General features: G+C 40.0%; 1 long non-coding RNA gene across 1 annotated transcript; it reads left to right on the forward strand.

Moving 5' to 3' along the window:
- Positions 1-9,234: 9,234 nt before the first annotated feature.
- LOC105507193 lies at positions 9,235-94,636 on the forward strand. Its single transcript, XR_001001054.1, has 9 exons — positions 9,235-9,517; positions 41,914-42,075; positions 45,373-45,528; positions 45,664-45,861; positions 56,738-56,815; positions 58,339-58,494; positions 86,382-86,616; positions 91,027-91,168; positions 93,929-94,636. It is a non-coding gene; the product is annotated as an uncharacterized LOC105507193 (long non-coding RNA).
- The last annotated feature ends 12,685 nt before the right edge of the window (positions 94,637-107,321 follow it).

The raw sequence follows: 107,321 nt of genomic DNA on the forward strand, positions 1-107,321 counted from the left end.
CATTGGGAGTTATACCTGATATAAATGATGAATTGATGGGTGCTGACGAGTTGATGGGTGCAGCACACCAACACGGCACAAGTATACATATGTAACAAACCTGCACGTTCTGCACATGTACCCTAGAACTTAAAGTATAATAAAACAAAACAAAACAAAAAACAGATATTTATTGAATGCCTGATACTGGGAACTGAATAATAAAAATAAATAAGGTGTTTTCTGTTTTCTTAAGAGGCCTACAGGAGCTGAGGAGGCAGCCAGTTACTTGCAGAAAGCATGATAGGTACTATGGACCTTTTGCTTTGCGTTAGGAATTTCAGTACAATGCTGCAGCCAAAGGTCTCTCTAACCAATATTGTCCTCTAAACAGGAGTATTTTTCATGAACAATCTGATACGTTAGCCAAGGTTATGTTTGTTCCTTTAGGTCACCCATTTCACAGAGTGTAGTTGTTTTGATCTATGTCAAAAACAACCTACGTGCCCTACATCCCAAAAGACATTAAAATGGCTTGGCCTGTTTTCCCCACACAGGCCTTAGAGGCACCACAAATACTGTATATTGTTAAGTTTGAAATGCTAAAGAGAAAATTTTCAGTATAGAATTTAATCCACCAAACTTAATTTCTTCTGGAAGAGCTAAATATATAAGCTATTGTACAGTTTTAGATTTCTTTTCTGGGAAAAATAAAACCTTACTTTTTATTAATTAGCATGATAATTTTTTCAAAAGGGACCAGACAATTGTGTTAGGATAGCTCCTATTTAATATAGTTTCCAGGGGGAATATTTACTCTGAGATGTGAGAGCTTCCTGTTTCTTACTGCAAGCCCAAATGAGAATTCAAAGTATGTATGTGTGTGATAGTGATGGTGGAGGCACCCATTACTTTCCAATACATCAGTATAACTTCTTATTCTTATTCATTATTATTCACTTGATTCCTCTTACAATATGAATAGAAGGATAAAAACATTTATAGATTACTTAAAACATTTTATGAGAAGAAAGGGAACAAATTAGCCCATTTGAATCACTAGCTTTGCAGAGGAGAATGGGCAAAAGATATATTTAATCTTTCATCAAACGCTTTATTCGAAATTACTAATACACAGTTCCACTCAGAACAGTGCTAAATGAGTTGTTAGGACATTTGAACAAGATCATCTTTGTTTTTATTAGCAGTGTTATTCCTTACTCCTTTTGTTAGAAAAACACCCTGCAGTGTGTGCAGATCTGTTTAATTGCAACGCTTTTACATTTTCTTTCAAATGTAGTTGACTTATTTTATAAATATTTCAAGTACATAATTGCTATTTTGCTTTAATGAAATCACAAATGTATTTAGATAATCTAAGACATTAGAATACGTTGCTGCTATGTCAGATTTGTAGAAGAGGTAAGAATGACTTATTGACTTTATTGACTATGATCCTGAGTGAGAGAGTCTTTCACCCTTATGATTCCCTTTGTAGTAAACATCTGTGGCATCAGATACACCTGGGCTTCAAGCCCAGTTCTTTAACTTACTAGTTAGTGTGATCTTAGGTGAGTTCTTTATCTTCTTTGAGCTTCCAGAATGTTCTGTTGATTTTATTGAGTATAATAATATGAACTTGCCAGACTGGTATGAGGATAAATAGATCATAAAGTACCTAAGAGAGGGCCAGGCAAATAGTAAGTACTCAATAAATGTTAATTTCTTTCCTTGTTACCTCCTTTTGATTAATAGAGGAGACTTGCTAAAGAGATTCTTGAGATTCTGATCCCAGTTGTCAGTAGAGATCCATCTTCTTTTCTTTATTACTGAAGTTAAGAACTCTAGATTTAATCCAGGACCATCCCTTCTATGTGCTGTGCCAAAAAAAAAAAAAGCATGTCTTAGTCATTTCCATCCTGTCTTTGTGGTTCAACAGTGATCACAATAGCAAACGTGAAGATATCGTGCTGATCTGGAATACAGGAAAGTGGAACAGATGTAGAATTTGGGGCTTGGGCTAAGGCTGCTGGGAAATTTGCATTAGGTGGCCTAGCTGGGAATCCAGAAAAGCAGGTGTTTTTGCAAGGATATGGCCTGGGGTGGTGATGGTGGTAGCAGCATGGAGTGGTCCAGGACGCCACAGGGCACAGGGCCTCTGCCCCCCTTTTACTGGGGCAGAGGCAGCTACCTACATCTACAAAGAATCCATTCCACAGCCAGTGATCACTATTTACTCCTAGAAAATATCTAGAAAATTATCCATGTTCTTATCACTTAACCCTGCAACTCTGAGTCCACACAATGCTCACTGACACATTGAAATGAAACTGGTTGCTTCAGTTAATGATGCAATCCGGTCACTTCCCATACAGGCACATCTTTCTTAAGGCCTCATGCTGGAGAAGATGGGTTGTCATGATCTTGTGGCTTTCATGTGATGCTGTCCTCCAGTGGGGCACAGGAATAACCTCGCCTTGACTGTATGACCTTGAAAATGTGTGATGTACAATGCATTTCCTGGTACTGCTGCCCAGAGAATGAGAAGAAGTACTTAATGTGGTTGTTATTTGTCCCATGCTACTTCGCTGGGCACATTTCTGTTCTACCTTAGAGGTATGGTGGAAACAGAGGCAGCAAGGCCAAATCTTGACTGTCCATCAGTTGTTTCTGAGATTTGGAGCAACCAAAGACTGCAAAGACTGACCTGGGCATTTCTGCTCATTCCAGGGTGAGCTTAGAGAATCCCCAGGCCTTCCTGAGAATGGAAGTCTTTTCTGTACTTCTCACAGAGCCCAGAGTGTCATCTGTACCACAAAATAGTTGCTCACTATGGATGAACTTATTGGATGAATAAAAGTTTTCTGAGATAAGCCCTTTTTATATTTGCCACTTATACTTGTGGACAGCTATGCTTTCCATTGTCATCATCATCAATATCGTTGTAATTTTCATTAACAGGAAACATCTGCAAGGCAATATCCAAGGTGTTATGCAAAAAAGAATGAGAGACACAATCTAAATAGAACTTTCGAGGGCAATGACCAAGTCTTTTTTTGTTAACTTTTATTTTAAGTTCAGGAGTACACGTGCAAGATGTGCAGGTTTGTTACATAGGTAAATGTGTGTTATGGGGCTTCATTATTTCATCACTCAGGTATTAAGCTTAGTATTGGTTAGTGTTTTTCCTGACTCATACCCTCCACTCTCCAATAGGCCCCAGTGTGTGTTGTTCCCATCTATATGTCCATGTGTTCTCATCATTTAGCTCCCACTTATAACCAAGAACATGTGGTATTTGGTTTTCTGTTCTTGTGTTAGTTTGCTAAAGATAATAGCCTCCACCTCCATCCACGTCCCTGCAAAAGACATGATCTTGTTCTTTTCTGTGGCTGTGTAGTGTTCCATGGTGTATATGTACCACATTTTCTTTGTTCAGCTCTATCACTGATGGGCATTTGGATTGATTCCATGTCTTTGCTATTATGAATAGTGCTACAATGAACATACGCATGCATATGTCTTTATAATAGAACAATTTATGTTCCTTTGTGTATATACCTAATAATGGGATTGCTGGGTCGAATGGTATTTCTCTCTTTAGGTGTTTGAGGAATCACCAGACTGTCTAACACAATGGTTGAACTAATTTACACTCCCACTAACAGTGTATATGTGTCCCTTTTTCTCCACAGTCTCTCCAGCATCTATTACTTTTTGACTCTTTACTAGTAGCCATTCTGACTGGTGTGAGATGGTATCTCACTGTAGGTTTGATTTGCATTTTTCTTTTCTTTTTTTGAGACAGAGTCTCGTTCTGTCGCCCAGGCTGGAGTACAGTGGCGCAATCTTGGCTCACTGAAATCTCTGCCTCCCAGGTTCAAGTGATTCTCTGCCTCAGCTTCCTGAATAGCTGGGATTACAGGTGTGTGCCACCACTCCTGGCTAATTTGTGTAGTTTTAGTAGAGATGGGGTTTCACCATGTTAATCAGGCTGGTCTCGAACTCCTGACCTCGTGATCCACCCACCTTGACCTCCCAAAGTGCTGGGATTACAGACGTGAGCCACCGTGCTGGGCCCTTGATTTGCATTTTTCTAATGATCAATGATGTTGAGCTTTATTTCATATGCTTATTTGTCAAATGTATGTCTTCTTTTGAGAAGTGCCTGTTCATGTTCTTTGCCCCCTTTTTAATGGGGTTGTTTGCTTTTTGCTTATAAATTTGTTTAGATTCCTTATAGATGCTGGATAATAGAACTTTGTCAGATGGATACTTTGCAAAATTTTTCATCCATTCTGTAGGTTGTCTGTTTACTCTGTTGATAGTTTCTTTTGCTGTACAGAAGCTCTTCAGTACAATTAGATTCCATTTGTCAATTTTTGCATTTCTTGCAATTGCTTTTGGCATCTTCATCATGAAATCTGCCTGTGCCTATGTCCTGAATGGTATTACCTAGGTTGTCTTTCAGAGTTTTTATAATTTTGGGTTTTACACTGAAGTTTTTAATCCATCTTGAGTTAATTTTTCTATAGACCAAATCTTAAATGACTTTTTATTTCTAGAGCTTAGCCCAGTGCCGGTTGCATAGTACTGGCACAATAAGTTGTTGAATGATGATACTTGAAAAAGTGAATGTGTGTGATAACAACAGATCGATAAAAGCTACAATAGCTGAAGAGCTATATCTTATACCCCATTTTCCCTTTTTTTAATCAAACCACCTCCCCAGCACCTCCCACCCCACATCTGAAATAACTCTTTTTCTTTCATTTGAGAAAGGACTGTATATTGTATCTCAGTGCTGTTACTTGGATCTATTAAGGGAAGCACAGGCTATAGTGCTGCTGTAATGCTAGGATTTTGGCTGCCTTGAAATTTAAGAGAATAATTCTTTCTAATACTAGAAATAGATCAATATCGAGCTCCTGCTTTTTCTCTGTGCCCAGAACACCCACTGAAGTCAGGAGGACCTGGAAGTGTGTGGGAACAGTGGAGTGGGGGCCTTTCTCTGTTAATTTGAGTTTCATTCTTTCATTTCACTCCAAAGGTGATTCTGAAAAATAAATGCATTTATAAGGCTATTAATAACCATATTTTCCTCTTGATCATTATGATTAAGTCATTGGTACTGCCAGGTGCCTGCTGCTCCCGTCACAAAGCCCTGAACAATTTTGCTTTACCATTTGACTACACTAAGTTACTCTATGTCGGAGGAGTTGCTGTTGAATTTTTCCTTCTCCTGTCAGTTGATTTAAATTCACACTGGAAATAGAGAATAAAGTTTAAAATAATATTCTAAATCATAAAAGTCATTCTTCAGTTAAGGAACAATAAGTCAGTTTTCCTTTTATTAGACTATTCCCAAGAAAGGTTTTATGGTGAAAATGTCACAGTTGGGTTTTTTTCCACATTTTTTCTTCTTCCATCCTGAGTGTCTCATGATCCAGTCGTTCATGGAAGCCTGCAATCCCTGAATAAATATTCCCCTCATTGTATTTACTGCAAAAATGTTCCACATCTCCATGAATTTACTCCCCCGACCCCAATATTCCAGTTCATGCTTTGCAGTGTCATGGAGAAGATCAGAGTACACACCCTGACGAAAGATGCCCAGTTTTGAGCCCCAGCTCTGCCCATCTACTCGCTGTGAGATTACCAGCCTCACCAAGCCTTCGTTTCTTCTTATGAAAATTAGAATCATAATACTACCTACCTCCTCAGTTGGTGATGAAGAGTAAAACTTTCCTGGAATACTGACAGTGCTCAATAGATGGTAGTTTTATTATTGTGAGAATGAGAAAAGCAGTTCTCAACATCCAGAAGCTGGATGGACAGCAAGAGTTCTTGGTGTTCTCCTGCTGAAATAAATATTTTCACAAAATATCAACATTAGACAAGGCCACTCTGTGATCATGAAGGATAAAGAAAAAAACCAAGACCATTATGTAATTATGTTTTGACACAGATAAATTGTGGACATTGTCCAAGACACAAAACTGACCAAACATCCCTTTATTCTGGCTAATATGAGTGACTGCTGATTTTTTAAAACCAATTATGGCTTTAGCCTGGCTCTATTCATCCCTCTTTACACATAAGCTTTATTATGATACTTAGCCACAGAAGTACTCTTGCTTCCTGACAGTATCCAATCAACAGCAAAGTTCACTTCCTTAAACCCTCCCCAAAAGTCACCTAGCAGGACCAACATTCTATACTAAATCCTTTCTAATACTTTCTTACTGAGACACCCCATGGTTCCCTCACCGTGTGTGTTCTCTCTTGCCACAGCACATAATTCAACTACATGTGTATTTCTGGTAGTCTCTGTCTGCAGGGCATTGACAACTACTCCTTTTGATAACCACAAGTCACAGGATTTAAAGTCATATAGCATGGAAAGGACATTTTGTGACCTTGAATAAGTTATTTAATGTCTCTGTTGATTTTCCCACTTGTTAAAATTAGGGGACTGGGCTCGTGCATTCTATGATCCTTTTTAGCACTAACATGCTATGGGTATCTGTGTCAGACACTTACCAACATTAGGAGTGCTGTGGAACAGAAATATTTAACGCAGGAATGTCCTCAGATTCTGATCTTTCCTAGACTGCCAAAGAAAATCCCGTAATTCCAAATTCAATTTCTCCCCTCCTCCCACCTCTTCATGAAAAGGAGCTCTTTTTTATGGGAGATAGGCTAATATGCTGAGAGTAGAGGAAGGAGAAGAAGGAAAGAAAACCATGCAGGCTGGGAATTGAGAAGGAGGTTTTCTGGGGATCACAGAGACTGGTAGAGACATGGAAACACCAGAGAGAAGTGGCTGAGAGGAAACAGGAACACAAAGCATTGTGTGGATCATGTATTTGTATCCCTTTTATTGCCTTTAAAAAGTAGCAAGCAAATAATAGGATTGATTATTGACTAATTTGGGTTGTTGAATAGTGTGTCCTGAAGAGAACACTAATCAATAATTGAATGTGAGTTTATAGGTTTTGGGGAATACATTTGTTATATAGTCAGAACACTCATCAAAGAAGGCCTGTTTCTCCTGGAGAGCTTGCCACTTTATAGTTAATACAGGGAAGAAGCAGCTTCTTTTTCAAACATTTTCAAGATGTAACCATTCACAGCTTCTCCTGATCTCCATTCGGAAGGACCCATAGAGTCCAGCCCTTGTGTGGGCGATAATGAATGTGTTCACATGGAGCTGGGTAAAAGGCAAAAATCAGTGTCACTAGTTTAAAGATTCATAAGGCTTAATTAAAGCTTCTAATTTGCATGGGAACCCAAAGAAGCTAACCTTTGTCAGATCCAAACAGTAAGATGACTAGCCATTCTGGTTTTCCCATGATGATGAGATTTCCTGAGATGGAGAGCTTGCATTGCTAAAACCAGGACATTCCTAAGCAAACTGAGATCAACTTAGCATTCCTCTTCCTCACAGACTCAAGTTTTCTTCCATTTAAAATTCTGTTGCAGACTGAGTGTTTCTTTCTGACATGTTCCTTGTGCATCAGATCTCTGCTAAATAATGGAGTCCTAGAACTAGAAGGGATGCTTAGATGTCATGAGGTCATCCACTGCCTTCCAGCAGGTTTCATTCAGCTGGGCTGTTTAGATCATCTGCTCCTAAAAACGATGTGCTGGGAAAGAGAGTCCACAGATAATGTAGAGTCTGATACTCAGTTCATCATTTTATAATCCTTACTATTTGCTATTTGAATTTCTTTCATCTTATGTGGTTTCTTTCTTTTTTCTTACACATTATTATAGGATTGAGAGGTGTGGCTGCCCATTTTTGCAGAGGAATTATGGAGGTTGAGTTTAGAAGTTCATGGTTCTAGCGATAGCTGCGGTTTGGGGGGGAAATTACTGCTTTGTATTGGCAAATGTAAATATAAGTTTTCAGGAAATATGTGCCTAAATTTAGAGTTCAATGTTTAGAGGGTTCCCCCAAACTGCTGTTAAAACTATACAGAGATTGGCTTGTCTCACTGATAAAGAAGAAAGTTGCTGATATTTTATTTCCTGGTTGTTTTGTTAATTCTTTATATTTGATATTCTCTTATATCCTTCTCAAATAAGTGTATAGATCTCGATAATTCTAAAAGTTCAGGGAATGGAATTCATTTCTTTTTGTAAATATATTGCCCTTTTCTATCTCATTAGGGTAGACAATTTGTCTATCTCAATTGGCCAAACTGCTATTGAGTAGCAGTTACCTTAGCTTGAGTAAACTATAAAGAACTGGTTCAGATATTCTATATGGAACTCTGTCTGTCAAATTCTGGTTCCCAAACTTGGCTCAGTTTAAGACTTCAAGGTACACACATAAATGTAAATAATTAATTAAAAGTATGTATATTTATTTTTGTCATTGTTATTGTTAGATTGTTTTGTCCCAAAGGTATAACCAGTATGTGGTCACTATAGTAAATATATAAATTACAGAAAAAGAATAGGAAGAAGAAGAAAATTACTCCGATTCCACCTAAAGATAGTGACTGATTTGGGGGTATTTCTTTTTGCTCTTTATTTCTATGTAGTGTTGTTTGTTTCACATATTATAATATTGCATCCTACCTTTTTCACTTATAAGCATTTTTTCCATTTCACCATGAACTCTTTTTAAATAACGTGTGTAATGGTTGCACAACATTCCATGGCATGCTATAGCATTTCAGGTAGAACATTGCTTGGTGGAGACAACAGTATACACATAGAGTAAGATTAGATTATGTTCTCAAATTAGTTAGGCAAGAATGTAAAATCTGATAGGCAGCAAGGTGTCCTCAGAGGGTGGGAGCAGATGCAGAATAAATCAGCATGGCTTCTCTTACTCTGTGCTGATCCTCATGAGGCAAGTGGCTGTAGCTGATATCCTTCATAGCAGGTTTCTGGATCTGGAAAGCTCCACAATCCTTTCACCACCCTTTTATATCCTTCTTGGAAGAATTTACACCAAAAAACTATGCATTTTTGTTGAAGATAATTATTACAGCATTGAACTTTTCTGGAACCAAATTCAGCAAAGAATAGGTGATGTTCTCATCTTGAAGGATGTATAGGGTATCAATTTATTGCCTCACAGCTCCAAATTCACTCTTCATTGCCTGCTCTGAGAAAATGGATATGGGCCCTTTAAATATTTTTCTTTGCCAGATGGCACCATGTTTATCTTTGTCGGTAGAGGGTGCATGAGAGACATGATAGAAGGAAAGTACTTTGCTTCCTGGTCTGACCTTTTTTATATACAAGCTCCTGGAATGCCTGTGGTTTCTCCAGCACCTGGGTCCTGCCAGCAACCAGCAGCACCCAGTGGCCAGCAGCATACTCTTTCACCTCTTCTTGGTTGACTTTGTGGAATGCTCCAATGTGACATCTCCCTGTGAACACCTTTCCTGACACCCTAAAAAGTGTCAGGAATTTCCAGCAAGTTCCGGAGAGCAGGTTTCCAGCAAGTTTGGTCAGTATGACACCACAACAATTTCTCTGTCATTCATTGAACCTGGATTCTTCCCTCTTCAGTGAGGTGTGGATTTCAACCCTGGATTGGGAAGTGACTGGGGAGCCTTCCATGGGCACTGTATCCCAGCCCTGGGAGCAGTCACTGCTTCATATTCCCATATCCATTAGTGTTCTTTTTTTTTTTCTCATCTTTTATTTTAGGTTCAGGGGTACATGTGCGGGTTTGTTACGTGGGTAGACTATGTGTAATGGGGGGTACAGATTATTTCATCACCCAGGTAATAACCATAGTACTTGACAGGTAGTTTTTCAGTCCTCACCCTCCTCTCACCCTCCACCCTCAAGTAGGCCCAGGTATTTATTGTTTCCTTCTTTCTGTCCATGTGTATTCAGTGTTTAGCTCCTACTTATAAGTGAGAACTTGAAGTATTTATTTTCTGTTCTTATGTTAACTTATTTAGGATACCGACCTCTAGCTCTATTCATGTTGCTGAAAAGGACAGGATTTCACTGTTTTTTAATGGTTGCATAGTATTCTGTGGTGTATATATACCACATGCTCATTATCCAGTCCAACACTGACAGGCATCTAAGTGGATTCCATCTCTTTGCTATTGTGAATAGTGCTGTGATGAACATATACATGCATGTCTTTATGGTAGAATTATTTATGTTCCTTTGTGTATATACCCAGTAATGGGATTGCTGGGTCAAATGGCAGTTCTGTCTTAAATTCTTTGAGAAATCTCCAGACTGCTTTCCACAGTGGCTGAACTAATTTATGTTCCTAACAGCAGTGTATATGCATTCCCTTTGCTCCACAACCTGACCAGCATCTGTTATTTTTTGACTTTCTAGTAATAGCCATTCTGACTGGTGTGAGATGGTATCTCATTGTGGTTTTGATTTGCATTTCTGTAATGATTAGTGATATTGAGCTTTTTTTCATAGGCTTGTTGGCTGCGTGTATGTCTTCTTTTGAGAAGTGTCCGTTCATGTCCTTTGCCCATTTTTTAATGGGGTTGTTTGTTTTTTGCTTGTTAATTTATTTAAGTTCATTATAGATTCTGCATAGTAGACCTTTGGTGTATGGTTTGCAAATATTTTCTCCCATTCTGTAGGTTGTCTGTTTACTCTGTTGATAATTTCCTTTGCTGTGCAGAAGCTCTTTAGTTTAATTAGATCCCACTTGTCAATATTTGTTTTTGTTGCAATTGCTTTTGAAGTCTTTGTCATGAAATTTTTGCCAGGGTCTGTGTCCAGAGGGTACTTACTACATTTTCTTCTAGGGTTTTCATAGTTTTAGGTTTTACATTTAAGTATGTAATCCATCTTAATTTTTGTATATAGTATAAGGAAGGGGTCTAGTTTCCATTTTCTACCTATGGCTAGCCAGTTATTCTAGCACCATTTATAAAATAGAGAGTCCTTTCCCCATTGCTTGTTTTCATTGACTTTGTTGATGATCAGTTGTAGGTTTCTGGCTTTATTTCTGAGTTCTCTAACTTGTTCCATTGGTCTAGGTGTCTGTTTTTGTATCAGTATCATACTGTTTTGATTACTGTGGCCTTGTAGTATAGTTTGAAGTTAGGTAGTGTGACGCCTCTAGCTTTATACTTTTTGCTTAGGATTTCTTTGGCTATTTGGGCACTTTTCTGGTTCCACATGAGTTTTAGAATAGTTTTTCTAGGCCGGGCGTGGTGGCTCAAGCCTGTAATCCCAGCACTTTGGGAGGCTGAGACGGGCGGATCACGAGGTCAGGAGATCGAGACCATCCTGGCTAACATGGTGAAACCCCGTCTCTACTAAAAATACAAAAAACTAGCCAGGCGAGGTGGCGGGCGCCTGTAGTCCCAGCTACTCGGGAGGCTGAGGCAGGAGAATGGCGTAAACCCGGGAGGCAGAGCTTGCAGTGAGCTGAGATCCAGCCACTGCACTCCAGCCTGGGCAACAGAGCAAGACTCCGTCTCAAAAAAAAAAAAAAAAAGAATAGTTTTTCTAATTCTGTAAAAATTGTCATTGGTAGCTTGATAGGAATAGCATTGAATATGTAAGTTTCTTTGGGCAGTATGGCCGTTTTAACAACATTGATTCTTCCTATCCACGAGCATGGAATATTTTTCCATTTCTTTGTGTCATCTCTGATTTCTTTCAGCAGTATTTTGTAATTCTTGTAGGGATCTTTTACCTCCCTGGTTAGCTCTATTGCTACGTATTTCTTTGTGTTGCTATTGTGAATGGGATTGCATTTAAAAAAATAATTTGAAAAATTTTTGGGGGTACATATTAGGTGTACATATTTATGAGGTACATGAGATGCTTTGGTATAGGTATGTAATACATAATAGTCATGTCATACAAAATTGGCTATTTATCCCCTCAAGTATTTATCCTTTGTATTACTATTTTAGTTATTTTAAAATAACTAAAATTATACTCTTTTATTTTAAAATAACTAAAATTATACTCTTTTAGTTATTTTTAAATGTACAATTAAATCATTATTGACTATAGTCCCCCTATTATGCTGTCAAATACTAGGTCTTATTCTTTCTTTCTATTTTATTTTGTATCCATTAACCAACCCCACTTCTTCCCTGCCCTCCCACTACCCTTCCCAGCCTCTGGTAACTATCCTATTCTCTATCTCCATGAGTTCAATTGTTTTGATTTTTAGATTCCACAAATAAGTGAGAACATATGATGTTTGTCTTTATCTGCCTAGCTTATTTCATTTAACATAATGACAGCCAGTTCCATCCATGTTGTTGCAAGTAACAGAATCTCATTCTTCTTTTATGGCTGAATGATACTCCATTGTGTATAAGTGTGACATTTTCTTTATCCATTCTTCTGTTGATGGACACTTAGGTTGCTTCTAATCTTGGCTATTGTTAACAGTGATACAACAAACATGATAGTGCAGCTATCTCTTCAGTATACTGATTTTTTTTCTTTTGGTACATATCCAGAAGTGGGGTTGCTGGATCATGTAATAGCTCTATTTTTAGTCTTTCAGGGAACCTCCAAACTGTTTTCCGTAGTGGTTGTACTAATTTACATTCCCACCAACAGTATATGAAGGTTCTCTTTTCTCCACATCCTTACCAGCCTTTGTTTTTGTCTGACTTTTGGATAAAAGCCATTTTAACCGGAGTGAGATGATATCTCGTTATAATTTTGATTTGCATTTCTCTGATGATCAACGACGTTGAGCACTTTTTCATATGCCTGTTTGCCATTTGCATGTCTTCTTTTGAGAAATGTCTATTCAAATATTTTGCCCATTTTTAAATCGATTATTAGATTTTTTCCTATAGGGTTGTTTGAGCTCTTTATATATTCTGCTTATTAATCCCTTGTCAGATGGGTGTTGCAGATATTTTCTCCCATTCTGTGGGTTGTCTCTTCACTTTGTTGATTGTTTCTTTTGCTGTGCAGAAGCTTTTTAACCTGATATGATCCCATTTGTCCATTTTTTCTTTGGTTGCCTGGGCTTGTGGGGTACTACTCAAGAAATTTTTGCCCAGACCAATGTCCTGGAGAGTTTCCTCAATGTTTTCTTGTAGCAGTTTCATAATTTCAGGTCTTAGATTTAAGTCTTTAATCCATTTTTATTTGATTTTTGTATAAGGTGAGAGAGAGGGATCAAATTTTACTCTTCTGCATATGGATATCCAGTTTTCCCAGTATCATTTATCGAAGAGACTGTCTTTTCCCCAGTGTGTGTTCTTGGCACCTTTGTTGCAACTGAGTTCATTGTAGGTGTGTGGATTTGCTTCTGGGTTCTGTATTGGTCTATGTGTCTGTCTTTATGCCAGTACCATGCTGTTTTGGTTACTATAGCTCTGCAGTATAATTTAAAGTCAGGTAATGTGATTCTTCCAGCTTTGTTTGTTGTTTTTGTTGTTCAGAATAGCTTTGGCTATTCTGGGTCTTTTGTGATTCCATATAAGTTTTATGATTTTTTTTTCTATTTCTATGAAAATTTCATTGGTATTTTGATAGGGATTGCATTGAATCTGTAGATTGCTCATGGTAGTATGGACATTTTAGGAATATTGTTTTTTCCAGTCCACAAACATGGAATATCTTTTCATCTTTCTGGGTCCATTTCTTCCGTCAGTGTTTTATACTGTTCATTGATTTACAATTTTCATTGTAGAGGTCTTTCATTTCTTTGGTTAATTCCTAGATATTTGGAATTGCATTTGCGATTTGGCGTTCAGCTTGAATGTTATTGGTATACAGAAATGCTACTGATTTTTGTACATTGTTTTTGTATCTTGAAGTTTTACTGGAGTTGTCTACCAGATCTAGAAGCTTTTGGGTGGAGACTATGGGGTTTTCTAGGTATAAAATAATATCATCTGTGAAGAGAGATAGTTTGACTTCCTCTGTTTCTACTTGGATGCCTTTTAATTCTTTCTCTTGACTAATTGCTCTGGCTAGGACTTCCAGTATGCATTTAATAAGAGTGGTGAGAGTTGGCATCCTTGTCTTGTTCTGGTTCTTAAGGGGAACACATTCAGCTTTTGCCTGTTCACTATGATGTTGGCTGTGGGTTTGTCATAGATGGCTCTTATATTTTATGCATAATTTGTTGAGGATTTATAACATGAAGAGATGTTAGATTTTATTGAAAGCCTTTTCTTTATCTATCGAAATGATGATGTGGTTTTTATTTTTACTTCTCTTTATGTGATGAATCACATTTATTAATTTGTGTATGTTGAATCAACCTTGCATCCCAGAAATAAAGCCGACTTTATTATGGTGGATTAGCTTTTTGATGTGCTGCTGGATTCGATTTGATAGTATTTAGTTGAGGATTTTTGTATCTGTGTTCGTCAGGGATATTGGCCTGATGTTTGGTGTCTGTGTGTATCTGCTAGGTTTTGATATCAGAATGGTGCTGACCTCAAAGAGTGAGTCAGGGAGGAGTCGTTTCTTTTCAATTTTTGGGAATAGTTTCAGTAGAATTGGTACTGGCTCTTCATTATACGTCTGGTAGAATTCAGCTGTGTAGCCATATGGTTCAGGGCTTTTTCTGATTGGTAGGTTTCTTATGACTGATTCAATTTTCGAACTCATTATTGGTCTGTTCAGGATTTTAATTTCTTGCTGGTTCAATCTGGGAGGTTGTATGTTCTCAGTATTTATTCATTTCTTCTAGGTTTTCTGGTATGTGTACATAGAGGTGTTCCTAATAGTATCTGAGAAGTTTTTCTGTTTCTGTGTGGTCAGTGCTAATTCCCCCTTTGTCCTTTCTGATTGTGCTTTTTTGAGTCTTCTCTCTTTTTTTCTATTAATTCTAACTAGTGGTCTATCAATCTTATTTATTATTTCAAATACCAACTTTAGGTTTTTTGACCTTTTGCATGTTTTTTCACATCTCAGTTTTATTCAGTTCAGCTCTGATTTTGTTTGTTTGTTTTTTTTTCTTTTGCTAGCTTTTTTTCTTCTTCTTGTTTTTCTGGTTCCTCTAAGTGTGATGTTAGGTTGTTAATCTGAGATCTTTCTAACTTTCTGATGTGGTCATTTAGCACTATAAACTATCTTCTTAACACTTCTTCAGTTGTGTCCCAGAGATTCTGGTATGTTGTATCTTTGTTTTCATAAGTTTCATATAATTTTTTTATTTCTGCCTTAATTTCACTGTTTGCCCAAAAGTCATCTATGAGACAGTTGTTTAGTTTTCACATAATTGTATTGTTTTGAGAGATATTATTAGTATTGATTTCTATTTTTATTTTGCTGTCTTCCAAAGTCTTGGTTGGTATGATTTTGATTTTTCTTAATGTGTTAAGAATTGTTTTATGGCCAAGCATGTGGTTGATTTTAGAGTATGTACCATGTGCAGATGAGAAGAATGTATATTTTATTGTTGTTGGATGGAGTGTTTTGTAGATGTCTGTTAGGTCTATTTGGTCATGTTGTGTTTAGGTCCCAAATATTTTTGTTAGTTTTCTACCTCGATGTTCTATTACTGTCAGTGGGGTACTGTATTAGTCTGTTCTCACACTGCTGTAAAAAACTACCTGAGACTGGGTAATTTATGAAAAAAGGAGGTTAAATTGACTCACAGTTTGCAGGTTGTACAGGAAGCATAACTGGGAGGGCTCAGAAATCTTATAATCATGGCAAAGGCAAAAGGGAAGCAAGCACATCTTACCATGGCAGAGCAGGAGAGAGAGAGAGAAGAGGAAAGTGCTACACACTTTCAAACAACCAGGTCTCTTGATAATTCACTCATGAGCATGAGAATAGCAAGGGGGAAGTTCGCCCCTCATGATACAATCACCTCCCACCAGGCCCCTCTTTCAACACTGTTAATTACAATTTGATATGAGACTTGGGTGGGGACACAGTGTCAAACCATATCTTTCCACCCCTAGCCCCTCACAAATCCCATTTCCTTCTCCCATTTCAAAGTACAATTATGCTTTCCCAACAGTCCCACAAAGTCATAAATAATTCCAGCATTAACTCAAAAGTCCAAGTCCAAAGTCTCATCTGAGACAAGGCAAGTCCCTTCTGCCTCTGAGCCTTTAAAATCAAAAGCAAGTTAGTTACTTTCAATATATAATGGGGGTATAGGAATTTGGTCAATAGATGTGCTCTAAGAGGGAGAAATCAGCCAAAACGAGGGGGCTGCAAGTCTAAAACCCAGCAGGGCAGTCATTAAATCTTAAAGTTCTAAAATAATCTCCTTTGACTCTATGTCTCACATCCAGGCCACACTGATGCAAGGGGTAGACTCCCAAGGCCATGGACAGTTCTGTCCCTGTGGCTCTGCAGTTCCCACAGCTGCTTTCATGGGCTGGCATTGAGTGCATGCAGCTTTTCCAGGCACATGGTGCAAGTTGTTGGTGGGCCTGCCATTCTGGGGTCTGGAGGATGGTGGCCATCTTCTCACCGCTCCATTAAGCAGAGCCCCAGTGGTGACTCTGTGCTGCCCTAGTTGAGGTTCTCCATGAGGGCTCTGCACCACAGCAGACTTCTGCCTGGACATCCAGGCATTTCCGTACATCCTCTAAAACCTAGGCAGAGACTCCAAAACCTCAACTCTTAGCTTCTGCACACCTGCAGGCTCAGCACCACATGGAAGCTATCAAGGCTTCGAGCTTTCACCCTCTGAAGTAATGGCCTGAGCTGTACATTGGTCCCTTTTAGCCATGGCTGAAGCTGGAGGGACTCAGATGCAGGGCACCATGTTCTGAGGCTGCACAGAGCAGCAAGACCCTGGGCCTGACCTATGAAACAATTTTTTCCTCCTAGGTCTTCAGGCCTGTGATAAGAGGGGCTGCCATGAAGGTCTCTGAAATGCCCTGGAGACATTTTCCCCATTGTCTTGGCAGTTAACATTCAGCTCCTCTTTACTTATGCAAATTTCTGCAGCCTTGAATTTCTTTTCTGAAAATGGGTTTCTTTTTATACTGCATGGTTGGGCTGCAAATTTTCCAAACTTTTTTTTTTTTTTTTGAGACAGAGTCTCACTCTGTTGCCCAGGATGGAGTGCAGTGGTGTGATCTTGGCTCACTGCAATTTCCACCTCCTACATTCAAGTGATTCTCGTGCTTCAGCCTCCTGAGTAGCTGGGATTACAGGCATGCACCAACACACCTGGCTATTTTTATATTTTTAGTAGAGATGGAGTTTTGCCATGTTGGCCAGGCTGGACTGAAACTCCTGGCCTCAAATGATCTGCTGGACTTAGCCTCCCAAAGTGCTGGGATTATAGGCGTAAGTCACCACACCCAGCCCAAATTTTCGAAACTTTTATGCTTACTTCCATTTTAAATATAAGCTCTAGTTTTAGGTCATTTCTTTCTTTATGCAAATAAGCCTAGGCTTTTAGAAGCAGCCAGGTCATACCTGGAACACTTTCCTGCTTAGAAATTTCTTCCATCAGAAGAAATTTCATCTCTCTCAAGTCCAAAGTTCCACAAATCTCTAGGGCAGGGGCACAATGCCACTAGTCTTTTTGCTAAAGCATAGCAAGAGTGAAAAATAATCACTCCAGTTTCTAGTAAATTCCTCATCTCCATCAGAGACCACCTCAGCCTGGACTTCACTGTCCATATCACTATCTGCATTCAGGGCACAACTACTCAACAATCTCTAGGAAGTTCCAAACTTTCCCTCATCTTCCTGTCTTCTTCTGAGCCCTCCAAACTGTTCCAACCTCTGCCCATTACCCAGTTCCAAAGTCACTTCCACATTTTCGGGTATCTTTACAGCAATGCCCCACTTCTCTGGTACCAGTGGTGGAATGGCTTTTTGAAGTCACAATCACAACACCAACTAGGTGTGACAATACTTTACAAGGCTGGGGCAAATTTCTCCACAAGGCTGTGTGTGCTCTGAATCAGCATCCAATATATGGTACTGTTTTTCCCAGGATTCACGGGTTCAGGAATCAAGGGGTGGAAGTGGAAGTAGCACCATTCACCATCACCCCTAGTGACCCACTAGCAAAATTTTTACTTCCTTTTCCCATGAAATTATCTTCTACTTCTAGAAGTCTTATTTCCGAAGGAAGGAATGCTGCCACCGGGAGACACAACAGTGATTCCATTAAACTGGAAGTTAAGATTGCCACCTGGCCACTCTGGCCTCCTCTTGCCTCTAAGTCAACAGGCTAAGAAGGGAGTTACAGTGCTGGCTGAAGTGATTGACCCAGACTATCAAGATGAAATAAGACTACTACTCCACAATGGAAGTAAGGAAAAGTATTTCTGGAATACAGGAGACCCCTTAGGGTGTGTCTTAGTATTACCATGCCCTGTGATTAAGGTCAATGGAAACTACCACAACCCAATTCAGGCAGGACTGCAACTGGCCAAGACCCCTCAGGAATGAAGGTTTTGGTCACTCTACCAGGTAAAAAAGCATGACCAGCCAAGGTGCTTGCTGAAGGCAAAGGGAATACAGAATGGGTAGTAGAAGAAGGTAGTTATGAATACCAGCTATGATCACATGACCAGTTACAGAAATGAGGATTGTAATTGTCATGACTATTTCCTCCTTATTTTGTTATAAATATGTTTGTGCATGCATACACCTGCACTGAGAAAATGTCTTCATTTTATTTATCTTCTTTTTCCTTTATCATGTAATGTAAGACTTATTGACGTCATATCAGCATTTAAGTGTTGTTAACTGTATGTAATAGCATTTAGGTTGATTAGTGTGCTTCTTGTTGTATGAAGGATACTTTGTATTATGTTAGGCATAATTATAACCTGTTATTGTCTTTACTTGGAGATTAAGTATGATTTCAGGAGATGTGTATGAGTGCCAAGTTGACAAGGGGTTGACTTGTGATGATCAATAGGAGGTGACAACTTGATTGGATTGAAGAATGCCTAGATATCTGGTAAAGTATTGTTTCTGGGTGTGTATGTGAGGATGTTGCCAGAGGAGACTGACATTTGAGTCAATGGACTAGTAGAGGAAGACCCACCCTCAATGTTCAGTGGGCACCATCCAGTTGGCTGCCAGTGCAGCTAGAATAAAAGCAGGAGGAAGAAGGTGGGATAAGTTGGCTTACTGTGTCTTCTGGCTTTCATTTCTTTCCTGTGGTGGATACTTCCTTTTGTTTCTCCTGCCCTTGGCCGTCAGACTCCAGGTTCTTAAGCCTTTTGACTCTTAGACTTCTGCCAGTGGTTTGCGAGGAGCTCTTGGGCCTTCAACCACAGACTGAAGGCTGTACTGTTGACTTTCTTGCTTTTGAGGCTTTTGGACTCAGACTGAGCCACTACTGGCCTCTTTGAGCCAATTCTCCCTAATAAACTTCCTTTCATATATACATATATCCTGTTAGTTCTGTCCCTCTGGAGAACCCTAACTAATACAGGTACTGATGTCTTCCACTATTATTTTGTGGTTATCTGAGTCTCTTCCTAGGTCTTTTAAAATTTGTTTTATGGATCTGGGTTCTCCAGTGTTGGGTGCAAATATACTTAGGATAGTTAAGTCTTTTTGAATTGAACCCTTAATCATTATGTAATGCCTTTCTTTGTCCTTTTTGTCTTTTGTCAGTTTAAAGACTGTTTTGTCTGAAATTACAGTGGCAACCCCTGCTCTTTTTTCTTTTACATTTGCTTGGTTGATTTTTTTTTCCAGCCCTTTACTTTGAGCCTAAGGATATCATTGTATGTGAGATGGATCTCTTGAAGGCAGCATACAGTTGGATCTTACTTCTTTATTTAACTTGCCATTCTTTAGCTTTTAAATGGGGTGTTTGGCCCATTTATGTTCAAGTTTAATATTGATATGTACAGATTTGATTCTATCATTGTGTTGTTAGTTGGTTGTTATACAGACTTGATTGTATAGTTGCTTTATGGTGTCAATTGTCTATGTACTGAAGTGTGTTTTTGTGATGGCTAGTAACAGTTTTTTGTTTCCATATTTAGCACTCCCTTAAGGACCTCTTATAAGGCAGGTCTGGTGGTAATGCATTCCCTTAGCATTTGCTTGTCTGAAAAGGATTTTTTTTTTTTTTCATTTATGAAGCTTAGTTTTACTGGGTATGAAATTCTTGGTTGGAATTTTTTTCCTTTGAGAATGCTAAATATAAGCCCCCAGTCTCTTCTGGCTTGTAGTATTTCTGCTGAAAGGCCCACTGTTAGCCTGATAGGGTCCCCTATGTCGGTGACCTATCCATTCTCTCTAACTGCCTTTAATATTTTTTCTTTTACTTTGGCCTTGGGAATCTGATGACTATGAGTCTTGGGGATGGTAATCTTATATAGTATTTCACAGAAGTTCTCTGAATTTCCTGAATTTGAATGTTTACCTCTCTAGTAATGTTGGGGGAGTTTTCATGGACAATATCCTCAAATATGTTTTCCAAGTTGCTTGTTCCCACTCCCTCTTTTTCAGGGATGCTAGTGAGTCATAAGTTTAGTCTCTTTACATAATATCATATTTCTCAGAGGTGTTTTTTTCTTTATTTTGTCTGACTAAATTTTTTTTAAGAACCAGTCTTTGATCTCTGAGATTCTTACCTCAGCTTGGTCTATTCTGCTGTTAATACTTTTGATTTTATTATGAAATTCTTGAAGTGAGCTTTTCAGATCTATCAGATCAGTTTGGTTCTTTCTTAAAATGTCTATTTTGTCTTTTAGATCTTGTATCATTTTATTGGATTCCTTGGATTGGGTTTTGGCTTTCTCCTGAATCTTGATGATCTTGTCTGCTATCCAGATTCTGAATTCCTTGTCTGTCATTTCAGTCATTTCAGTATGGTTAAAAACCATTGCTGGGGAGTAAGTGAAGTCATATGAAAGTAAGAAGACACTTTGGTTTTTTGAGTTGCCAGAGTTCTTGCACTGGTTCTTTCTCATCTATATGGGCTGATGTTCCTTTAATCTTTGAAGTTACTGTCGTTTGGATGGGGCTTTTTGCTTTCTTTGATGCTTTGAGGGTTGACTGTGGTATAAATTGGATTCAGTTAACTGGTTTCATTGCTGGAAGATTTCAGGGGACCACAACTCAGTTCAGCACAACTGGGCTGTGTGCTGTAATCCTAGGCAGCTGGTAGCAGGTCCACAGCTTTATTCTCTGGTACTTCAAAGTTAAGCACCTACTGCACTAGAGGGGCTGAAGTGTTCCCGGCCTGTTGGCAACAACAATCTGATGAGGGATGCTGGCAAAAGTGCTTCGTTGGAGCATGGCAGCAAGGTGCTTGCATGTATGTGTGCACTGGTGGGGGCAGGGCAGCAGAGTCTGTGCACACATGTTTGTGCCAGCAGCAGCAGGGCAGTGGAGCGTGCATGCACATGCATGGGCAGGGTCTGCCTCACAGGGTTATTGTGAGGGTTAAAAAGAGATAATACATATAAACTGAAACCGTGCCTGGCACATCATAAGTATTCAATAAATATTATGTTATTATAAGTTAATCTGAGTGGATCTGACATTGAGTTTGGTTGGAGGGCCACAAATACAAACATAGTGCCTGACAGGAGCATATGCTACAGTTTACTTTGCCATCCCTGCATGGCAGACATTTTGTTGCTTTTGATGTTTTACTGTAATAAACAATGCTATGATTAACATCTTTGTGTGCAAAACCCATGTACTTGGGAACTTTATTTATAGGGGGGAATGGAAAGTCATTTGTCTTTAAGGAGGTGCTTCATTAACTGACATAGGTTTTTGGCCTCACCCAATATGGCAAGTAGAATTATCATAAAGTATAGAATAAATCATGTTGAGGATCTCAGTGACTCAAATTTTGCCAACTTCTCAAGAACCTCTTCCTAACTGCTTCTTAACATGTGACAAAGCAAAGTTTTTCTTTTGAGGAAATAATAATATTCAATACACAGTAATTAATCTTATTATAATTTTTAGAATGTTCTTTGGCTCTAAGTTAGGCACCTTGAAAATGCCCATTCTGAGTTAATTAGTTAATTAAGTTAATCAATACTTATTCAAATGTCAAATGGTTTAGAAATTAAACAATTTTGGGATGGGACTTCAGGAATGACTTAATAGTTATATGACCTTGGGCAAGTTATTTTAACCTCTTTGAGTTAAGCAATTATTTTGGCCTCTCTGAGACTCAATTTCCTCATAAGTATAATGAAAATAATAATGCTTATGTTAATTAATTATGCAACAATTATATATTGAGTTTCTATTACATGACAAGTACTTTTCTAGGTGCTTGGGATGCATCAGTTAAAAATATCTCCCTGTTCCAAAGGACCTTACATTATAGTGGTAGTGAGAACAGATGATAAATGATAAACATAATGCTTAAATAAATTATATAGCATGTTAGAAAATGGTAAATGCAATGGAAATGGAAAACATAGAGTTGGATAAGAAGGATCAGGAGTGCATGGAAGGATCACCATTTTTAAAAGTCCTCTTATGGTAGGTCTCACTGGGGTAATATTTGAATAAAGATTTGAAAGAGGTAAGGCAGTCAGCCATGCAGCTATGTGAGGGAGAAGTATTCCAGGTAGAGAGAAGCAAGTAGAAGGCCCTTATGTGGGAGCATGACAGGCATATTTTAGGAATAGTAAGGACAGTGTGGCTGAAGCAGAGTGAGTGAGGGGGAAGATGGTTGGAGACAAAGTTAGTGAGGTAAAAAGTCCCAGATCATGTTGGACCTTCTAGGCGTTGTCAGAGCTTCAGATTTTGCTCTGAGTGAAATGGAAAGTCATGGAGGGTTCTGAACAGAGGAACAATTGAACTTATATTTTATCAGAATCATTCTGACTTCTAAGTGAGGATAAACTCTGAGGGTACAGCTGATATTGTCACTCCTCCTTCCTGTGCCCCTTCCCATGGAGGATACAGCCTGGCAGCTGAAAATGTGAGGCAGTGACGGAGTTTGGGCAGCCATGCATGGGCATAGGCTGGGGTTGGGGAGCTGCAGGCTGTGGGTCAGCAGCTGAGGGAGTGGTGTGGAGGTGGTAGGTGGAAGACACAACCAGCATGGCGGGTGGTAGAGCGGGGAGAGGGAGTTGGTTACATTGAGCAAATTAGTAAATTGATGATGAATGTAAGAATAATGGGAGCCAAGTTTTTCACTGCTGGAGAAGGAATTTATAAACAGAAATGAGGAAGGCTAGAAGGAACTCTAAAACTGGACTGGAATTGGAGGTATCAGTATGAACATATGATTGTCTGTCTAGCAAACTAATTATAGATGTTTAAATGTGTGCCATGTATATACACAACATGTCCAAGCTCTGTTCATCGAGAGGGCTTAGTAGCAATAACACCTTAGCAACAATTAGTACAATGAGTACCCAGACATTGGTTTCTAAAAACCATCTTTCACTGGAAGATACCAAGGCTCTTTGGAGTAATGGCTGATTCCAGGTTGGTTGGGGTGGGGAGACTTGGAAAGTATAAGATGAGCCTGCAGCATCTTGTACTGGACAATAAGGAAAGGCTCAGTGAATGGTGGGAACATTTCAAAAGGACACATGGGCTCCTATTGGTCAAATCAGGGAGAATTTTTGCATTAAAGAATAATAATGGATTACAACTCATTGAATAAAATAGAAATCTGTGAATCCATTCTGATACAAAGGAATAAATGAATGAAAAGGGAAAGCTTGACTTTACTATAAAGTGCCAACTAATAAATGTATAAAGAGTAATGGAAATAGTGAGTCAGTGTTTGTCAATTTTCACAGATGTAGTTGCTTTGGGCTAAAGTCATCAAAATGAAGTCTGACAGAGGATGGATGCTAAGGCTGAAAGGTGAAGGTTTCATGAGGAACAGGATATTTTGACATATTCTGAGAATACCTTCCCCTAACATATAAATCAATTACAAAGGAAAAACGGTGAATTTAAGTGGAGAAAGCTGGCAGACATCAACATGACCAGGAGACCAAGGTAAGATATGTTGACATTGTGTCACTTCTGCTGTGATGCACTGAAAAGAGAATGGCACTGTTTCTGTGGAATTCTTGCCCTGGATGAAGTGCCTGAGTCTGATCATAAGGAACCATCATCCTACAGGGGGTGATCCTACAGAATGTAACACTTCCTACTGTGCCAAGTGCATGGAAGATGGTGAAAGACTGTGACACTTCCAGATCAAAGGATTCTGAAGAGATATAACAGCTAACTGTGATGTGTTCTTGAAAAACACCTGAACCACAGAGGGAAAAGAGACATTTTAGGGACAATTAGCAACATTTGAATGGGATTTGATGGTAGTGTATCAATGTTGATTTCCTGATTCAAAGGGTTGTATGCTGATTATATAGGAGAGTGTTGTTGCTTTTGGAAAATTCACACTGAAGAGTACTTTTGGGGTGACAGAACATACCCTCAAAAGTTTCTGATTATGTAGTTAAAATTATTTTAAAATACTTATATTTTTAAAAGAAGGCTATTGGAAGTGAGAGATGATGATGATTTAGATCAGGGAGGTGACGTGGCAGTGGTGGGAAATGGTCAGACTTGGGATATATTTTGAAGATAGAACCAATAGAACTTGGATATAGGTTATGAAAGAAAATAGGAGGCAAGAATGATTCCAAGGTTTTGGCCTGAGCATCTGGAATGACATGTAAACTGTGGGTGAGACAGGTTTTTGGGGGGGGTATCAAGAGTACCATATTGGATGAGTTGAGTCTGAGACACTCATTAGACATCCTCCTGATGAACATGTCGAGGCAGTCAGAGACCAGAATTGGAAGTTCAGGAAGGGATTTATGCTGGAGATAGAAATTTGGGAGTTGTCAGAAAGCAGATGGTATTTAAAGTCATGAGGGGATGAGATCACCAGAAGAGGAAATGTAGAGAAGAGGGCATTCTTAGGACTGCTTGGCAGGGGTATTTTCAGCCTAGGTAAACTCACTGAAAAATTACTGAAAAATGTCCAACTTTGTAAAAATCCATGGCTAAAGTCTTCAAAGAGGTAACAGTTTGACATATGCAAAGAGGATTAACAACATAAAAAACAAGATTATTATAAACATTAAAGTTTACGTTGTGTTTACTATGTGTCAGGCACAATGTTACTTTATATAGATTATCACATTTAATCTTCATCTCAATCTTGTGAGGGGTAATATCATTTCTATTTTTCATGTGAGGAAACTGAGGCTTAAAGGATTTAAATAATTTGTTAAAGGTCTTACAGCTAGTAAATAGTGAGCCTGGGATTCATATCCTTGTGATCTGCCTACACTGCCTTCCGTTCTAATGGCTGCACTATCCTGCCTCAAGTACTGGACGAGGACAGAAAGAAGCCTGTTATGGGGCTCTAGATCCCTCTTGACTGCCCAAAACAACCACATCAAAGCAACATTTTCACACACACCACACCACACACACACACGCACACACATGCACACACAATCAAGAGCCAAAGCCTTAGAAGATGTAAGAACATTCCATCTTTCAGGCTGACCGCCCCTCACTTACTGCCATGTCAGCTCCCTGAGAGAGGTCCTAGAAACTTTGATGTGATTGGGGAAGGACTTACAGTGGAGGAAACCCATGTTTCCAAGGACCATGGTCCAACAATAGGCAATGGAAAGAGTACCCCAGGCTCCAAAGAGCAACATCAGCATCTGGGTTATGAACACAACCAACCCTGTGTTTTTAAGAGCTCTGTCTTTCCTGAAATATCCTTCTTTTGGCTTGCTGTTATTTGCCACTTCTGCAAGCTACTGAGCCACATCACTGGTGTGAACAGTTTCAAAGCTTACATATTTCTTCTTGTAATCAGTTTAGTCGATCTTGTAACTATAAAGAGTGAAATGGTAAATCCTGAGCTCTCATTCTGAGTCAGAATTTATGACAAGAACAACGTGCTTGTGCCCAAACAGAACCATGCATGTATGGTAATACAGCACTTGAAATTTATGTACTTCCTTTTATCCAAGGAACAGAAAGTGCTTCTATAAAATGGATTAAGAGCCAACTGTCTACAGTAGGCAATGGGAACAGTTCAAAAAAGGACTGCTGAGAGAATCATTTAATTTCTGCAAGGCCAGGGTTCGCACTAGACAACCATGTGTCCCAGTGTTTCACAGAAATGGTTCCAGGAGACCACTGCCATTTCAACCCCTCCTCAACAGGGATGAATTAACTGCATCTTTGCCCACCAGTTGTATATGAAGACATTCTTTCATCCCTGCGGTTTAGTGCTGGTTGCTGCACAGGACTAGCCCCTGGTATTAGCTGAGGAGATCACCAGCAGAATGGATCCTGTCATTCCTTTCCACTGACTAACTGGTTGGCTCTTCTCCTTAGTAAGGGAGAGCCTTCATGATTCACTGTGCTAGCATGAAAAAACTCTAGTCTTGTAGATAAGGCCACTATAATTTATAACCCCACTATAAAATAGGATGGCTTCTCTATATCACACACTTTAAAATGTACATGCTGCAGTCGGTCCTTGTATTAGTTACCTATCACTACATAACAAATTATTCAGAACTTAGTGCCTTAAAAAGTTTATTATGTCCCAGTGTCTGTGGGTCAGGAATCCTGGCATGGCTTGACTGAGTCTTCTGCTTCAAGGCCTCTCTCAAGATCTTAGCCAGGGCTGTAGTCATCTCCAGGCTAGACTAGGGGAGGATTTGCTTCCAATAATGAGGTATTTGGCATGCTTCAATTCTTTGAGGGCTATGAGACTAAGGCCCCAGTTTCTCACAGGCTGTTGGTTGGAGGTCTTCTTCATTCCCAAGAGAGAGCACCAGCACGAATGAAGTCACAGTCTTTTGTAACCTAATCACAGAAGTGACATCTCATCACCTTTGCCATATTCTATTTGTAGAAGCATGTCACCAGTTCACTTTTAAGGGCAGGGACTTACCCAGGGCATGAAAACCAGAAGGCAAGGATCACTGGGAGCCACTTTGGAAGCTGCCTACCACTGTCCCACGTACATCGTCACACTTGTCCTTATAATGATCCTCCAGTGCATTGTTAGTCCTCTCATTTCACAGATAGAGCAAGTTCTCAGACTTTAGTACTTGCACCTACTGACACTGACATTTATCTTTAGTGACTCATAGTGTTCATTCATGTATGCATTGATTCCATGACTATGATGTGAAAGTACAAAATATTAGGTATGCTACTGTGCTAGGTGCCAGTAAGTTTTTATTCTTGGTAAAATATAGGTGTGTACAGCGTCCTAGTAGTTCTTCAATGAATATTTCTTGAGAGTAAGAACTGTTCATAATATATATATACATATGTATATAATAGTGCCTAGTTTATTGTGTCACACCAGTAGTAGGTGGTAGTAGTAATTGGTATTTATATTATTAGATATAAAAATTGTATCATATATTATTACAAGAATATAATAATTCTCATGAGTTGTTAATCTATTTTTATAGTTTTGACATATATAACTGGGAGTCCTCTTCTGGTTTTTGAGGGTCTAGGATTCAATAACTTTTATTTCAGAGATGAATAAATACAGTTGAATAGTGGTTACAATATAGACGGCGCCCCAGAAACTGAAATGGAAAATTTCATTCTAGTCCTATTTATAGCCCAAACTCTATGTACGAACTACATGGGAAAAGCTCACATGTAACTTGAGTCAGCTCCACGTTAAACACACACTAAGTACCTGCCATAGGCATTAGCGAGGCTCATCGTTGTATTGCTGGTGAGATCATGTACAAAAATAATTTTGCAAATTGAAAAGTACACATAAATATAAAAGAATTTTTTAAATTGTTTGTGCTGCTTCCTTAACTCAGGGAAGCCTACAAGGTGCCAAGTGCTGTGGTAAGTGCTTCTTAAAATGTTACTTAATCCTTCTCACAACTGCTCTGAAAAGTAAGGTCAGAGCTCCTGGTTGCTGGTAGTTCAAAAAGGGTTCATTTCTGTCTGCTGAGAGGGCTCTGTGATCTGTGAGTCCGTGGTGGCCAAACACAGGGAGACTTCCAAGTGAAACCCTCCTTGATGACATAGTGAAACTGCGAGTTTATTGAAGTAGGAATACGCCCCCTCCTAACTTACCCCACACAGAAACAGATCTGTGCAAACATGCTTGTCCTTTTTAGGATGATACAATAACTTTTGAGATAATAGAAGATACTCTGGAATCTTGGGAGTCAGTGAGAGGAACTACTGGCATAGTAGTTCTTGACTAACAGAAAGGCAGGAGTTCTCACAGACTGGGTGTAGCCTAGAGACAGAGTTTTGGCCATCTCCGACCTATGCAATTACTCGGGCCAAAAGGAAAGACAAGCCCAGTTTAATAAAACCCAACAGCAGGGATGTAGAGAATCAATAAATGTTGGTTGATGTCCACAGGGCAGCTTGGAAGCAACTGGAAGACCTTTTGCAGCTGGTTATTTTTGAACAACAATCTAAGATGTGTAAAAGCAGAAATAAAAATAACCGAAGAAAGGAGCCCTGACTTGCTGCCTTGAAATCATGAGTGTGCTGTGGTTGATTTGTTGCTTTTTGCAGTATGGTCAAGATGATCCCTGACTCAATACCTCCTTTTCCTACCACCTGCCTTCGTGGGTAGGGGAGGGGAAAACCGTGCTAAAATATTCTATAGAACCAGTACTCTAAGAAGCAGCCTCTATAGCAACCAAGCAGGTAGGAGGTAGCTGCTGTAGTTTCTGTCTTTTACCTTTTTCCTCCAAATATCCAGATTTCTAAGGGGTGAGAAAACACAAACACCAAAAACATCTTTAGAATTTTGGATTAAAGACAGCTATCTGCCTGGTCTCATTTGTGATACACCAGCTGATAATTGGGCTATATCTGAGTCTAAAAATAACACATAGTACATTAAAATAATATTCCTTGGCTACATTTCCAAAGTGGTATTCTGGGATTTCTGTGCATTAATCCTGTAACAATAACAGGATTTGGGCTTTTAACTCCCCTGGTGTAGCTTCGAAAATCTAGCCTAAAGCAGCTAATGTTGCCGTTTAAATCATCCTCTCACTATCCTTAGGGAAATGTGGAGATTAAAAAAATGACAGCCCAACTACTCAAATGACCTATACCTGGGAGAATAAGAGAAACAACCTATTTCCTCTCAGGAACTGGGCCGATCAATAGAAATATTTCAAAAGGACCATCATGCAATAAAGGCCTTGGAATTTGTATCCTACATCAGAGCACCCTAGATATTTCCAACATAGACCTATCAGGTTTTCCACGAGGGAGGGAGACACTGTAACAGTTGAATAACTGGAACTGAACTGGGTTGCACGTGTGTGAGCCTCTGTGTGTGTGTGTTTGTGTGTTTAGGAAAGGAAGGGAAAGGAGGCCATTATTATTGTGTATGTTTCTGGTAAACATTCTTTTTTTCCCTACTGAAACTTGGGCGTATCTCAGAAATTAGGTGCTGTTAATCGTGTCAGCTAAAAAAAAAAAAAAAAAAAAAAAAAAAGCATGTTCTAAAATATGCACACAGTTCTAAATTGAAGCTCTAAATAGCTCCAAATTGAAGTGGCAGGAATTTTTCAATGATACCATTAATTGCATTTCATTAATTGGGAAAAAGAGCTTTTGTGTAGCTGTGGTTATGATGGGCTGGATTTAATCAGCATAGGTACCACTAACAGGCTGGCACTGCTTTTGGCCTGCAATGCCTTTGAAATTCTAAAACGGAAAAGGAGGCCAACACACTGAGCAATTATTTCAGAACAGATTGCCCGTTAACATTTCATAATATCACCGAAATACATCCTTTCTGGGACAGAGACTTGCTTTGGCTATGAACATCCAAGAGGTGGCAGCACCCCATGCTCCGTCGGCTTTCTGCATCCCTCCAGATGAGAGCTCACCGCAGAGGTCTCATCATTGCGTCACCTGAAAGCCAGTTTGGAGGACGGAGGTGGGGGGAGGTGATGGAGGCAAGATGTAGCATTTTGTATTTCAGTTCTTCTGGAAGAGTTCAGGAAACAGCTGCATGGATTGTTTTAAATGGACTTGAAAAGGTTTTTCTTTTCTTTTCCTCCCTGAAATCTACTGCCCTGTGCAATATCTTCCTATGAAGGCCACATGAGTGCACTTACGTGTTCTCTGGTTCACTCCCTGAGGGAGGAAGGAAGAATTTCAATTGCCTGGGATCCCCTGAGACTCATTTTCAATTCCCTGCACTTGTCTTTTATAAACACAGGAAGGTGGGATGAAGATGGCATTATTGACAATTATTTTTTGAGCATGTATGTGTGCAGGGCACTGAACACATCATCAAGAATGTGATACAGTTGCCTGCTAGGATACTTCTCTTCTTCCCTAACTGTTCCTCCAGGTCCCCCCATACACATAGAAATCCCATGCTAAAAATATTTTACACAACAAATAGCTGTTGAGATGACATCAAACCCTGAACAATAAGGAGCAGTATAACCTTACGTGCTAGGTGTCATGTGCCTGATAGGAAAAGCATCTGGTGACATGAGTGAAGGAGCATCAGAGCTGGTCTAGCCTGGCCAGTGTCCAACTATCTGTGGAAACTGGCCCTCGTCATGCTAGGAAGTATGAGGGCAAGAGCTGGAATACACTGAGGCAACCTTGCTGTTGGGGGTTATTGGCAGCTATTGGGGGTTAGAGACAGGACTATCATGGGAAAGTAGTGTGCAAAATGCCACAGGAGGCTGGAGCTGGGCTCAGCAACAGTCTGGGGTCCAGCACAGCTCAGCCGTGGGCCTACCCCCATCCTCTCCAGCATAGGGACTTTGCCTCTGTGTACACCACTACTACTGCTTGGCCTCGCCTTCAACTCTGTGTACCTTTTCCTTAACTCATTTCTTCAGCTTAGTCTTGACCTTGACACCCTCGTACCCTCTGTCCCGTAGCTTTCCTACATGGCACCTGCTCTCTGGGTACATCTTTTTAGCTTCTGGTCCCACTAACAATTCAGTGACTATTTTCCCTGTATTTCCTGGTTAATTTTGAGGGAAGCGTGGAGGCGGAAGGGAAGGAGGAAGGGAAGAGAGACTCATTGGCTGAGTTAATTGCATTCTCCCTGTCTGAAAAGAGCTTTGGAGGCCAGGCCACCTCCCAGGGGATGAGTTAGGCTTTGCTTGACCACCTTTGAGTCACTTTGAGACCTGTGCAGGGCTGTTCCCCAGCCTGGGCTGTGGGCATGGTTGTTCCCTTCAGGAGGACTGTGGATGTGGTGGACGCCAGTTTTGACGTATTGCCCCTTTCTCCATACAAAGGAAGGCTCAACAATGCTGGATATCCTGGTGTCAGGGTACTACCCTAGGTACTCTAGGTACTTCCTAGAGTTGCTCAGACTCTAGGAAGAGAGAAAGAAACCTCTTTTCTTCTTTACAAGAAAGCAGTCATGAAGCTTGGAGAATACACTTGAGAGTGATAATTTACACTCAATCTTCAATGATTCCAGAAACTTGGGGAAAGAGATACAGATGCTTCATTTGAACGATGATGCCATGTATTTTGTATAGCACAGCTTGGTTTGGACGAGGCTGAGGGAGGGGAGTGGCTGAATTAGATACCAGTCTCCTTGTTATAGTCAAGTCTTCCTTAATAAGGTCTCAAGCTTGCATTTTAATCCAAAGACAGATTCGCGAGTGCTACCTCTTGGTGCTACTTCTAGGCGCCATGACATATGCAGCAATGAGCTCCTCACCTGTTGCCCAGTGCATTGGCAGCATCCCTGGTTGATGCAGCCAAGCCATCTGGAGCAGGGCAAGGAGGGGCACACAGAGTATGACAGCCAGATAGCTGCCAGATGCTGCATTTTCTTGGCCTTCCTCTAGTCCTTTCACTATTATGCTGAGGGCATGTGGCAAAACAAGGCAGGCCCCATGAAGCAGCTTATTTGCTTTTGGCTACCTCCAATTGAGCCACCAAGAACTTGAGGAGCTTTTTCTTCTTCAGCTATTTTTCTCGAGAGCCTGAACATCCCCTCCATCTCTTCCACTTGTAGCACTTGTAGTCAGTCTCAGCCATAAGCCACTGACAAGAGTGTATTAACTGCAGCAGGTGTGAGGATGAAGCAAGGGGGAAACTACGGTTAGTTTTCAGAGGCGACTGAGCCCCTTCAACACATAGATAGGGATTTCTATATATGGTGAATTTTGTCACTAAGTGCTCTATTTTATGGCATCCTATTTACCAGTATTTTAAGCTTTTATTTAACAATTTTATTATGTGGTCCTCTCTGGTGTTGAGTTTGAGCTCACTAATTAGATCATTAAGTTCCTTGAAAGAAAGACAAGGCTTCTATACTCTAAGCATTTCCTGCAATGTGTAGCACAGCGTTGTCATTGTATAAGGAATTGGCACTCAGTGGGTATTTGTTAAATTGATTTGACCCAATCTCAATTTCATGTTCAGCTCGGGAGATTTCTTATTAAGCTCCAAGGAGTCTAGATCCTTTCTGGTCATCTATACCTGAAGGTATAAATTCATTCTGACCAATTTTCCAACTTTAACTTTCTACTCCACACTTCAGGGAGAACAGCACCTGAGACATGACTTTTTCAGGGACTTGGAATTCCAGATTTCCCATGGGATTCAAGGCATCTGGGAGTTTGACTTCGTATTTTTTACTTTTCATCTCTGTCCCCTTGAAGTTAAGCATGGTCATGTGACTTACTTTGGCTAATGAAATATCAGATGTAATGTGTGATAACCTCCTTTGCCAAACTAATCTCCTTTCCCAGAAGGATAGGTGAAGTTATGCAGTGGTGACAACAGCTTCCAAAACTTAGTCGAGATTCTGTTTGACAGAGTGGCTCGGGGACCCAACTGACAGACAGTCTGTCATCTCAGTGTGTGCTGTCGGGATCACTGTGGCAGGGGAAGCTGGCATGGATAATCGTTCACCAACTCTTTGCTAACTCTTCCACCCTGAAGTGACACACATTACAACAGATAGTTCATTAGCCAAAGTAAGCCACATGGCCATGCTTAACTTCAAGAGGATGGAGAAGTGCAGTCCTTCCCTGGCTCTGGAAAAAACCAAAAACCAAAACTACTGGTGACCTCTGTAGAACTGACCACACCTCCTTGGAGAGCCCAGAAGTTGCTGTCTTTCAATTCATTCTTTAATACGGCATGGGACGACCCTTGGGAGTAATATAAATACTTTATCCTTTGAGGTTCACAGGAGTTATGAAACAAACCCGTATTAAAGATGATTTATGTATTAATAATTAAAAATTAGATTTTTAAATATTATGTAAATATCAGGCTATTTTCCCCCAAATCAGTGATCAGCGGTAATCAGTTGTAGCGCTCTCCAAATGCCATCTAAACAGATGGCTGATGGAAGTGATTGGATGTGTTTAGAGTTGCCAGCCCTTCTTATGCTTCTGATGCATCTTACACCTCACAGTCACTCAAAGGCCCAGTAGCTCAGACCTTCTCCATCATCAGAGCCACTTCAGACTCCTGGGCTCTGGGGATCTGATCTTTATTCCCTGCCCTGTGATTGACTCTGTCAGTCACAAAGCAAGGCTCCAGGTTCTTCAAAAGCAAGCAGGGAGTCATCCAGACTCACTCAGTCGTCCTGTGTTCTACACTCACTCCGTAACTTCCCTCCTTCCAAAGATACAATTCTAGGCCAGGCTCAGTGGTTCATGCCTATAATCCCAGCCAGGGCAGGGGAGTCATTTGAGGTCAGGAGTTTGAGACCAGCCTGGCCCACATGGTGATACCTGTCTCTACTAAAAATATAAAAATTAGCCAGGTGTGGTGGTACACGTCTGTAGTCCCAGCTACTTGGGAGGCTGAGGTGCGAGAATTGCCTGAACCCAGGAGGTGGTGGTTGCAGTGAGCCAAGATCGCGTCACTGGGTGACAGAGTGAGACTCTCTCAAAAACAAACAAACAAAAAACCAAAAACAAAGATACAATTCTAACCATAAGAACCAGGAGTATATTCACAAGTGTAATGAGTTTGGTAGCCAATGCTCTTTTAACCCAAGTCAATGGACTATTACTCTGACATGCCAAGAGCCAACCATGATATGATTGAAAGAGCTTTTGCATTAGAATATAAAGACTGGTTCAACTCCCAGCTCTGCCATGTTCTAGCTGTGCTACCTTGGAAAAATCACTTGGCCTCTCTAAATCTTCATTGGTAAAATTAGGATAATTACACTTACCTTCTAGGATGGAGTTTCCTATTGATAAAATGTAAATTATAATGCCTACCTCTTGGGGTCATGGAGATTTAAATTATTTTGACAAAGATAATTTATGGGAAAAAAATATATATATAAGTATGTATATCCCAAGCTGGGAACTTCTTCCCTCCTTTTTTGCTTGCTAATTAAGAGTCATAAATAAAATGCTGATGAGCTGCAGTCTGCCGTCTGTGCTGTAGCTGGAGGGCTGTTTTGACTTAGCCTGACAAATGGCTAACCAGCCGCTCCCACTATGCCCAACTCAAGTGTTCAGCACTGAGAAATCCAGCTACTGCCAACAGCATCTTATAAACTTGTCACTATTTACTTACTTGGTGACAGTGTTTTTGTTCAGTGATCATCCCTGAGATTTTACTCGTCAGGGTGTGTCTGTTTCTCTCAAAATGCCAAAATGCCATTTAAATATAATGCTTTTTCAAACCACATGAAAATAGTGAAGGTCTCTAAATGAGACTTGATGCCCTTGTAGTTCATCCCCATTGCAGTGCAGTTGGGATGGGATGTTGTCTTTACAAAGCAGTAGCTGCATGTGCACAGGGCTTTATTAAATGGACACAAACTTCAGAGCTGCTTCAATAAGCTACTAGTCGGGATTTCCAGGTAACCTGTTGAGTGGTGTGCTAGAGACAGCTCATACAAGCTTGGAAGAACTGATAGTTACATTTTCAGGAATTTTGCAAGGTGTTTGAAATCATGTTGGTAGAGTGAAATTGGCCATGGTGAGAGTGTTTACACCATGGAAATTAGCAAACACTACAAAATCAGGCATTTTCTCCCAGAGGGCTGGTTGCTAAACGTTTACCAGCTCAGCACTCTACAGTATAACCAAATCTTTGTGCACCTGGGTAAAATGCAGATGTGACTGAGAATGGGGGAAGGGGCATCCCAAATCAGAAGTATAAATAAAACCATGATGCAGGACTCACTTTTCTTGAGTCCCTGCTGTGTGCCAGGTTCTATGCTAGCCTAGATTGAGACTGACATATATCAGGAGGTACCTAGCAAATTAATGATGTGCGGCCTACCAAAATGTTTTCATATGAAGGACAGAGAGCCTCCTAGGAGCTTGACTGCAATTTGGTCATGGGAAGGAGGAAATAATGCTAGTTATAACATGGTACTTGTCACTCAGGTTTTGAGCTAGGCCTAGCTGAGATTTGTAGAGGGTGGGTTGGGGAAAGCTTTAAGTAAAAAACAGAAAAGGTTGCTTTGGGAAAACTCTGTAGGACAAGATGGCATTATTTGGATTTGGCATCTTGTTTGTTCCAGGACCTCAGCTGCAGTAGTTTTGGGACAGCAGAGGCTTGGCTGACTCACAGAGTGCAGTGGGGTGGGCTCCCTTGCGAGCTCTTTTGCAAGAGCACTTTGTGGAGGACACGGTGTGAACAAAGAGGGGGAAAAGGACAGTAGAATTTATTTTGATGACCCCATATGTACTGGTAAGGCAAAGGGGTAACTGGTTGCACATACATTTTCTCAACTTATCCTCACAACACCCTTATGAGAAAAGCATTATCATATCCTCTTTGTAGGTGAAGAAACTGAGGCTTGGAGGGTCCGAATAACTTGCTCAGTATCACAGAAAGTAAGTGGCAGAGCTGGGATTCACACATGGGGCTGACTGCAAACCCTTCATGGAGCCTCTGTGACCACCCTGAATTCATGTCTGCATGTTCATTTATCTTTTTCTTCTAATTTTTGGGGAAGAAGTCTCTCTCTTCTTTCCAAGGTCAACCTTTCCACTCCTGCCTGTACCTGCCTGAATTCTGTACCTTCCTAATTCCTGCTCCAGAGTCTTTGTAAAGCACCCATTTGCTCTATTGTGCATCGTTAGCTTTTCTTCTGTCAGTTTATTCATTAATCTTTGCCATCTATTAACAGAAATGAATGACTGTATGGGGACTTTCTTAGCCTTCTCTGTTAGCCTTTCTGTTGTACTGAACACAGAACACATTCTCCTTTACTCTTGAAACTCTCTACTTTCCAGCTTCTGTGATTGGTTTTTCTCTTCCTTCTCTGGTTATTCTTCTGATCACTTCTGGCTCTTCTCCCTTTCCCAACTCATGAAATAGAAGCATTACTCCAAGAGTCTGGTGTTGGCTGTCTTCTCCTTCTTGTGGTCCCCATGACCTCAGCACTTTATGCAGACAAATATATGAATATATCTACAGCTCTAGTTAGGAAATGAGCAGAAGTAATCCAATTGGGTCCCCAGGACCAAGAGCAGTCTCTGGCGTGTAGTGGGTACTCAATAAACAGTAGGGATTTCAGGTGAAGAGAACATTGTGAACAGAGGCTGTGCATGTATGTATTGATTTATTTGGAGGATACCCCTTTCAGGCTCTTGAACTCCTCAAACTCAAGAACTGTGCCTTTTCCTGATTTTTAATTTCCTGATCCAGCATAGTACATAGTAGCTGTTCAATAAATGTTTGCTGAATGAATGAATGAGTCCAAGGTTGATGATAAATTGATGCAAAATTGCGGCAGTCCTTATATAGGAATTTATGCTTTACTGTATGTGCAGTGGGCTTGCAGCCATGCAAGGCTTTTTCTCATTTGAGTAACTCAATTGAAGCTGAGCTTCAGGATCTGGCTGCCATCAGCATTGAAACCTTGTGCCATCTTCCTCCCTTGCCCTTGCTGTTCCATCTCTAATCAGTGGCCCAATCTTGTTGATTTTACTTTCACGTGTGGCTTTATGGCTCGCATTTGTGTTTTTGTTTCTGTTCTCACGGCCACTTCCCAAGGTCAGCTCTAATTACCTCTTGTCTGGATGTAAGCATAGGTCACTCCCCACTCTGGTTGCTGTTGATCCCTTTTCTGTAAGCCACGGGCTTGGCTATGCTACTGATGACTGGCTCTGTTTGAAAAAAGAAAACAGAACAAAGCAGAATTGGTTCTGGGAAAGCAAGGATAAAGAGGGCTAAAGTAACACTCCATTATCTGCCTTTAATCCCACAGGCCCTTAAAGCTGTTGCCTGCTTTGGGTTTTACCCTTGAGTTGCTTGAGTGGGCTTATCCCCTCATTGCTCCTTATAACAAAGAGTAGGATCCATTCTCACAATAAAGTTAAATTGTAGGGAAAGAAAGCAGACCAATGGGAAGCTTGTGCTTGACTATGTTGTTGAAAAGAGGCAAAGGAAATGGAAGAACAATCCTTTAGAGAAGGGAGAACAAGAGAAGGGAAAATGTAAAAGAGGAGACAGGAGAAGGCCATTAAGATAATAATTCTAGATGAAAGGAAGAAAAAAAGGAGAGAAGACCAGAGCTGAGCTCCTGCCATTTTTCATAGCTAATTATGATTAAATGGGCCGTTTCTGAAAATGCTCAATAAATGTGCACTATTACCTTAAGGTTTGCTCTATTGCTGTGCATTGCATGGGCATTGCATGAACTTTATCAGGCCAGAATTTTACCTAATAAAGCAGTGAGCTAATGGACTTTAGGGGGCCTCTCTGGGGACTCTTGAGCTTAAGCAATTTAGGTCAGTGTTATGCAAAGTGTGATCTGCCTTCTGCAAGGAGGTAAGTACAGAAATCCACAGTCTGTATTTAGAAACTTTATAGCATTGCACATTGCTACAATGATGTGCAGGAGGTGGGTGGTACCAGTTGAGAGAGCCAGAGCCAGAGAGATCGTGGGCATTTCTTCCCATTTTTGCAGCTCAGTAACTTCACTGTGGTAGCTTGAAATCAGCCATAATGGGAGGTATTTTTATCATGCAAATTGACAAATGCTACAAATCAGGACTCCTCCCACCCTTAAGAACCGGGTGCTAAACATTTGCGGCACGCCACTGCTTGGCTGAGAAGTCCAAGCATCTGATGAGGAAATACTATGGAACGGCATGTTGTTCCACTTTCTTGGTGAGTTACTTGTGACTGGAGCTGCCTACCCAGACATGCAAGGTAGGATCACCTATCTGTCAACAAAGGAATAGAGGAAATTGGTCCTTCACCATAGGGAGTTTGAAATGCACTGCCCTAGATCACCTTCAGCTTGTTCTGAGATCCAACAGAGTATTTCAACAGAGGTCTTCATGATAACCAAATGGAATAGCCCACTGGTTTAGAAACCTCCTACTCCAGATTTTGAGTCCTATAAGACAGTTAGGATCAAGGGTAGCTGTGGCAGACCCAGCTGGGGCAGAGAAGCCAAATGTGAAATAGCAGAAGGTATGTGTATTATTAGTCTGTTAGGGCTGCCATGAAAAATACCAAAGAATTGGTGGTATAAACAACAGAACTTTTTTTTTTTTTTTTCACAGCTCTGGAGGCTGTAAGTCCAAGATCAAGGTGATGGCAGACTTAGTTTCTCTGGAGACCACTCTCCTTGCCCTGCAGATGGCCGCCTTCTTGCTGTGTCCTCACATGGTCTTTTCTTATTTGCATGCAAATATAGAAACCCTGGTGTCTCCTCCTCTTCTTACAAGGATACCAATCCTCACCCTTATTACCTCATTTAACTACAATGATCCCTTAAAGGCTCTATCTTGAAATACAGTCACCTTGGGGTTTGGGACTTTATACAAAATTTGGGAGGACACAACCCAGTCTGTGTCAGTGTGTCCCTGTGCTTTACCTCTCAGAGCTCACTCTGCATTCCAATGAAGCACGGTGTAGTGGGTCACAAGACTGGAGACAAGGAAGCTTGACCTGACTCCAAGGTCTGCCTTCCCGTTGGCTGTGTGTCTTCGGGCACCCTAATCTTTCTTATCCTGCATTATTCATCTGTAAGATGAATATAATACAAGGGCTTCCCTCACAGTGTCGTCATGAAGATCAAGTGAAGTCACGGAGGTAAGCTTTTAGCACAGTGTCTGGCCCATGATAGGTGCTTAATAAATGTATACTTTTAATTTATGGTTTTGCTCTATTGCTGTGCATTTCATATGCAGTATATTTTTAGGTCACAGAGGAGGTCTAGGTGTGGAGAGCTGATGCAAAGAGTCTTCTGTCTCATTTTTAGATCCCCAATCTATGGTCCTCATCTTCAGTATCACGGGTAAGAAAAGGCCAAGGTTTTTCTGACACCCCCTGTTTTACGCATTCCCTCTGAACTTGCTAAGGCTGACTTTGGGTGGAGAGCCACGATTTCTTGAAGATCAGTAATGCCAAAGAATCCAAAGGCATCACTTGTAAACCAATGCCCTAGTGGCCTGGCCTGCAGTGGGGTGAGAGGCATCAGAAAACACACAGGAACTGAGAGTCAATGCGCTAGGAAGTGAACCAGCCCCCTCGAAGGGGCTAATTTTCCCAGCATGTGAATAAATTATGTAAATAAATATCTGTACATATTTATAAACTCTGCTTCTGAAAGATCTACCTAGGTGAATTTATTTGACTTTTACCCACTAGAAGAAGTTTGTTTAAACAGTATTACCAAGAAAAATCATGTAGTCAAATTGTTAGACTTTAAAGACAAAATGGGCAATTTTATACATGAGGAAACTAATATGTTTTTAAAAATCTCCTGGTGTTTTAATTTGAAGATGAAAAGTTTTAAATTAAAAACACAAAAATAAGATTCTTAGATGAAAAATAAAGTATATTATACCTCGTTCAATATTCTTTTGAATTCAAATTTTGGTGATCAGAAAAAAAGATGCATAGGCTTTTACTGCGTAAGATCTTGCCAACATGCTATACCTTTTACTGCCTGGCATTGATTTTCCCTCTCACCCACTCCAGGCATTCTCACTTCTGTTGGATGCCCCTTCCACTTTCTAGCAATCCCCAGCCTCATCAAGGGCTATCCCTCCTCCAGTTCCCACCTGAAGTCCTGTCTCTCTGATCTTGTCTTCCCTGACTACTCCTGCTTGGAAAGAAATCTTCCTCACCCGAATCACTCTAGCACGTTTACTAGGTATTGTTAATTTGCCAACTAATCTCATCCACGTTTGCAATGCCTTTCATGATATCACCTTGAATTGCATGGTTTTAGGGCTTGTCTATCTTTTTAAGCTGCAGGTACCCTGAGAAAGGGACCTCATCTTACTCTTTGACACTCCTCCCCCGTTTAGTGATAATTAGCTGTGTGCCTTTTATAGAGTAGGATGTCACTGAATGTCACAGAGTTGATCTGCTTTTTCCTGAAATGGTTAAGATCATTTATGTTAATAAGTGTGTGTCTAGTCAAACTTATAGCAGTAAGCACTGAGGCTTTTTCTTTTTTAATTGTAGATACCAAGCTGGAATTCTCTAGTAAATGCTCCTGGAATGTAATCTGGGGGTGCCATTGTTCCAGTGAGTTACAGTAATTTTTAAATCTAACTCTGGTGTGAAAGAGACCTGGGTTGAATTCTAGTTTTCTTGGTTACCAGCTCTCTCACTTTGGGTAAATTACTACCTCTCTGTGATGGTTAATTTTAGGTGTCAACTTAACTAGGTTAAGGGATTCCCAGAAAGTTGGTGAAGCATTATTTCTGGGTAAGTCTGTGAAGTGGTTTCTGGGAGGGATTGACATTTGAGTCAGTGGACTGAGAAAGGAAGATCTGCTCTCACCCAGTGTGGATGGGCACCATTAAATCAGCTGAGGGCCTGGAGAGAACCAAAAGGCAGGGAAAAGGCGAATTTGCTCTCTCTTCCGGAGCTTCTCCTGCCTTGTACATGAGGACTTCAGGGTCTCTGGCCTTCAGACTCTGGGACTTTTGAACAGGCAGCCCCGAGGTTCTCAGGCCTTTGGCCTCTGACCAAGAGTTACATCATTGTCTTCACTGGTTCTGAGGCCTTGGGACTTGGACTGAGCTATACCACTGATTCCTCTGGTTCTCCAGCTTGCAGACTACCTGTCATGGGCTTCTCAGCCTCCATAATCACATGAGCCAGTTTCCATAATAACCCTGCTCTTGTCTGTCTGTCTATCTATCTATCTATCTATCCCTTCTATTGGTTCTGTTTCTCTGGAGAACTTTGACTAATATACTCTCTGAAGCCCAGTTTCTTCATCTGTTAAGTGTGAGTAATAATAACACCTTATCTCATAAGGTGGTGGCAAAGGAGTAAAATAGAAATAGTAGCACTCAATGAATATTAGATTTTTTATCATTAATATTACTGTGACACACAGAGATCAAAAAGTAGAAAATGTACCCATGGCTGTCAGTCTCCATTCATCTGAACCAAGGGTAAAGAGTAAGACCGGGCCGGGTGTGGTGGCTCACGCCTGTAATCCCAGCACTTTGGGAGGCTGAGACAGGTGGACCACGAGGTCAAGAGATCGAGACCATCCTGGCCAGCATGGTGAAACCTCATCTCTACTAAAAATACAAAATAATAATAATAATAATAATTAGCTGGGCATGGTAGTGCGTGCCTGTAGTTCCAACTACTCTGGAGGCTGAGTCAGGAGAATTGCTCGAACCCTTGAACCCAGGAGGCAGAGGTTGCAGTTAGCTGGGATCATGCCACTGCACTCTAGCCTGGCAATGGAGCGAGACTCCATCTCAAAAAAAAAAAAAAAAAAAGTAAGACTGGCACACCAGTGGCGAGTTGGCCATGCCGGACCTGGGTCTTCGCTTCCCTGTGCCCAGGGCTGCTGGATAAGGAATATAATATTTCCTGTGCAGAATTCAGAAGGAAGACTTTCCCGTCTAGGAAGAGTTGACTTGTGAACCACCTGTGACCTCATGCTGTCATCACCTCCCCACATCCCACTTCCCTTTGTAAAGCATAAAACATTTTAATACCTACAAAACACTGTATTTTGTGTTGTTACTCTGGAGTTGGGCAGGTTGCACTGTCAGTACAATCTTATTCATTAAAGATAAGTCAGCAGGACATTTGGCCTGGAATAAATGATGGAACAAAGTCAAACCATATTCAGTGTTTTCTCAGAGATGTTCAAGAAAAACAACAACTTTAGTGGAAGAAGAAGACAGGAGCCCAGGTCCTGTGTTTCACCAGGACAGCCGTGCAAAGCAGAGGCTGCCAAAAAGGTGCAAAGTGGTTTGTCAGCTCTTCTGCATGTTCTAACAAATTAGATATGCATCCCAAAAGGTATACTACAATATTAAAGCTTATTTATACACACTGTAAAGTTTCCCCTGAGTGTCCTGGCAGGCACGTGCACGGCTGGGCAGTATCCGTGGACTGATTCCTTTGTGAATTACATGGAGCTGACAGGGCTGAAACCCACAGCTGACTTGGAGGAGGATGGAAGCTTGTGCTGGGCGAGGGACTAGGCCCCTCTGTGTAAGTCATATTAATCTCCTCTGAGCAGAGTGGTACAAAATTACTAAAGCTGCTTCTTGAAGACGCTTCTAACGCAGTACCTAATGAAAATGTCAGGTGTGATGAGTTATTAGTTGCTGCACTGCTGTTCTGAAGTCCCAGGTATTTCTCTGCCTGTTATCTGTGAATGTGAGTTTTGTGGGGAAGGCAGTCACAGGCTGAGGAAAGCATCAGCAGTTGTGTGTGTTGACAGGCCTGTAAAGTGAGTGAGGACAATGAAGCTGGTTGAAGTGCCCCAGGAAATGGCCAGACTTCCACAGTGGAGGTGAGGTGAAGAAGTGAGCCCTGGCAAAGGTGTGTGGGGAGAAGAAGCTGCCTGGTGTATGATGCTGAGTAATAATATAACCCAAATCATCTGACTCTGCAGATTTGAAAGTTGCTATTATTATTAAGAATTCAGATGGGAAAATAAATATGGTTTGGGTTATTTCCGTAGTCATTCCAGAAATCCAGGCTCAGTTTGGCATTTATTGACATAACTGTTTATTTTGGATCCGTGTAGAAGTTTGTGTCTTTCTGACTTGCATGATACTTCAGCCTTTCCTTGGAGTCTCTGCAGCTTTTCTTCCTCCCTTGCTCACGTTCAGTCATTGTCAAATGGTTCTGTGCAAGTTAGTCTTTCTCGACCTCCATTTTTTTGGATCCTGCCTTTGTTCGATCTCGTTTCTCTTTGCCGCCCTCCTTGCCTGTACTCTGTCCAGTCCAGGCCCTCTGGACCTCTTGCCTGGACCTCCAAGCTCTCCCTCCTCCCATCTCTTCCCTTTCAATCTTCCTACCCAGAACACAGCAGTAGTAACAGCTAACACCATTTAATAGGAACCCTTTCTATGCCAGGTGCTGGGGTTGCTATGTCACATACGTTATTTGTAATGTTTGCAATAACCCTGGAAATGGCATTATTACCTCCATTGTACAGTTTAGAAGGCACCAAAAGGAGGTATATAATGTGCCCACATTCATGCCAGTTAATGAGGGGCAAAACTGGAATGAGAACCCAGGGCCGCTGGGTCCCTCAGTTCCTGCTATTCCCTAACCACGCTGCTCTCTCCGCTCAGAATCCTTCAGTGGCTCCCATTGCCTAATAGATCAAGTCTGGGCTCCTTATCTTGGCTTCCGGATCCTCTAAAATGTAGACTGCTAGGTTTCCAGGCTTTCCTCTCCACCCCTCACACATCCTGCTCTTTAGCCGAAAAAACAGACAAAAACCCCAAAACAAAAAAACCATTTTTATTATACCCGTGCTTTCCTTCCTAAGTGCTTTTATATGTGCTATTTCTCCTGCCTGGAGCAGAGACTGTCACGCTTTCCTCTGCATAAGTAAATGTTGCCCAAGAAAACATTGAACAGAGTTGGGCTAGAGATCCATTTATTTTCTGGTTCACAAAGGGCATATTGGATCTTTATTAAATAGTCTAAAATGTCCTTTCAATAGTGTTTTTCTTTAATATCTTTTTAAAAGACATTTAAAGTGAATCAGAACGCAATTAAATGATTAATTGCTGCGGCTGGATTCTGCTGCCCTCAGCCTCTGTGGATGCTATCTGACCGATTAACCTCCATTTCTGAGCTCTGTCTGATTGAGGGAGGCAATGACGGAAAACGCTTGGCCTGTCACATGACTGATCCTTGCTGTCATGAGCCATCGTTTTCTAACTGCAAGCTTTCATTTTCAAAGCCCTGGCATGATTTCAGGAGCTGTAAACCCTCATGTGAGTAAGTGAGCAGTAAGAACTGGCAGTTTTTCAATCTTAAGTCTCTCCAGCTTTAAACCCACATTTAGCTGTGATTCTTTTTTTCTCCTTAAATTGGACATTTTTTAAGTGAATACCTTTTTGATAAATAAAGTGGGGTGAAGGTGAATTTGACTGAGACAGATATGGATTGGTCCATTTAGGGCTGACCCTGAAAAAAAAAAATCATATCAGTCTTGACATTAATTCCGTAGTCAGAGTAGGTGAGAGAGGAGTGGATGAGTATATAGGGTTCCCAGCCTTCCCAGTACAACCATGGATTCTCGAGTTGGAGACATTAAAAATGTACATGAAGTTTATGATTTAACTGGTAGAGATGGCCCACAATGCCAATTTGGACAGGCATTACTCTAAATGTCTTGGGGAAGGTCAGGAGACATCTACTCCAAGGCGTAACTTCTAGGACAGTTTGTGGGGTATCAGGGAAGGATATATCATTGGAAAGATTTCTAGTTGCCATACATAAATAATTGGGCTTCAGTTTTAATGCAGAATTAACTCTTCTCAGTGTGTTGTTAGCTGGACAATGCAATTATTACTTTATTTACGTTAGTGTTTATAGGTAATCTGAAAACAAAAGTGTGAATATAATATGAACTATCTCAAAGATTTGTCTCTGCTTGATAGTTTTATTTCAAATTTATATATCAAATGTTCCATTACCCTTTTTTCATTTTATTTTTTAGCTTTCAAAACAAATTAGCTAGAGGAGGAAAGAGGAGAGGGAGAAACTGTGCACACCACCAGAATGTTATAGTTGGCAATATCATGAAAGCAATGTTGGAACTTTATACTCAGGTTTTGATTGTGCATCTATCTCTTTGCTGTCTTCTCCTTTATCTTCATCTTTACCAAGTAATTATTGACCATCAAATGCCATTATGATACCATCTTAAGAAATGGATGTAAAGAATTCTACAGGAAAAAAACCACATTGTTAGTGTATGAAATTTATTTAGAAGACAGTTACAGACACATATAAAAATGATAGCAGCTTATGTTTACGAAGCACTCACTATATGCCAAGCACTTTCTATTAGCTAATAATAATATTTGCTCATTTAATATTAGCTCAAATAGTAATATTAATATTATTAGCTCATTTAATCCTCTCGACAACTGTATAGGGTAGGTACTATTATCCCTATTTTATGGATAAGGAAATTAAGTCAAAAAGAGATGAAATAATTTGTTTACAGTCACATAGCTAGGAAGTGGTAGAGTCACACGTTGAACCCAGGCAGTCTGAATCTGGAATAATAATAATAATAAAAGGTATAACCAGGGTGAAAACTTGTTTTGCTCTTTTCAGGTTTCCTAGACTTTCCATCACCACCAGTGACAGTAGTATGGAATTTGGAAGAATGGAAGAGAAACTTAAGTAGAGAGATGGTGAAAGAGAAGAAAAAATGAAGAAAGATGCTTGCAAAAATACTGCCGTGGGTCCTGAGATGAAGATTCTGGGATGGTAGGTGTGGCAATATCTCCCGTTCTGTGCTTACCTGGGCCTCAGCTGGTACCAGCAGGCAGGCATGGGCAGTCAGTTAAGGAGTGTGGCTGGTGACTGGTGTGTCATGCATCGCACTGGTTTCCTGGTCCTCAGGCTGAAATGGATGCCCCTGACAGCTCCCTTTGAGTTCCTGTTCATCTGAAGTACACTGTCCTTCTAGATCTGCTGTCACTTTCCTTCTGCAGAGCCACAGTGGGGTCCTGTCTTCTCAGACCTCTTCTGACCTCAAATCACTTAGGACACGGCCGCCAGACAGGTTTGGGATTTCAGAACTTTGCACATGTTAGAAAGGTAAAATGGTATATAGTGCATATGTAGTATTTCTAGTAGAGTCTGGGTCAGCACCTCATAAGCAAATACATTAATATTTTGATCGCAACATATATGAATCGTCATCCTCAGGTCAGTAGTGACTATGCAGAACCTCATGTCAGAAAGGTCAGATTTTGGCCACCTATGGAGTTTTTATGTCAAATATATGAAAAACTTTTGGTTGCAGGGCTTTTGGGATTTTGGAACTGAGGATAAGGTGTCATGGACCATATCATTACCAGTTCCTTCCTCTTTCATCAAGGTCATGTGCATGCAGATGCTGACAAAGCTGTTCTTACACTTCCTGTGCTGGCTGGGAAGGGATCTGATTCAGGCTGAGCCTTAAGAATCACAGTTCCAAGCTTTCTTCTCATTCCAGATTTTAGTCGGGAAAGTAGGCATTCTGGAAGTAGAATCCATATCCACACTTTATACATTCCCTGTAGGTTTGATGAGCAAAAAGTAATAAAGGAAACACAAACTCAGAAAAGAAAAGGTTTTTCTAGGAAAGATCTATTTACCCTACTTAGGCCTCTACCCTTCTTCCCTTGGGAGTTTCTTAGCTTAACTTGCAGGATCACAGATTAAAGTACAATATAGCAAGTATTATTAAAAACAACCTGTAAAACTGCATCATCCCAAAGATTTAGCAGCTAATTTTCTGTTGCCTTTAATTCTCACATCATTTTTTTTTCAGGGTATAACCTTCTTTAAATTTTACGCCCTGCTCTCAAATTCCTTCTGGGTTTAATGACCAATCTCTTTATTTGTGTTTACCCTGGTGAAGCCTGTAGAAAGAAAATCATAAATTAATGGCATATATTTGCAGCTATGAACAGGGAACAGATTCAGAAACATACAAACATGCCTGTAACCTATTTCCTGGAATTACAATGCTCAACTCCCAATTAACCATAGATTTACAAGTCTAATCAAATGGCCCAGTCCATTTCCATTGAAAAGCTGTGCACTGTGTATAATCTTTCACTTTACCTAAATCTGTAGTAAATTTTGGAAAATAAACTCCTTTGTGGAGTCAGTCATTCTGTTGGATGAAGTCAATGTCCCTTTTTAGGACCTTGAGCTACCACTTTATGTACTCTAAGACACAGTTTGCAAAGGACCAGTCTGCCACACCCCATGTAGGAGGAGAACTGTGCTAACTCCCACCACAGGGTGTGTTCTTTGGTAATGGAAGGCTGTGCTGAGTCACTTACACTGTGTCCCTGGGTCTTCCTTAAGGACAGAGTATGGTTTTAGAAGATAATAAGCAAACATTTATCTACCACCTCTCTAGACCAGCTAGGCATTCTTTTTTTTTTTTTTTTTTTTTTTGACACAGACTCTCACTTTGCCGGCCAGGCTGGAGTGTAGTGGCGTGATGATCTCGGCTCACTGCAGCCTCTGTCTCCCGGGCTCAAGCAATTCTCCTGCCTCAGCCTCCCAAGTAGCCGGGATTACAGGCATGTGCCACCATGCCCAGCTAATTTTTGTAGTTTTAGTAGAGATGAGGTTTTACCATGTTGACCAGGCTGGTCTCAAACTCCTGACCTCAGGTAATCTGCCCACCTCAGCCTCCCAAAGTGCTGGGATTACAGGCGTGAGCCACTGCGCCTGGCCGGGTATTCTTCTAAGCCCTTTCTGCTGTGAACTCATTTAATATTCTTAACAAACAAAGGGGCAGGAACCATTATAATCACTGTTCAATAGATGAGAAAACTCAGGCACAGAGAGGTTAAGTAAATTGTCCAGTCAGCCTTAGCTAGTGACTGGGGGAATGGGGTTTTGAACCTGTCAGTCTTTCCTAGGATCTATCCACATAACCATGAAGTCACATTGCTTTCTGGGATATTGCATAGCCTATGGCAAAACCTGAATGGTGTGGAGCTTGCCATATGGGCTTCATTAGAATGTACCCTCCCCCAGTTGCAGTGAGCTGAGATCGCGCCACTGCACTCCAACCTGGGCAACAAGAGTGAAACTCCGTCTCAAAAAAAAAAAAAAAATGTACCCTTCCCCAGTGCTTCTCAAACCTTGGGGCTCTGCAGAATCCCTAAGGGTCATGGGAACGAGAGGCAAAGGAGGCTCTGGACTTCTACATCCACATCAGCCAGAACCAGTCAGCGTTTTAAATGTTATTTGCTAGCACTAAGAGTTTATCTGAGTAAGGGGTTCTGCAGCTCACAAGAAGCTTAAGAACTATGGCTCTAAACAATCAAGCCAGTTAACTCATATAGGGATAGTACCAGTTGCAAAGAGAAATGAGATGTAGAAACCCTGACCCCAGTGCTGTGTGTTGCTGTCATACTCTTTTTACTATAGTCAATGTCATAGTTGTGAAGTCAGTGTGCATTTTGGTGATGACATTTCAGGGTAAACTAGAGGCTGCTGCCTGGGTACCACAGGGTGGTGACCAGATCAGGTGCTTTCACAGTAGAAGATGAAAAAGGCCAGCCAATGCCAGAGCCTGGTCTAGGGAGGGGTAGGAGAGATGAGGCAAAAATGCTCAACATGGTAGGAAAGGCATGAAATTAAAGAAAGTGGTGAACAGAGCCAAGGGCAGGTGCTGAAATGAGGGTCCATACTCTGTGAATTAGATTGTTGAAAGTAGGGCTGGGAAGTAGGGCTGTGAATTAGATTGTTGAAAGTAGCAGAAGAGGAACCAGTTGAAGGTGGCAAGATGAGAAAGACAGGATGGAAACTTCCCAAGGAAATTGTGGACCACAGAGGACCCCAGGAAAGAGACTCTTGTGTCAAGAGAAATAAAAAGCTAGGCAGAACATTTTTTTGTTAAATTTTATGAGATTGGTATATCAGAGTAAAACAAAGGATTACCACAAAGCATTTTACCAAGTATCTCACCATGCCCTTGATTAGGTGGATTCAAAACTGGCTAAGTGAATTTTATCCAAAGATGCTGCCTACTGGGCTACAGACCATCCTGGACGGCAAGTATGGCTCTGCACTCTTCAGCCTTGTTTTATAAAGCAAATGCTGTAGGGCTGGCACGTTGGCTCATACCTGTAATCCCAGTGCTTTGGAAAGCCAAGGTGGGCTTGAGCCCACGAATTTGAGGTCAGCATGGACAACATGGGGAAACCCCCATCTCTACAAAAAATTTAAAAAATTAGTCAGACGTGGGGGTATACACGTGTAGCCCCAGCTACTTGGGAGGCTGAAGTGGGAGGATCTCTGAGTCCACGAGTTCGAAGCTGTAGTGAGCTGTTATTGTGCCACTGCACTCCAGCCTGGGTGATAGAGTGAGACCTTGTCTCTCTCAGAATAAACAAATAAATACAAATGCTCTGACAAGGCTCTGACACTATATGTTACTAAAGAATGATGTTCTCTGATTTGTCCTGTGTGTGTCTGTTTCCTCATTGTTTATTGTTGTTAGTATGGGATTTCTGGATGAGCCTAGAGGGCCCATGAGTCCTCTGAGATTGTTATACTAGAAGTATCTACTTACTTTTCTGTCTGTCTTGCTAGAACAGGAGCAACTTGTGGAAGTGAAGCAAGTCGGAACTGACAAAAGAAAAGCGGTGTACATACTGATCCATGGTTGAGCTATAATTGATTCATGCAATACTTATTGAGTATCTCAAACATGCTTGCAGTTGAGTACTAGGCACACAGGAAGAGGGATATGAAAAAATTAACAAACAGCAAAATAAGCATTATTGTTGTAATGTGCTGTGATAGAGGAAACACGCCTGAAAGGCACTTGCTCTAGCCTGAAGAATGAGAGTTGTCTTTCTGAAGAGGAAACATCAGCTGTTTGTAGACACATGAGAGTTGGGTGTCCTGTAGGAGGCAAGGAGAAGGGGTTCCAAGACAGAGATGAGAAATAGCATAGTGTATGTGCTAAAATGCAAGTTGTTTGGGATGGGGATGGTGAAGGGCACCTGTGAGGGCCAAGGTAGACAGGTCCAGGTGGAACAGGCTTTGATATCATATTAAGAATTTAGATTTTTATCCCCAATTTAGATTTTAATGGCCCCAAAACCACTGGGGTCATTAAAAGATTGAAAGAGTGGCATGATGGAATTTCTATTTTTGAAAAATTATTCAGGCAACAGTGTGAAAGATGCAATAGGAAGGGGCAAGATCATGGACCGGGGAATGTTGTAGAAGGCCTCTACAGAAATGAGGTGAAAGACTGTGTTGCTGTGCTGTCACTTATGGCTTCCATGGGTGCTGTCACTCTGTGTAGCTGCTGCTGCTATGATCACTGCTTCTATTACCACGGGGATGGTCAAGCGGGAGCAGGATCATCTTAGACCATGAGGGAGGATGAGCTGGAAGAACGAAGACAGAAGTGGCCTGATGAGAAGGTGGAGGTGTGAGAAGTGACGAAGAGTCTGTGAGGAGAATGAGAAAGGGCAACCAGAGAAATCAAGAAAAATTAGGAGACAGATCTCCTAGAAGCCAAGAAGATGGTGGTGAACTAATAAGTGATGGGAGCAGTGAAGGAAAAAAAAAAAACAACTCGGAGTATGTTTATATTGGTGGCAAAGAGTTTGCTTTCAAGTGCCTTGTTAGCACACCTGTGATCTGACTAAGTTACATCAGTGGGAGGCAGAGGATGAAAGGATGCCGGCCTCTGAGACCGACTTCAGTTCTTTGAGTGTTTGAGAAACACTTCAAGTCTTAGCCAATGGCTTTGGTCATGTTGAGGATGATGCCCTGAGGGCTTTCACTGCAGAGACAAGCCAACTTGTTCAAATCCATTCTGAAATAGTAAAACACAGGCAAAGGTAAAACATGCAGAACTACTGCACCATGATCAAAACATGTACTCTGTCACATCTCATGGCTTCAGGCACCCCTTGAACTTTTGAGTTAGCAAAAACGGGCAAATAAAGATGAAACTTGTCTTTCAGTTCTCCTTATGTGTTTTTTAATTGTTTCCTCCTTGGTTCCTCTGCAACAGCCCTGCGGTCTCTGCATGTTTAGTGGCATGTGGGGTGACCCACACTTGTCTCAGCATCTTCAGGGGAGTTGAGAACAGCTGCCCCCAGCCTTCTGTACTTGTCAGGCATATGGTAGGGGAGACAGAGCCCTGGCATGCCAATCTCTTCCCTGATTTAAAGTGTCAAAGCATTTTGGAATTCCGGTCTTGGTGTTAAAAACTCTCCATGAACTCTGATAGGCTTCAGTGGTAGTCACTACCTTAGGATGCTGATGAGGAACAACTGCTAGCCTGCCTATGGTGATGACCTTCGAAAAGCCCATGAACAAAACTATTATGAATCATGAGTAAGAAGATTAGGGAAAAGCCGGGCGTGGTGGCTCACGCCTGTAATCCCAGCACTTTGGGAGGCCAACATGGGCGGGTCACGAGGTCAGGAGATCGAGACCATCTTGGCTAACACGATGAAACCCCGTCTCTACTAAAAATACAAAAAATTAGCCGGGCATGGTGGCAGGTGCCTGTAGTCCCAGCCACTTGGAAGGCTGAGGCAGGAGAATGGCCTGAACCCTGGGAGGCTGAGCTTGCAGTGAACAGAGAACGAGCCACTGCACTCCAGCCTGGGTGACAGAGTGAGACTCTGTCTCAAAAAAAAAAAGAAGAAGATGATTAGGGAAAAACTAATCTCTGCTATTTGCTTATTCTCTGTCAGAGACACAAGAATTTGTATGCATCTTTTCAACCTCTCCCTGATCTTCTTGCAGCTATTTAAAGTATTTTACAAAGGAGACGTTCCAAGAAGGAGCTGTGACTAAAAGGTATCCATAAAATTCAGATGTCTTTTGGTACAGCCATTACAGAAAACAGTATGGAGGTTTCTAAAGAAATTAAAAATAGAACTACCATATGATCCAGCAATTCCTCTTCTGGGTATATACCCAAAGGAGATGAAATCACTACCTCGTAAATATATCTGCTGTACTCTCATGTTCATTGCAGCATTATTCACAGTAGCCAAGATGTGGAAACAACCCAAACACCCAAAGATGGACGAAAGGATAAAGGAATTACAATGTATGTACATATATATAAACACATATACCACAGATGCACCACAATATAAATGTATACATACCATAACAGAAGCATATATATATATACACACACACACACCATAATACAAACTTTAGTGTGTATGTGTGTAAATAAATAATATTGCATTGTGTGTATATATATGTGTGTATGTATACAATGGAATATTATTTGTTTTGGGAATATTATTCAGTCTTTAAAAAGAGGTCCTGCCATTTGCCACAATATGGTTGAAGCTTGAGGACATTATGCTAAGTAAAATAAGCCAGACACAGAAAGAAAAATATTGCATGCTCTATTTTATATGTGAAACAAAAAAAAAGAGAAGCTCAAACTGAAATATACAGAGATAGAGAATGAAACAGCAATTACCATGGGTGAGGGGTGGGGAGAATGTAGAGATACAGGTCAAAGGATACAAAATAGCAGATACATAGGATGAACAAGTCTAGAGATCATGTGATACATGAGGACTATAGTTAATAAAATTGTATTAGGGATTTTTTTTAAATAAGTAGATTTTAGCTGCTTTTGTCACACACATGCAGAGTAACTACGTGAGATGATAGATATGTATTGGTTTCACTATAGTAACAATTTCACTATCTATATGTGTCCCATAATATATCCTAAGCCCCAAATATACATAATGAAATTTATTAAAAAAGAAACAACAACACATTCAGAGTTTTTTGTTTGTTTGTTTTTCTGCTGTAAAGTTCAGGGGGCTCTCCTGGCATTGACAAATACCTAAATAACAAATGTTTTCTCCTCACTTCCTGTCATTGCTGTAAAGGAAACAGTTCCAGCATGAGAGGAACCTTTCTTAGTGTTCTCTGAAGGGTCATTTGTCAGTTGAGAGTAAGGCACATGCTTGAAGAAGTTTCGGGTAATTCTTGTTTGCACTACTTATCTTTAGTCAATCTGGGGATTAACCGAAGATTAGAGATAGGCCTGCCCTGGCTGAGCCCCCAGCTGATGCCTGCCAGCCACGTACATGAACCACTTTAGAGAGGCGTCCTCAGGCCCAGGAGAGTCACCCCAGCTGATGGTCAATGCTACAGGAGCAGAGATGACAGGTCCCTGCTGAGCCCTGCTTAAATTGCAGATTTCTGAATAAAATAAATGGTGGTTATTTTTAGATAAAAATTTTAATTGACAAATAATATTTAGGGAGCACAACTGTGATGTTTTGGTATATGTATACATTATAGATTAAATCAAGCTAATTAACATATCTATCATCTCATGTATTTATTTTTTTGGTGGTATGAACATTTAAAATCTATTCTCTTAGCAATTTTCAAGAATACAATACATTATTATTAACTATAGTGGTCATGTTGCACAATAGACCTCCAGAACGTATTCCTTCTGTATAACTGATACTTGGTACCCTTTGACTGGCAGCTCCATTTCCCCTCTCTCCACCCCCTGCCTCTGGTAACCACCATTCTGCTCTTCTACTTCTATGAGTTTGATTTTTTTAGATTCCACATATACATGACATCAAGCAGCATTTGTCTTTCTGTGCCTGGCTTATTTCATCTAGCATAATGTCCTCTGGTTTCATCCATGTTGTTGCAAATGACAGGATTTCCTTCTTTTTAAAGGCTGAATAGTATTCCATTGTGTCTATGTACCACATTTTCTTTATCCATTCATCTACTGATGGACATTTAGGTTGATTCCATAATTTGGTTAGTGTGAATAGTGCCGTGATGAACATGAGAGTGCAGGTATCTCTTTGACATATTGATTTCAATCCCTTTGGATATAAACCCAGAAGTTGGATTGCTGGATCATATGGCAGTTCTACTTTTAGTTTTTTGAGGAATCTCTATACTGTGTATAATTGTTATATTTTTAAGCCATAGATTTTTGGGGGTGTGTTATGCAGCAATAGACAATCGGGACACTTGATTTCCAGGATAGCATGCTCCTGGTTTTCTTCCTGTTTCAATGGTGCTCTTTCTTGGCCTCCTTTGATAGTTCCTCCTCATCCCTCTGTCTTTGTTTTTCTCCTGTCATTATGCAAAATTTTAGCCATACACATATTAGACAGCAAACTATAATGAAACTCCTTGTGCCCATTTCCCAGCTTCAGTATTTATCTACTCAGAGCCAACCTTACTCATCTATTTTCCTACCTACTTCCCTCCATCCACTCCATATTACTTTTAAGCAAATTCCTCAGACTCTCTTTTCTCTGTTATATTCCCTTGGTGATCTCACCTGGACTCATAACTAAATATCATTCACATGCTAAAGACTCCTAAGTTTATTAATATTACCTGTCCTGTAACATTGTAGCTCAAAGCATGCATTCTGGTACTTATATTCCTGCATTCAAATCATGGCTCTTCCACAAACTATTCTTGTGACCTCAGGTAAGTTCCTTAACCTCTATGTGGTTCAGTTTCCCAACCTGTGAAATAAGAGATGATAATATTTCCTGCTACCTCTTGGGGTTGTTGTGAGGATTAAATAAGTTACGTATGTAGAATGCTTAGCTCAGTGCCTGCACATATGCAATTACTGCATTTTTTATCATATCTTCAGGCCAGACCTGCCTGAACTGCAGGTGTATATATCCAGCTGTTTACTTGGCATTCTCACTTAGATGCCAGATAGACATCTCAAGCTTATTATTCTAAAACCAAACTCCTGACCCCCCTGCAAACTCCACATAGCTCTTCTCTCAGTCTTCCATTTCAGCTAATGGCAGTGTGTTCCATCTTTTCTTTCCTTAGCCCCAAATGCCATGATGTTATCTTTGACTTCTCTCTTGCTCTCATATCCTACATCAAATCCTGTTGGATCTGCTTTCAAAATATATTATAACAGAGTCATTCACCATTATTACCCTTGTAGAAACCTCCATCACCTCTTGCCTGCAATATAACTTCCTAACTGGGCCATCTACTTCTACCCTTCCTTCTCTCTCTCCATCCCCTCCTCCAATAATCTATTCCCAAACTCCTGACCTCAAGTGATCCTCCCCCTTGGCCTCCCAAAGTGCTGGAATTACAGGAATGAACCACCACACCTGGCCAATAATCTACTCTCAGTACAACAGAGTGGTCTTTTTAAACACTTAAGTCAGATTATGTCACTCCTCTGTTCAAAAACTTCCAGTGTTGTCTCATGATACAAAGTGAACACCAAAGTCCTTGCAATCCTCTCTGATCCCATTACTGTCTACAGTGGCTCATTTTGTTCCAACTTCACTGGCCTCCTTTCTGTTTCTGGAACATGATGGTAGGGCTCCTACCACATATCTTCAATTCAGCCATACCTCTTAAAATTCACTGTGCTCAGATCTTCATGGCCAACTCCCTTCTTCTTCTTGGCTTAAGTGTTATCTTCTCATTTAATGAACTTTCTGATCAATAAATCTGAGTCCTGGCCAGCCATCCCCCTCCCCGCATCAACACTCTCAATCCCTCTTACTCTGCTCTACTTTTTCCTTTTTCCATGATGTTTATCACCTTCTAACATATTTTCATAATGTACTCATTTACTTTGTATATCATTTATTCTTCGTCTCCCTCTACTAAAACGTAAGCTTCATGAGGGCATCTTTATCTGTTTTGTTTATTGCTGAATCTCAAACACCTAGGACAGTGCCTGGCACAAAGTAGACAATAGATAGACATATGGATAAACCTGTTTTAGAAAGATCACTTAAAAAACAATATACAGGGTAGTTAGAAGGGGAGAGAGAATGGAAGTTTTTAAGATCTGTGCAATAATCCTTGCAAGAAATAATTATAAGAGCTTGAGCTAGAAAAGAAGCAAGAGGAGAGATGAGTGGGAATTTTGTTGGTAGAACCAATAGAAATGGATGACATTCTGATTATGGGGTGGGGGGAAGAGAGACAGAGAAGTCAGTGTGACTTTCCGCTTTCTGGCTTGGGGGTGTCATATGGAACAAATTTTAGGAAAAGTCACATGTGAAAGTATCATGTTGGAAGAGTGTGGAAGAAAATATAGACCTGGAATTAGAAATGGATCTTTATAATTAAGCACTTAATTGCATACTTTAAAAAATTATATTTCAATGAATGTATGTGAATAGTCTTTTCTATTTATATTACCACCTCATTTTTTTGTTTCTTCTACTCACAATGCTGAGCTAATAGCAGGACTTTGAAAAAGAGTTGTGATTGGCTGATAGGCTAAAACATATATTTTTAAAAACTTAGTTAACTACTTCGTCCCCAATATTTGCTAGAATTACAGATTTGACACACTGTTAGATGATTTACAAATTCATTTTCCCCTTCTTACAGAGTAATAGAATTTTGTCTGGACACATGATTACTCAGCTAAAAACTGTATTTTCCAGGTACACTGTTAATTGGATGAGGCCATGTCACTGAGGTCAGGCCAAGCAATGATAGTGGAAGCAGTATGTGCCATTTCCACACCTTAGCCTAAAAAACAGGACTGTGCTCCCATTTGATCTGGTCTGAAGTGAAACAGAGCCCTTTTGAGACCCAGCTTTGACATGAAGATTAAGTAAAATGCCTTGGGGCATAGTAGAGAAATGAGATGGAAGGAACCTGAATCCTTGAATGACCTGGTGGAGCAGAGCTGCTCTGCCAAGGTAGGCTTACCCGACTATTATTTAGGAGTGGAAGAAATATGTACCCTATTTAAACCTCTGTATTTTGGGAGTTATTTGTTTTAAAAACAACCTTCATTCTGACTCACAACAGGATAAATGCCATCGATGTCTTTGTTTCTTAGTGTCCTCTGTTATTCAAAGGAAAGACGAATATATTGAATTGAGTTTTTAAACATTAATAAAATACTCCTAATTCTGCTTTTTGTGTTGCTGCATAGTTCTTTTCTAAATGTAACATGGAATTACAGAGCCATAAAATGGAAGCAGAGTTAAACTCAGACATGTGGGCACTCAAGGTAGGTAAATATTCTGGTATTCATGACAGGTTAGTCATTTGACACACCAACAAACTGATCATCTTAACTTTCTCCCCATAGTATTCAGTATTTTTCTTATAGTTTTAACTCATTCCTCTCTTTAATCTTTAAAAAATTCTTATTTTATAGACTGTTCCACATTATTTTACTATCTGTGGACTCATTCTCTGTCAATGTAGATTATTTCTGCATGTGCTTTGCGAGCTCATCTTCAGCAGGGTTGTTTTCTATAAAGTCTGTGTGCCCTAGAGAATGGTTTGGATTTGCCTCTGCTATGTGCCAGTCTGGAACCAGTTTTTGTATTAATTTCTAGCATCTTTTGGCATAAATTTGGACTCCCAACCTGGGCAAAGCACGGGCCTGGGTTTTTGATTTTTCACCCAAAATCCCTAGGAAGAGACACACTCCTTGCTTATGTGTCACTTCCCTGGTCTGATGCACAGATGCTTTAGTCCCTTTCATTGTGGGTATGTAACTTTGACATATCGGCTTTATTTAGGAGTTTCAGTTCTGGCTCTCTATTTCACATAAGCCCAAGGCCATGTCTCTTGACACTCATCATACTAAAAACCTACCACTTAACAGATGAGGCCCTGTAGTTATTCCAGTCTCCTCCCTGGGCCACTGTTACCACTTCAGTTTTATGTTTCCTTTGCATTTCTGATACCTGGGATAGCCTGTCTTTCAATTTCAACCGTTTTGAAAACATTGCTGGTTATATTATGTCGGTCATTTTTAGTCTATAACATGAAGGGCATTGTGCATTTTGCTTAGTTGGGGGCCATGAGATAAGTTTAAGTCTTTTTCAATATTTATTTAGCATAAATATCTCAACAAAGCTGGAAAAAAATGTGAAAACCTCAAAAAAAAAAAAAAAAAAACAGACTGAGGTCCTTTTATTGTCGTTTTGTGCGCTGCTTTATCCCCAGTACCTCAAATAGAACATATATTAATAGTAATCACTCAAAACATATGTGTTGACTGAATGAATGAATGAGTGAACAAATGCTGGGTGACAGTGCTCAGCCTGTCCTGTGTAGTCCAGCTCTGGATCCAAATATACAGACCTCACCCTACCAAAGAAGAGCCCTGTTGTCATCCTGACCTTACCTCTTTAGAACACAGTTGAGGGCTCATCAGCCATAACATTATCACACCCTTTGGCAGTCTCTTTCTCTTATGCCAAGAAGATTATTAAAACATCCCTTTCCACCGCATACACTCCCTGAGAGGAGGCCTGATAAATATAATTTTCTACACTCTGAGGTTATATTTCCAGTGGAATTTGAGCTTCCAATCATGTTATGGTACTCAGAAAAGGCTGGAGTCCTGGGCCACTGCCCAGCTGGTCTGTTGCCTGGTCCACCTCTGAATGGTGGAGGCCATCGTCTTTCCATGCCTTTGTCCATGCACAGTTCTAGGAAAAGAGGATTAATTTGTAGTCGGCAGGTTTAGTGCTTTCTGTATGACTATAAGGGATAAATCAAAAATCTCCCAACCAGGTGATTAGGAGCTTTCTGCAATGAGAAAGGGATCAGACTGATCCTTAAAACTTTATGCAACCCCAGAGTATTGCAGCCACCTGCATGCCGAAGGTGTCAGTGTTCTCACTGCTGCCTATAGGAGGGTCTTCAGCCTCCAGTGATCCAAAGTACCAGGTAAAATATTTAAGCCAGCAGAAAGAACGTGTTTTATTGTGTCTTGTATGTCATAAAGTATTCTCTGTCATGAGATATCATTCTGTATTGGTGAGACAGGTTTGAATTTCTGTCTTGGCTCTGCCACTGACTAGCTTTATTCCTTAGGCTAACCTGGTGGAATCTCAGTTTTCTCACTGTAAAGTGAGGATAATTATCCTTATTTTATGAGGTTATGAAAATTAAATAACATAATGGTAGCAAAACACTTAGCACAGCACTAAGACACAAAATAGACAATAAATGTTAGTTACCTTTATTTGTGTCCCCTTTCCTATCCAGGCAAAGGCTCAGTATAAGGACAAATATTGTTTAGAACTTCTTTTTAAACCTATGAGCGTTACCTTTCAAGAACCACAGATTTGTTCCTGAAAGTTACCTGTGTAGTGAAGGTTTTATAAATCAAATTTTATTTTCAATGTACAGAGAAGCTTTGACAGAGTCCCTTTTCCTGAGAAGTCATTGTGGGTTTGGCATCCTGTTCAGCCTGGCTGCGGCCAGGGGAGCTGAACGGTAATGACAAGCAGATGTACTATTGTTCTATGAAAATAGTGTCTGGCTCCAGATGGGGTTTAGGAAAACGTAGTGATGATTTCTGTTGAGGAGGATGGGAATTCTGACCCACTGAGCTAGCTGGGGAAGAAGGAGAGTAAGACATGTGGGTAAATGCAGGCTAAGAGAAAGGACCTCTAGATCAACTGAAAGCCTACTAGAAGAACATTAAAAGCAGATAAGAAAACAAGGAAGCAAGCAAACAAAACTGGACAAGAGAAAGAAGAGACCTTTAGGAAACATCCAGGATAATTGCTATCATCATTAAAGCTCCCATTTGTTAATCTGTTACATATGAGGCCCAACACTGGATGGTTTACCAACATTTAAACTAACCTCCCACTTTGCGATGAGTTGGATATTGTCACCCCCATTATTAATGGAAAAATGGGAGCTCTAGAATATTGAAGTCACTTGGCTATTAAGTGGTGGATCCAGGATTGGGATTCAGAATCCAACACTCATATTCTTTCCATGAGGTGTAGACTCCATTGAGAAGAAGGTGTGTACCTAACACCATGAGAAAGTCTTGGCCCTGGTAATGCTGGTGAGGCCACTGACTGAGAAAAGAATACCTCTTACCTAAGGCTGAGAACAGAAGACCCGAGGTTGTGGAAAACTGACAATGGTGCCCTTCCTCACACAGAGTGCAAAGATTGGTGGCTTACCTGCTTCAGACTCTTGGACGTGCTCTTAAATGCAGATCCTGGCAGTCAGAGAGGAAAGACTGAGAAAAGTTCACTCTTTGCCAAAGTAATAAATCCTTTTCTTTGATCCCTCAAAAGCTGACAGAAGAAAACTCCTCAAAGCACGTAGGGGTAGGAACCCCATTTGAGAGTCGTGGGTTCTCCATTTCATCACAGGGATTTGCTGTGAAGGAATCCTGTGGTAAACTCCATAAGAAAATGTAAATAACATCCCCTCTCCAATTTATCCTTTCTGTAAATCTGGCTTTTCATATATTAGGTTTCTTTACAGTAAATTGAAACCTTAAGAATAGATTTCAAAACATTTAGGAAATGGCCTATTTATTTTGAATGATATTCAACACCATTAAACTAGAGTGTTGGGAGAATATTTGGACATTCCATAATGATTTGACTTGTAACTGAATATAACAGAACTAAAAACAAAAACCACATGATCATCTCAATAGATGCAGAAAGGCTTTTGATACAATTCAACTTCCCTTCATGTTAAAAACCCTTAACAAACAAGACATCACAGAAATATACCTCAAAATAATGAGAGCCATCTATGACAAATCCACAGCCAACATCACACTGAATGGGCAAAAGCTGGAAGTATTCCCCTTGAGAACCAGAACAAGGTAAGAATGTGTCCTATTCAACATAGTACTGGAAGTCCTAGCCAGAGCAATCAGGTAAGAGAAAGAAAAGGCATCTAAATAGGAAGAGAGGAAATTAAACTCCTTCTGTGAAGATGACATGATTTGATACCTAGAAAACCCCATAGTCTCTGCCCAAAGGCTCCTAGACCTATAAACAACTTTAGCAAAGTTTCAGGATACAAAATCAATGCACAAAAATCAGTTGCATCTCTATATACCAACAATGTCCAAGATGAGAGCCAAGTCATGAACACAATCTCATTCACCATAGCCACAAAAAAATAAAATGCCTAGGAATACAGCTCACCAGAGAGGTAAAAGATCTCTACGAGAATTGCAAAACACTGGTGAAAGAAATCGAGAGAAGACAAACAAATGGAAAAACATTTCATGCTCATGGATAGGAAGAATCAATATTGTTAAATGGCCACACTGCCCAAAGCAATTTACAGATTCAGTGCTATTTCTATCAAACTACCAATGATGTTTTTTATAGAATTAAAAAAAAAAACTATTCTAAAATTCATGTGGAACCAAAAGGAGCCTGAACACCAAAGCAATTCTGAGCAAAATAAACAGACAAAAACAAAAAACCCAAACAACAACAAAAACCAGAGGCACACTACCCAACTTCAGACTGTACTACAAAGCTATAGTACCTAAAGCAGCATGGTACTGGTACATAGACACATAGACCAACAGGTTAAAGAATCTAGAAATAAAACTGTACACCTAACTAACTGATCTTCAACAAGGTCAATGAAAACAACCAATAGGGAAAGGACTTTCTATTCAATATATGATGCTGGGATAACTGGCTAGCCATATACAGAAGATTGAAACTGGATCCCTCCCTTTTACCATATGCAAAAATTAAACCAAGATGGTTTAAAGACTTAAATGTAAAACCTAAAACTATAAAAACCCTATAAGAAAACCTAGGAAATACCATTCTGGAAATAGACCCTGGCAAAGATTTCATGACAAAGACTCCAAAAGCAGTTGCAACAACAACAAAAAATAGATAAATGGGACCTAATTAAACTAAAGAGCTTCTGCACATCAAAAGAAATTATCAACTGAGTAAACAGACAACCTACAGAATGGGAGAAAATATTTGCAAATTATGCGCCCAGCAAAGGTCTACTATCCAGAATCTATAGGGAACTTAAATAAATTAACAAGCAAAAACTAACAACCCCAATAAAAAAAATGGGCAAAGGACATGAATAGACACTTCTCAAAGGAAGACATACATGTGGCCAATAAGCCTATGAAAAAATGCTCAACATCACTAATCATTAGAGAAATGCAAATCAAAACCACAGTGAGACACTATTTCACACCAGCCAGAAAAGCTATTATTAAAAAGCAAAGAAATAACAGATGCTGGTGTGGAGGTAAGGGAATGGAGGAAAGGGAATGCTTATACCCTGCTGTTGGGAATGTAAATTAGTTCAGCTACTGTGGAAAGCAGTTTGGAGATGTCTCAAAGAACTTACAACAGAACTACCATTTGACCCAGCAATCCCATTACTAGGTATATACCCAAAGGAATATAAATTCTTTTACCATAAAGACACATGCACATCGCAACACTATTCACAATAACAAAGACATGGAATCGATCTCAATGCCCATCAATGGTAGACTGGATAAAGAAAATGCGTTACATATACATGAAGGAATACTATGCAGCCATAAAAAGGAATGAAATCCTGTTCTTTGTAGCAACATGGGTGGAGTTGGAGGCCATTATCATAAATGAATTAATGCAGGAATAGAAAAATAAATACTGAATGTTCTAACTTATAAGTGGGAGCTAAATGATGAATATACATGGACACAAGAAGGAAACAATAAACACTGGAGCCTGTTTGAGGGTGGAGTGCAGGAGTGGGTGAGGACTGAAAAACTACCTGTTGAGTACTTTGCTCATTACCTGGGTGATGAAATAATCTGTACACCAAACCCCCATGACACACAATTTACCCATGTAACAAACCTGCACATGTACCCCCTGAACCTAAAATAAAAGTTGGAAAGAAAAACAAAAATTCCAAAAAAACCAAAATGAACCTCTGAGATAATATTATAAAAATTAGCACATTCAAACCATGTAAATTTTCAAAGTGTAGCTAAAATATTTAACCTTTTAGATATGTTGTCAACTAGATATAATTACCCCATTTTATAGCCAGTGTTATGAACATCCAAGGGCAATGTCAATTTTGCTAATAAACAGTGCATCAAATAAGTGCATGGGAAAAAATAAAAAGTTGATACATTAAAAAAAAATTTTTGGTACATCACTTTTATTTTGAAAACTTGAAATAAATTGCCATTGTGAATTTGGCAGCTTTTACCCTGGCATGCCTAGAAAGAATGTGATGTACATCTAATCATGAAGAATGCCACCCAGTGATAACAGTGGTACTGGGGTTATGATTATGTTTTAATTTGTTTTGTGCTAAAAGGCATGACCGTTTACAAAGCTGTCCTATGAAATATACTATGCACTAGTCACCTCATGTTATTAGCATGCTCCTGGAGGGATAGACAATGGATTTTTTTCACCAGTTTGCACTGTGCAATCTCTTCCTCATGTGTGTGAACTTTGTGGGATGTCAAGTACCCCATTAAAAATGAATGAAGTGTTTGAGGGGCTCCCACAAACCCTCTAGTGATCTTATTTCAACAAACAGCATTTTATTGTATAAATTAGAAAAACAATGCAGAGTCTGGCATAAAGAGGATGGAAAACTGGCATTACACCAAGAAAGAACCTGAACTTCAGTCTTTGACCTCAGGTGACATCAAAGTATTACAACGGAATTATTTTGTTTATTTACATGGAAACCCTGATGGACCAGGAAATTCTTTACAATGTAGAGTCTGGTGCTAAGTCTTACTTTCAGGTGAACCCAGATGAAGATTATTGTACTCACTGTTGAATCTCATCCCCTGTTTGTTTAATAGCAGTAAGACCCCTCTTGGTCAGTCACAATATGGGAAAACTCCTTAGCAGCTGCTGTTATCCCTAATATTATTGATATCATTACTACTTGCTCTTGCTATATTTGTTTCTTTTCAGCAGAGCTTTCACAGTACTCTAAAAAGTAGAGGCTCTTAACATTAAAAGTTTCCTTAGAAAACAGAATACCCTTTTCAATAGCCCTTTCCTAGTTGCCTATGCTGGTGGCAGCCTCAACCTGAACCTGAGTGAATTTGTTTTTCTGACCTGAGCTTTGCTGAGACTGTTAAGGGTTAGACTGTCTATGTGTGTTTCTTTTATGTGAGATAAAACAGCACAATTTAGTAAATATCTTCTGATTCTTAGACAGGATCCCAAGGGTGGAGCTACTCCAGGGCTCATTGATTTTCATGGCTTTTTGGCTATTTGAAAAAGAGCCTCCTTTGACATCATGTGGGTTTTTGCTATTTCTATTTAAGGGTGTATCTTACATATCAGATATTATTGCTGTTTTAGTTTTAGACAGCAAGTGATATGAGCAAACAACAAAGCTTTCATGCTGTGAAATTATGCATTTATTAAAACTATCAATTGGCACTTAGCTTTGAATTATTTATATTTTTTGTATAAACTGTCGATAATCATAACCAGAACCATAGGTTCATACAGGAAGGTGATTTACTCATCTGCCTTTCTTGCCCTTAGGAGGAGCTGCAGACAGAGTATTATTATTATTATTATTATTTTGAGACAAAGTCTTGCTCTGTTGCCCAGGCTGGAGTACAGTGGCACAATCTCTGCTCACTGCAACCTCTACCTCCCAGGACCATGCCTGGCTAATTTTTGTATTTTCAGTTGAGATGGGGTTTCACCATATTGGCCAGCCTGGTCTCAAACTCCTGCCCTCAGGTGATCCACCTGACTTGGCCTCCCAAAGTGCTGGGATTACAGGTATGAGCCACCATGCCCAGCCCAGAGCATTATCTTTATCATGACTTTTTCCTTTATATGTATTGGCTATTTGCAGGTGCATCACAACTACAGGAGACACAAAGGGAAGCGGTATACTTCCTTCTGCATGCCTTGTGTTTAAAGCATGCCTAGATTCTGATAAAGTTTTGCCTGACAGAAAAGACAGAATGCCAGGGGTCTATCCCAAGATACTCAGTCATTCCCTGTGGCCTTAAATGCCAAAACACCAGACCTAAAACCTCACAGTATAAGTTATTACACTTAATCTCCACCAGACTCAACTTGTATCTCAGCTTCTCACTAATCTCCTATTTCTCATTCACTCATTGGTACCTTCAGCTTATTCTCTGTTTTCTCCTTTGTCAGGTTTTGGCATGATATCTCAGACACTTTTTCTCCTCTGCTTCATTCAGCCAGCCCCAGGTGATTTGCCTTCCCAGACCACTGGCTTTTCCTGAAAAGAGAAGACACAATTGACTTCTGATCTTCCTTACTCTCCATACTACATAGATTGTTATTCCAAAGCTTGGTCCAGGCTGAGTTCTTGGACAGTGCTTGAAATGAGTGGCCCTTGACCAGAAGGGAGATCTAGAAACAAACACAATTTTCCTGGGGAAGCTGAGGCATTGTGTTTGAGGCCCGTGTATCTTTGTACTCCTTCCATCCTGTGATCCAGAAGTCTACTTATGCCAGTCTTGTTTCAACCCTTCTCACAATTGCAAGGGAAAAAAATCTATTGAAGGGAGAGAACATTTCAGCTAGGGGATATAACTTAAGGTGAGAAATAAAAGTGAAACCAATAAGATATGTTTGGTGAACTGGTTTGACCAGAACTCATGTTTCAAGTTGGAAATGTTCAAATAGGAGGAAGATAATTAAGGTAAAAATATTAAAGACTACTATTAAAAATTTGGAACTCAATAAACACCACTATTAGAGATATTTTTATGACATTACTGATATTAGGATTGTCATTTACTGAGAAAAGTGTGTAACAATCTCCCACTATGATTGATAGTAGAATGTTTATTTTCCTTTAAGTTATTTCAATTATTACTTTATATATTTTTGAGACTGTGTTATTCATCGCATACAAGTTGAGGATTGTTGCATCTTCCTCATGAATTGACTTTTGTCATCATATAATGACTTTCTTACCTGGGACAATGCATTTTACCTTTAGGTCTACTTTGTATGATATTAATGCTTTATCACCAGCTTTCTTTGGGTTAATGTTTGCCTTGTAGTAAAATATTCTCTTGGCTTTTGGAACATCTTGGAATTTTTCCTCCTGCCTTTCTAACCTATCTTCACTGTGTCCTTCTATTTCTTCTTTTTTTCCTCCTACTCCTCATTACCCCCCAAACCCAGGCCTTGAACATAGGGGTATATCTGTGTGTGTACATAGATGCACATGCCAACTTTTTTTATCTCAAGGCTTTAACTGTTACTCTATCGTTGAAGCTACATTTCACACCTCTTTAGTCTCAAATTCTTCCCTTCCCTTGCCTATATCTCTACTCCATTCTCTTTTTCTCTTGGGCTTGCAGCCTTGGAGTCAACCTTTTTTCTACTTTATGCTCTATATTAAGCGGTAATAAATGTCATGACCTTTGCTAAAATGCCTAACAGATTTTCAGCAGTAAGCTCACAGGGAAAGGGCAAAACCAGGAGTGCAGGACAAGGGGAGGATCAATGGCAGCCATCCTGTAGATTATCTACTGAAATTCTTTCCCTTCCTTTGAATTTCTGCTCCTTTGAAGCCCTGGATTATAATAATTATCTTGGAAAGGTTTTCAGTCCGAGATCCAAAAATTCTTAATTGGGACCTCTTGAGTGAAAATGACATTCAGTGAAAATCCCTGGCAACGTTTTGCTAGATGAGAAAAAGAATTAGGAATCAGATGAAGACGTGAGAAAGCCATGACTTTCACAATGTGTAAAGCATGTGCTGATAGCTTGTGGAAGGGTGTCTTAGGAGGTGCCTGTCTCAATGAGGATAACTTCTTCTTAATCAGAATCTTATTTCCAAGTTCTCCCTCAACTCCAGGATAAACTTTAAAAAGGAAAAAAAAATCCTTGTTAGAAAGTTTTCCATCATTTTTCTCTTTTCTATATGAGTAGCATGGATGAAAGAGTTCTGTGACTGAGTTGAGGTTTGTATCTGACTATTGAGTCATGGCAAAAAATATTAAGCATCACTATTGGTTGTCATATAAGGAATTTAGTGGGGTTTGAGGTTCTAAATGTTATTGTTTTTCTGTATAGTAATATACCTTCAATTCCCTTGGTTATCTTCCTAGAGTGATATAAAATGCCCTGACTCCTGTGAGAAGTCTTTAGCTTTTGGAAATCCTCACCTACGTTTCTTTCACCTAGAGAATTGGTTTCTGAGAAAATGCTCCTTCCTTTTACTGAACAGTGAACTGGGAGCCTTTAAATGGAGTGGAGGGAGATGGAAGTGAGGCAGGTAGAATTTGTCATTCTGTCCCCCTGGGAGAATGAGGAAATTAGCATCCAGTTCTCTAGAACCTAGAGTTTCAGGGATCTATTTGAGTGGGAAAAAGCATTCCTTGTTTTTTTGTGACCTACTTAAACATTCTGTGCAAGTTGTAATCATTTGAGGTTTTCTAAGAAAAGAAAAAAAAAAGTCTAAATATAATCCTAAAAGGGAGCTAACCTAACAACAAAGAACACCCGGTTGCAGAGATTATTTCTCTGGAAATTGGGAAAAAGAGACAAAAATCTTCCCTGGCCATTACTGGCTATACCTGCTGCTACACCTTATTTCATGCTCTTTCTTCCTGGCAGCACTATTGGCCTTCTCCAACGTGGGCTTCTCCAAACTTCACACCCAGGGGCACACATATCCTATTTCTCCCATCTGGAAAGCTCTGCTCACTTCTCCCCAAGCCTGCTTCCCACCTGCCTTTGAAATGCAGCTAAAGACCGCTTCACAGAGATTCCCTCAATGCCGGCTCTTTCATTATGTCCTTCATTCTTTCTCTCAAACCCCTGGAACTCTTAGAACCTGTTAACAGTGTATGACATCCTATGTGCTCTAATGCAGGGACAGCAGAGAATGCAGTCCAGGCTCCTGGTCCAGTAGTAAGGATGGATTGTGCTGGTCCACCCACATGCTGCCATTTGGTCAGCTTTATCATGAGCACTTCCCATTTGCCAGCAGGGGCTAATGGTGCAGGCCAACCATGGAAGAATGTGAAGCTCATCTCAGTTTAGCTGACCGGATGCGGCCTGCAGCATGTGTTGTTTCATTCATTCCTGTCTTTGTTCTGTGTGCACATTTGAATTTCATCTTTTCTTCCTAGTGGCAGACGTTCCCATAGACTTTGTGCTTGCATATATTAAGGAGTATTTCATCGTTGAGAGGTAATAATAAGAGCAGCTAAAAATTATTGAGAACACATGATGTTGTAGGCGCTTTTTAAAGCATTTTTATGTGCATTTAATCCTTGCAACAATACTATGAGGTACTTATTATCCCATTTTATGGATGAAAAAAATACAGCACTGAGAGGTTATGTTACTTTCCCAAGGCCACATAGCTAGTAAATTCTAAAGCCCAAGCTGTTGATCTTGAGTCTATGCTCACTCCAGGCTTTGGAGTTATAGGAGATGTACAAGGCTTAATGAACACTGGGTGAACTTATGAGGCAGTTCAGTCATCTGACATCTTCATTAAATCTGATTTGAAAAAATGACAGAGAGAAAGTTGGTAGAGCTTAGAAATTTAGTTCTAGGTGAGATCTTAAAGGTCATGTCACCAAGGAATATGAGACCTTCAAGAGGTTAGATGAGGGTCCTCTGTGTGTCATCTCCTCCTGACCTGTATCTCAATGTCAAAGCTGCCAACAAAAATGAACAAGGAGCAGAGCATAGTTTGTATGATGTATTCATAATTTTAGGTGCCAAACAGAAGTCTTATGACATGGTATTTTTGCCCAGCTGGGTTTTCTATACTAGGGCATGACCATGGTTTTAATAGCTTTATTTATTAAAGTCATTAGAAGATAAATATGTACAATCATTGAAACTTTTCTTATTTTATATGAAAGGGAAACTTTAAAAACTTAGATTTAGCAACTAACTTTTATTTAGAACTGCCATATGATCTGATATAAAGTTTTCTTACAATCTGAATCTGAAACATTCAGGATTATTTTACTCAGATCTGAAAAGGTAATTTGACATACTGATCTATAAAAGTGTGAATTACTCTGGGGATTAGGAGGTGAGTTTCTGTAGTAATTAGGTATGCCAAAAATAATTTTTTACCCTCCTCCCCCTCTTCCTTCTTTCTTTTCTGCATTTACGTGCATTGCTCTTGGTCTCTCATGTCATTCTTTCAGGATTTTCTAATGTAATGAATTTCTCTTTCTCTACCCTAGAGAGTACCATTATTTCCATTCTTTCGTGGAACTGTAAGTGTGTGCAATTTGTTGACCTTGTGGTATTTCAAAGAACTGTAAAATCTCAATTATCAGGAATGCCCAGGGAAAGGGGATTTTAATGGAATGGATTTTTCTATTGAACTGAAGGTTAATCAGGACTCTTTTCTCCACCCTTTTTCAAATTTATTGGTTGCAAGTTTTTTCCCTAATACATGAGCGCACTTTCTGGGCTTTATTGAAATGGAAGGTTATCTCATTGACTAGCAATCATAAGCCCTATGTTTAAGTCCACATTCTTCCACTTGCCAGCTCTATGGTTTGGGGAAGTTATGACACTGAGCCATTTGAAAAATGGAGATGGCAACACTTGTCCTACCTATGTCACCTGGGCTGTTTGGTGTATCAAATTATATAAACACAGTGGACTTGCTTTGTACAAGTCTTAAGTTTTATTTTAATGAATGATGACAACTACCAAGTTCTGAGTGTCCAGGGGCCAGGTGCTCCATACACATGATTGTTATTTCCACAATAAACCTACTATATACATAGATGTATATAGGTGAGAAAAGTAAGGCTCGGGAGATAAGCGATTTGCCCAAGATTACGTAAATAACAGTGGAACTAAATTTCTTTACAGCAAATTGATACCTTGATTAATCAAAAGCCTTTATTCTAAGTACCGTTTCTTGTGGATAAAGAGAGTGTAGAAGATTGCCTAGAAGCATACTGACCTTAGGATGCATTGTTTTGTTTAGGGTTCTTTTAGTTATAACGAACAGCGATGTTAGGTTTCAGAGGGATTTCAGACAAACCCAATGACAGAAATTGAGTTATAGTTGGGTCTTAAGGAAGCTGTCATGAATCAAGCCTACTCTTGCCTCTCCTCTTTCTTCTCTTCTCCTTCCTTCTTCTCGTTCTCTCTTTGTCCACACAGGCAAAATCTTTCTTACATATGTGGCCTTCACTGTCTTTTGTCTATTAACTGGCTTCCTCATAACTATAGCTTGCATATCATTCACAACATGGTTTGGGTCTGTGTCCCCACCCAAATATCATGTTCAATTGTATCCTCAGTGTTGGAGGATGAGGCTGGTGGGAGGTGATTGGATCATGGGGATGGTCCTTCATGAATGGTTTAGTACCATTCCCTTGGTGCTGTTCTTGTGATAGTGAGTGAGTTATCATGAGATCTGGTTGTTTTAAAGTATGTGGCACCTTCCCTGTCTCTCTCTTCCTCCTGCTCCAGCCATGTGAAGTGCCTTGCTTCCCTTTTGCCTTCTGCCATGACTGGAAGTTCCTTGAGACCTCCCCAGAAGCTGATGGTTCCATGACTCCTGTATAGCCTGCAGAACCATGAGTCAATTAAACCTCTTTTCTTTATAAATTACCCAGTCTCAGGTATTTCTCTATAGCAATGTAAGAACAGACTAATACAGACTATAGTAGGGACTCTACACCTCCCTATAGCATAGTATCTCTTGATCTGTCCATTTAGCTTTTGCCTTGTTGCTTATTGGAAATTCTCTAGGTCTTGTGGTTCAGATTCCTGAAGGAGGACTCTTATTGACCCAGCTCATCTATTCTAGTCAGATCCTAGGTCACTGACTGCTATAAGCTCATGGATTGCCTGCCTTTGCATCAGGTGTCCTGCTTTGGTGCTGCCCACTTAGCAAAGCTAAGGGAAGTCTAGGAAAAAAAAGAATGTGACAGCTCTGTCTATTATCACTGTTAAAGAAGACATATATATCATGATATATTTGTTTTTGTAAAAATCCTTAATATTTTATTGTTATCTTTTAGTTCTTATTATCTTCTTTTCATTTGAAAGACTAGTCCCTCGTCTTTCTAAAATATTTCTCAGTAACTGGGTTCCTGTTGACTCAAATTTTATGACACAGAACCTTGTTTATAACCTCCTAACTTACCGTTACTAATATCAGTTCTATAGTCACATATATCACAATTTTATATGTTTTTGAAGGAGGTAGTAGGAAAACATGTCATACTTTTACGTTTTATACTAAGCATAAGTCATGTCATAGTAGAAGTCTTTTTTCTATTAACAGAAGATGTCATGTCTCAAGGTTGTTGTTGAAATACCTCTAATTAATTTTTTTAATCCTTAAAATAGGAGAATCGAGGGTTTCTGAGTAGTGTGAATATATGAAAAGTGAAAAAAATGGATAATCATCTAGGAAGGCCTGCAGAACTTAAAACTGAGAACAGGCCTTAGACTTGCTTTCCTTTCCTGGCACTTCCTGGGTTTTGTTTTTCTCCCTGCTGGTAGGTTTTGATGGGAAGGTATTTTATTTCTGTTTATCTGAATATCTATTTTACTCACAAACTTTTTTTCTTTTATCATAGCTGATATGAAGTGAAAACATGTATCACTTGGCTCAGCATGAACTGCTGTGTGGTAGGAAGTCCTGGTATCAACCATGAACTGGAAGTAGAACAGGGACCTAATTAATATTTATGCTGACCTTGTTGACTGTTGTAAAATAAACTACCATACATCTAAAACCTCACCACACTGGGTTGGATAGCTGAAACTTCCATACTATTCATGGCTTAACTTCTGAGGTTTATATGCGTCTTGTAGAGAAAGTACTCATCACTGCTGAAAGTTTAACTCTCTATTTTTGTTATGGCCTCCATTACATTTCCAAATATTTCTTTACTTAATTTTATCCATAAACTGGAAGCCTTCACTTTCTTAGTGAGACACCAGATTCTTTAGATATAAATTTGACTGTATTGGAAAGCCTGGGTTCATGTGTCTTTATTCCTTAACTCTCCAGTCCTTGTAGATTTCCTTGTATATAAGTACTTTAACTGAGTTATAGAACCTCTTCCTTTGTGAGCTGGTGTCAGGCTCTGGTGGTAGGTCCTCTTCCTACTCTACATGCTGCCTACCCTCTTATATGGAAAAAGATTAACCGTTTTCCTCACACTCAGCACAAAACACTTCTGGTCACCAAAACGTGTGGGTTTCTCCCACACAAAGCAATTCTCTGACACCAGCTGGATATCCTACAATTCAGTTCAATTCTGTGCTAACTGGAGTTGGCACAGACTCCACATGTTAAGGGTTCAGCCCCACAAGACTGTCCCTGGCTTCAGATGTCAGTCACTAGTGGTAGTTTCCCATGTTACCCATGACTTGTGTCAGACTTGGGGTCCCAAAGCCCCCTTCTCTGGTTTGATCACTTGTTAGAACAGCTCACAGAATGAGGAAAGTGCTTTACCTATTATTAGCCATTGATTATAAGATGATATAAGCCAGGAACTGTCAGAAAGAAGAGATGCACAGGTGAAGGTATGTAGGATGGGGTATGAACTTCTGTGCCCTCTCTGGGACTACCGCTCTCCAGGTACCTCCTCCTGTTTGGCATCCCAGTTATGGAGGCTTCATTACATAAGCATGATTGATTAAATCATGGCCACTAGTGATTTTTTTAAAAATTTTAATTAATATCTAATAATTGTACATCTTTATGGGGTGCAATGTGATATTACAATTTATGTATACATGTGTAATAATCAAATCAGGGTAATTAGCATATCCATCACTTCCAACATTTACAATTTCTTTGTATTGGGAACATTCAAAACCTCTCTTCTAGCTACTTGAAAATATATGATAAATTAACGTTAACTATAGTCATCCTACAGTACTAATAGAACACTAAAACTTTTTCCTCCCATTTAGCTGTAATTTTGTATCTGTTAACTAACCTCTCCCTCTTCCCTACTTCCCCCTACACTTCCCAGGCTCTAGTAACTACTATTCTACTCTCTATTTATATAAGATCAACTTTTTCAGCTCTCACAAATGAGTAAGAACATGTGGTATTTTTCTTTCTGTGCCTGGCTTATTTCACTTAACATAATGTCTCCCAGCTCATCCATGTTGCTGCGAATGACAAGATTTTGTTCTTTTTTATGGCCGATTAGTATTTCATTGTGTACATATACCACATTTTCTTTATCCATTCATCTGTTGATGGACACTAAGGCTGATTCCATATTTTGTCTAGTGTGAATAGTGCTGCAATAAACATGGGAGTGTAGATATCTCTTCAACATACTGATTTCCTTTCCTTTCAATATATAACCACTAGTGGGATTACTGGATCATATGGTAGTTCTATTTTTAGTTTTTTTTTTAAGAATCTCCATACTGCTTCCCATAATGGCTGTACTAATTTACATTTCCACCAACAGGATATAAGAATTCCCTTTTCTCCACATCTTCACCAGCATTTGTTATTTTTTGTCTTTTTATAATAACCATTCTAACTGAGGTGAGATGGTATCTCACTGTAGTTTTGATTTGAATTTCCCTAATGGTTAGCAATATTGAGCATTTTTCACACACTTGTTGGTTGTTTGTATGTCTTCCTTTAAGAAATGTCTATTCAGATCATTTGCCCATTTTAAAATTGGGGTATATGGTTTTTTTGCTGTTTGCTGTTTGAGTTCTTTGTGTATTCTGGATCTTAATTCCTTGTCAGATAAATGGTTTGGAATTATTTTCTCCTGTTCTACAGGTTGTCTCTTCACTCTGTTGATTGTTTTCTTTGCTGTGCAGAAGCTTTATAGTTTGATATAATCCCATTTGTCTATTTTTGCTTTTGTTGCCTGTGCTTTTGAGGCCTTATCCATAAAATCTTTGCCCAGAACAATGTCCTAAAGTGGTTCCCCTATGTTTTCTTTGAGTAGTTTCATAGTTTTTGCCCTTACTTTTAAATCTTTAATAAATTTTAGGTTGATTTTATATATGATGAGAGATAGGGGTCTAGTTTTATTCTTCTGAGTATGAATATCCAATTTTCCCATCACCATTTACTGAAAAGGATGTTTTTTCTTCAGTGTATGTTTTCAGTGCCTTTGTCAAAAATCAATTGGCTGTAAATACATGAATTTATTTCTGGTGCAATTGGTCTGTGTGTCTGTTTTTATGCCAGTATCCTGTTGTTTTGGTTACTATAGCTTTGTAGTATATTTTGAAGTCAGGTAGTGTGATACTTCCACCTTCATTCTTTTTCCTCAGGATTACTTTCACTAGTTGAGGTATTTTGTAGTTCCATACACATTTTAGGACTTTTTTTTCCTACTTCAGTGAACAATGTTAAAGGTATTTTGATAGGAATTGCATTGAGTAAATAGATTGCTTTAAGTAGTATGATAATTTTAACAGCATTAGTTTTTCCAATCCATAATCGTGGGATGTCTTCCCATTTCTTTGTGTCTTCTTCAATTTCTTTCTGAAATGTTTTACAGTTTTATAGTTTTCGTTGCAGAGATATTTCACCTTCTTGGTTAAATTTGTTCAATTTTTTATAGTTATTATAAATGGGATTGCCTTCTTGTATTAGTTTGTTTTCACACGGCTATAAATAACTGCCTGGGACTGGGTAATTTATAAAGAAAAGAAGTTTAACTGACTCACAGTTCCACATGGCTAGGGAGGCCTCAAGAATACAATCATGGCAGAAGGTGAAGGAGGAGCAAGGCGCGTCTTACATGGTGGCAGGAGAGAGTGTGTAGGGGAAACTACCACTTTTAAACCAATGAATCTCATGAGAACTCCCTCACCATCATGAAAATAGCATGGGGGAAACTGCCCCCATGATCCAATCACCCCCTACTAGGTCCCTCCTTCAACATGTAGGGATTACAATTCAAGATGAAATTTGGGAGAAGACACAGAGCCAAACCATACCACTTTTTGATTTCTTTTTCAGCTAGTTAATTGGAGTATAGAAACACTATTGATTTTGGTATGTTGATCTTATAATACAATTTCACAGAGTTTGTTTCTTTTCTAAGAGATTTTTGATGAAATCTTTCGATGGAGGTTTTTCCGTATATAAGAATATGTCCTCAGCAAACAGGGACAATTTTACTTCCATCTTTCCAATTTGGATGCCCTTTATTTCATTCTCTTGCCTAATTGTGCTCTGGCTAAGGCTTATCGTGTCTTATTCCAGTTCTTAGAAGAACTCCCCCCAACCACCATTCAATATGATGTTAGCTGTGGGTTTGTCATATATGGCCTCTATTGTGTTGAGTTATATTATTTCTGTACCTAATTTATTGAGAGTTCTTGTCATGAAAAGATTTTGAATTGTAGCACATGCTTATTCTGTGAATATTGAGAGGATTATATTAGTTTTTATTCTTCATTCTGTTGATGTGATGTATGATGTATATTGATTTGCTTATTTGAACCATCCTTGCATCCTTGAGATAAACCCCACTTGATCATGGGGCATAATTCTTTTGATGTGCTATTGAATTTCTTTTGCTAGTATTTTGTTGTAGATTTTTGCATCTATGTTCATCAAATATACTGCTCTGTAGTTCTTTCTTTGTTGTGTTCTTTTCTGGTTTTGGTGTGAGAATAATTCTGGCCTCATAGATTAAGTTTGGAAGAATTCCACTCCCCACATCCATTTTTTGGAGTAGTTTGAGATGAATTGGTGTTAGTTCTTGTTTAAAAGTTTGGGGAGTAACATTAGCATAATGTTAGAGGTGCCTGGTGTTCATTCTCCTTACAAGAAAAGACCAAGGCAATGAATACACAGCTAAGATTTGACTGGAGTGTGGGAAGGAGCACATTGGAAGGCAGCAAAGGAGTGGAGATGCACTTGTGGTAAATGGAAGTCCAGGGGGGCAGCATACAGGCACCCAGCCTCTGAAGCACATCTGCCCCACCCAGATTGGATATGTCTGAAGTCAGGAGACACTTCCTGTTCTGGCAAAAATCTAAGTAGAAGACCCCTGCCAGCTTCCATTGCCACTGCCAATACCCTACAGTCCTTATAACAAGAGAATTCCACAATCCTGTCAAGCCATGAGTCCAACTGGGAGAACTGTGGGTATTATACTAAATTACCAATACAAGGTGTGCATTCTCCACCCTCTGCCCACTGCCTGTGAGCCAGGCTGCTGCAGCATGGTGCCATCTTGAGACCAGAGTCACCTCTGGTGTGCATCCTGCTCTGGGAGCCACTAGCCACTGTGCCTCACAAGCACTGGGACTCCATCTTCATCCCACCAAGCCCATAGGTCATTGAACCCCACAACCTCATCTGTGCAGAGCCTGGGCCCAAGATCAGCTACGACCCCTGCACTACAGGGAAACCAACTCCTCCCGCCTTACCTCCAGCTGAAGGAACAGTCTGATTGTTTCATCCATGGTGAACCCCTCCTTAAGCTGGCCAAAACACTACATGCCATCCTTCAAACTGGAAGCTTTCAAGCTTCCATGTAGCTGATATATCCTTGGGTCATTGGAATGACCATGGGCCATACTCAGAACCTGAGAAACAATGTAGCAATGCCGCTGCCCCCAGCAGACACACCCATGGTCTGCCCAATGGCCCTAATAATATGGACAGGAGACAGCAAAATACTGGGTAGAAGAGTGTGGTTCCCTGGCAAAGGCCCCACCCTCAAGCCTGGAAACCTATGGCCCTAAATGGGAACAGGCATTCCTGTTTTTGCAGCCAAAAGCTCCCTTTTGGCCCACCACACTCTGTGTACTGAACCCATATAAACCCCAAATCCCAGGCTCCATGAGCAGATGAATGGAAGAGCAGAAGAGCAGCAGAGAAGGAGAGAAGAGAAGGAGCACCTGAACGTTGAGAGGAGTTCAGCTGGGGATGGTTGGAGATGAGATCAGCCACTGGATGGCCAAACTCCAGGGGAAGATCATCTTCCCACTCCATCCCCTTTCCAGTTCCCCATCCATCCTGTTGAGAGCCACCTCCACCAATCAACAAAACCCTGGCACTCACCATCCTTCAAGTCCGTGTGTGACCTGATTTTTCCTGGATGCTGGACAAGAGCTCAGGATACAGAAAGCCCTTGCAAAAAAGCAGAGGATTTACTGAGCTGTTTAACACTTAAGCTGTCCATGGTCAGTAAAGCTAAAAGAGTGCACTGTAACATATGCTCATTGGGACTTCAGGAGTCGCAGACATCCACCCCTAGACACTATTGTGGGGCCAGAGCCCAAAAGCCCTCGCACTAGCTTCTGCACCTGCCCATCTGCATGCTCCCCGTCCTGTAAGAGGTTTGAGTGCCAGTAAGCCATCATCATTCTACTTATTTAACATTTAATGTGTGTATGGTGTTGGTGCATGATAACATCATGGACCAGATATAATGTTTGCCTCCAAAGAGCTTGTATAGCTATAGGGAAATAAGACTTAGACACTGGGCAGAGGGAGGTGAAACTGACAGTGAGTTGTGGGATGTTACAGATAGGAAAGAACATAGGAGTGGTGTTTTCATTTTTATCTGCAGGTTACAAAGCTATGCATAAAGAATAGTAGGAATAGTCTTCTGTTCATATTGACAAATGTGATTTTTAAAAAGCCAAGGTAAATTGATGTATTTTTAGAAACATGAAAAATAATTACAAAAATACTTTTAACATTTTAAATGTTAAAATTACTACCATAAAGGAAGTGGGAGAGTGGTCCTTCTGACCAAAAATGCCATTTGACTCTTTGTCATGCAGCCACTGGCTACATTTTTTATGCCTTTTCTGACCCTCCAATTTTCACTTTTGTTACTACATTTTTCCATTTCTAATATCACACTGCATGATGATTTTTGACTTTTAAAACTGATGGCATTTTCACCCTAGAAAAGTGTCATAAAGACACGTTAATATTCAGATGATCACTTATTTTATAAAGAGGGAATTTTTTTGCATATATTAAACCAGTAGTTTTCACTTCACTTAATATAACTCATGTTTCCTTGCAGTTGTCCATTTTCAAATCTGTGCCACACAACTATGTACTGGGAAGGAGAAAATGAGAATGACCATAAACAAAATGATAGACTCTGAATCAGAGTTCACTTTCTTGACCTCTCTAGTGAGATAATAGTCTTGAAAGGCAGCCTTCGTGTAAAGAGAAATTTCTTTTCATTTTTTTACTTTTTTTCCAAATCTATTTTTTAAAACTTTTCTATTTAGAAACAATTTTAGACTCGAAGGAAAGTTGCAGAAATCAGAGTTCCTGCATACCCTTTAACAGCTTCCCCCAGTGTTAACATTTTACATTACCGTAGTAAGAGTATGAAAACCAGGAAATTAACAGTGATATAAAACTGTCACCTTATTTATGAATCTTTATCCAGTTTTGCCAGATTTCCTATTAAAGTGTTTTTCTTGTCCAGGATCCAATTAGGCTCCTACATTGCATTTGGTTGTACTGTCTCCTTAGTTTTGTCCAATATGTGACCTACCTTGAGTCTTTCCTTTCTTTCTTTCTTTTCTTTAAAATTTCTTGGCCAACACACTTAAAGAGAACTGGTCAGCTATTTATAGAATATCCCTTAATTTGGAATGGTCTTTTTTATTATTAGTACATTGAGGTTGGCCATTTTGGCAAGAATGCCACTGAAGTGATGTGCCCATCTTAGCACATCATATCAGTGGGCACATGATGTCGATATGCCTGATTACTGGTGATGTTAGCCTGTATCACTCAGTTCAGGTGATGTCTGCCAGGTTTCTCAATTATGAAGTCACTATTTTTCCCTTGACAATCAATGAATATCTTCTGGGGAGATACTTGAAGACTATGCAAATATTTCATTTCTTGCCATACTTTTGCGCACTAATTTGAGCAGCCATTGATTGTTCTTGCCTGCAACATTTATTACTGTGCTGCTGCCTAATGGCTGTTTTTTATTTTTCCTAATTTCTTCTAAATTTATTCAATGGCAATCCGTTGTCAGAAGTTGCCCCTTCTCCCTCATTTACTTTTTTATTCAATTATTTATTTATATTAGCATGAACTCATGGGTCATCATTTGATACTATTATGACTTACTTTGTTGCTCAAATTTGTCTAGCTCTGGTCATTGGGAGATCCTTCATGTTGCTTCTCTGTCTTTTCAACATGTCCCCAGATTTTTCTCACTTGGCAACACAAGTTTTTCCTGAATTGTCTTTTATTTCCCTTACCCTAGCTCTGGAATCACCATTTCCCTGGAGTTAATTCTGTAGCCTTGATTTCTTTTATTCAGGAATGGTATTTACAGCCAAGATCTGGGCAGATATGCTATTACTATAGGGCGTTATTGAAACAAGAAATCTTCCCTGACCCCTTCACAGGACTTGTGAAGGGGGGTAGCTCATTTACTGAGCCCACAGCTCTCAATCCCTCATGGGACAGGGAGCACGCAGGTGAGTGGGTACAGGGGCTGGCATGAGTGCTTCTGGGCACTGGCAGGAACAGAACTTCCTGTGGCTCCACAGCAGCATCTGCGGGGGGTACCTGTGAGACCCATGGAGCCTCAGAAGGTGTATGTTACAGTTGTGCTCTTTTAGCTTTGCCCTCTGCTGATGGCTTAAGTGTTTAACAGCTCAGCATGACAGCCCTCTGTATCCTCAGCTCTTGTTCGGCATCCAGGAAGAATCAGGTGGCATGAATGAACTGAGGATGGTAAATGCAGGGGATTTCGTTGCCAATCAAAGTGGCTGAGGATGGTAAATGCAGGGGATTTCATTGCCAATCAAAGTGGCTGTCAGTATAATGGAGAGCTGGAAAGGGGATGAACTGGGAAGATGGTTTTCCTTGTAGTTCAGCCATCCTGGGCCAAACTCTTCTCCGAGGTCCCACCATCAAGCCATCCCTCTGAAATCAAGCTGCTTCTCCTCAACATCAAGCTGCTTTTTCTCTTCTTTCCTTTGCTGCTGCCCCGCTGCCAGTGGAGCCTGGGGTTTTTATGGTTACATGATAGGGGGTGGGGCAGGCCAGGGTGATTTTGGAAAAGGCAACATTAAAGAGGGAAAACACGAATGCATGTTCTCACTTTGGGCTGAGGGTCCAGGCTTGAGGGTAGGGGTTTGCCAGGGACCCCACCCTCCTCTACGCAGTATTTCCCCTGCCTCCTGTCCATACCATTATTGTCTCTAGTCCTGCTCAGTCAACAGAAGTAGGATATATATACATCCATATTTATTTGTACATCTATCCGTAAGTATACATATTAAAAATTATGCATTTATACCTCTGATTCCAACCCCACACTGCTGGTTTCATTCTAGCTTTTCTCTTCTTTGTTGCTTCTTTTGCTGATAGTGAGAAACTAACTCATTATATTTACTTAAGTTTTGATCCTAGTATATACACAAACTAGTTTTGGAATAATCAGCCTACATTAGCCTAGAATACAGAATTTGGGTACAATTTTTTTTTTGGTCATTAGTCTTACAGTATTCATGCAAAATACTGTTTTCCAAAGATATTTAGATTAGCTCTTTCTTCACCAGTCTCTTCACTTTGATTATGTTAGTTATTTGTGATATAGTTAGGTTCATTTGTCACTATTTATCTTCCATTTGAGGTTCCCATCACATCCTGGTTTATTTTTAATTATTTATTTTGTGTGTGTGTGTGAACCATTACCATGGTTCTAAGAATCAGAACTGTGAAAAAAAGTATTCTCAGAGAAGCATTGCTTCCTCATTCAGCCTTGTCCTATTATTCTTTCCACCCTATTCTCACTCACCCTCTCTAGGTAACCAATCTCATTAACTTCTGGTTTATCTTTCCTGTATTTCTTTTGTATTTGTACAAATGAGCAGATATGTGTATAATTTCTTACACTCCTTTTATGCACAAAGGTTAGCACTATAGATACTCTTTTTTACTTTGCTTTTTTGTAAAAACAAAAAATAATAACAGTATATGCTGGAAATCACAGACATTTTCCACATTCCTTTTTACTGCTTCATAGTGCTCCATTGTATGAAGGTAACTTCATTTATCCAACAACTGTTCTTTGTATAATAATTTTGGTTGCTTCCAATTTTTTTGCAATTACAAACAATGCTGCAATGACTAACCTTGGACATACGTGTGTGTGTGTGTGTGTGTGTGTGTACAATTGGGGGTGTATCTGCAGGATAGATTCCTAGAAGTGAGATTGCAGGCCCAAAAGATAAGTGTGTATGTAGTTTTGTTAGGTTTTGCCAAAATTCCCTCCGGAAAGCTTCTACCAGTTTGCATTGCATGAAATTATCTGTTTTCTTATAGTCTCCCGACAGAATATGTCCTCACACTTTTTTATTTTTTCTGATATAAGAAGTACAACATGGTATCACAGTATTGTTTTGATTTTATTTCTGTAATTATGGGTGAATTTGAACGTTTTAACCTTTTAAAAAAATTTCTGTTCATGTATTTTGCCTTCTTGCTATGAGGTTTTTGTCCTTTGTCCCATAACACTGATATATTTTCTCCCAGTTTGTCTGTTGTCATTTGACTCTATTTATTCTTGATATGTAATCTTAAGGACATTTTTTGTAGTCACATTTTTATTTTTTAAAATTTTATTGCTTCTGGATTTTGAATTATAGTTAGAAAGTCTTTCTCATAGCTAGGTTGAAAAGGAATCCCCCCGTGCTTTTTTCTAGGATTTTTATGGTTCCTTTCCTTTTTTTCTATTTAGATTCCTAATCCTCTTGGAGCACATTTTTGTTTATGGTGTAAGTTACAGATCTAATTTTATCTTTTTTCCCCAGTGGATGCCCAATTGTTTGAGCACCGTTTATTATAACAAAGTCCATCTTTGAGGTCAGGTGCAGTGGCTCACACGTGTAATCTCAGCATTTTGGGAGGCCAAGGTTTAAGGATTGCCTGAGTCGAGGAGTTCAAGACCAGCCTGGGCAACATGGTGAAACCCCGTCTCTACTAAAAATACAAAAATTGGGTGGGTGTCATGGTGCAGGCCTGTAATCCTAGCTACTCAGGAGGTGGAGCTACAAGAATCGCTTGAACCTGGGAGGCAGAGGTTTCAGTGAGCTGAGATGGTGCCACTGAACTCCAGCCTGGGCAACAGAGTGATATTCTGTCTCAAAATAAAAAAATTAAAAATAAATAAAATAAAATAAAATAAAGTCCATCTTTGTACCAGTCATTTGAGATCCCACCTTTATCACATATTACATTTCCAGATGAACTTGTGTCTATTTCTAAGCTTTCTATTCTATTCCACTGGTCTATTTGTCTATTCTTGTACTAGCACCATGCTTTTAATTATAGAGAATTTATAGTATGTTTTAATGACTGATATATGACTCATCCCTCAAACTGATTTTTCTTTTGAGTGTGTCTTGGCTATTGTTACATGTTTGTTTTTCTATATAAACTATAATATTAGCTTATCTAACTTCATGAAGAAGCTTGTTGGTATTTTCATTGAGATTGTCCTAAATATATAAATTAATTTAGGGAGAGCTGACATATTTATAATATTGAGTTGCATTGTCCAAGAACAGAAGATGTCTTTCCATTTGTTCAAGTCTACCTGTCTATTCTTGATACTTCATGTCTTTCAAAAATGATTCTTGTCTATTCTTGACTCTTTCCATATGCATTAGAATTAACTTGGCAAGTTCTGTTAAAAACTTGTTGATTGAAATTGCATTAAATTTATAGATTAACTTGATAATAACTAAGATCTTTATGATTTCAAACTTTCTAATTCATGAATAAATATATATCTTCATTTATTTCACTTTTCTTTTAGTCTTACAATATATTTTTATAATTTTCCTTCACAGAGTCGTGTATATCTATTGTTAGATTATTCCTAGGTCCTTATTTGCATTTGTTTTTTGTTGTTGCTGTTGTAAATGGAATCTATTTTAAAATTACATTTTCCTAATTGTTTGTGGCTGATGTATAAGAATATTTTTTATATATGCATGTTGATATTTTAATCCATCAGCATTGCTGAACTCACATCATCTACGAATAATTACAGTCCTGTTTCTTTCTTCCCAATCCTTTACTCCTTTTATGCCTTGTCTTATTGTACTGTTTAATATCCTCTACAACAAAATTAACCAGAGGTGATTATAATGGGTATTCATCCTTTGTTCAGAACTTAAACAGGAGTATTTCTGAATTTCATCATGGAGTATAATATTTGCTGTACAGTTTTGGTTGATAACCTTTATTAGTTTAAGAAAGTTCCCTTCTTTTTTTGTTAGCTATCAGTTTAATCATGAAAAGGTTATTGAAGTCTACAAAATATTTGTTCATGTATTGAAATGTGTATATATTTTCTCTATATAAAGTTGTGTTTTAAAATAATTAACAATATATTATAATTGTATGTTATTAATAATTTTAAATATATTAATAAATATTAATGTAATTAAATACAATGCTGGAATCCATTTACTAATATTTTATTTAAAGTTTTTTGTATTTGCTTGGGAATGTGATTGACCTTTCAATTTTGTCTGTCTGTTAGAATCAAGGTATATCTGCCTCATGAAAGGTATGTGTTTGTTTTTCCTTTCTATTCTCTGAAAGATTTTTGGATTATCTATTTCTTTAGCATATGGTAGAACAATCCTAAAAAACTTATGGGCTGGTGTTTTTAATGGGTAGATTTTAATTACTGATTCAGTTTCTTCGATTGTTCAATAGTTTATTCAGATTTTCTGTTTCTTTTTTGAGTTAGTTTTGCTTCTACATTTGTTTTGAAGAAATTACCTGTTTTACGTATTTTCTAATTAATTTGTAATATAGTTGTTCAAAGTGTTATTTTATGAATGTTAAATGTCCACTATATTTGTAACTATGTCTTCTTTTGTTCACAGCACCTTTTTTTTTTGTCTGAGTCCCACTCTGTCACCCATGCTGGAGAGCAGTGGTGCGATCTCGGCTCACTGCAAACTCCACCTCCTGGGTTCAAGTGATTCTCTTGCCTCAGCCTCCTGAGTAGCTGTTCACAGAACCTTTTATTCTTACTCTTCATTAAAAATCTTGCTAAAAGTTTGTCAATTTTCCACAAAACAAATTTAGGATTGTGATACTTTCTATTGTTTCATTGTCTTTAGTTTATTAATTTTCAGTCATATCTTTATCATTTTCTTTTTTTTTTTTTTTTTTTTTGAGACGGAGTCTCGCTCTGTCGCCCAGGCTGGAGTGCAGTGGCCCGATCTCAGCTCACTGTAAGCTCCGCCTCCCGGGTTCACGCCATTCTCCTGCCTCAGCCTCCCGAGTAGCTGGGACTACAGGCACCCGCCACCTCGCCCGGCTAGTTTTTTGTATTTTTGGTAGAGACGGTGTTTCACCGTGTTAGCCAGGATGGTCTCGATCTCCTGACCTCCTGATCCGCCCGTCTCGGCCTCCCAAAGTGCTGGGATTACAGGCTTGAGCCACCACGCCCGGCCTCTTTATCATTTTCTTCCCTCTATTCAACTTGCCTATCACAGATAGGTTTTTTTTTCCTTCTAATTTCTTGGGTTGTATGTTCAGTTCATTAATTTTCAACTCATTTATGTCAAATGCCTGTATTTAAGACAATGAATTTTCCTTTAACTGTAACGATAGCTGCACCTCACACATTTTTACAAATAGTTTTAGTTATAACTCAGTACTAAATATTTTTTAATGTCTGTTATCATTTATTTCCTGTTTGATTAATGATTTACCTAAAAACATTTTCAAAAACTTATTGCCATAAATTTATTCAGTCTTTTTATTTGGCTAATAGCTTGAAATGAAGTTGAATAAGACCTTGCCTAGAGAAAAAGCATGTTTTTAAATCCCCAAATTTATAGAGTTCTTTTTGCTTTTTAAAAGATTATTGATTTATAACTTAATAGCATTATGGTTGATGACTTGGTGCATATGATATCAGTTCTTTGCTATGTGTTGAGATGTGCTTTGTGGCCTAAAATGTAGTCAGTTTCTGCGAATGTACAATGTGCACTTAAACAAAACATACATTCTCTTTTTGTTAGGTGCGGAAATCCATATATGTCAATTTATATAAGTGGTTATAATCCTTTTAATGCCATCACATATATAGAAAATTCTAGTATTTGTACAGCACAGTAGCATAAGTTGGAGTTTATTTGAAAATGTCTTGCAGGACTTACTAAAATATTTATTGTACCTTTTAAAATTTTATATAATTATAAGGAAAAATAAGTATTAGATAAGATATTGTTAAATTTTTGTAAGCCTAAATAAAACATTTTCAGAATTTTACTTGAGAAACTTGAGTTTGCTTTCTTGAACATAACTATTTTAATCAGATTTTATGTTTGAAATAGCTATAGATCATTCCTGATTAAGATGTTTTAATAATGACCTTTTCTAATCTCTTCAAATTCATGGTGTTGAAAACCCAATGAAAATATTTGTCCAGATAAATTACCAAAATAATTTTACAACGTTTTAAAAACAAGTCAAACTGTTGATATTATATAGGAAGCATCTAAAGCTCTTCCTTAATTTCACTAAAAAAAAGTAATTTGAAATTTCTTGTGATAGGGCATGGTAGCTCTGTAACGTGCCCACTTGGCTAGTTGGACTGTGTCTCCCAGAAGCCCTTTCCCTATGTTTTTTTCAGTCAGGATGGGCTTCAGCAGGCATTTTTGCATGAGATTTGGAGGGTAGAAGTGAAGCAGAAGCCATTCTGTTTTGTATGCTGGGAAGGTTTTAGCAGGGGTGTTTTAAGGCTCACATGTGTTGCTTTATCTGTCGGCTCATCTCATTTGCTTAGGGTAGCATCTGGGCCTGGAACTGCTGCACCTTCCCCTGAATCTTCCTTTGGCTTCTCCAATTCCTGAGCCAAGTGTGTGTTTATGTGTTTAGCTCTGGGACAAAGGGCATTAGCATCTCCTGCAGGACACTCACTTCATCAAGGCTGGAGACAGCAAGAACTGACACTGGTTGCAGGCCATCCTTGTAGGTTACATCTTGGCCTTAATCTCTCCTATTTATATGCACCTTGCCTGCTCTTGGGTTTCAAATACAGCACTAGACACAAAAATAATAGTTTAATAGAAACTGTTCAACCATGGCAAAGCGCGGTGGCTCATGCCTGTAATCTCAGCGCTTTTGGAGGCCGAAGTAGGTGGATCTTGACCGAGGTGGTCAAGAGTTCAAGACCAGCCTGGCTAACATGGGGAAACCCCATCTCTTTACTAAAAATACAAAAAATTAGCTGGGCCTGGTGGTGGGCGCCTATAGTCCCAGCTACTCAGGAGGCTGAGGCAAGATAATCGCTTGAACCTCGGAGGCAGAGGTTGCAGTGAGCAGAGTTCGCACTATTGCACTCTATTTAGCCTGGGGAACAAGAGCAAAAGTCCGTCTCAAAAAAAAAAAGAGAGAGACTGTTTAATCAGCTTCCACAGTTGCATAAGGTGAAATCCTTGTCTATCTATCTATCTATCTATCATCTATTAATCATCTATCTTTTTCTCTAGCTGTCTATTTGGATGTTGGCCATCTTATCCCCAAAATGTTCTTCTTCTCTGTCTGAACCCTGACTTATACATAGGACAAATAAATTTCAAATCCAAATAAAATTTCACATACCAAGTATTTTAAAATTCTAGTGAAATTTTACTGTGAAAATCTACTATTAGAACAGTTACCGCTAGCTTGCAGGCAATTCAAATGCATATTAGTCACAAACAGACAAAAGCATCAATGGTGGATTAAAGACAACTTCAAATTCTTTGATATTTCTCCCATTTAGAGGTGGGGTCTACTTTCCCTTTTCTTGAATCTAGGCTGGCCTGTGACTGCTTTGGCTAATTGAACAGGGAAGAGTGATGCTGTGCTGTTTCCAGGCCTGTTCTTTAAAAGGACTTGGAAGCTTCTGCCTTGGCCTCTTGGTGCCTGAGTTGCTGTACAAGAATCTGACTACCTTGTTGGAGAGACCTTGTGGAGAAGACTTGACCTTATATGTAGAGGTAGAGGAGCCCTGGTTAGTCCGGCCATCTAGCCATCCTGTCAAAATAGCAGGTATGTGAGAAAAGCTGTCTTGATTCCTCCAGCCCAGCCCAGCCACCAACTGAATAATACCAAGTATATGTACCTCAAGTGGAGCAAAAGAACTGCTCAGCTAAGTCCTGCCCAACGTCTCAATGACTCAGAAGATAATGAGAGATAATGAAATCATTGTTGTTTTAAGCCACTGTGTTTTGAGGTAGTTTATTACACAGCAATGGATAACAGAACATTATTTAATATATACATATGTAAAGACAGGTATTTGGGACCAGTGCCTGCATTAGCACTTACCAGGAGTCCCCTTTCCCCATCTCTCCACCCCATGCTGCAGTTTGGGTTGTATTCCTTTCTCCTTAGTCACCTGGAGCATCCATTCCCCAGGAGCTCCACGAGCCCTTTGGACTCAGAGAGCAGGGGTTTGCCCTGCAGTGCCTGCTGAAGTACATCTCCAGGAAGTAGAGCACCTTGGCCATGCACAGTGCATCTGGCAGAGCAGTGAGGGCCTCATTTTGCTCATTGCACTCAAGAGCTCCAGGGATGTGGGGTCCCCTGTCAGACCTTACTCTGCTCCATCCTCTCTACAAGGAGCCTTGGATAAGGCTTTTAACATCCTGGAGGCTCCAGGCAGCCAGGCCCTGCCAGACTGCCCTGAGGGCCAAAGGGATTAATATCTCACAGCACATCTGTAAGTGATTCTTGGCATTCCAGGGAGTCTGGCACAACTGTGAGCAGCTCTGAATTAAATCAAGCTTCTTAATTTGTGCAGCTCAATTTTTTTTTTTTTTTTTTTTGAAACGGAGTCTCGCTCTGTCGCCCAGGCTGGAGTGCAGTGGCGTGATCTTGGCTCACTGCAAGCTCCACCTCCCAGGTTCACACCATTCTCCCGCCTCAGTCGCTCGAGTAGCTGGGACTACAGGCGCCCGCCACCACGCCCGGCTAATTTTTTGTATTTTTAGTAGAGATGGGGTTTCACTGTGGTCTCAATTGCCTGACCTTGTGATCAGCCTGCCTTGGCCTCCCAAAGTGCTGGAATTATAGGCATGAGCCACGGCGCCCGGCCAGCTCAAATTTTTAAAATTCTTACTAATTTTTTATTTGCTAGATCACCCCCTTTCTGTCTTGTCTTTTATTATCTATTTAATCCTATCCTTTTTTTGAAACCCTAACTTAGTCATTATTGTTGTGCTAATCAGCTACCTTTGCTTTCAGACATTTCCTGCCCTTGTCTTACTCTATTCTGTATTACAGCCAACCACATTTCCAGGCTCCCTTGTCCTCTGCTATCTAGGTGAGTTTTGTCAGTGGAAGACATTGGTGGATGGTTGGATGCTTTTTCTAGCATCTCTGGTGGTGTCTGTGTCTCCTCCATGACTTCAGCTCCCACTGGGTGTCACTCACTTCGTGGTTTTAGTGCTTGCCCAATGGTCTGGCTTCTGAGCCCTGCTTCTGCAGCCCAGGGAGAGTAGCAGCAGCCTGCTGTTTCAGTGTCTGGGTTGCCACTCTATTCCTGTTTGACTTCTCTGTGCTTCCATGACCCATGTAAGTCATTAAATTCCCTCTGTCAGAAAGACTTAGGTTCCTGTTTCATGACTGGATGCTGACTGATAATGTTATTACCATTGTAACTATTATCATTGTTATTGTTTCTATTATTTTATACTGTCAATACCTGTTTAAATTTACCCAGGTGTTTTCAAATTACTTTGATCACCTTGCATTTTGCATTCCACTTCTTTACTTTTGGTTAAAGTTTTCTTCTTTTTGCAACATATCCTTAGTATTTATTTCTGTAAGGGTGAGTGTTTTAGATAACTTACAGATTCAAAATTTTAAAATATGACTTTTTGTCATTTACTTAAGATCTGCATGCAAGAAGAAATGAAAAAGATGAACAGGTAGAGGCAAGGACTACCTACCACAACTCAGGTCAACATTAATTTTATGATTTAATTAATTCCATAAATTCTCTTTTCTATATGAATACAAGGTTCCTCCCTCCCTGTACTCACACATCTACCTCTTCTAGAAGTTGCCTTGGTATCCACAAAGAAGTTGAGGTGGTCCAGTACTCATAAGCCAACAAACTTCAAAGGAGAGTCAAATGTACATTTTCAAAACAAGAGTATTGAAGAGTTGAAATAAACACACGAAAAGAGATTCAAATGTACATCTTAAAAGGAGGAGGAGATTCTTTGAAGAAGTAGGGGAATGTGATGTTGAAAGTCTCTGAAGAGGTTATGATAGTAGTTTAAGGGAGTAGAACATTAAAACATTTTTGTCTGTTCAATCTTAGTTTTTAAAAATGATAGCATAGAGTTTGGCCAATTACGGAGGGGCAGATTTCATCATTATCAATGAGCAGTAAGCTTCCTTGGTCTTTTATTTGGGAAGTGTATTTATTTTACTTTCACTTTTGAATGAGACTTAGCTGATGCAGTGGACTGAATTGTGTTCTTCCAGAGTTTGTATGTTGAAGCTCTAATGGCAAATGTGACAGTATTTGGAGACAGGGCCTTTAAAGAGGTAATTAAGGTTAACTTAAGGTCATAAGGATAGGGACTAACCCAATATCACTGTCCTTATAAGAAGAGAAACCTGGCCGGCACCGTGGCTCACGCCTGTAATCCCAGCACTTTGGGAGGCCGAGGCGGGCGGATCACGAGATCAGGAGATCCAGAACGTCCTGGCTAACACGGTGAAACCCCGTCTCTACTAAAAATACAAAAAATTGGACGGGCGTGCTGGTGGGCGCCTATAGTCCCAGCTGCTGGGGAGGCTGAGGCGGGAGAATGGCATGGGCACGGGAGGCGGAGCTTGCAGTGAGCCGAGATCGCACCACTGCACTCCAGCCTGGGCGACAGAGAGAGACTCTGTCTTAAAAAAAAGAAAAAACAAAAAAGAGACACCCGGGATGCGTTTGCACAGAGAAAAGGCCACAGGAAGACACTGCAAGAAGAGGGTGCTCTGCAAGTCAAAGAGAAACCAAACCTAACACTTTGATCTTTGACTTCTGGGCTCCATAACTGTGAAAAATAAGCTTCTGTTGTTTAAGCCACCTAGTTTGAGGTATTTTGTTATGGCAGCCCTAGAAAACTAAATACAGCTGGGTATAGAACTCTAGGTTGATGATTTTGCTTTTATAGTATTTTTATAGTATTTTGAGATGTGTGTCTTTGAAGTTCTGGAGTTGCATTATATTGTGGCTTGCTTTGGATTTGTTTCGTTGAAGCTTTATTTATCCTTCCTGGAATTCATTACAATTTTTGAACTTCAGGATTCAAGTGTTTTAATCATGGATGAAAACATTTCAACCATTATCTCTTCAAGTATTGCCCCTGTCTTATTTTCCTCTATTTCGCATTCTTGGAATTAAATCTGTTGGTCCTCCTCATTCCATCTTCCATGTCCCTTAAGCTTCCATGTTTTCCAGATCTTTATATCTCTGTGCCTATTGAGTAATGTCCTAAAATCTGTTTTCCAGTTTATAAATTCTCTTGCTGTATCTACTCATTTAAGTTTTTAATTTCCTTGACATATACCTATGTGAACGGGTGGGTTTTTACTTAGACTACCTTTTCATGTAGAATATGTTGACTACCTTTTCATGTAGAACATAGCTTCTATGCAAGGTTCTCAATTCCAATTTCCTGCCCACTTGGGCCAAATGCTTACTTCATGTTTCTACATGAGCATGAAATCCCAAGCCCTTGGGTGAACGGAATCAATAATCACCGGTCCGGCACGGTGACTCACGCCTGTAATCTCAGCACTTTGGGAGGCTGAGACCAGCCTGGCCAACATGGTGAAATCTTGTGTCTACTAAAAATACAAAAAAAAAAAAAAAAAAGTAAATACATAAAATTAGCCCAGCGTGGTGGCATGCGCCTGTAATCCCAGCTACTTGCGAGGCTGAGGCAAGAGAACCGCTTGAACCCAGCAGGTGGAGGTTGCAGTGAGCCGAGATCGCCCCACTGCACTCCAACGTGGGTGAGAAAGCGAGACTCCATCTCAAAAAAAAAACAATAAATAATAATAATCACCCCTCCATCTCCATAGCACAGCTACGTCATGAACTGACACCTTGAAACTTTGTTCTGTTTTCAATTATCTCTTGGTTTCTGGTGCCTGGGCATTTGTTTTTCTTTCTTGAGAGCTTAAGCATGAATATAAAACATTTCAAATTTTATATTTTATCCAGCATTTCTAGTTTTTTAATAGGGAGATTTATCTTACTCTCCCATTTTATTAAAACAGAAAGTCTTGAGTAACATTTTAATACTGAGAAAAAAAGTCTCATTATTAGTTTTAGAAAAAGTGAGACAATCTGTGCTGTTCTAGAACCAAGACAAAGTTCTAGAAGATTCTCTCTTGATCCTTAAACAGCATAGAAAAACCAGGTAAGTTGACTATGTTCATGTTTAGGTGTATGATGGCCAATGGATCCAAAACCTATCCTATATCTACATCTTGGTGGCCACATTAATCTGACATCTGACAGCAAGAGTAATGATTGGGTTCACTGGAAATCTTTGTGAAGTACAAGTGAAGTCCTTGTGAAGTCAGAGTGAGTGTCAGAACTTTGAGTTCTAGTCGTGGCTCTAGACTGATTCAAAAGGTCAGGTCCTAATCAATTTACTCATTAACTTACAATCATAATTAATTAGATTTTATTAATACTAGAATGAAAGAATTGTCCAGCACCTACTAAGCCAAATCCTAGTGATATGGAGAAGCTGATAAAAGTTGCTGCTCTCAAAGAACACAGTTCAGTAATAGGAGATGGACTTGGAATCATCTATCCTACAAGTGAAATTTTGATGGATTTTTGTTGAGGTGCAAAGGATGGAGCGGTCAGTTGAATCTTGCAGGGGGAACTATAATCAGAAAGTTCCAAGAGTAGTAAATGAGAATTCTGGAGGCCTAAGTTCTTGCAATCAGATTTGTGGAAGAATATTTAAGGTGTGCAGGCTCCTCCATGAGTAGCCCCAATGCCTTGGGTGGAATGGATATAAAGATACAGACTTTTTGCATCCTTCCCAGGATATCAGGAGGCTTAGAGCAATATCTGCAAAATGTTGGCAATTGCTGAAACGCAGCCCTACAGCATCCATGGGATCTTGCCCTTCTTCAACCATTCAGTAAATAGCACTCAGTAGAGATTCTGGCTGAGGATACTTGTTTTCAAAACAACAGCCCTGAGCCAACCTTCTTAAGTAGTTCCATATGCTTTTATGGAGAGTTTATGGATTGTGGCCTTTGGAATTCTTTTGTTTATCACTGGGAATTCAAGTCCTGAAAGCTGCTAACTAACCATGAGGTCCGCTGGTTATACAAGCTGTTGGACCTCTTAAAGACTTTGACATAAGGACCACTTTCTGTGAAATAAGAATTAGTGGTTTAAAAAGAGTGTACTTAACAGTATCATGTAAGTATCAGTTTCTGTATGTCATTACTAGCCAGGGTTTTTTTTTAAAAACTGGACTGTGCTGCCTTGTGTGTACATTTAAATGAGGCCCTTAAAGGGAAATCTGAGCAATGTCTTCAAACAAAGACTTATAATCAGAGGGGTCTTTTTTTTAAAAAATGAATAACTATCTTCAGCAGACCTAAAACCAGGATGGAAAGGTGGGTACTTCCCCACCTGGGCCCCAAAGCAGGGCCCTTCAAAATACTGAAGGTCCAGCATTCCCCAGGCAATTCTTCCTCCATCTCTGTCCTCCCCACCCTTGCAGTGATATTCTTTTACCCTTTACCAATCTAATGCCAAACACATGTAGGTTCTATCCTGTTTCCAGGAAAGAGGTTTCCATGAATTGCCTCATCAGCCTTACTAATAGCTACAATATATGGAGCACTTTGTGCCCAGCACTCGATTCCTTTTATACTTGATGTCTTTTCATCCTTTCTTCACAATAGCCCCATGAGGTGGGTGCTATAATTATTTCTCATTTTACAGATAAGGAAACCAAAGCTCAAAGAGTCTGAGCAATTTGCTTAAAGTTACTTAACAGCTATATTAGCCTACTACTTATAATTCGACTACCTGTGTCCAAGGCTACATAAATTCAGGTCGCCCGACTCAAAGCTCTTATTCAACATGCTAGCCTCCTTCTCACTCTCTCATAGGAAAGATCTATATGTTTCTTTTGAGATCTAGCTTGATCTCTAAGTCTCCATTCTAGCTTGGAAGAACTATGGTTCTTCTCCAATGTCAGTTGTGTTGCTGTTCATGCTGTTTTCATGTAAAACAACGTAAGAAAGAGGCTGATAATCTCCCTCCATGAAACAGTTCTTCACACTTTTAAAATCATCCATGGCTGATCATAAATGCTTCTCCAGAGAGTGAACGGTCATGGCTGGCGAGGAAAGGGTAACACTCTGCAAAGGCGGATGTGAGACCTGGCAGCTCTGCCTGTGTACATATAGCTTAGGGCTGACAAGTGAGTCAGCAGAAGTGAGCAGACAATACTGCATTGAGTTTTAACATGATGAGTCAGCCTTGCTATCTGGCCAGCTTCAGTGCAGCCCCCTGAAGTTTTAACAGAATATTAATTGCCTTTTCACTTCCCGTTCCACACAGCTGGGTGGGATTGCTACCAGCCACACTGTTGAGAAGTTACACATTTTAGCCCAGCCTAGAAAGGTTTCCTGTGGTGGGTGAAATGACAACATGCACAAAGGTCAAACTCCAGATGTGGGAATCTGACCTTTCCTCCTCTCAGGGAAAACATTGCCTCATTATAATCTCAAAAGATTTTTGTACAGGTTTAAGGCTAGAGTCTACTGAAAGATCCAAACTCCTCTAACATAGAGGATGCCAGCCTGTTTCATGTAAATTTATCCAATACTTTGAGGCCACCTACAAAATTCCTGAGCCAAGGGACCAGAGGATATAGGTGAATGTTTAGGCATTTCTGAAGCAGGGAGCTAGACCTAGAAGTTGCTGCTTTCTCCTAGAAGTTGGAAGGCATTTCAAAATGAGGAATGAGTTGTTTCTGGATTGATGCCTTCACTGGCTAGAAATGCCAGTGGGCGGTGGGAAGAGTACATGGCAGGATGATAAGGAGTTTCACATTAAGTCATTCATTTATTCATCTGTGTATTCATTTTATAAAAATTCATATCAGATTTGCAAAATTCACTCACAATATACTCAGAGATGATAAAAAAATGTAACTTAATTCTTTTTATTAACTGGTGGAATATTTCTCTCAAATTTCCACCACTGGACCCCAGAGTGGGAATTAAATTTTAGCCCAATCTCATAAACTTAGTTCCAATGTAATTATCCAGATTGAGCTAAAAGTTCCTTTTCATCTTTCAGGTTTCCTCTCCACACCTCTACTCCTATGCAATTTGACCTCTGAGTATGCAGCTGGTGATAGATGGAAACCCTTGTTCATAAACTTTGTGGCACTGTTGGCAGGATGAGGGGACTTCTGGATCCTCACTGGTCACTGTGGCAGAGTGGCTGGTGTTGTCTGCTCCCTAGACAGGAACCCACTGAAGAATCTGACATTTTTTGACATGCTGGCATTCACTGTTACAACTCATCACCATCCCAGCCATCAATCCAGGCCATGGGGTCTATGTCCATGGTGGGAAGGAGGAGGAGGAAGCTGGCTTTGTTCTGACCTTGGGCTTCTGCTGCTCCACCAGTACTTTCTGTGGGGGAAATAGGTAATGAAATGGCTGTTCAGAGGAGAAGATGTGTCAGTAAACTTTTGCTATAGTGATGCTGCAAAACAAACCATCAGTGACTTTCAGTGGCACATAGCAATAAACATTTATTTAGCTCAGGGATTGATAATCTTTTTTTTTGAAAAGGGCCAAATAGTAAATATTTTAGATGTTTCAGCCCATACAGTCTCTGAACTGTGGCCTTGTAGCACAATAGTAGCCTTAGATGCTATGCAAATGGAGGAGCATGACTGTGTTCCAATAAAACTTTATTTATGGACACTAAAATTGGAATTTCATGGAATTTTTATATGTTAAGAAATATTACTCTTTGATTTTTTTCAACCACGAAGTTGAATGGTCTGTGAGTTTTTTTCACAAGTCATACAAAAACAGATGGTGGGCCAGACTTGGCCCATGGTCATAGTTGGCTGAACCTTGATTTAGCTCATGAATCTGTTCTGGGTTGGGCTAGGCTGCTCTGCGCTGCACTCATCTGCAGTCAGCTGTGAGTTGGCTAGGCAGCTCTGCTGGTGGTGCCAGGGCTTATTCACATGTATGGGGATTGTTTGCCATTGGCTGATCCACAGTAGCCTTGGCTGGGATGGCTGCGGCACATCGGCTCTGCCGTGTGAGTAGCCAGCAGGTCAGCTTGAGCATGTTCTCTTAGCAGTGGTGGAGACACGTGAGTCTAAGTGGAAATGTGCAAGCACTTTCAGAAACCTCTGCCTGAATTATGTTTGCCAACATCCCACGAGACAAAATCAGTCACCAGACTAAAGTCACAGTCAGGTGATTTGGGGCAGAATGCCCCTCCCAGAGTGAGAGGGCACTGCCAAGGTACATGGCAAAAGTGATGGATGTGCTGGAGCCATTAAGACACTCAACCCACCAAACGACCTAAACTGGGGATAATTTTTGTTTGTTTGTTTGTTTGTTTGAGATAGGGTTTTACTCTGTCACCCAGGATGGAGTGCAGTGGTATGAACATGACTCACTGCAGCCTCAACTTCCCAGGTTCAAGTGATCCTCCTGCTTCAGCCTCCCAAAGTGCTGAGATTATCAGCATAAGCCACCACACCCAGCCAGTTATTTTATATTTTACTTTTTGTTTTCTTAGAGATAAGGTCTTTACTCTGTCACCTGGACAGGAGTGCAGCAGCACCATATTAGCTCACTGCAGCCTCAAAATTCAGGACTCAAATGATCCTCCTGCCTCATCCTCCTCAGTAGCTGGGACTACAGGTATGTGCTACCACACCAGCTCAGTTTTTAAATGTTTTGTAGAGTTGGGGGTCTCACTATTTGCCCAGGCTGATCTCAAACTCCTAGGCTCCAGTGATCCTCCCACCTCAACCTCCCACAGTGCTAAGATTACAGATGTTAGTCACGTTGCCCAGCCGAAAATTTAAAAAATATTCTACTTGTGATCCTTTCTCATGGTGTGATGCTAGACTGGCTGCGGTATGATTGTGAAGCATGTAAGTGGGGAACACAGACATGGTGAAACAAATAAGTGTGATCAGAGAGAGGGGAGTGTGTGTGCAAAGGCACAGAGGCAAGAAAGAGCTCTTTGGTGAGACAGTGCTAGGTGGAGTGAGTATAATGATTGGAGAGGAGAGTAGGGAAAAGCACATAGACTTCAGAGTGGATCTGATAAAACTCAGTAATATTTCGGATGCAATGGGCTAGATAGTATCCAAAGAAGCAGCCATTTGAGAGTGAGCAAAAATGATCCTGGTTTAAACACCTTAGCAGTAGTGTGGCCTTGTGGTGGAGATGTGCAAGGCACTGGGCTGTCTGCCTCCTTTTTCTGTACGGTGAAGGAAGGGGTGAGGAAGAGCACTCAGAGTGCACAGATGGATTCTCAATTCAGGGTGAAACAGGATTTTAGATCCAGTTTCCTGTTATGGTGGTTTCAGAGCAAAGAATCAGGGACTCTGCTATTTTCTGGTATAAAATGAGAGCAGCCATATACTTCCTATGCCCTTGAATCAAGATCAGACAATTCCAGGGAAGAGCTAAGCTTTAACCTTTGACCTCTAGGGGTAAAGTTTTTCTTTCCTTTCTCCCTCCCTCTTTTCCTCCTTCCTCTCTTCCTCTCCACCCCCTCTTTTTTGTTTACGTTTTGAGCTGAGTAAGAGGGGAAAATGGGGCCTGATATACTACAAACTCCAGTAGAGTCCTTGGCATCATGGAAAATTCCTTGACTTGTTTTGCAGAGGTTGGCTGCACCCTGAGATTCCATTGTTTCAAAGTGGAGTCATGTATATGACATAGGTTTTGCATTAGGACTCTGGGGGATTTTGCTTATGAAACAAAATGTGCAATCTGCTTAGTTTCCCAGTGTCAAAGCAGAAAACTAGATCTATTTGTTATAGAACTTTAGGCTTCAGTTTTCCCTCATAATTACAGGTGTGCCTTTGAAGCTCACTGCAACAAATTCAATGAGACCTTACAGTTTAAAATGAAAATAAAATACTTTTAGAATGAAGCATCATAGGTTTAAGAATAGAATATTTTAAAAACCAAAAAACAAGAAGTTCAATGTGTATGTTACCTAAATGTTAATGGGTTTCCCTTTTCCTTATCTCCTAAGTCCTGCTGTCCAAGATCCCTTGATTCTTTGCCTAGAATCAATGATGTCATTCAAAGGGAATGTTTGGAGGCACTGTCCTAGCTCACCCCCAGCATTTCAGATGTCATTAGCATCACTAGGAAAACAGACTTGAAACCAGGTTGAAGAAGAATAATGATTTGCATTTTGCTTTTATAGTTTGCTGTCTTCCCCTCTAGATTATCTAGTTTAAAAAGGAACTTTCATCATCCTTGAAATTCTATGTTGATCAGATATTTTGTCCCTATTATTTCCTCTTTCTTCACATTACATCAATGAGAGAGTCGAGAATAGGTGTGAAAGAAGTCAGGTTATGAGCTAACAGGATACTGGGGAGTGATACATTAACTCTAGAGGTGGTCAATTCTGTGGAAGATGCTATTGATGCTGAGTGCATCTGCCTAGGTGGTCTCATCCAGAGCTTTCCATGCCACAAGTATGCTGCTGACTCCTCAGTTGCTATTTCTTCTTATGCCTTAGATCTGTGTATTCCAGCCATTGCCTGACATCATGAGACTGCATGTCTAACAGTCAACCTCAAACTCTTTGTGGCTAAAAGAGGTTCTGCACTCACCTGACCCCATCTCTACCCTCCCCAGATTAGTAAATAGCACCACCATCCACTCAGCTACTTGCTGGAAATCCTTGGAGTCACCTCCATCCCCTCACCCCTTCATCCCTTCATCCCTTCATTTCATACTTCACCTGCAATCCATCAGCAGGTCCTGCAGCTGCACACGGTATCCCAAGCTGATGACTTCTCAGCACCTTCTGCCTGCAGCCCAGCTGAGGCATGTAGCATCATTCTCACTGGCCTCTCTGCTTCCCCCATAGCCGATCTTCGGACCGCAGCTGGAAACTTTTTTCAATGAGTGAAGATCAACCTACTCCCCTGCTTCAGCTCCTTTTATGTTTTCTTTTTCTCACTTAGAATGTAAGCTTCTTACCCAGGGCTACAAGGACACACAACTCAATCTTCCTCCCGTTCCCCACTCAGCCTCTATCTCTACTAACACTCTCTGTTCCTTGACCTTCCAAATGTACCCTGTCTCAGGGATTTTGCTCTTGCTGCTTGAAATGTTCTTTGAGAAGGTACCTGCCTTTTTTCTCAGCATTCAGGTGCCAGCTCAAATATCAGATCCTCAGAGAGTCCTTCTCAGATTATCCTAGCAGGAGCAATAATATTGTCTCTCCTCCACTCTCTGTTTGTTTCTTGTTTGTTTTGTTTTGCTTTTTGGTTTTGTTTTTGTTTTTGAGATGGAGTATCTCTCTGTCACCCAGACTGGACTGCAGTGGGGCGATCTCGGCTCATTGCAACCTCTGCCTCCAGGATTCAAGTGATTCTCCTGCCTCAACCTCCTGAGTAGCTGGGATTACAGGTGCATACCACTGCTCCTGGCTAATTTTTGTATTTTTAGTAGAGACAGGGTTTCACCATATTGGCCAGGCTGGTCTCAAACTCCTGACCTCAGGTGATCTGCCCACCTCAGCCTCCCAATGTGCTGGGATTACGGGTGTGAGCCACTGCACCCGGCGTCTGTCTGTTTTAATGATTATTTTCTTCTTCACACTAAAAATTCTTCAAAATACCTGCGTGTTTATTGTCTGTCTTCCCTACTAGAATGGAAACTTCTTGCAGACATGGATTTTTGTCTTGTTCATTGTGGTGTGCCTCGCAGCTAGACAGTGCTTAGTACAACACAGGTACTCAATAAATGTTTGCTGAATTAATGAAAAAACACTAATAAGGTAGGATTTACCTTGATGATCTAGTTTTTTAAAAGCCTGCAGTAAGTGTTGAATTCCACCAGGTTCAGCTACCCTTCTTCCATTTCTAGCTCATGAGGCCCAGGCCCATGTTGCCGAGCCCTGGTTCCTTCTGGTCTGCACTCTTATCATCCCCTCTGGGTCAGCACTACCTCCACCAAATACTTGTCCAGCTCCTATTATATGACAGGCATTGTTCTGAGCCTCAGGAGATGGAACTGAATGAAATGCACACAAGTATCTGCTTTCACAGAGCTTATATTCTACCTTTCGGCCCAATTCTACCTTTGTGCCACACAAACATGATAGAATCAGCTCCGCATCAGGGTGGCCTTGATGGGAATTGGTTCAGGCAGTTTACCAGTTTCTCCTGTTTGTCAAAAATGTAAGGGATTCCTCAACTGGATTGCTAGGTTGTCCCATAAAAGAAAAGTGAAGCAGAGCCTGGCCTAAGATAATGCCAGGATGGCCTTAAGAATGGAGTACAAGGTCGGGCGCAGTGGCTCAAGCCTGTAATCCCAGCACTTTGGGAGGCCGAGACGGGCGGATCACGAGGTCAGGAGTTCGAGACCATCCTGTCTAACACGGTGAAACCCCGTCTCTACTAAAAAATACAAAAAACTAGCCGGGCGAGGTGGCGGGCGCCTGTAGTCCCAGCTACTCAGCTACTCGGGAGGCTGAGGCAGGAGAATGGCCTAAACCCGGGAGGCGGAGCTTGCAGTGAGCTGAGGTCTGGCCACTGCACTCCAGCCTGGGCGACAGAGTGAGACTCCGTCTCAAAAAATAAATAAATAAATAAAAATAAAAAAAAAAAAGAATGGAGTACAAATAGCAAAGAAATGGAATCAACCTAGGTGCCCATCAACAGTGAATTAGATAAAGAAAATGTGGTATATACATGTGTCATAGAATACTGCACAGCCATAAAAAAGAATGAAATCATGTTCTTTGAAGCAACATGGATGGAACTGGAAGCCATTATTCTAAGCCAATTAGTGCAAGAATAGAAAACCAAATAACATGTTCTCATTTATACGAGGAAGCTAGACACTGAATACATATAGACATAAAGATGGGAACAGTAGACACTGGAGACTGCTAGATGAGGCGGGAGGGAATAGGACATAGGCTGAAAAGTATTGTGTTGGGTACTATGCTCACTACATGGATGATGGCTCATTTGTACCCCAAACCTCAGCATCATGCAATATACCCATGTAATATACCCCTTAATCTATAATAAAAGTTGAAAATTTTTTTTAAAAAAGAAAGAATGGGGCACAAGCAGGAGAACAACAAGGTCTGCTTGGCACCCACTCAGGGCCTCGCCCTGCTAGCAGCTGAGTCAGTCCTGTTTAAGAGTTATGGGTGGACCTAATGCAGTGACCCAGGCATAGGCATTCCAGCGTCTACTTCCTGACTGGAGAAGGAGGGCCTTGGCTGGCCCAGGCTGGTTAAAGCTGGCTGTCCTGGGTTTGTCTTGGCTGTCTGTGGGCAAAGCTACATTTTAAACTGGAAATAATGGTAAATTCACTAGTAACATTGTTAGAGACAATTTTTAATTCGAAAACTCCTGGGCAGTCCAACTAAATTAAATTATGAGGATAAAGTTTCCATCTCAAAGAACAACTAATTGCTAGGTTGGCTTCTAACTTAAAAAAAAAAAAAGAAAAAAAAAGTACATTCACCATATTTAGTATAACTTCATTGTCTGAAAGAGTCAACTTTTTCCTACAAAACAAGACATTCACTTGACAATATCCTTTGAGACCACCAGTCTAGGGAACCTGAGTTGATAGAGTGGCAGAGTCCTCGGAAGTCACCCCCTTTTCACCTGCACAGGCTGACTTTTCCATGGGCCCTACCCCATGACCAACCCCTCCTTGTAATTTCACTGTCTGGCAAGTTAAGTGTGATTCTAAGGGCTGGGGGAAGTTCTGGAATTTAGGGTGAATGAGAAGTGTATTCCCAGGTAAGCTGCTCCTTGTAAGTGATCAAGCTTCCTAATATTTTAAGTATTTGCCAGGCGCGGTGGCTCAAGCCTGTAATCCCAACACTTTGGGAGGCCAAGACGGGAGGATCACTTGAGGTCAGGAGTTCGAGACCAGCCTGGCCAACATGGTAAAACCCCATCTCTACTAAAAATACAAAAAATTAGCTGGGTGTGGTGGCACACGCCTGTAATTCCAGCTACTCAGGAGGTTGAGGCAGGAGAATCACTTGAACCCTGGAGGCAAAGGTCAGCCGAGCTTGCCACACTGCATTCCAGCCTGGGTGACAGAGTGAGACTTTGTCTCAAAAAAAAAAAAAAAAAATTAAATATTTGTCATTTCCCTTGAGACAGAGCAGATTAATAATGGAAAAGGGATTTTTTTCTCTCTACTTCCTGCAGCTACAGTCAGAGCCCTTCCTCTATATTTGCCATGTCACAGCCACTTGCACATAGAAGCCCCAGTTGTCCTGAATACCACTATGCCCTTCTCAACCTTAGGTTTGAGATACTGGTGTCTGCTGTAGGCTCTTTCACCTTTACTTTGGTAGGTTACCTCTGAATAGTCCATTATAAATATAACAAAAGGAACACTACCTGTGGTGGCTCTAGTTTTAGAAGGAGGGCAGAGTCATGGCTTACACTTGGAGATGCTAGATTTCCTTAAGTTGGTTGTGCTTTTGAGTAATTGCTGAAATGCTCACATGGAGGCTAAATTCAGTCACTATATTACTGAGTGCCTAAAAATTTGGCTTTATGCCTTATTTTTAAATCATAGCAATGTATAATTTTGGTTACATCATATCCGTGTAAAAGTCTCCTTTTCTCTTTGTAGATGTCTTTTAAGGCCTCTTTCAGTTCTAAACATTTGGAGATTCCAAATAGTTTGCATTTGGGGTTTGTTTGGACTATCTTCAATCTGTGGAAATCCTGAGGAACAAGAATGGCTTGTTTCTTTGTTTACCTTTAAGGTGATTTGCCTCCTGGGTGCCTGTTCGCCTCCTGAGGAGGGAAAATTGGGTTATCTCTATGTTATTTAAGGCTGCTCACCTTGAGGGTACTCCCTTAAATAGGTCATTATTCCACATCCTTCATCTGTACTAAAACAAAAGTAAATTCTCACACTGACTTCAGAGTAGGGGTTTGCTCAACTGCTTCTTTTTTTTTTTATATTCTTTTTTTTTTTCTTTTTTTTTATTATACTTTAAGTTCTAGGGTACATGTGCATAACGTGCAGGTTTGTTACATATGTATACTTGTGCCATGTTGGTGTGCTGCACCCATCAACTCGTCAGCACCCATCAATTCATCATTTATATCAGGTATAACTCCCCAATGCAATCCCTCCCCCCTCCCCTGCTCAACTGCTTCTTATCAAAGTTTCTAAGAACTGAGTTTTTTCAGTTATTTCTTGAGTTTACACATTCGTTTTATTTAATCAAAGGAACTGTGTGGGAAAACAACAGTGTAGAAAATATTCATTCACAGCAGTCATAGTGCAAAATAGCAGCCGCTGCCCTGAGCACATGGTGGTGAGAACACAATTAAAATTTCAACACACTTTGTGAAAGACTTTTCTATACAGCTCAGCTTTCAAAGTCATGAGGGAATGTATACAGTGCTTAAGTGTAAACTCCTACTTGGAGTCCTGTTGGTGGTTTAATGATGAAAAATATCTTTTCTTTGACTAATTCAAGTATATTGACCCTATATGTATTTTGATAGCTGCTAAAACTCCTAGGGTTATTCTCAAGGTCGACCTTCAGAATATAAATGAAAAGATTCTGAAAATTTCATGTGCATAAGAAACAACCAGTAAATTTGTTAAAAAGGCAGATTTGGATCAATTGTTGATAGACTTTTAGGTAGTACCAGGTTTTGGGCTATTTTGTGTCTTGTTGGTGAACATACATGTTTCTGTTGGGCATCTAGGAGTAGAATTTCTGCATTTAAGGTAGCCATATATTCAGCACTAGTAAATACTGCCAAAAGTGTTCCAAGATTATTTTATCAACTTATAGTCCCACTCTACTGTTAGTGTTTAAGAGTTTCTGTGGATCCACATTCTTACCAACACTTGGTGTTTTCTGTTTTCATTTTAGCCATTCTATTGGTTATACAGAGGTACAGTCATGTGTCATCAAATGATGTTTTGGTCAACAATGAACCATGCAGACAATGGTGGTCCCATAAGATTATAATATATTTTTACTGTATCTTTTCTATATTTAAGTATATTTATATACACAAATACTTCCCATTGTGTAACAACTACCTACAATATTTAAGACAATAACATGCTGTACAGGTTCGTAGCTTAGGAGCAATAGGCCATACCATATAGTCTAGGTGTGTAGGAGATTATACCATCTAGGTTTGTGTAAATACACTCCGTGATGTTCACATAATGACAATATTGCCTAATGATGCATTTCTCAGAATATATCCCTATCATTAAGTGATGCATGACTGTATTTCATTATAATTTAGATTTAAATTGAATGGATACATTTTGGTATAATCATACAATGCAATACCATTAAGCCAAAGAGAGTGAACGGTCTATAACCACATACAACAATGTGGATGAGTCTCACAATCTGTGAAAAAAGCCAGACACAAAATAATGTAGACTGCACGAGTCCATTTATAGACAGTACCAAAAAATCCAGGTGAAAGTAATCTATGGTATTAGCAATTAAGATACGGGTTTGCCTTGGGGAGAGTGATAGATTGTGCCTGGAGAGAGCAGAGGGGCTTCTGGGATATCAATGATATTCTTGTTCTTGATCTGAGTGCTGGCTTTGCAGATGGGTTTAGTTGTGAAACTCCAGCAAGCTGTCCACTTTATGCTACGTACACTTTTCAGTATGTATATTATTCCTTATTTAAAGAATTTTTTTAGAGTACAGATTTCTAGGCCTTTACTGTGAGATGTGGTCCTTTGATGAGACCTGGGACTTTACATGTTTGACAAGCACTCAGGTGATTGGGATGCAGGTGGCCTTAAAGTGCACTTTGAGAAACATTGGTAATTACATTCAGTGCAGAGATTTTTAAAGCATTCATCAGCTCTTCAAAATAATTTAATCAGCTGCTTTGTATACTGCAGCTATTTTCGGTCATTTCAGAGCTGGTTTCATTCATCACACCCCCATCCCACTTTCACCTTCCGAGAGTGAATCAATCCCGGAAAATGAAAACCCCAAGTGAGCCCCACGTTGGAAAGAGCCACGGCTTATACTCAATGAGGAAAGGACAATCAAGTGAGAAACAAATCCATTAGGTGGGGAAAAACCCCATCAAGTGTGGGAATCATAGAAACCCTCTCTGGGAGGAGAACTGATCTTTTCTGATGAAAGCTCATTTCATTTATTTAGCTATGAGTGACAGAGTGTGTCTGGGTCTGAGGCATTTGGTGGAGGCTCTGTAAAAACTAGGTTAAGGACTGAATGAAAATCTCTTCTAATTACATGAAGGAGGAAGCTAAGAATGCAAATAACTGTAAAACTATTGCTTGTTGTGACTAAAAGTCCTCCACATAGTAAGGCCTAAGTCAGCTTTCATTTTATTGCTGTGGAGAAGGACAGAGCTACCTGGCACAGTTATACAGGCAAGTTTTTAAGGGAACAAAAACAGTGAAAAAAAAAAATCACTCAATGCTTGTTTAGAGCTTGCTCTATCTGCCCAAGTGCTGAGACAGAAAGTGTTCTCAAAAGTCAAGAGGGAAAGAGTTCTTACTGGATAAAAAAACTGTTGGCTTTTAAAAGGTCAGTTATTCTCCTTGAAGACACAATAGGTACGTACCTGATTTACCTGTAGGCAGGCTAGTCTTGATTTCCCTGGTGTCTACACCAATGATTAAAAAATCTGAAATAATTTTGTATTTGTTGGAAAATAGCCCCAGCTCAGGGCTCCTTGAGAGTCCCTCATTCATTGTCCACATTGCTTGGCCCTCCTCTGGGATTCCTCAGAACTCCCGACAGTACAGCAACTAAAGGGTTAATGTCCAGCAATTGAGAGACCACCAACCCTGTCCAGCCACAAGCTATCTTAGAGGTCGTTGCTCTGTGGTGATACCTGTGAAGGGGAGAAGTGGCCTTTTTGAGTCAGCTGCGGAACCCTATTCATGTTCTTCTCTTACTCGACAGCTTTTCACTACCCTCCCCCAAGAGTACCCCAATTCTACTTCTCTTGTAATTTCTCATTCTTTGGTAATTTCTCATTCAAGGCAATGAAAGATCAGTAATTAAATGTAGATGTTTTGTCATTAGATTGACCTTTTAGTCTGTCACTCCTAAACATCCAAGGACTTCCAGAGGCTCTCTGATTCATCGGCTCCTTCACTCTGTCATTCAGCAAACATCTCTGGAATGCCCGCTACATGCCATCATGTGCTTACTGGTAAGACTCCATCCCCCTCAGCTTAAATGAGAGATCACAGTCTGGTGGGAATGACCAACCTGTAAATAGACAATTCTGGTGCAATCATGGAGCTACTGAAGAGTATAATGGGAACATAAAGGCTGGCAAAGGTAGATCATGGCGAGTCAGGGAAGACTTCCTGGAGGAAGTGGTTTGAGCTTAGCCTTTTTTCTTTCTTTTTTCCTTTTATAGATTTAGAGAATATTGTGTAGTGGTGAAGTCTGGGCTTTTAGTGTCCCCATCACCCAAAGAGTGAACAATGTACCCAACAGGTAAATTTTCAGCTCTCACCATTCCCCCTTTTTATCTCTCCTTTCTTGGAGTGCCCATTGTCTGTTATTTCCCTCTCTGTGTTCATGTGTATCCATTGTTTAGCTCTCACTTATAAGTGAGAACATGTGGTATTTGATTTTCTGAGTTATTACACTTAGGATAATGGCCTCTAGCTCTATCTATGTTGCTGCAAAAGACATGATCTCATTCTTTTTTGTTTGTTTTTCTTTTCTTTTTTAAATGTTTTAAAAAATTATACTTTAAGTTCTGGGGTACATGTGCAGAACGTGCAGTTTTGTTGCATAGGTATACATGTGCCATGGTGGTTTGCTGCACCCATCACCCGTCACCTACATTAGGTATTTCTCCTAATGTGATCCCTCCCCTAGCCCCCCACCCCCTGACAGGCCCTGGTGTGTGATGTTCCCCTCCCTGGGTCCATGTGTTCTCCTTGTTCAACTCCCACTTATGAGTGAGAACATGTCATGTTTGGTTTTCTGTTCTTCTGATAGTTTGCTGAGAATGATAGTTTCTAGCTTCATCCATGTCCCTGCAAAGGGCATGAACTCATCCTTTTTTATGGCTGCAAAATATTCCACATTTTCTTTATCCAGTCTATCATTGATGGGCATTTGGGTTGGTTCCAAGTCTTTGCTATTGTGAATAGTGCCACAATAAACATATGTGTGCATGTGTCTTTATAGTAGAATGAGTTATAATCCTTTGGGTATATACCCAGTAATGGGATTGCTGGGTCAAATGATATTTCTAGTTTTAGATCCTTGAGGAATTGCCACACTGTCTTCCACAATTGTTGAACTAATTTACATTCCCACCAGCAGTGTACAAGCGTTCCTATTTCTCCACATCCTCTCCAGCACCTGTTTCCTGACTTTTTAATGATCACCATTCTAACAGGCGTGAGATAGTGTCTCATTGTGGTTTTGATTTGCATTTCTCTAATGACCAGTGATGATGAGCATGTTTTCATGTTTGTTGGCTGCATAAATGTTTTCTTTTGAGAAGTGTCTGTTCATATCTTTTGTCCACTTTTTCATGGAGTTGTTTTTTTTTTCTTGTAAATTTGTTTAAGTTCTTTGTAGATTCTGGATATTAGCCATTTGTCAGTTGGGTAGATTGCAAAAATTTTCTCCCATTCTGTAGGTTGCCTGTTCACTCTGATGATAGTTTATTTTGCTGTGCAGAAGCTCTTTAGTTTAATTAGATCCCATTTATCAATTTTCGTTTTTGTTGCCATTGCTTTTGGTGTTTTAGATATGAAGTCTTTGCCCATGCCTGTGTCCTGAATGGTATTGCTCAGGTTTTCTTCTAGCATTTTTATGGTTTTAGGTCTTACATTTAAGTCTTTAATCCATCTTGAGTTGATTTTTGTATAAGGTGTAAGGAAGGGATCCAGTTTCAATTTTCTACATATGGCTAGCCAGTTTTCCCCACACAATTTATTAAATAGGGAATCTTTCCCCCATTGCTTGTTTGTTTCAGGTTTGTCAAAAATCAGATGGTTTTAGATGTGTGGTGTTATTTCTGAGGCCTCTGTTCTGTTCCATTGGTCTATATATCTGTTTTGGTACCAGTACCATACTGTTTTGGTTACTGTAGACTTGCAGTATAGTTTGAAGTCAGGTAGCATGATGCCTCCAGCTTTGTTCTTTTTGCTTAGAATTGTCTTGGCTATGCAGGCTCTTTTTTGGTTCCATATGAAATTTAAAGTAGTTTTTTCTAGTTCTGTGAAGAAAGTTAGTGGTAGCTTGATGGAGATAGCATTGAATCTATAAATTACTTTGGGCAGTATGGCCATTTTCACAAAATTAATTCTTCCTGTCCATGAGCATGGAATGTTTTTCCATTTGTTTGCATCCTCTCTTATTTCCTTGAGCAGTGGTTTGTAGTTCTCCTTGAAGAGGTCCTTCACATCCCTTGTAAGTTGGATTCCTAGATATTTTA

This window comes from Colobus angolensis, unplaced genomic scaffold (assembly GCF_000951035.1).
Source record: "Colobus angolensis palliatus isolate OR3802 unplaced genomic scaffold, Cang.pa_1.0 Scaffold145, whole genome shotgun sequence".
Taxonomy (NCBI): domain Eukaryota; kingdom Metazoa; phylum Chordata; class Mammalia; order Primates; family Cercopithecidae; genus Colobus; species Colobus angolensis.